At 49.8% G+C, this 144,179-nt stretch overlaps 1 protein-coding gene across 1 annotated transcript; it reads left to right on the forward strand.

The window, feature by feature from the left end:
• Positions 1 to 5,143: 5,143 nt before the first annotated feature.
• Positions 5,144 to 104,738, forward strand: LOC147096964 (SWI/SNF complex subunit SMARCC2-like; the record flags this gene model as incomplete). Its single annotated transcript, XM_085972520.1, has 15 exons — positions 5,144 to 5,331; positions 22,261 to 22,332; positions 25,484 to 25,597; positions 32,997 to 33,150; positions 33,437 to 33,553; positions 36,892 to 36,954; positions 48,491 to 48,749; positions 62,011 to 62,172; positions 67,582 to 67,643; positions 69,029 to 69,155; positions 77,753 to 77,919; positions 87,127 to 87,261; positions 90,414 to 90,750; positions 91,701 to 91,799; positions 103,754 to 104,738. Coding segments are annotated over 15 exons (2,124 nt in total), but the record flags the coding sequence as incomplete, so codon positions are not given.
• Between the last annotated feature and the right edge of the window lie 39,441 nt (positions 104,739 to 144,179).

The raw sequence follows: 144,179 nt of genomic DNA on the forward strand, positions 1-144,179 counted from the left end.
AGGAGCATCGGGGGTGGGGGAGGAGCATCGGGGGTGGGGGAGGAGCATCGGGGCTGGGAGGAGGAGCATCGGGGCTGGGAGAGGAGCATCGGGGGAGGGGGAGGAGCATCGGGGCTGGGAGAGGAGCATCGGGGCTGGGAGAGGAGCATCGGGGGAGGGGGAGGAGCATCGGGGGTGGGGGAGGAGCATCGGGGGAGGGAGAGGATCATCGGGAGAGGGGAGGAGCATCGGGGCTGGGAGAGGAGCATCGGGGGTGGGGGAGGAGCATCGGGGGAGGGGGGAGGAGCATCGGGGCTGGGAGAGGAGCATCGGGGGAGGGGGAGTCGCATCGGGGCTGGGAGAGGAGCATCGGGGGAGGGGGGAGGAGCATCGGGGCTGGGAGAGGAGCATCGGGGGAGGGGGAGTCGCATCGGGGCTGGGAGAGGAGCATCGGGGGAGGGGGAGGTGCATCGGGGGAGGGAGAGAGCATCGGGGCTGGGGGAGGAGCATCGGGCTGGGAGAGGAGCATCGGGGCTGGGGAGGAGCATCGGGGGTGGGAGAGGAGCATCGGGGGAGGGGGAGGAGCATCGGGGGTGGGGGAGTAGCATCGGGGGAGGGGGAGGAGCATCGGGGGTGGGGGAGGAGCATCGAGGCTGGGAGAGGGAGCATCGGGGCTGGGGGAGGAGCATCGGGGCTGGGGGAGGAGCGTCGGGGCTGGGGGAGGAGCGTCGGGGTGGGGGAGGAGCGTCGGGGGTGGGGGAGGAGCGTCGGGGGTGGGAGAGGAGCGTCGGGGCTGGGAGAGGAGCATCGGGGCTGGGAGAGGAGCATCGGGGGAGGGGGGAGGGAGCATCGGGGGTGGGGGAGGAGCATCGGGAGAGGGGGAGGAGCATCGGGGCTGGGAGAGGAGCATCGGGGGTGGGGGAGGAGCATCGGGGGAGGGGGAGGAGCATCGGGGCTGGGAGAGGAGCATCGGGGAGGGGGAGTCGCATCGGGGCTGGGAGAGGAGCATCGGGGGAGGGGGAGGAGCATCGGGGGTGGGGGAGGAGCATCGGGGGAGGGAGAGGAGCATCGGGCTGGGGGAGGAGCATCGGGGCTGGGAGAGGAGCATCGGGGCTGGGGGAGGAGCATCGGGGGAGGGGGAGGAGCATCGGGGGTGGGGGAGTAGCATCGGGGGAGGGGGAGGAGCATCGGGGGTGGGGGAGGAGCATCGAGGCTGGGAGAGGAGCATCGGGGCTGGGGGAGGAGCGTCGGGGCTGGGGGAGGAGCGTCGGGGCTGGGGGAGGAGCGTCGGGGGTGGGGGAGGAGCGTCGGGGGTGGGGGAGGAGCGTCGGGGGTGGGGGAGGAGCGTCGGGGTGGGAGAGGAGCGTCGGGGGTGGGGGAGGAGCATCGGGGGTGGGGGAGGAGCATCGGGGGTGGGGGAGGAGCATCGGGGGAGGGGGAGGAGCATCGGGGGTGGGGGAGGAGCATCGGGGGTGGGGGAGGAGCATCGGGGCTGGGAGAGGTGCATCGGGGCTGGGGGAGGAGCATCGGGGCTGGGGGAGGAGCATCGGCGCTGGGAGAGGAGCATCGGGGCTGGGAGAGGAGCATGGGGGGTGGCGGAGGAGCATCGGGGCTGGGGGAGGAGCATCGGGGGAGGGAGAGGAGCATCGGGGGTGGGGGAGGAGCATCGGGGCTGGGGAGGAGCATCGGGGGAGGGGGAGGAGCATCGGGGGAGGGGGAGGAGCATCGGGGCTGGGGGAGGAGCATCGGGGCTGGGGGAGGAGCATCGGGGGTGGGGGAGGAGCATCGGGGGTGGGGGAGGAGCATCGGGGGAGGGAGTGGAGCATCGGGGGTGGAGAGGAGCATCGGGGCTTGGAGTGGAGCATCGGGGGCTTGGGGGAGGAGCATCGGGGCTGGGGGAGGAGCATCGGGGCTGGGGGAGGAGCATCGGGGCAGGGGGAGGAGCATCGGGGCTGGGGGAGGAGCATCGGGGGAGGGAGAGGAGCATCGGGCTGGGGGAGGAGCATCGGGGGAGGGAGAGGAGCATCGGGGTGGGGGAGGAGCATCGGGGTGGGAGAGGAGCATCGGGGGAGGGGGAGGAGCATCGGGTGGAGGAGGAGCATCAGGGGTGGGGGAGGAGCATCGGGGGTGGGGGAGGAGCATCGGGGGTGGGGGAGGAGCATCGGGGCTGGGAGAGGAGCATCGGGGCTGGGGAGGAGCGTCGGGGCTGGGGAGGAGCGTCGGGGCTTGGAGAGGAGCGTCGGGGCTGGGGAGGAGCGTCGGGGGTGGGGGAGGAGCGTCGGGGGTGGGAGAGGAGCGTCGGGGGAGGGAGAGGAGCGTCGGGGGTGGGAGAGGAGCGTCGGGGGTGGGGGAGGAGCATCGGGGGTGGGGGAGGAGCATCGGGGGTGGGGGAGGAGCATCGGGGCTGGGGGAGGAGCATCGGGGGTGGGGGAGTAGCATCGGGGGAGGGGGAGTAGCATCGGGGGAGGGGAGGAGCATCGGGGAGGGGAGGAGCATCGGGGCTGGGGGAGGAGCATCGGGGGTGGGGAGGAGCATCGGGGGTGGGAGAGGAGCATCGGGGGAGGGAGAGGAGCATCGGGGCTGGGGGAGGAGCATCGGGGGTGGGGGAGGAGCATCGGGGCTGGGGGAGGAGCATCGGGGCTGGGAGAGGAGCATCGGGGGTGGGGGAGGAGCATCGGGGGAGGGGGAGGAGCATCGGGGGAGTGGGAGGAGCATCGGGGGAGGGGGAGGAGCATCGGGGGTGGGTGGAGGAGCATCGGGGCTGGGGGAGGAGCATCGGGGCTTGGAGAGGAGCATCGGGGGTGGGAGAGGAGCATCGGGGCTTGGAGAGGAGCATCGGGGCTGGGGGAGGAGCATCGGGGGTGGGGGAGGAGCATCGGGGGTGGGAGAGGAGCATCGGGGGTGGGGGAGGAGCATCGGGGGTGGGGGAGGAGCATCGGGGGAGGGGGAGGAGCATCGGGGGTGGGGGAGGAGCATCGGGGGAGGGAGAGGAGCATCGGGGGTGGGGGAGGAGCATCGGGGTGGGGGAGGGGCATCGGGGGAGGGAGAGGGGCATCGGGGGTGGGAGAGGAGCATCGGGGGTGGGAGAGGAGCATCGGGGGTGGGGGAGGAGCATCGGGGGTGGGGGAGGAGCATCGGGGGTGGGGGAGGAGCATCGGGGGAGGGAGAGGGGCATCGGGGGTGGGAGAGGAGCATCGGGGGTGGGAGAGGAGCATCGGGGGTGGGGGAGGAGCATCGGGGGTGGGGGAGGAGCATCGGGGGTGGGGGAGGAGCATCGGGGGTGGGGGAGGAGCATCGGGGGTGGGAGAGGAGCATCGGGGCTTGGGGGGGAGCATCGGGGGAGGGGGAGGAGCATCGGGGGTGGGGGAGGAGCATCGGGGGAGGGGGAGGAGCATCGGGGGTGGGAGAGGAGCATCGGGGGAGGGGGAGGAGCATCGGGGCTGGGAGAGGAGCATCGGGGCTGGGGGAGGAGCATCGGGGGTGGGGGCGGAGCATCGGGGGAGGGAGAGGAGCATCGGGGCTGGGGGAGGAGCATCGGGGGTGGGGGAGGAGCATCGGGGGTGAGGGAGGAGCATCGGGGGAGGGGGAGGAGCATCGGGGGTGGGGGAGGAGCATCGGGGGAGGGGGAGGAGCATCGGGGGTGGGGGAGGAGCATCGGGGGAGGGAGAGGAGCATCGGGGGTGGGGGAGGAGCATCGGGGTGGGGGAGGGGCATCGGGGGAGGGAGAGGGGCATCGGGGGTGGGAGAGGAGCATCGGGGGTGGGAGAGGAGCATCGGGGGTGGGGGAGGAGCATCGGGGGTGGGGGAGGAGCATCGGGGGTGGGGGAGGAGCATCGGGGGAGGGAGAGGGGCATCGGGGGTGGGAGAGGAGCATCGGGGGTGGGAGAGGAGCATCGGGGGTGGGGGAGGAGCATCGGGGGTGGGGGAGGAGCATCGGGGGTGGGAGAGGAGCATCGGGGCTTGGGGGGGAGCATCGGGGGAGGGGGAGGAGCATCGGGGGTGGGGGAGGAGCATCGGGGGAGGGGGAGGAGCATCGGGGGTGGGAGAGGAGCATCGGGGGAGGGGGAGGAGCATCGGGGCTGGGAGAGGAGCATCGGGGCTGGGGGAGGAGCATCGGGGGTGGGGGCGGAGCATCGGGGGAGGGAGAGGAGCATCGGGGCTGGGGGAGGAGCATCGGGGGTGGGGGAGGAGCATCGGGGGTGAGGGAGGAGCATCGGGGGAGGGGGAGGAGCATCGGGGGTGGGGGAGGAGCATCGGGGGTGGGGGAGGAGCATCGGGGGTGGGGGAGGAGCATCGGGGCTGGGGGAGGAGCATCGGGGGAGGGGGCGGAGCATCGGGGCTTGCGGGGGGCGCATCGGGGCTGGGGGAGGAGCATCGGCGGTGGGAGAGGAGCATCGGGGGTGGGAGAGGAGCATCGGGGCTTGGGGGGGAGCGGGGAGAATCCGGGAGGCCTTATGCGGGATTCGGATGCCTTGTTGGGGGGGTCTCCGATCACGGTGGGGTTGGTGAGGCAGGGACGCTGGATCCAACAGTCCTCGCCTTACTTCCCCAAGGCCTGAGAAACCCGACCAGCCAGAGTTAAATTTGGATTGGTGGTTAAACCTGAGGCACGTCAGCCTCATTATAATATTTAACAGGACTAGACAGACTAGATGCAGGAAGGATGTTCCCGATGGCTGGGGAGTCCAGAACCAGGGGTCACTGTCTGAGGATAAGGGGTAAGCCATTTAGGACAGAGATGAGGAGGAATTTCTTCACCCAGAGAGTGGTGAACCTGTGGAATTCTCTGCCACACAAGGCAGTGGAGGCCAATTCATATTCAAAAAGGAGTTGGATATATTTCTTTAGGATAAAGGGATCAAGGGATATGGGGAGAAAGCAGGGACAGGGCACTGAATTTGGATGATCAGCCATGATCTCATTGAATGGCGGAGCAGGCTCAAGGGGCCGAATGGCCTACTCCTGCTCCTATCTTCTATGTTTCTATGTTTAAATGGTGACTCGCCTCCTGGGAGTGAATTGGCTGCTCCCCCATACTGGCTCCGTTAAAACCGGAAGGAGGCTGTTTGGGGTCGGGATTTCGTTTTTTTAACACTTTAACCTCCCACCCGACCCCAACTCACCCGTTTTTTGAGGTTAAAATTCCCCCCCCTTGTTACAGTAACAGAGACAAGACCTTTCCACACCGCAGTTGAAGCTGAATTGTGTTTTCCTGCTCCAGGATGAGGAAGACACTTCTGCTGGAAACAAAGGGGAACAGACGAAGAATCCTGACTTACATGAGGACAATGTGACTGAACAGACTCACCACATCATCATACCCAGCTATGCGGCATGGTTCGACTACAACAGGTATCCCTGTGGCAATTAGTGCTTTTATTAGCGATGCCATGGCTGGTATACATTTTACTGGTGAATAATGATCAGTTATAATGTGAATTGAAATGTTCTATGTCGGATATTCATTTTCATCTCACACAAGGTGCCACTGAAAGGAGTTTGCAGGTTCCCAGGGTGATACTGGGTTTCATTTGGGCTGCAGGGTAATAGAGAGATTCTTTTTCCATTGAATTTTATTTTCGTACATTTCTTTGATCTGATGGGCCAAATGGCGGCCTCCTCTGCTGTACAGGGAAATGTGAGGAAAGTAGACAGCGCCAGTAAAAAAGGCCAAATAGCCTCTCCCCTATACAGGTTGAGCGTCCAAAATCCGGAGTTCCGGACTCCGGGACGATTGGTGGCAGGGTCGTCCGGAATCCGTAAAATGTTCCGGAATCTGGACACCCTGAGGGAGGCTTACCAAAAACCGGAAATATCGCAACCTGGGCCCAGGCATTTCCGGACTTGGAACGTGTTTCTGATGTCCGAAGTCCGGAAATATCGCAACCTGGGCTCGGGCGTTTCCGGACTTCGGACATCAGAAACACGTTCCGCAGTCCAGAAAACCGGCTCGGCCTTGGTCCCAAGGTTGCCGGATTCGGGGCGCTCAACCTGTATAGTAATTTCTGTAATCATAGAGTATCACTGAACATACATGTGTTGTACGACAATATGCATTCCAAAGAAAATAATATCCCTACCTGCCATATCCAGGAGTCCAGGTACTCTACCATCTGCATCCAAGAAGGATCAAAGGGTTCATTTTAACGTAACCCGCTCGGTAGGAAACTGACGGGATCAGATCGGCTGCCCATTTTAGCCCCGCCTGATTTTATACTTTTGAAGTTAAAAGGGGCGGCCGATCTGATGCTGTCAGTTTCCCGCCGGGCGGGTTAGGTTAAAATTACCCCCCAAGTCTTCCTATAATGCCACGTTTCTCTCACCCTATACTCAACCTGAACAGCAGGAAAGTGGGCGCGGGGAGGGTTGGGTGGGATGAGTTACACTACTTATCCTCGGGAATCTCCCCTCTCAGCTGCTCAGCCTCAATCAAGTGTTTCCAACTTGTCTCAGATTTCACTTCAACTTTGAATATAATCTGTTCAGATCTAGAACATATGACATTACATAAGAACATAAGATATAAGAGCAGGAGTCGGCCACACGACCCCTCGAGCCTGCTCCACCATTCAATAAGAATCATGGCTGATCATCGACCTCAACTCCACTTTCCCGCCCGCTCTCCATATCCCTTGATTCCTCTAGAGTCCAAAAATCTCTCGATCTCAGCCTTGAATATACTCAAAGACTCAGCATCCACAGCCCTCTGGGGCAGAGAATTCCAAAGATTCACAACCCTCTGAGTGAAGAAATTCCTCCTCATCTCAGTCTTAAATGGCCGACCCCTTATCCTGAGACTATGCCCCCTGGTTCTAGACACTCCAGCCAGGGGAAACATCCTCCCTGCATCTACCCTGTCAATCCCCCTCCGCATCTACCCTGTCAATCCCCCTCCGCATCTACCCTGTCAATCCCCCTCCGCATCTACCCTGTCAATCCCCCTCCGCATCTACCCTGTCAATCCCCCTCCACATCTACCCTGTCAATGCCCCTCCGCATCTACCCTGTCAATCCCCCTCCGCATCTACCCTGTCAATGCCCCTCCGCATCTACCCTGTCAATCCCCCTCCGCATCTACCCTGTCAATCCCCCTCCGCATCTACCCTGTCAATCCCCCTCCGCATCTACCCTGTCAATGCCCCTCCGCATCTACCCTGTCAATCCCCCTCCGCATCTACCCTGTCAATCCCCCTCCGCATCTACCCTGTCAATCCCCCTCCGCATCTACCCTGTCAATCCCCCTCCGCATCTACCCTGTCAATCCCCCTCCGCATCTACCCTGTCAATCCCCCTCCGCATCTACCCTGTCAGTCCCCCTCCGCATCTGCCCTGTCAGTCCCCCTCCGCATCTGCCCTGTCAGTCCCCCTCCGCATCTGCCCTGTCAGTCCCCCTCCGCATCTGCCCTGTCAGTCCCCCTCCGCATCTGCCCTGTCAGTCCCCCTCCGCATCTGCCCTGTCAGTCCCCCTCCGCATCTGCCCTGTCAGTCCCCCTCCGCATCTGCCCTGTCAGTCCCCCTCCGCATCTGCCGTCAGTCCCCCTCCGCATCTGCCCTGTCAGTCCCCCTCCGCATCTGCCCTGTCAGTCCCCCTCCGCAACTACCCTGTCAGTCCCCCTCCGCATCTACCCTGTCAATCCCCCTCCGCATCTGCCCCGTCAGTCCCCCTCCGCATCTACCCCGTCAGTCCCCCTCCGCATCTACCCCGTCAATGCCCCTCCGCATCTACCCCGTCAATGCCCCTCAGAATCTACCCCGTCAATCCCCCTCCGCATCTACCCCGTCAATCCCCCTTCGCATCTGCCCCGTCAATCCCCCTCCGCATCTGCCCCGTCAATCCCCCTCCGCATCTGCCCCGTCAGTCCCCCTCGGCATCTGCCCCGTCAGTCCCCCTCGGCATCTACCCCGTCAGTCCCCCTCCGCATCTACCCCGTCAATGCCCCTCAGAATCTACCCCGTCAGTCCCCCTCCGCATCTACCCCGTCAATCCCCCTCGGCATCTACCCCGTCAATCCCCCTCCGCATCTACCCCGTCAATCCCCCTCGGCATCTACCCCGTCAATCCCCCTCGGCATCTACCCCGTCAGTCCCCCTCCGCATCTACCCCGTCAGTCCCCCTCCGCATCTACCCCGTCAATCCCCCTCGGCATCTGCCCCGTCAATCCCCCTCCGCATCTGCCCCGTCAATCCCCCTCCGCATCTGCCCCGTCAATCCCCCTCCGCATCTGCCCCGTCAATCCCCCTCCGCATCTGCCCCGTCAATGCCCCTCCGCATCTGCCCCGTCAATCCCCCTCCGCATCTACCCCGTCAATCCCCCTCAGCATCTACCCTGTCAATCCCCTTCAGAATCTTGTATGTTTCAATGAGATCACCTCTCATTCTTCTAAACTCCAGAGAGTATAGGCCCATTCTACACAATCTCTCCTCATAGGACAGCCCTCTCATCCCAGGAATCAATCTCGTGAACCTTCGTTGCACCGCCTCCAAGGCAAGTATATCCTTCCTTAGATAAGGAGACCAGAACTGTGCACAGTACTCCAGGTGTGGTCTCACCAAGGCCCTGTACAATTGTAGCAAGACTTCCTCACTCTTATACTCCAACCCCCTTGCAATAAAGGCCAACAGGCCATTTGCCTTCCTTATTGCTTGCTGTACCCGCATGCTAGCTTTCTGTGTATCTTGCACGGGAACACCCAAATCTCTCTGAGCACCAACATTTGAAAGTTTCTCACTATTTAAAAAATATTCTGTTTTTCTATTCTTCCTACCAAAGTGAATAACCTCACATTTCCCTACATTATACTCCATCTGCCACCTTACTGCCCACTCACTCAGTCTATCTATATCCCTTTGCAGACTCTGTGTGTTCTCCTCACAGCTTACTGTCCCACCTAGCTTTATATCATCAGCAAACATGGATACATTACACTCGGTCCCTTCATCTAGGTCATTAATATAGATTGTAAATAGCTGAGGCCCCAACACTGATCCTTGCGGCACCCCACTAGTTACAGCCTGCCAACCTGAAAAAGATCCGTTTATCCCTACTCTCTGTTTTCCGTCTGTTAACCAATCCTCTATCCATGCTACTATATTACCCCCAACCCCATGAGCCCTAATCTTCTGTAATAACCTTTTATGTGGCACCTTAGCGAATGCCTTTTGGAAATCCAAATATACTACATCCACTGGTTCCCCTTATCTACCCTGCTAGTTACATCCTCAAAAAACTCTAATAAATTTGTCAAACACGATTTCCCTTTCATAAAACCATGTTGACTCTGCCTAATCATGTTATGATTTTCTAAGTGCCCTGTTACCACTTCCTTAACAATGGATTCCAGCATTTTCCCGACGACTGATGTCAGGCTAACTGGCCTGTAGTTCCCTGTTTTTTCTCTCCCTCCTTTCTTGAATAGCGGTGTTACATTTGCGACCTTCCAATCCGCTGGGACCGTTCTAGAATCTAGGGAATTTTGGAAGATCAAAACCAATGCATCCACTATCTCTTCAGCCACCTCTTTTAGAACCCTAGGATGTAGGCCGTCAGGTCCAGGGGATTTGTCGGCTTTTAGTCCCATTAGTTTCTCTAGTACTTTTTCTCTACTTATATTAATTACATTCAGTTCCTCACCCTCATTAGACCCTTGGTTCCCCACCATTTTTGGTATGCTTTTTGTGTCTTCTACTGTGAAGACAGATACAAAATATTTGTTTAACGTTTCTGCCATTTCCTTATTCCCCATAATAATTTCTCCTGTCTCAGCCTCTAAGGGACCAATATTGGTGGCAAAAACAGGAAGGCAGATTATTATCTGATTGGCAATAGATTGGGAGAAGGGGAAGTGCAACGAGACCTGGGTGTCCTTGTGCACCAGTCGCTGAAGGTAAGCATGCAGGCGGTTAAGAAGGCAAATGGCATGTTGGCCTTCGTAGCGAGAGGGTTTGAGTACAGGAACAAGGATGCCTTGCTGCAGTTGTACAGGGCCTTGGTGAGACCACATCTTGAGTATTGTGTGCAGTTTTGGTCGCCTTATCTGAGGAAAGATGTTCTTGCCATGGAAGGAGTTCAGCGAAGATTCACCAGGCTGATACCTGGGATGGCAGGAATGACGTATGAAGAGAGATTGGGTCGATTGGGCTTGTACTTGCTGGAGTTTAGAAGAATGAGAGGGGATCTCATTGAAACTTATAAAATTCCGACAGGACTGGACAGACTAGATGCAGGAAGGATGTTCCCGATGGTCGGGGAGTCCAGAACCAGGGGTCACAGTCTAAGGATAAGGGGTAGGCCATTTAGGACAGAAATGAGGAGGAATTTCTTCACCCAGAGAGTGGTGAACCTGTGGAATTCTCTACCACAGAAGGCAGTAGAGGCTAATACATTAAATATATTCAAGAAGGAGTTGGATATATTTCTTAAGGCTAAAGGGATCAAGGGGTATGGGGAGAAAGCAGGGACCGGGTACTAAATTTGGATGATCAGCCATGATCACATTGAATGGCGGAGCAGGCTCGAGGGGCCGAATGGTCTACTCCTGCTCCTATCTTCTATGTTTCAATGTTTACTTTGCTACTCTTTTCCTTTTTACATACTTGTAGAAACTCTTCTAGTTTTCTCTCATTCTATTTTTTCCCTTTTTATCAATTTTTTGGTCAACCTTTGCTGGTTTCTGAAACTCTCCCAATCCTCAGGCTTACTATTATTCTTTGCAACATTATAAGCTTCTTCTTTCAATCTAATGCTATCATTAACTTCTTTACTTAGCCACAGTTGGATCACTTTTCCCGTGGAGTTTTTGTTTCTCAATGGAATGTATTTTTGTTGAGAATTATGAAATATTTCTTTAAATGCTAGCCACTGCTTATCTACTGTCATAACTTTTAATCTATTTTTCCAATCTATCTTAGCCAACTCGCCCCTCATCATACCTATGTAATTGGCTTTATTTACGTTTAAGACTCTAGTTTTGGACTTAAGCAAGTCACTCTCAAAATTAATGTGAAATTCTATCATATTATGATCACTCTGCCCCAGAGAATCCTTCACTATGAGATTTCTAATTAACCCTGTCTCATTACACAATACAAGATCTATAATAGCCTGTTCCCTGGTTGGTTCCATGACATATTGTTCTAGAAAACTGTCCCGAATGCATTCCATGAACTCGTCCTCCAGACTACTTTTGCCAATTTGATTTGTCCAGTCTATATGAAGATTAAAGTCCTCCAAGATTATTGCATTGCCTTTGTTGCAAGCTCCTACTATTTCTTGATTAATATTCTGTCCAACGGTATAGCTACTGTTAGGGGGCCTATATACTACTCCTACCAGTGTTTTCTGCCCCTTGTTACTCCTTATCTCCACCCATACTGATTCTACTTCCTGATCTTCCGAGCCGAGATCCTTTCTCGCTATTGTCCTTATGTCATCCTTTATTATCAGGGCTACTCCCCCTCCTATTCCATTCTGCCTGTCTTTTTGAAACGTCAAGTACCCTGGGACATTTAGTTCCCAACCTTGGCCACCTTGCAACCATGGGCTCGATTTTGCCAGGCCCGAGGAGGTGGGATTGGAGGCGTGCGAGTTGTAAAAATCGCAAAAAATGGCGGGCGGCTCCGATCCCGCCCTCATCCCGCCTCCGAGCAATTTTCCCACATTCATCGTTTCAGACCCCGTTTCCATCCCACCTCCAAGAGGCGGGATAGGCCCTTAAGGCCTTAACTACCAGTTAATTGCCCCATCATCCCATTTTGAGAGGCCTTTCTGAATTTAAGACATTTCCCCCGTGCTGCACGTCTCCTCTGGAACACGCCAGTTAATCCTGGCGGCCTCACAAGTGGATGGTTTACTAACAGCTCCAGCTCCACCATTGAAAAGGAGTTTTCACCGATGATCATTTGCAGGTGGCAGAACTTTGTTGTCTCGGGTCTGGGGGAACTTTTAGCAGGCCTACTCATTGTTGTGGAAGTTTGGAGCCTGACACCCATCTCCAGTGTGACCTCCTGGGAAACACTTCTCCCCACATTGACTGAGCGCTTCCTCAACTGAGATATATACCAGAAGCATGGGAACCATTTATTTCCTTTCCTCCTGGACATCAGATTCAGAAGAAGACCAGCCACGGCAGCAGCAGAACCCTGAACATCAGCAGCACCAACTGCAGGAGCAACAGCAGGAGCTCCAAGCTGCTGCTCACCCACCTGAAGCTGCACAGGCCAGAAGGCGCCAGCGCATGGAAGCACGTCGGTGTAGGAGATACCCCCCAAACAGGGTCTACAGACAGAGGATGAGCTACCTCAACATGAGTGAGCAGCAGTGCCAAAGGAGGCTCAGACTTTCGCGAGAGGTAGTGGGTGACATCTGCGCAATGCTGCAGCAAGACCTGGAGCCCAGAGGATCTGGTGGACACCCCTTACCAGTGGCCATCAAAGTTACCACCGCACTCAACTTTTTTGCTTCAGGCTCATTCCAGGGATCAGCAGCAGACATCAGCGGCGTCTCCCAGGCGGCCGCACACACTTGCATCACGCAGGTAACCAATGCCCTCTTTGCCATCGCACACAATTACATCAATTTCTCCAAGGATGAAGCAAGTGTAACCACGCGTGCGGTTGGATTAGCTAATCTGGCAGGCTTTCCAAGGGTGCAGGGCGTCGTAGACTGCACACATGTGGCCCTTAAGGCACCCCATCACAATCCAGGTATTTTTGTCAACTGCAAGGGCTTTCACTCCCTCAACGTACAGCTGGTGTGTTTCCACAATAAGGAAATTTTGCATGTTTGCGCCAAGTACCCTGGCAGTTGCCATGACTCCTTCATCCTGCGCCAGTCTAGTGTGCCTCCGCTCTTCAGTCCGCCAGACCAACTTTTTGGATGGCTACTTGAGGGGCTATCCCCTGAAAGCGTGGCTAATGACGACGCTGAGGAGCGCTACAACTCCAGCCACATTTCCACCAGATCCATAATCGAGCAAACCATCGGCTTGCTGAAGATGCGCTTCAGATGCCTTGATAGATCAGGTGGAGCCCTGCAGTACTCAGCAGCCAGGGTCTCAAGAATCGTCGTGGTCTGCTGTGCACTTCACAACATGGCACAGCATCGTGGCTTGCAGCTGTCTGAGGTACAAGTGGCTGATCGCATGTCCTCCTCAGATGAGGAGGACACCGACAACGAACAGCTTGCGGAGGCACATCAACCAGCGGCACCAGCACGCGAGCACTTTGCTGCCCGGGATGCAAGGGACGCACTCATTTTGGCCAGATTTGCTTAGCCTACACAATCAAACACTTTTGCCTCGCACCTTCTTACCAGACCATCGACAATGGACAAGAACCTGCGGATTCCTATCACTCTGACCTCCATACTGACAATTCCAAGTCGCCCTAAGCCCTCAATGTGGAAGTCCCATTTGCGAAATGACACAGGCCACAACTTCAACAGTTTACCATCAAATTTGTTTATCATCACAATTCACTTTTCAAAAATAAACACAATGGAACACCTAAGTGACTACCCTTGTGACTACTTGTGCTTTATCTTCCTCTTGTGCGTGCTCCTACGTGGTGATTCCCCTGTGGCTTCAGCAGATGTGGAGGCCCCTTGCTCGCATTCTTGCTGCTCCTGTCTCGACACCTTTGGCGGGCGTCCTCTGGGGTTGCGAGCCTGTGAGGGCTCGGCAACAGTCTGCTGCTCCTGCGGCTGTGCAGGGGCCGAGACGACCATCTCAGTTGGGTGAGGACTCTGGTGGGGCTCTGACCGAGGGCTTTGCAGTGGCATGGTCGTGTGAGCGCTTGGAGAGGAGCCCCCACTTCCTTGTTCTCTGCCACCAACATCCCTCTCATGGATAGCAAGTGGCTTGACAGCACCTTGCTGCACTTCAGGGGGGCCATGAGGACCCGTTTCTGCACTAGAAGTCCTACTCCAGAGGACTTCCATGAAGGTCTGGTTTCTATGCTCAATAGCTGATCATCGCTCCTCGAGAGATGTCGGTCTATTCTGAACAATGACCATGTTTTCAATACCCTGGCAACTAAGCTCCTCCATGGCCGTAGCCATCCTCTCCTCTACGGTAGCCAACCTTACCACGGAGGTAGCCATCCTTTCCACGGAGGTTGCCATCCTTTCCGTGGTGATGCGTTCATGCGCCAATGCCTCCACAAAGGCTCTGCTCATGTTCGCGATGGACTCCTCCATTCGCTCCACACTCGCAGCGACCCTGGAGACAAAACCTGCCAGAGACTCCTGCACCTGTTCCTGGAGTTCCAGCACTGCTCTCCTTCTGGATGGACCTGGAGGCACAGGGTCGACATGCAGCTGAGCCGAGCTGGGAGAGTCCTGCGCCCTCCGACGAGGACTCTCCACTGCTGTCCCTGTCTCCACCATCTGCTGATGCTCACTTGTGAGCTGTGATACACCAGGTGACCACACTATCTCGCGAAGGTCCCACCGAGGTGTGAGTGTCTGTGCTGGTGCTGGGTGCACTGAATTCTGCTGACGCTGCGCCCTCAGGTTGCAGCTTCCTCTGAGGAGTCTTGAGGCTCAGGCTGTTCCTCCTGGACAGTGGGGACGGGGGCTCTCGATGGTCCTGTGGGGGAGTAAAGGAAAGAGATAGAGATGTGAGATAAAGGTTGCATGCACATTGAATTGTGCAGATGATCATAAGTCAATCTGTTAGAGCATCAGAATCATTATCAGTCACTCATGCAATGTCAATGAGAGAGATGCAAAACTATTCTGTCACCAGCTTGCTGTGATGCGCCCATCTGTCCGTCCCTCACTTGCGCATCGTCCTCCACTCCCACGATCTCCAGGGCCGCCTCCTCTGCATTGGTGCGCTGGGCTATTGAGGGTGGCCCTCCTCCTGTCCTCGCCCTTTCCCTCTTATTGTGAGCTCTCTTTTCCTGCAATGAGGGAGACAAGTGAAGTTTGAGTGAGAATGAAGGAGTGAGTGTCGAGAATCCATAGCATAGATGCTTGGAAGGAGACAAAGATGGAGTGAGGTGCCAAGACCAAGGGCCCTCCCTGTGTGTTGTAAGTTGTTGGCATTGCATCACAGTGATAGGGAGTGTGAGGGCTGCACAGTGGAATAGTTCAGTGAATGTGAACATAGAGAGAGAGGGTAAGGGTGCAGGGATGTAAGGGTGAAGTGGGATGTGGAGGAAGAGGTTGGCAAAGCAGAGTGCTGGTGATGAGAGGCAATGGGGATCAGATTGAGGGTGGTGGGAATGTAATACTCACTTTTCCTGTGTGGAGAAGGTCATGAAACCTCTTCCTGCACTGCAGCCAGGTTCTGCTGCACATAGAAATAGCATTTGCAGCCACACAGCTTTAGTCTGTTGTGGAGGCTTTTTCCTGCCTGAGGAAGGAAAGAGCACCTCCTTTGTTAAGTCTGTGTGTTATATTGCGAATTACTACACAGACCACAAGAGTAAACTTTAACAGGACTTTACTGGTTGAAGGTCAGGGCGGATCTGCCCAATAAATCCTTACACAGCACTTATATACCGGTGTGGTCACCACCGGTATTACAGTATACAGTAGCCAAGATAAAGTAGTGCAACCCTTAAAATAGTTCTCTTAAAGGTGGAACGTTACATACACTACAATCCTCCCTTTTTAGGTTAACAGTATATATTCCCATTAAACATAACATCATAACATATATACACAACTTCATGGAAACAGTTCACAGATTCAGTCTCTCTGGAGGCTTCCTGACTCGGTCCGGATAACGCCTCGGTGGTGTAGTAGTTTTCGCTGGTGTAGTAGGTTCTTCTGGCAAGGTCGATTCTGCTTGCAGGCCAGTGTCAGGTTCATCTGATACCAGTATTACCGGATCGGAGGTAGATGTCATGGGTATCTCTGCTTCAACATTAGGCGTATAGAGTTGTGGAGTAGATTGGCCCTTTTCGGATGACTCTATGATCTGGTCAACATGGCGCCTTATTATGCTTTCCCCAATGTCCACGGTATACATCAGCGGTCCTAGCCGTTTGCAAATAGTTCCAGGCTGCCATTTCTCTGTATGGTAGTCCCGGGCCAAAACTCGTTGACCTATCTGGAAGGTTCTAGTTGGCTTTTCATTCATGCCTTGAAATTGCCGGTTCTCTACGTCCCTTCTGATGTTTGGCTTGATCAAATCCAGCCGGCATCTTAGTCTTCTATTGAAAAACATCATGGCGGGAGTTTGGTTTGTGACCGCATGTGTTGCATTCCTGTACGCCAACAAGAAGTTATCTACCTTATGTTGTAGATTTAGGTCTTCATTACCCATGGCCTTTATGGCCTTCTTGAAGGTCTGGACAAACCTTTCAGCTAATCCATTGGTGGCGGGATGGTATGGGGCGGACGTGTAGTGCTTAACCCCATTGCTCTTTAAGAACTTCTTGAATTCTTCGGACACAAATTGCGGTCCATTATCAGAACAGATCTGTTCCGGCAGCCCATTCCTGGCAAATATGGTCCTTAATACTGTGATGGTTTTTTCCGTGGTGGTGGAGGACATCTTTATTACCTCCGGCCACTTGGAGTGTGCATCCACCGCGATTAAAAACATTGAGTCCATAAATGGACCAGCAAAGTCGATATGTACCCTTTGCCATGGAGATGAGGGCCACTCCCATGGATGCAGAGGAGCTTGTGGTGGGGCGTTTTGGACCTTCTGGCATCCTAGACAGCTCTTGGTCATTTCTTCGATGTCTCCATCGATACCTGGCCACCACACAAACGCTCTGGCTAGGTTCTTCATTTTCACTCCACCCAGATGCCCCTCGTGAAGCTCCTTTAGCACTTTATGCTGGAGTTTGGGTGGAATCACCACTCTGGATCCACACATCAACGTTCCTCGGCACACTGACAGCTGTTCTCTTCTTTGCGAAAATGCTGGCAACATTGGTTCGCCATGTGCTGGCCATCCCTTCACCGTTAAATCGTAGACTCGTGAGAGAGTCGGGTCATTTCTTGTTTCCTTTTCTATCGTAGAATTGGTTACTGGTAGACATTCCACTATGGTTGAGTGGAACATCTCCACTGGGTCCACTGTAGGCGCCTCTTCTACCGTTGGCAACGGTAGGCGCGATAACCCGTCAACATTCCCATGCTGTTTGGACCCTTTGTATTCGATGTCATATTGGTGTGCCCCTAGGAAAATGGACCACCTCTGTAGCCTTTGCGCTGTCATCGTGGAAACGGCCTTGTTAGGGTTGAATATGGATACCAACGGCTGGTGGTCTGTCAGCAGTGTAAACTTCTTGCCCTGCAGGTAATGGTTGAATTTCTTTACTCCCCACACAAGGCTGAGAGCCTCCCTATCTATCTGAGCATAGTTGCGCTCAGCGGAGGTCAATGATCTGGATGCGAATGCGACTGGCCTTTCCGAGCCATTTGGCAACTTGTGTGAGAGTACTGCTCCAATACCATAAGGGGAAGCATCACAAGTGAGCCAACACTTCCTCAGAGGTGATCAATGCCTTGCTTTTGCGAAAGGCCTTCTTACAGTCCTCGCTCCACTTCCATGGTACTTCTTTCCGCAACAGAGCATTCAGCGGGTGCAGCACCGTGGATAGATTTGGCAGAAACTTATGGTAATAGTTAATCAACCCCAGAAACGACCTCAACTGGGATACATTTTCCGGAGCGGGAGCCTTCACAACAGCTTCGATCTTGTCAGGTGACTTGTGCAGCCCCCTCTTGGTCAGTGACGTGACCACAGTACGAGATCCGTTTCTGGAAGAACTCACATTTCTGGCGATTAACTCGAAGGCCATATTCCTTCAACCTGGTGAGCACCAGTTTCAAATTTGCGAGGTGTTCCTCCTCGTCCTCTCCTGTAATCAGGATATCGTCCAAGTAACACTGAGTGCTTGGAATTCCCTGTAAGACCTGCTCCATGGCCCTCTGCCAAATTGCTGGAGCCGAAGCCACTCCAAAAACCAGTCTATTATATCGATACAAGCCTCTGTGCGTGTTGATTGTGAGATACTGGCGCGACTCTTCCTCAACTTCCATCTGTAAGTACGCTTTCGCCAGGTCTATCTTGGTGAAGTGTTTCCCACCAGCCAATGAAGCAAAGATATCCTCAATCCGCGGAAGCGGATATTGTACCGTGTGAAGCACCGGATTAACTGTGATCTTGAAGTCTCCGCAGATGCGGACCTTTCCCGGTTCCCCTGGCTTGTTACTCGATGAATGCTTCATGACGGGAACAATGGGCGTGGCCCACTCACTCCAGTCCACCTTAGACAGTACCCCTGAACGTTCAAGCTCTTCCAGTTCAGCCTCCACAGCAGGTCGTATCGCATAAGGTACCGATCTGGCTTTGAAAAATTTTGGGGTTGCATGTTCTGCAATCTTGATTTTCGCCTTAATTCCTCTCAGTATTCCCAGTCCCTGTTGGAATACCTCTTCAGCCTCATCCAATATTCTGGACAATCGTTCAGGTTTGACATCTTTCTTTCCGGAATCTACCGTTATCGTGTTTAGGGAGTGCCAGTCCATATTTATTTTCCTGATCCACTCCCGTCCCAGAAGTGGTGGACCTCCCTCGGGTAGTACATATATGTCCATTCCTTGGTGTTCTTTGCCCTTGTGTAACACCTTGACTTTTATCTTTCCGATGGGGTATACTTTTTGCCCCGTGTATGTCTGCAATACTATCTTCGTATCCCGTAGGGGAATATGTTTGAATAACTTTTTGTAATCTTGCTTATTCATGACCGTCAACGCCGATCCGGTGTCCAATTCCATCTTCACTTGGACTTTTGCAATCTGCAGTGTGACCCAGATAGTTTGTCGGTCAGTTTCCTTACTCACATTGTGAATTCTCAGACTACCCAGTTTCTTGCTGTTGGAGTCTGACTCCGAATTCTGTTCATCTGAACTCTTCACAGTCACCTTATGTACCTTTCTGTACTTCTTCTGCGGTGACTTATTGTTGCTGGTCTTCTTTCCTGACCGGCATACTTTAGCTATGTGACCAAGCTTGCCACATTTTCTACATTCCTGGTTTTTAAACCAGCATTGGTTCTGATGGTGTTTTGTCTTCCCACAACGATAACATTTCGTTGTACCCGAAGCCATTTGATCTACGCTGAGTACCGCTGCCTTCAGCTGCATTTCCGCAGTGCCTCTCGCTGCGGCTTCGTGCGATGCTGCAATAGTGACAGCCTTATCAAGTGTAAGATCATTCTCTTCGAGCAGTCGCTTTTGTGTTCCTTCCTTCGACATCCCACACACGAACTTGTCTCTCAGTGCCTCTGTCAGATTTTCCCCAAACTGACAGTATTTTGCTAGCCTACGCAGTTCAACCAAGTACTCCGCGTTGCTTTCCTCTTTCAGTTGCGTTCTCACATAAAATTTAAATCGCTCCGCCAACATCAGCGGTGTGGGGTTCAAATGATCCTTCAGGACAGCAACAATATTAGCGAAAGTCTGATCCGCCGGTTTAGCTGGTGATAGAAGATGCTTCAATAGCCCGTATGTCTTCGCACCCATTGAGTTTAGTAAGGTTATTGCTTTATCATCATTTGATATGTTATTTGACTTACAATATATCTCTGCGTTCTACATACGTGGCCCAATCTTCCACCTCGGAATCGAAATCGTTGATGTTACCACGCTCAGGCATCTTCGCAATCTTTTTGAGAGACAACAACGAAATTTTTCTTTAACTTTTTTTTTTCAAAAAAAAAATATGGCGGTTTCCCGCGCTTGCCTTCTTCCCCACCTCCGAAAATGGCGGTTTCCCGCGCTCACACGGTCTCCCTCGCTCGCTCGGTCTCGTTCTCCCTCGCTCGCTCGGTCTATCTCTCCCGCTCGCTCGGGCTCTGGCTCTCCCGCTGGCTGTGACGGCGATTGCCGTATTGCTGCGTTCACCCTCCCCAGCGGTTTTCAATCGCGCCTCCCAGCCCCTCTTGCAGTCCGGTCCTTTCCCCCCCGGCTGCGGCTGAGTTCTCCGCGGTTTTCTTTTATTTGTTTTATTTTCCCCCGCGCAAGCGGTTCTTGGTCGCTGCGCCTCGCGGCCTCGGTAGCTGCCCGGCCTTGTTTACCGGTCGCGGTTGAGCTTGCTCTCGACGCCGTTGCGTCTCCCAGCCCGCTTGCAGCCCGGTCTCTCTCACCGGCTGCGTTTGCCTGCACCGCGGCTTCCGTGCCTTACGCTGCCCCAGTCTCAGCGCCTCTGGCCCCGACTTCTGTCCGGCTCTTTTTCCCCCGGCCGTGGTCGAGTTCTCCGCCCTTATCCTCCGTTTTTTTTTTCTCCCCTACTCACAGTCAACGTGGCCGACTTGCTTTTCGTCGCTGATCGGCTCACCCACCACAGTGATATAAGGGACGATCACTGCCTGTTGCTGATGGAAGGCTTCGTGTCAGAATTCTTCCTTCTTCCTTGCTCTGCAGACTCGAGTCTTCTCTCAGCAGAATGACGAGGGCGGATTCCTCTTCTCGACGCCCGTTAACTGCCTTGGATGTATCTCTGCCGCAGGGTAAGATCGAACTCGTCGCCACTGTTAAGTCTGTGGCCTAGAAATTGAGTTTTGGCGCTGCCAGGGCTTTAGCGCCGGAAGTTAGTGCCGGAGCTAAGTCGCGCTGGTCGGGCCCAAAATTCACTGGTTCTGCGCCCAAACGGCTGCCGGCGCTGCTGAAAGCTGTTAGCGCCTGAAAACTGGCGCTATGCGCTGAATTTCGGCGCTATTCCGGCGCTGCGGCGCCCGCTGCGGTGCGGCAGGTTCGGGAAGCGCAGGCCTCCTCCTTCCCTTAAGGAGGAGCTGCCTGCACCCGGCCGCGGCCCGCGATAATCTTATTAAAAATGAGCCCGGCACCTCGGACAAGTGCCGGGCTTGCTTCTGTTCCGGGGGTGGGGGGGGGAAGTCCGGGGAGGGAGCTGCGGCAAGGCGGGCGGCGGGAAAGCGGCCGGCCGCCGCGGGGCCTTTAATGCGCCGGCGCAAACTTGTGCAAGGCACCTCTGCCAGAACGTTGCTTGCGGCTGCCACGGGCGAGGCGGCCGCAAGTCAATTTCGGCGCTGGGGCCCGTCACCACGGCAACCGGGACGCTGCGCACACCGATGACGTCATCGGTGCCGGCGCAGCGCTACCGGTCTACCGCGGCGGAAGGGCCCCAGGCAATTTAGGCGCCGGCGCCAATTGCAGCGCTAGGCCCTCTAGCGCCGCAAAATCGGCGCTAAGGGCACTGAATTTCTAGGCCTGTGTGTTATATTGAGAATTACTACACAGACCACAAGAGTAAATTTAACAGGACTTTACTGGTTGAAGGTCAGGGCGGAACTGCCCAATAAATCCTTACACAGCACTTATATACCGGTGTGGTCACCACCGGTATTACAGTATACAGTAGCCAAGATAAAGTAGTGCAACCCTTAAAATAGTTCTCTTAAAGGTGGAACGTTACATACACTACATCCTTGTTTGCTCTTGCTCCCTCTACCAGAGCTTGGAGGGAGGCCTCATCAAATCTAGGTGCACACTTTGGTCTAGAGCTGGACATACTTGCAGAAGGAATCACTCAGAACAATGGTCACAAAGTTTAAAGGCTGAAAAGAAGCAAGGCTGCTTGCAGTCCTTAAATCCAGCAGCATTGATGATGTCATCGGAGGCGACTTTCTGTATGAAAAGGCTCATTGGGCCAGGGGTTCCCACACGCTGGAAATCAAGTGCCCAATTAGGGGAAAATCACACTTTTGTCCCACTTCACATCGGAGTCGGGATCCTGACACGACGACCACCTGACACGCCCCCAGCCCGCCCCCAATGACAAAATCCAGCCCCATGTCTCTGTAATGGCTATTAGATCAAACCCATTTATTTCTATTTGTGCCACTAGTTCATCTATCTTGTTCTGAATGCTTCGTGCATTCAGGTAAAGAACCTTTAATTTAAAGTAATTTTTTTGCTATTATTCTCTGCTTTGACCTTATTCTCTGCTGCACTGCTACCATTAAACTCTGTCCCTCCCTGTCACACTCTGCTGATTTTTACCCAAATCGCTGCACTGCTCTATGGCCTTAACCTTCGTCTTTAGATTTCTAAATTTCCCCTCGCCTGATGCCAGCCCTTTTTTTAGTTTAAAGCCCTAGTTATTCGATTCGCCAGGATGCTGAGCACAGTATTAACACTTATCTACCTGGAAACAGGAAAAGGACTCCAAGGTCCCTGTCATGGAGCCTAACTTGAGACCAGATTACCATAGGGCTTCCTTTTGGGAGACCCAACTATTTAGAGTGGTAGTCAGCAGTTCCAATAAGATCTGAATTCTTCTTCTTCTCAACAGTGTCCATGCCATTGAGCGACGAGCTCTCCCAGAATTCTTCAATGGAAAAAACAAATCCAAAACCCCGGAGATGTGAGTATTTATTTACTGATAAATCATTATTTTATGTAAAGAATAGTAAATGACTGAGATTGGTTCCCAGGCCCGCAGCACATTTGAGTATGTGTAATGGCACTTGAAAGGGACCAACAATTTGATAGTTCTTGACCATCCCCACGTGTTTTTCATAAGTACAGGGGGTGCTATGATTGACAAGGAGCCAGGATATTTGGGTATCAAGTCCTCATGGACAGAGGTCCAAAGTGCATCACTGTTTCTTTCACGAGCACTGTGACTGTGGCTGTTGAGACCTAGGCTCCAATTTACACAAGTCTGTCACTTCTGAATTGAACAGGTATGGGGATTTTCTTCAAAGGACTTTCATGACTGGCTTCACACTCCTCAGTTGTGGCCAATGGTTCATTCCCACGCAGATCACTGGTCATTCATAAAAAGTGCCCTGCAGCCGAGGCATTTGAGGGGAGGCGTGGGAACGATTGCTCTCTCTAAAGTTACACCACATCCACTGAACACACCTGGCTCCTTCAAAAGACTCCTGAAGGGCAAGATGGCAGCAATGAACTACCAGCCAATGTGGGTTTCAAAGTGCTGTTTGCTGGGCTATCTCGGGATCCAACACAAGAAGGTGGCCCAGCTACAAGCACTTTGGATCCCACACTAGTCACATAAATCAGGTACGGTAGTGTAGTGGTTATTGTATTTAGCCATGGCAGGTTTTGAAATTGAAGTCAATAAATCTGGTCATTTGTGGGCTGGAGCCATAAGAATGTCCATGAAAACTACCAGGTTGGCATAAAACCCCAACTGGTTCATTAATGTCCTACACGGAAGAGAGCCTACCACCCTACCCATTCTGGCCAACGGGTGACTCCAGGCCCACACTGCAGTTGACTCTTAATGCCCTCTGAAGTAGTCTAGCAAGCCACTCAGTTGTAAAATAATCACTACCACCACAAGGATTACAGCAGTTCAAGGAGAAGGCCCACTGTCACAGTCTTAGGGTAACTAGAGATGGGCAATAAATGCGGCCTTGCCAGTGACACCCACATCCCGAAAACACATTTTTAAACTCCAATGAGTAGCAGGCTGCCACCTTGCTTATTCCTCCCACTGAGGTAGCACTTAGAAGGAACCCCTGATTAGGTAGTAGAAGAATGGGGGGAAGCACCAGGGAGAGAAACAGTAATAGCACATACATAGAACAACAGTGAGAAAATAAAATAGTTACAAATTTGGGTCTGCCATCGAGACTTTCTCGGGTTCAGTGGAGTCAGTCACTCCCGTAAGTAGGTCCCATGCTCCTTACGTGCCAAAGTTGACTCGCACTGCCTAATATCTAACTATACAATAGCACAACCTAGCGGAGTAACAGTAGTATCCCATTGTGATCTTAACCTGTTTTTCGTGCATATGCCTCTTTGACCTATTCAAAGGTGGACTGAGAAAGCACTTAGTAAGACGAGACCAGATATGAATCATTAAGCTGCTTTATTTCACAGTAAGTGAACATACAGAGCAAGAGTTATCGTCAGACTCACTTAATTCAATCAGTACAACGTGTCTTTGTGTAATAATACAAAATCGTAAACATGCTATACTTCCACACAACAGTGAGTTGTCCTACTTGACTTAAACAAAACAACTCCTAACAACCTTCCTGTATTCTCCTGAGCCTGGCCAAAGCTTGCCCTCACAGCTTCCTGTTTAAAGCTTTTGCAGCCTTTACTGGGCCTGACTGCCTGTGTCTCTGTTACTAGCTTTTCCATCCCTATGTTCACAATCCAAGGGGAGGGCCATTGCCAGACACCCTTTACTGAGTGTCTAGGACTAGGAACCTTCTAACACAATGGGTGTGAGGTGTTTACTGATTGCCAAGACAGGCTAACAAATTGCTCATTGTTTACAATCTTTGCGGTTTGGGAAATTTGTCAATTTCAGTGTCCAGTCTATTAGCATATTAACCACCTTTCATCTTGGTGCTTTTTTTGAACTTGTGTGAATACACTTTGCTTTAAACGCAAGCCTTAAGCGTAACTCTTTTTTCCCAAATTCTGTCTCTGGAAAAATGGTCAAAAAATCCCAAAACTTGCCAGACACCGTTAAGAAAACTCCTCCAAATCAGCAAATCTCAGCAGTGCTCATTTAATGTGGGCACGTATCTCGAAAGAAGTGACCAGATGAAAGTGACATCGGGGTGGGACCAATTTGTATGGGACTGACTGAAAATAGAACCTCTACCGAGGCTCTCCTGCACATTTTTGGAGGCCTCCAAAAATTTGAAAACCAGAGTAAGAAATATAGTAGAGGGACTCACTTTACTTGAATTAGATTCTGAATTTGTAAATAAGTAAGAAAGAAACTTAAATTTCTATGGCGCCTTTCACGTTCCAAGGATGTCTCCAAGTGCTTTACAGCCAATGAATTACCTTTTGAAGTGCAGTCACTGTTGTAATGTAGGAAACGCAGCAGCCAAATGGCACAAAGCAAGCTCCCACAAACAGCAATTAGATAAATGACCAATTAGATAAATGCTTTTGGTGGTTGACAGAGGATATTGGTCCGGTAGCCTGCTCTTCGAATCGTGTAATGGGATCTTTTGCGTCCACTTGGGCTGGCAGACAGGCCTTGGTTTAACGTCTCATTCAAAAGACGGTACCTCTAGCAATGCGGTACTGCACTGAACCATCAGATTATGCGCTCTGAACCCACCACTGTCTGACTCCGAGGCGAGAGTGCTACCACTGAGCCATGGCTGACAAGCAGGCATATTCCTTTACCTGGGCTAACTAGTAGCAAATTAAGCTCCAGATGGACAAATGCATATTGTAAGTAAAAATAGGAGGAACATGTACCCCATGAGTGGGATAGAACTGGCCAAGGAGAAAGTTGAAAAAGATCCAAGGGGGTTAGTTGACTCGCTGCTCACCACATCCTAACAGTGTGAGAGGGAAATACACAAAGTGACAAGGATACTGGATTACATAACTAAATCAGTTAACTTCAATCTGCTGAGGAGCTCTCCAGTGCCCCAGTCAGGCTGAACATACAGTATTGGGAACAGGTCTGGTCAATCCAGGCCCTAGAAGTCTTGTGAAGTCTCTTAACAGTGACATTTTGGCAAAATTGATACTTCAACTATCTTTTTAATCCTATTCTTCCCCAGTTACCTTGCCTATCGTAATTTCATGATTGACACGTACCGTCTGAATCCACAGGAGTACCTCACATCAACAGCATGCCGCCGGAATCTGGCAGGGGATGTCTGTGCAATAATGAGGTATGTAATAGAGAAGAATTGTTAACATCCACTTAAAAAAGCTTCATAACCCCTTAATTTAATTTTTCTGAAAATCGCTATTAAGAACTTAACTAAGACATCTCTAAAACATGTTATGGTGTTGCCAACATTGTAAAGTACAGAGAAGGTTACAGAGGTCAGTGGCATTAAACCTTTTTGAAAGCCAGGTACATGGTGACAGCTAGGGCTCTAGGCATGCAACCACTGGGAGCTAATCTTGCTCCCATCTCCCACCACTGACCCCTTGGACTCTGCCAGCAGATCAGCAATCACAGCCCCTCTCCACAATTCCCTCCAGAGTATCCATTCACTTGTGAGCAAGGCATTTGCTATCCATGACCTTATTGTAGATGATTACACTAACATTGCATTGCATTGCCTGGACAGAAACTTGGTTCATGGGTGGTGACACCGTGCCTTTTAACTGAAGCCTGTCTGCCTGGCTATACTTTCAAACCGCTGTGGTGGTGGTGTGAACCTTATCACCAAATCTCACTGTGGTTGCTTCCCCTACTCCTGTGGTACTTTCTCTTCCTTTGAGAACCTTGATCCACCCCTCACGCCTCTCTTTTAAAATCCTCATTCTCTACTGTGCCCCTCAAGTCCCACTCCAAGTTTCTCTGCGAGATATCCTCCCTCTTTTCCTGCTTCGGTGATTTCAATCTCCAATTCAACACCATTTGCCCTCTCTTCCCTGAGTTCCCCCCCCCCCCCCGCCCCAAGTCACTAACAATTTCACTCTCTAGCTACCACTGTCTAGCCTTTGGCCCTCCGTTCACTACAATACTTCTGCAGCTATTGATCTTCTCAAGCATTGCCTAATCTCTGCCTTTGATGCCCTTGTCCCAATGAAACCCTTACTCTCATTCCTCCTGGTATGGCCTCTACCTTCACTCCCTTAAGTCCAAGGGTCACAGTTTTTGTGTCAACTTTTCCCATTATAAATTCCCATTATTATGGGTTTTGCCTACATATGTTCATCATTATGATTAAGCAATTTGGCCACTGAGTTCCCACAAATCGTTCAACACGGCTTCTGAAGTTTTGCATCCAATATTTTTGCTCCTCAGTAAGCTGACATTTCTAATGTGCAAAATAAGTGTTTAATCAAAATTTTAAAAATTGAAGAATTACATATCTCATGATGAGGATTAAATTAATCCGTTGAATTGTCTTTTTAATGCCTTTGTTAAAGTGTTCACTTGAAGGCCTCGGCCTCTCCTGGGGTCCTGGGCTTGGACTTTATATTTTTGCCTAGACCTCTGACTCTGTGAGCTAAATTTGCAAAATGCAGTCTAAGCATGTGCCACGTACCTATTTTCCCAGGATGCATCGGTACTAATTAGTCAGCTGTATTGATGAATTATTTTTCTTGAGCTTCTAGAAGTTTGTGCTCAGCTTTTCAAAAAATGTTGAAAAACAAGACATTTCAAAAAGTAACATTTATATTTAGTTTTTTTTAATTAGCAGAGAGGGTATCTCTCTTGTCTGTCCTCTTCTGCATTCTGTCTCTATCTGTATCGTTCTCTCCTCTTCTGCTTTTCTCGCCTTTAACTCTTTTGTTTTCCCCTCTGTCCTCTTCTGCTTCTTGCTCTACCTTTGACATTTCTTCAGTGCAGGGAAAATATGGCCTTAGTGTCTCCTTTGCCATTCACTACTTCATGACTCATCCTCTCGCTCCATCACATCCCTTATCCCTTTACTTCCCCACAACCCAGCACCCTTTCTTCCACCCACTCACTCCCATCAGTACCTCTATCTCTTCCCCAATGAGCTACCCTCTCAATCCCTATATCCTCCGCTCACCCTTTCGCTGTTATCACTCGCCTTACTTTTAGCCCTCCATCCACTTCACTCCCACTTCTACTCACTCCTTCGAACGGTGAGAGGTCAGAGGGCTCCTCACCTTCAAGCTATTTCACTCCTCCCTTTCCACCTCTTACTTTCCCTCCCTAGCTGTTTTCCTCAGAGACTTTGTTTGCTTTCAAAATACAACTTTTAAGAAATCAAATTAGAATGAGAAAAGACACTATGGCCTAGAAATTCAGTATAGCCACGTTTGGGGCGCTACAGCCAGGCGTTCGCTAAATTTTGCACCCAGCGCAACTTAGCGCCACCTTCGCCGATATTCAGTTGCATCGCCCCAAGAGGTTGCTGCTGCGCTAAAGCAGGCGATGCACGACTATCATTAGGCGCTAAGCCGGCGATCCGGGGCGCTAACACCGAGGGCGGGCGCAGCGCAGGTGCGGCGAGTTTCTGAATGAAGGCAGACACGCTGGCGCCGGTCAGCTCTTAAAGGGGGAGGGTCGACTTGTTTGGCTGCCATGCCCTGCACACTGCAGCCCTGAAGCAAGGCCTGACCATTGCTGGTTCATCAGTTCTACACCCTGGTCCATGGGGAACATAAGAACATAAGAAATAGGAGCAGGAGTTGGCCAATCGGCCCCTCGAGCCTGCTCCGCCATTCAATAAGATCATGGCTGATCTGATCCTAACCTCAAATCTACTTTCACTCTCCATCCCACCCGAACCCATGTGATCTCCTGGGAGAGGCGAAAAACCAGATAAAAAACCCAATGGCCAATTTGGGAGAAAAAATCTGGGAAATTCCTCTCCGACCCATCTAGGCGATCGAAACTCGTCCAGGAGATCACTCTGTCCCTGTATTTCCTGCAGTACTTGCCTTCTGTAAGAGGTGATCTCCACCCCAGCCAGGAACAGGCCCAATTTACTCTTGAAGGACTCCTAGCTGGCAGCCTGTTCCCGAGGTCTCCACTAATCCCTGTGAATAGAACCATCTCCTGAAATCTAACACAGAATTAGAACACAAGAAGTAGGAGCAGGACCAGGCTACATGGCCCCTGGGCCCGCTCCGCCACCCACAGGGCCATGACCGATCCGAACCTAGCCTCCTGTCCGATTTCCTACCCGCTCCCCGTAACCCCTAATTCCCCTTACTTCTAGGAAACTGTCTATTTCTGTTTTAAATTTATTTAATGATGTAGCTTCCATAGCTCTCTGGGGCAGCAAATTCCACAGACCTACCACCCTCTGAGTGAAGAAGTTTCTCCTCATCTCAGTTTTGAAAGAGCAGCCCCTTATTCTAAGATTATGCCCCCTAGTTCTAGTTTCACCCATCATTGGAAACATCCTCACCGCATTCACCCGATCAAGCCCCTTCACAATCTTATATGTTTCAATAAGATCGCCTCTCATTCTTCTGAACTCCAATGAGTAGAGTCACAATCTACTCAACCTCTCCTCATATATCAACCCCCTCATCCCCGGGATTAACCGAGTGAACCTTCTTTGTACTGCCTCGAGAGCAAGTATGTCCTTTCTTAAGTATGGACACCAAAACTGTATGCAGTATTCCAGGTGTGGCCTCACCAATACCTTGTACAACTGCAGCAATACCTCCCTGTTTTTATATTCCATCCCCCTAGCAATAAAAGCCAACATTCCATTGGCCTTCTTGATCACCTGCTGCACCTGCATACTAACTTTTTGTGTTTCGTGCACCAGGACCCCCAGGTCCCTTTGTACTGCAGTACTTTCCAGTTTCTTGCCATTAAGATAATAACTTGCTCTATGATTTTTCCTGCCAAAGTGCATAACCTCACACTTGCCAGTATTATATTCCATCTGCCAAATCTCTGCCCACTTACTTAGCCTGTCTATGTCCCTTTGCAGGTTTTTTATGTCCTCCTCACTCACTACTTTCCCTCCCATCTTTGTATCATCTGCAAACTTTGATGTGTTACACTCGGTCCCTTCCTCCAAATCGTTAATATAGATTGTAAAGAGTTGGGGTCCCAGCACTGACCCCTGCGGAACACCACTAGTTACTGATTGCCAGTCTGAGAATGAACCATTTATCCCAACTCTCTGCTTTCTATTGGATAGCCAATCCTCCACCCATGCCAGAATATTACCCCCAATCCCGTGATTTTTTATCTTGAGCAATAATCTTTTATGTGGCACCTTGTCAAATGCCTTTTGGAAGTCTAAATACATTATGTCCACTGGTTCCCCTTTATCCACCCTGTATGTTACGTCCTCAAAGAACTCAAGCAAATTTGTCAAACATGACTTCCCCTTCATAAAACCATGCTGACTTTGTCCTATTAAATTATGTTTATCCAAATGTCCCGTTACTGTCTCCCTAATAATGGACTCTAAAATTTTACCAACCACAGATGTTAGGCTAACTGGTCTATAGTTTCCAGCCTTCTGTCTACTACCCTTTTTAAATAAGGGTGTTACATTAGCAGTTTTCCAATCTGCCGGGACCTTTGCTAAGTCCAGGGAGTTTTGGAAAATTATTACCAATGCATCCACAATCCCTACCGCCACTTCCCTCAAGACCCTAGGATGTAAGCCATCAGGTCCAGGAGATTTATCCGCCTTAAGTCCCATTATTTTACCGAGTACCACTTCCTTAGTGATTTTAATCGTATTTAGCTCCTCACCTCCTAGAGCCCCCTGTTTGTCCAGTGTTGGGATATTCTTAGTGTCCTCTACTGTAAAGACTGATACAAAATATTCATTCAGTGTTTTTGCCATCTCCATGTTTCCCACCATTAATTTCCCGGTCTCATCCTCTAAGGGACCAACATTTACTTCAGCCACCCTTTTTCTTTTTATATAACTATAGAAACTCTTGCTATCTGTTTTTATATTTTTTGCTAATTTACTTTCATAATCTATCTTCCCTTTCTTAATCAATCTTTTAGTTATTTTTTGCTGTCTTTTAAAGACTTCCCAATCTTCTATCCTCCCACTAGATTTGGCTACCTTATATGCCCTTGTTTTTAGTCGGATACTATCCTTTATTACTTTACTCAGCCACGGATGGCTGTCTTTTCTTTTACACCCTTTTTTCCTGAGTGGAATATATATTTTTTGAAAGTTGTAAAATAACTCCTTGAATGTACACCACTGATCATGTACCGTCTTACCCTTTAATCTATTTTCCCAGTCCACTCTAATCAATTCCGCTCTCATACCTTCATAGTCTCCTTTATTCAAGCTTAGCACGCTTGTTTGAGATCCAACCTTCTCACCCTCTAATTGAATATGGAATTCAACCATGTTATGGTCACTCATTCCAAGGGGATCCTTTACTAGGACATTTTTAATGAATCCTGTCTCATTACACAGGACCAGATCTAAGGTTGCTTGCCCCCTGGTCGGTTCAGTTACATACTGCTCAAGAAACCCATCCCTAATACACTCAATGAACTCTTCTTCAAGGCTGCCCTGCCCAATTTGATTTGTCCAGTTAATATGAAAGTTAAAATCCCCCATAATTATAGCTGTTCCCTTATTACAAGCCCCAACTATTTCCTGATTAATACTCCGTCCAACAGAGTTGCAACTGTTCCAACAGAATTGCAACTGTTAGGAGGCTTATAGACTACGCCCACCAGTGTTTTTTTTCCCCTTATTATTCCTTATCTCCACCCAAAATGTTTCATTATCCTGATCCTTTGACCCAATATCATTTCTCTGTATTGCAGTGATTCCTTCCTTTATTAACATAGCCACCCCACCTCCCCTTCCTTCCTGCCTGTCCTTCCTGATTGTTAAATACCCTCGTATGTTTAATTCCCAGTCATGGTCACCCTGCAGCCATGTTTCTGTAATGGCCACAAGATCATACCTATATGTAGTTATTTCTGCCATCAACTCGTCCATTTTGTTACGAATGCTACGTGCATTCAGATGAAGAACTTTCGAATATGTTTCGTGACTTAGTTCCTGCTTTTTTCCCTTTTACTACTTTACCTTTTACTCCATACATTCTGTCTCTTCCTGACACTCTCTGGTTTTTAATTCCCCCACTGCTACCTAGGTCTATGACCGCTATTCTTCCAAATCCCATTGCACGCTCTTGCTGCTTGTCCAGGGTCATGGGGAAGGAGATGTACTGACGTCTCCTTCTGAAAAGGGCATTGGTCACCTGGCGGATGCAGCAATGTACCGTGAACTGGGTGATGTTGGCAATGTCCCCAGTAGCGGATTGGAAAGAGCCTGTGGCAAAGAAGTTGAGAGCCACCGTCACCTTCACTGCCACCGACAGAGACGTCCTGCTCCTCAGCTGTGGCTGCAGATCTCAGCGAAGCAGGTGGCAGATCTCAGTGACCACCTCCCTTCTGAATCGCAGCCTCCGAACACACTGCTCCTCAGACATGTTCAGATATGAGAACTGCTGGCGGTATACCCTGGGTGGGTAAGGCCTCCTGTGCCGACACCTGTTGGCCCTTCTCCGTCTGGCCATGACTGGCACTCTCTCACGGCGTCTCTGAGCCTTTTGAACGCAATGTAGTAAGCCAACGTCTCCACCCATTGCAGCCCCCATTAAATGTATCGAATCAATGCTATGGCACTGAAAGTTAAATCCAAGTGCAAAGCTCTGGCCTGAAGCCACAAGTACCTGTGCGAGTGTTCAGCCAAACCAGAAAGCTCTCTACCTTTGTCTCTCTCCAAATATTTGTCTCTCACAAAGGAGTAGTGGAGCAAAATGGCTGCCATTTATACTGCAGGAGGAGTCCCCTTTAATTAGCGCGCCCCGCAGCGACTGGGAACTGTTCCCCTCTACCAGTCGCGGGGGGCGCCAGGCGCACAATAGGCCGGCGCCACTGAATTTCCGGTTCGGGGCGCACAAAGGGCGTTGCACCATGAAATGACGTCAGGATCTGCGCGCGCAGCTGAGCGCACGCTACGGTTTTGCGCCGCCGCTAAATCTTAACTGAATTTTGCGAGAGGCGCAGATCGCGCCGCGCCCGGGCGCTAGCCGCTTAGTGCCCCACTTCTCCTCCTCCTAAGGCGCTAGCGGCTGGCGCAAACAACTGAATTTCTCGGCCTATCTGTTTTGCTCTGTGTTTGTGTCTCTCTCTGTTTCATAACTGTTAGCAATTTGAATCTCTCTCAGCTGTAAGCAATTAGTTTTTCAAACTGTCAGCAAAACACAGGTGAGATAATCAGTTGGCTTCAAAATGAAACTAATGTTTTTTTTAAATTGAACTATCATTACCATGAAGAAAGACTCTCACTCCCTCTCGGTTTAATGCACGTTCTGAAATTCATACAACGCAACACGAGCAAACAACTGGTGTCAGTTTTTATTATTTTCATACACGTGTGCTGTTTTATTTCAAAAGTATAAACTTTGCCTCAATAAAGCTTTTGAACTTTGTTCTCATTTTCAAAATTGTTTTAAGTAAAACCACTGCTAGAAACCAGCGACAAATACTTGATCTGTACAGCTGACTGGTATAGATGCATCCTGGGAAGTAGGATACACTGCACAGAGGCGCACACTAAATCAATGTTCAGCTCCTGTTTTATTGTGATACTTCTTCGTTGTTCGCAGGGTGCATGCTTTTCTCGAGCAATGGGGACTTATTAATTACCAGGTGGATGCAGAGAGTCGACCGACACCCATGGGTCCTCCCCCAACATCACATTTCCATGTGCTGGCAGATACACCTTCTGGCTTGGTGCCCCTTCAGCCCAAAGCTCCACAGGTCTGTTTTACAAGCTACTCTATAAGCAGCAAAGTCTCTATGGCATATCAACTGACAGATGAATTCTCTGGCTAGTACAAGATCTGTTAATATTATGTTAATGATGCAGAAAGAGCCAGATTATAATTTGAAACTAAAGCTGCATTTTGCACCCCGTGGTGGGTGCTTTCTGAATGAGATTGGCAACAGGTCAAAGTGCAGTTATGGTACAGACAAACTTTTTAAAAGAAAAAATAGGGAAATGAAGCTTGTTGGAATCTGCACTAATGTATTAAACTTTTGACAGACATCTGCATCCCAGCAAATGCTCAACTTCCCCGATAAGAACAAAGAGAAGGCAGCAGACATGCAGAACTTCGGACTGCGTACAGATATGTACGCCAAGAAAAATGTTCCTTCTAAGGTAAGACAGTGTTTCAGGCCTGACCCAAGGCTCAGATTGATGGCTTAAAACCAGCTGTGACTTGATATGCAGGAGGGGAGGAAAGATTTCCAGGTTAAGTGGATCTATACCTATTAATAGTGAGGTCACATTTCCAAAACAGGCATTTTTTTCTTTCAAATGTGTTGAATTGATAGTTCAGTTGGATCTCAGTTGATGGAAGCACCTTTTAGATGGGGTCGTAAAGATTGCTTTCTGTGCTGTTGTAAAAAATGGACATTTTGTCTGTAGCCTGTATGGGTTTATTTCAGTGCTCTCTTCCAGGGCACGATTCATGGAATCATTCAAGTTACTCCTCAGACGGAAGCCATTCGGCCCATCGTGCCTATGCCTTTTGGAAGAAGAGCAGAGGGTTTTCCCAGGTCGTACCCAACGTTTTTCTCTCAACCAACACCGCCAGAACAGTGGCAACTCTGTTGGACGGAGTATCAATCAGGAAATAGTTGAGGCTTGTAATAAGGGAACATCTATAATTATGGGGGATTTTAACTATCATATTAATTGGACAAATCAAATTGGGCAGGGCTGCCTTGAGGATGAGTTCATTGAGTGTATTAGGGATGGGTTTCTTGAGCAGTATGTAACTGAACCGACCAGGGGGCAAGCAACCTTAGATCTGGTCCTGTGTAACGAGACAGGATTAATTAAAAATGTCCTAGTAAAGGATCCCCTTGGAATGAGTGACCATAACATGGTTGAATTCCATATTCAATTAGAGGGTGAGAAGGTTGGATCTCAAACAAGCGTGCTAAGCTTGAATAAAGGAGACTATGAAGGTATGAGAGCGGAATTGAGTAGAGTGGATTGGGAAAATAGATTAAAGGGTAAGACGATACATGATCAGTGGTGTACATTTAAGGAGTTATTTTACAACTTCCAAAAAATATATATTCCACTGAGAAGAAAAGGGTGTAAAAGAAAAGACAGCTATCCGTGGCTAAGTAAAGAAATTAAGGATAGTATTCGACTAAAAACAAGGGCATATAAGGTAGCCAAATCTAGTGGGAGGATAGAGGATTGGGAACACTTTAAAAGACAGCAAAAAATAACAAAAAGATTGATTAAGAAAGGGAAGATAGATTATGAAAGTAAATTAGCAAAAAATATAAAAACAGATAGTAAGAGTTTTTATAGTTATATAAAAAGAAAAAGGGTGGCTAAAGTAAATGTTGGTCCCTTAGAGGATGAGACCGGGAAATTAATGGTGGGAAATATGGAGATGGCAAAAACACTGAATGAATATTTAATATCAGTCTTTACAGTAGAAGACACTAAGAATATGCCAACACTGGACAAACAGGGGGCTAAACACGATCAAAATCACTAAGGAAGTGGTACTCGGTAAAATAATGGGACTCAAGGCGGATAAATCACCTGGACCTGATGGCTTACATCCTAGGGTCTTGAGGGAAGTGGCGGTAGGGATTGTGGATGCATTGGTAATAATTTTCCAAAACTCCCTGGACTCGGCAAAGGTCCCGGCAGACTGGAAAACTGCTAATGTAACACCCTTATTTAAAAAGGGCAGTAGACAGAAGGCTGGAAACTATAGACCGGTTAGCCTAACATCTGTGGTAGGTAAAATTTTGGAGTCCATTATTAAGGAGACAGTAACAGGACATTTGGATAATCATAATTTAATAGGACAAAGTCAGCATGGTTTTATGAAGGGGAAGTCATGTTTGACAAATTTGCTGGAGTTCTTTGAGGAAGTAACATATAGGGTGGATAAAGGGGAACCAGTGGACGTAGTGTATTTAGACTTCCAAAAGGCATTTGACAAGGTGCCACACAAAAGATTATTGCTTAAGATAAAAAATCATGGGATTGGGGGTAATATTCTGGCATGGATAGAGGATTGGTTATCTAACAGAAGGCAGAGAGTTGGGATAAATGGTTCATTCTCAGACTGGCAATCAGTAACTAGTGGGGTTCCGCAGCGGTCAGTGCTGGGTCCCCAACTCTTTACAATCTATATTAACGATTTGGAGGAGGGGACTGAGTGTAACATATCAAAGTTTGCAGATGATACTAAGATGGGAGGGAAAGTAGTGAGTGAGGAGGACATAAAAAACCTGCAAGGGGACATAGACAGGCTAAGTAAGTGGGCAGAGATTTGGCAGATGGAATACAATACTGGAAAGTGTGAGGTTATGCACTTTGGCAGGAAAAATCGTAGAGCAAGTTATTATCTTAATGGCAAGAAACTGGAAAGTACTGAAGCACAAAGGGATCTGGGGGTCCTGGCGCACGAAACTCAAAAGGTTAGTATGCAGGTGCAGCAAGTGATTAAGAAGGCCAATGGAATGTTGGCTTTCATTGCTAGGGGGATAGAATATAAAAATAGGGAGGTATTGCTTCAGTTGTACAAGGTATTGGTGAGACCGCACCTGGAATACTGCGTACAGTTTTGGTGTCCATATTTAAGAAAGGACATACTTGCTCTCGAGTCAGTACAAAGAAGGTTCACTCGGTTAATCCCGGGGATGAGGGGATGGACATATGAGGAGAGGTTGAGTAGATTGTGACTCTACTCATTGGAGTTCAGAAGAATGAGAGGCGATCTTATTGAAACATATAAGATTGTGAAGGGGTTGGATCGGGTGGATGCGGGGAAGATGTTCCCGATGATGGGTGAAACTAGAATTAGGGGGCATAGTCTTAGAATAAGGTGCTGCTCTTTCAAAACTGAGATGAGGAGGAACTACTTCACTCAGGGTGGTAGGTCCATGGAATATGCTGCCCCAAAAAGCTGTAGAAGCTACATCATTACATAAATTTAAAACAGAAATAGACAGTTTCCTAGAAGTAAAGGGAATTAAGGGTTACGGGGAGCGGGCAGGAATTTGAACATGAGTCTAGGTTCGGATCGGTCATGGCCCTGTGGGTAGCGGAACGGGCCCAGGGGCCGTGTAGCCTGATCCTGCTCCTATTTCGTGTGTCTAATTCTGTTAGATTCAGGAGATGGTTCTGTGATAGTGGATTGGCGGTTAGGATCAGATCAGCCATGATCTTATTGAATGGCGGAGCAGGCTCGAGGGGCCGATTGGCCTACTCCTGCTCCTATTTCTTATGTTCTTAAAAACAGACCACCTAGTCTGTACTGTTTGTGGGATCTTGCTGTGTACAAAATGGCTGCTACATTTGCCTTCATAACAGCAGTTACTGTACTTCAAAGTAACTCATCATTGTGAATCGCTTTGGGGTGTTTTGGTGTGACAAGATGCTGTATAAATTGAAATGTCATCATTTCCACCAGGAAGGCATCGCTTTGATTTCACTTCTACTTTCTTCTCCAGAGTAAAGCAGCCGCTAGTGCTACACGAGAGTGGACAGAGCAGGAGACACTTTTACTGCTCGAGGTAAGAACATGAGATTCTAATTCAGGGCAGACCATTCAAGCTAACCTAAAAACCAGCAAAAGCTGACACAGCCTGCAAAACACTGGTGCCTGAAGAATGGCATTCTCTGCCCCCTTATTCATGGTCACATCGTTTGACCACCCCCACAGTTAATGGTGACACTGTCCCTCCCACTCTTGCTTGGCTAATATGTAGGAATTGCTAGACTACCATCTAGTTCGCCTTCTACCATCCCGGTAGTCATATGACACAACGATTATGGAGTTGTTGACTAATCAGCAATCAATCTCTATCAATGAGTCTACAACAGGCCCAGACACCAGGTGAGGAAAATCCCCAGTGCTGGAGAGCTTTGGTAACCACAAGTCCAAAATCACCTGTTATTCCTGAGCATGTTACACTCACCACACATCGTGTCTCAAATTACTCATATACTGTATGTCAAATTATGGGATGCTGGGATGGTAATGCTGGCACTCTCCTCCCTACTCCACCCCAAATCATCATTCCCATGCTGGAGTGACTCACCCTTCAGTTTTGCTCCTGTCCCTGTGGAAGTGCCTGGTTTCCACTCAACTCACTTTGGACACCTGTACACAAGTAATACACGGTCAACTCATTTGCATTGTTTTCTGGTGCTCTGAGCCAGGAATGCCAGAGCCACACTGTCTGGTCCCGGGACTGCCCATTGTGTGCTGAGCACTTGCCTTGCATGGATGGCAGGCATCAAGCATGTGCCCTTTTTTTTTCTGCATTGATAATATGGGGACTGGCCGGTTGTCCTCATGAGATTTGCCCGACTGTATTGGAATTGTATATTCCCACTATATCCAACCACTGGATGGTACTGTAGAACCATCAAGAAACAAAATAATCTTAATAACTAAAGAATGAAAAGGTATTGGACAGAGCAGGACTTAACACTTGCAGTACTTGGACAGGGGGTGGGTTTAGTGTTACAGCATTTATTTGTGTTCAATAACCTATAGATGATCCCAGGATTGCAAAAAAACCTTTGACCACTCATTTTTCCCAATTTATCCAAAGGAATACTTTTTGTATTTGAGTGTTGTTTAATGTGTAATTATGGGAGGGGCAGGAGACGGGTAACATAATTGTCATAAGATTTACATATCAATTTGTATTAATATAGTGGGATTGGTTCAGATTTTCAGAATTCCAATAATGAACTGAGAGTCTCAAAGTGGAGAATTTTACTTTGTTAATGATTATTCCTAACTCTCTCTGATAGGTTTTAATTGAATGAGTATTATTATATGAGCGAGTGACCGCTCAGGGAGAGTAGAGCAGCCTTGATCGTATTCGCCAAGTGTTTTCATTTAGATGACACGGATTCTTTTTTGCAATGTTGAATTCGTCTGTCAGTTGTCCTTTAGGTAGTTGAAGGCATCAAAGGGCCACTTTTATGAGGCCGTACCAGCAGCATGGATCAGGAAATTAGGAACATTGCTGCTGACCCCACCATTACTATGTTCCTAACTATTATGCTACTCTGAACTTGGTTAATTAGAGCTAATTCTGCCTGATCAGATGCAGGCACACACTATCTCCGCGCCAAGCTCACTTCCTTACCTTTTCTAAGCAAAAACTCAGTCAGCCCCTTGGTCAGTCGGCTTCTCGCAGCTCTGACATGAAAGTCACACATCGTTCCCCCCAAGGTCATGCCACACATGCCTTCGACTGAAGTTGAACTATCTTTCTGCTCCCTCCCAGCACTTTTTACTTTTCACCGGCCGATCCAGCAACAAACACTGTCCACACTAAGCAGGTTAAAAAGGTCAATATATTAGTTCATGCTGTTTACCTAAAAAAAAAAAAAAATGATGTAAGCCTTATGGCCATGCTTTCCCTGGTGAGGTGATGAGGTGTGCTTGTTCTGCTCTGTAACCTAAGGCTATGTCTAAGTGCTCTCTAACTGTGATGGCAGGTTACTGTTGGGTGTAGGGGTGGTGGTGGCCTTGACCCTCTGATTGCAGGGTCATGAGATTGTGCACTGATAGCTGGAGCCAGGCTGACAACAAAGTGACTTCCAGGTCCTGACCGCTCTGTTAAGTCTGTGTGTTATATTGAGAATTACTACACAGACCACAAGAGTAAAATTTAACAGGTCTTTACTAGTCGAAGGTCAGGGCGGAACTGCCCAATAAATCATTACACAGCACTTATATACTGGTGTGGTCACCACCGGTATTACAGTATACAGCAGCCAAGATAAAGTAGTGCAACCCTTAAAATAGTTCTCTTAAAGGTGGAACGGTTACATACACTACAATCCTTCCTTTTTAGCTGAACAGTATATATTCCTCATTAAACATAACATCATAACATATACACAACTTCATGTAAACACAGTTCACAGATTCAGTCTCTCTGGAGGCTTCCTGACTCGGTCCGGATAACGCCTCGGTGGTGTAGTAGTTTTCGGTAGTGTAGTAGGTTCTTTTGGCAAGGTCGATTCGGCTTGAATGCCAGTGTCGGGTTCATCTGATTCCAGTATTACCGGATCGGAGGTAGATACTATGGGTATCTCTGCTTCATCATTAGGCGTATAGAGTTGTGGAGTAGGTTGGCCCTTTTCGGATGACTCTATGATCTGGTCAACATGGCGCCTTATTATGCTTTCACCAATGTCCACGGTATACATCAGCGGTCCTAGTCGTGTGCAAATAGTTCCAGGCTGCCATTTCTCGGTACGGTAGTCCCGGGCCAAAACTTGTTGACCTATCTGGAAGGTTCTAGTTGGCCTTTCATTCATGCCTTGAAATTGCCGGTTCTCTACGTCCCTCCTGATGTTTGGCTTGATCAAATCCAGCCGGCATCTTAGTCTTCTATTGAAAAACATCATGGCGGGAGTTTGGTTTGTGACCGCATGTGTTGCATTCCTGTACGCCAACAAGAAGTTATCTACCTTATGTTGTAGATTTATGTCTTCATTACCCATGGCCTTTATGGCCTTCTTGAAGGTCTGGACAAACCTTTCAGCTAATCCATTGGTGGCGGGATGGTATGGGGCGGACGTGTAGTGTTTAACCACATTGTTTTTTAAGAACTTCCTGAATTCTTCGGACACAAATTGCGGTCCATTATCAGAACAGATCTGTTCCGGCAGCCCATTCCTGGCAAATATGGTCCTTAATACTGTGATGGTTTTTTCCATGGTGGTGGAGGACATCTTTATTACCTCCGGCCACTTGGAGTGTGCATCCACCGCGATTAAGAACATTGAGTCCATAAATGGACCAGCAAAGTCGATATGTACCCTTTGCCATGGAGATGAGGGCCACTCCCATGGATGTAGAGGGGCTTGTGGTGGGGCGTTTTGGACCTTCTGGCATCCTAGACAGCTCTTGGTCATTTCTTCGATGTCTCCATCGATACCTGGCCACCACACAAACGCTCTGGCTAGGTTCTTCATTTTCACTCCACCCAGATGCCCCTCGTGAAGCTCCTTTAGCACTTTATGCTGAAGTTTGGGTGGAATCACCACTCTGGATCCACACATCAAGGTTCCTCGGCACACTGACAGCTGTTCTCTTCTTTGCGAGAATGCTGGCAACAGTGGCTCGCCATGTGCTGGCCATCCCTTCACCGTTAAATCGTAGACTCGTGAGAGAGTCGGGTCATTTCTCGTTTCCTTTTCAATGGTAGAATTTGTTACTGGTAGACATTCCACTATGGTTGAGTGGAACATCTCCACTGGGTCCACTGTAGGCGCCTCTTCTACCGTTGGCAACGGTAGGCGCGATAAACCGTCAGCATTCCCATGCTGTTTTGATCCTTTGTATTCTATGTCATATTGGTGTGCCCCTAGGAAAAGGGACCACCTCTGTAGCCTTTGCGCTGTCATAATGGAAACGCCCTTTTTAGGGTTGAATATGGATACCAACGGCTGGTGGTCTGTCAGCAGTGTAAACTTCTTGCCCTGCAGGTAATGATTGAACTTCTTTACTCCCCACACAAGGCTGAGAGCCTCCCTATCTATCTGAGCATAGTTGCGCTCAGCGGAGGTCAATGATCTGGATGCAAATGCGACTGGCCTTTCCGAGCCATTTGGCAACTTGTGTGAGAGTACTGCTCCAATACCATAAGGGGAAGCATCACAAGCTAGGCGAATAGGTAGCGTTGGGTTGAAGTGAGCCAACACTTCCTCTGAGGTGATCAATGCCTTGCTTTTGCGAAAGGCCTTCTTACAGTCCTCGCTCCACTTCCATGGTACTTCTTTCTGCAACAGAGCATTCAGCGGGTGCAGCACCGTGGATAGATTTGGCAGAAACTTATGGTAATAGTTAATCAACCCTAGGAACGACCTCAACTGGGATACATTTTCCGGAGCGGGAGCCTTCACAACAGCTTCGATCTTGTCGGGTGAATTGTGCAGCCCCTCCTGGTCAATGACATGACCACAGTACGAGATCCGTTTCTGAAAGAACTCACATTTCTGGCGATTAACTCGAAGGCCATATTCCTTCAACCTGGTGAGCACCAGTTTCAAATTTGCGAGGTGTTCCTCATCGTCCTCTCCTGTAATCAGGATATCGTCCAAGTAACATTGAGTGCTTGGAATTCCCTGTAATACCTGCTCCATGGCCCTCTGCCAAATTGCAGGAGCCGAAGCCACTCCAAAAACCAGTCTATTATATCGATACAAGCCTCTGTGCGTGTTGATTGTGAGATACTGGCGCGACTCTTCCTCAACTTCCATCTGTAAGTACGCTTGCGCCAGGTCTATCTTGGTGAAGTGTTTCCCGCCAGACAATGAAGCAAAGATATCCTCAATCCGCGGAAGCGGATATTGCACCGTGTGAAGCACCGGATTAACTGTGATCTTGAAGTCTCCACAGATGCGGACCTTCCCCGGTTCCCCTGGCTTGTTACTCGATGAACGCTTCATGATGGGAACAATGGGCGTGGCCCACTCACTCCAGTCCACCTTAGACAGTACTCCTGAACGTTCAAGCCCTTCCAGTTCAGCTTCCACAGCAGGTCGTATCGCATAAGGTACCGGTCTGGCTTTGAAAAATTTTGGGTTTGCATGTTCTGCAATCTTGATTTTTGCCTTAATTCCTCTCAGTGTTCCCAGTCCCTGTTGGAACACCTCTTTAGCCTCATCCAATATTCTGGACAATCATTCAGGTTTGACATCTTTCTTTCCGGAATCTACCGTTAGGGAGTGCCAGTCCATATTTATTTTCCTGATCCACTCCCGTCCCAGAAGTGGTGGACCTCCCTCAGGTAGTACATATATGTCCATTCCTTGGTGTTCTTTGCCCTTGTGTATCACCTTGACTTTTATCTTTCCGATGGGGTATACTTTTTGCCCCGTGTATGTCTGCAATACTATCTCCGTATCCCGTAGGGGAATATGTGTGAATAACCTTTTGTAATCTTGCTTATTCATGACCGTCAACGCCGATCCGGTGTCCAATTCCATCTTCACAGGGACTCCTGCTATCTGCAGTGTGACCCAGATAGTTTGTCGGTCAGCTTCCTTACTCACATTGTGAATTCTCAGACTACCCAGTTCCTTGCTGTTGGAGTCTGAATCCGAATTCTGTTCATCCGAACTCTTCTCAGCCACCTTATGTACCTTCTTGCACTTTTCCTGCGGTGACTTTTTGTTGCTGGTCTTCTTTCCTGACCGGCATACTTTGGCTATGTTACCAAGCTTGCCACATTTTCTACATTCCTGGTTTTTAAACCAGCATTGGTTCTGATCGTGTTTTGTCTTCCCACAACGATAACATTTCGTTGTACCCAAAGGCATTTGATCTACGCCGAGTACCGCTGCCTTCAGCTGCATTTCCGCAGTGCCTCTCGCTGCGGCTTCGTGCGATGCTGCAATAGAGACAGCCTTATCAAGTGTAAGATCATTCTCTTCAAGCAGCCGCTTTTGTGTTCCTTCTTTCGACAATCCGCACATGAATTTGTCTCTCAGTGCCTCTGTCAGACTTTCCCCAAACTGACAGTATTTCGCTAGCTTACGCAGTTCAATTAAGTACTCCGCGTTGCTTTCCTCTTTCAGTTGCGTTCTCGCATAAAATTTAAATAGTTCCGCTAACATCAGCGGTGTGGGGTTCAAATGATCCTTCAGGACAGCAACAATATTAGCGATAGTCTGATCTGCCGGTTTAGCTGGTGATAGAAGATGCTTCAATAGCCCGTATGTCTTTGCACCCATTGAGTTTAGTAAGGTTAGTGCTTTATCTTCATTTGATATTTTATTTGACTTACAATATATCTCTATGCGTTCTACATACGTGGCCCAATCTTCAACATCGGGATCGAAATCGTTGATGTTACCACGCTTAGGCATCCTCGCAATCTTCTTGACAAACAAAAAGAAATTTTTCTTTAACTTTTTTTTTCAAAATGGCGGTTTCCCGCGCTTGTCTTCTTCCCCGCCCACGAAAATGGCGGCTTCCCGCGTTTGCCTTTCTCCCCCGCTGGCTGTAATGGCGATTGCCGTATTGCTGCGTTCGCCCTCCCCAGCGGTTCTCGAATTGTGCCTCCCAGCCCCTCTTGCAGTCCGGTCCTTTCCCCCCGGCTGCGGCTGAGTTCTCCGCGGTTTTTTTTTTAATTTTCTCCCGCGCCTTTCGCTGTCCCGGTCGCTGCGCCTCGCGGCCTCGGTAGCTGCCCGGCCTTTTTCACCGGTCGCGGTCGAGCTTGCTCTCGACGCTGTTGCGCCTCCCAGCCCGCTTGCAGCCCGGTCTCTCACACCGGCTGCGTTTGCACTCACCGCGGCTTCCGTGCCTTACGCTGCCCCAGTCTCAGCGCCTCTGGCCCCGACTTCTGTCCGGCTCTTTTCCCCGGCCGTGGTCGAGTTCTCCGCCCTTATATCCTCCGATCTTCCCTCCCCTATTTCACAGCCAACGTGGCCGACTTGCTGCTCGTCGCTGATCGGCTTACCCACCACCGTGATAGAAGGGATGATCACTGCCTGTTGCTGATGGAAGGCTTCGTGTCAGAATTCTTCCTTTGCTCTGCAGACCCGAGTCTTCTCTCAGCAGAATGATGAGGGCGGATGCCTCCTCTCGACGCCCGTTAAACTGCCTTGGATGTATCTCTGCCGCAGGGTAAGATCGTACTCGTCGCCACTGTTAAGTCTGTGTGTTATATTGAGAATTACTACACAGACCACAAGAGTAAACTTTAACAGGTCTTTACTAGTCGAAGGTCAGGGCGGAACTGCCCAATAAATCATTACACAGCACTTATATACTGGTGTGGTCACCACCGGTATTACAGTATACAGCAGCCAAGATAAAGTAGTGCAACCCTTAAAATAGTTGTCTTAAAGGTGGAACGGTTACATACACTACACGCTCTCTCCATATCCTCCCACTATGGGGCTATGGGCCCCGACAACATCCCGGCTATCGTGCTGAAGACTTGTACTCCAGAACTAGCCGCGCCTCTAGCCAAGCTGTTCCAGTACAGCTACAACACTGGCATTTATCCGACAATGTGGAAAACTGCCAGGTGTTGTGTCCCGTCCACAAAAAGCAGGACAAATCCAATCCGGCCAATTACCGCCCCATCAGTCTACTCTCAATCATCAGCAAAGTGATGGAAGGTATCATCGACAGTGCTATCAAGTGGCACTTACTCACCAATAACCTGCTCACTGATGCTCAGTTTGGGTTTCGCTAGGACCACTCGGCTCCTGACCTCATTACAGCCTTGGTCCAAACATGGACAAAGGAGCTGAATTCCAGAGGTGAGGTGAGAGTGACTGCCCTTGACATCAAGGCAGCATTTGACCGAGTGTGGCATCAAGGAGCCCTAGTGAAACTGAAGTCAATGGGAATCGGGGGGGGAAATACTCCACTGGCTGGAGTCATACCTAGCACAAAGGAAGATGGTTGTGGTGATTGAAGGTCAATCATCACAGCCCCAGGGCATTGCTGCAGGAGTTCCTCAGGGCAGTGTCCTAGGCCCAACCATCTTCAGCTGCTACATCAATGACTTTCCCTCCATCATAAGGTCAGAAGTGGGGATGTTCGCTGATGACTGCACAGTGTTCAGCGCCATTCACAACTCCTCAGATAGAAGCAGTCCATACCGTATGCAACAAGACCTGGACGACGTTCAGGCTTGGGCTGATAAGTGGCAGGTAACATTCGCGCCACAGAAGTGCCAGGCAATGATTATCTCCAACAAGCGAGAGTTTAAACACCACCCCTTGACATTCAATGGCATTACCATCACCGAATCCCCCACCAGCAACATCCTGGGGGTCACCATTGACCAGTAACTTAACTGGATCAGCCACATAAATACTGTGGCAACAAGAGCAGATCAGAGGCTAGGTATTCTGCGGCGTGTGTCTCGCCTCCTGACTCCCCAAAGCCTTTCTACCATCTACAAGGCACAAGTAAGGAGTGTGATGGAATACTCTCCACTTGCCTGGATGAGTGCAGCTCCAACAACACTCAAGAAGCTCGACACCATCCAGGACGAAGTAGTCTGCTTGATTGGCACCCCCTCTACTGTAGGGGGTTTCTCTTGCTCTTTCTGGTCTCCTGCCAGGCTTCGTGCAATAATTGCCCTTGAGTGGTTCGACCCACTCCCCCCCTACGGTTCTAGACCTTGGACTTAGGTGCAGAGAACAGTAGTGCAGAGAAAGAACTCAATAGACCAGGTTGAATAGCACGAAATGGATGCTTTTATTTTTAAACAGTTTGAAGCATTACAAAACACATGTCAAAGGCACAGATTAAAGTTACTACAATCATGCACAAATTTATGAACTTGACTCTATGGAAATGGGGAACACACGGCACATCGAAAAAGGGGAAACACATTACGATTTCCCTTGACTCCCTCCCCTATACCTAAACTAAGTTTCGACCTGGGGAACTTGGGATCATGCTCACCACTCTCGAAATCGCGAGAAAGGGGGTTCGCAGCCTTTTTGGCACCGCTTTCCGTCGTCACGTGGATTTGGAAACTTCTGGCGCAGTCGATATTCTCTCCTCCCTCGAGGCGGTGGGGTAGACCCAGCCTCGATGAGCGCTCGTTAAGGTTGAGATCCACCAAGTCAATTTGGGTTCATGGAGCAGACCCAGATGCAGGCTATGCACTTGGGAGAATCTTGTGGCATCGATCGCCGGTTCTCCAGAGGGTTTCTTCTCCGTCGGCCTGGGTCGTCGATGATCTCCCGACCCCAGTACCCGGGCCACCCTCATCGTCTTCTCGTCGTGGCCGAGCCTTGTTTGGCTGAACACCGACCACGTTGTCCTTTTACCGAAACCGTCCGTCTTTAAAAAAAAAAACGAAAACGTTTTCATCGATCTGCCGAAGTGGAAGAGGCGCCGATCCGGGCACCGTCCGCCCTTCGTTCGTTCCTCGTAGAAGAAAGTTCTTGAAGAAATGGAAGCCTGAAGTCGCCCAACAAGAAGCCGTGGCAGCGAAGAAGAAGTTGTTCAAGTAACCCGGAGTCCGAAGTTTTTTTAGATGGACTTTCAATCCATAGTTATACTCTTTTGGGACAGTCTTATCTCCCGCCAAATCATAGTCCTGTCTTTGTATTAATTTTGGCGGGCAGAAATCTCTGCAGGGGCGCTTTGTCTTGTAACGGAGCCGGTGATAACTTAAACTGGCCTTCCTGGCCGATAATGTCTTTCAATGTCTTTTGCATTGTCACCGTGGCTCGGTTCGCATATTGATCGGTCCGGACATTTTCCTTGATGGCTGCTAAACGGTTTTTCCTTTGTACGATAAATGGGTATAAGTGTTTTTACATTGTCCGCCCATATCTTGATGGGCCCCATCCTGTACTTATAATCCATTGAATATGTATGCTGTTGCTCTGAGTTTCGGTTCCCAGAGACTGGCTTTCGTGGGCTCACTGTCTTCAATCCACAAGCCTGTCTGGCTTGCAGTAACAGAAATAAAATGGTTCATAAACTGATCACGGGGCCTGGCGGCCATTTTGTATGCCCTTTTATCAAAGGTTTTTCTGTGCAAGCTTACTTTGGTCAATAAACAGTCTTATTTTATCCAGTTTTCTTGCGTGATTTTTGCTGAAAATTGCGAATCTTACACTACCACCTTAAACATCCACTCCCTCCACCACCGGTGTACTGTGGCTGCAGTGTGTACCATCTACAAGATGCACTGCAGCAACTCGCCAAGGCTTCTTCGGCAGCACCTCCCAAACCCGCGACCTCTTCCACCTAGAAGGACAAGGGCAGCAGGCGCATGGGAACACCACCACCTCCAAGTTCCCCTCCAAGTCACACACCATCTTGACTTCGAAGTATATCACCAATCCTTCATCATCGCTGGGTCAAAATCCTGGAACTCCCTCCCTAACAGCACTGTGGGAGTACCTTCACCACACGGACTGCAGCGGTTCAAGAAGGCAGCTAACCACCACCTTCTCAAGGGCAATTAGGGATGGACAATAAATGCTGGCCTTGCCAGCGACGCCCACATCCCATTAAAAAAAACGAATAAAAAAAAACTCCAGCCAGGCTCTCAAAGGATTTATATAATTACAGACAGGGTGAGAGGATGCTGCCTCACCAGTCCCTTCTCCAGTCCTGTTCCCAATGGGTACAGCAGCTGGATGACCATTGATCTGCTCAGTAGAGTGTCTCTGGTGTAGGTTAAGCTTGCTGTCCCTGCTGTTTCCAACTGATCCCCAATCAGTGGTCTCGAGATCTCAATAACAGTAGTCACGGTGATTGAGAGAAAGCTGGTCTGCCCTTGCTTCCTTTGTGCATTGGGATTCGCCTGCAGACGGTAGTAAAGATGTCACTCCCTTCCTGATACTGTGTATATCTGAAAATCACTCATGCAGCACTACAGTGATGTCGAAAGTATACTGTGGCACATTCTCCACCAACTACTCATGGCAGACTCAAAGGATATGGAAAGCGTGTGCTTCTGCATTCGCATCCATCTAAAGGCTATACTGTCCAGTCGGCAGATATATGTCATGGCACATCCTCCGACTCTGATCTTTCCTCCTCCTCTCCTGTCACCTCTATTTGTGAATCACTGATGCAGCTTCCTCAGACTTGCTACCTTCATTCTCCTGGATCTGTGCTGGTGTTAGGGGCTGGTGGCGTGCTGGACACAGCCTTCTAGGATCAGGGCCATGGTTTGGTCTGACTGGAACACAAACCCCCCGAAGGAGGGAATCTCACATAGCTTGGTTTTGACTCTCCTCTGCACTCTCTAAACATTCAAATTTCTATCTGTTGGCGCCAAGCTCCCAAATTTGTGTTTCCAGGCATGTGTTGAACTGTCTACTGACAGGACAATTTGGGTTCCATTCAGACGGATCCAAGCAATGTAAACATGGTTATATCTGGCTGGAACCTGAACTGTAGCATCCAGTCCCAGACAGGTAGCTGCAATGTAAATGGACTTTGTGATGTAATCCAGCATTTATCCATCTATATGGACGAGATGTCTGAGATATGAAAGGATAGTGTTCTAATACATTGGCCTTTGGAGCACCCTGCTGGGGACTGATTCATTTCTGCTTCCTTTTTTTCCACAGGCACTGGAGATGTACAAGGATGATTGGAATAAAGTCTCAGAACATGTAGGCAGTCGCACACAGGATGAATGTATCTTGCATTTCTTACGTTTACCGATAGAAGATCCATACCTTGAAGATTCAGAAGCCTCACTGGGCCCGTTGGCTTATCAGCCAATTCCATTCAGCCAGTCTGGTAACCCTGTCATGAGCACTGTGGCATTCCTGGCATCGGTTGTTGACCCACGTGTGGCATCAGCAGCTGCAAAATCTGCATTAGGTAAGATGATTTAAACTCCAATTTTAAGTTTGTATTATAATATGGCCATACTGATCATAATATACACAGGAGAGTTGTATGCATTATAAATAGTGCTGTACTGATCAGAATCTATACAGGAGAGTTATATGTATTATAAATTGAGATGATTGGCCTCCAACAACCACAAACATCTTCCTTTGTGCTAGGTATTACTCCAGCCAGTGGAGGGTTTTCTCCCTAATTCCCATGATGGGAATCGGGGGAAATCTCTCCACTGGCTGAAGTCATACCTAGCACAAAGGAAGATGTTTGTGGTTGTTGGAGGCCAATCACCTCAGCCCCAGGACATCGCTGCAGGAGTTCCTCAGGGCAGTGTCCTATGCCCAACCATCTTCAGCTACTTCATCAATGACTTTCCCTCGTCATAAGGTCAGAAGTGGAGATGTTTGCTGATGATTGCACAGTGTTCAGTTCCATTCGCAATTCCTCAGATAATGAAGCAGTCCGTGCCCACATGCAGCAAGACGTGGACAACATCCAACCTTGGGCTGATAAGTAACATTCACACCACAGAAGTGCCAGGCAATGACCATCTCCAACAAGAGAGTCTAACTACCTCCCCTTGACATCAGTGGTATTACTGTCGCCGAATCACCCACCATCAACATCCTGGGGTCACCATTGACCAGAAACTTAACTGGACCAGCCACATAAATACTGTGGCAACAAGAGCAGATCAGAGGCTGGGTATTCTGCAGCGAGTGTCTCACCTCCTGACTCCCAAAAGTCTTTCCACCACCTACACGCCACAAGTAAGGAGTGTGATGGAATACTCTCCACTTGCCTGGATGAGTGCAGCTCCAACAACACTCAAGAAGCTCAACACCATCCAGGACAAAGTAGCCCACTTCATTGGCACCCCATCCACCACCTTAAACATCCACTCCCTCCACCACCGGCGTACCGTGGCTGCAGTGTGTACCATCTACAAGATGCACTGCAGCAACTCGCCAAGGCTTCTTCGACTGCACCTCCCAAACCTGCGACCTCTACCCCCAAGACGGTCAAGGGCCGCAGGCGCATGGGAACACCACCACCTCCAAGTTCCCCAAAGTCACACACCACCCTGACTTGGAAATATATCGCCGACCCTTCATCATTGCTGGGTCAAAATCCTGGAACTCCCTACCTAACAGCACTGTGGGAGTACGTTCTCCACACGGACTGCAGTGGTTCAAAAAGGAGACTCACCACCACCTTCTCAAGGGCAACTAGGGATGGGCAATAAATGCTGGCCTGGCCGGTGAGACCCACACCCCATGAATGAATAAATTTAAAAAAATAATGGTAGCCCTCATTTGCTTTACCTGACTTGATGTTACCTGTAAGAAGTCACACAACACCAGGTTCTAGTCCAACAGCTTTTTCATACAGACCCCAGCATCTGCAATATTTGACCCCTTGTGACCCCACCTCATTGTTCTTTGATGTAATGTTTCCCTGACTGACCTGTTTGGACACCATTCACACCTTTGACTGCTGTGATTATCTCTCTGCCGAGGTGTGATAAATTGCAGTTGGAAAGGGTACCTGTAAACATCTGACATGATTCTCTGACTATATAAGCTGTGTCTTTATGCATTTCTCCACTTCACCTGAAGAAGGAGCAGCGCTCCGAAAGCTTGTGATTTCAAATAAAGCTGTTGGACTATAACCTGGTGTTGTGTGACTTCTTACATTTGTCCACCCCAGTCCAACTCCGGCATCTCCACACCATTGATGTTACCTGACTTGATGTTACCTGCAAGGCTGGGTCTGTAAAGGGAGCAGGCTCTCGTCGCCTCCTCCTTGCGCCCTTTCGGCTTCCTCCCCAATCTTTAATGCACCGGCCAAAAACAATTTTAGAAGACGACACTTTCAAAACAAAAAAGTGAATGCGTGCCCTTTAAAGAGATGCAGCCGCCCAATCCTGGTGCTACATTGGATAGCCCAGTGCCAGTGACTCCTTGCTCCAAGCAAACAGATCAATCCATGCAGGGGGAGCTGCATATAATTATTAAAATGGGATGGGGATCATCGGAAATACCTTCCCCCCCCCCCCCCCCCCCCCACAACCTTCAAGCTTCATGACATGCCCATGATGCAGAATTAGACATCGAGAAGATGTTTCCAGTTGTGGGCGAGAACAGAACTGGGTGCCATAAATATAAGATAGTCACTCATAAATCCAGTGGGGAATTCAGGAGAAACTTCTTTACTCAGAGTGGTGAGAATGTGAAACTCTCTACCAGGAGTGATTGAAGCAATTAGCATAGATGCATTTAAGGGGAAGCTGGATAAGCACATGAGGGAGAAAGGAATACAAGGATATTCTGATCGGGTGAGATAAGGAAGGGTGGGAGGAGGCTCGTGTGAAGCATCAACACCGGCATAGATCAGTTGTGCCAAATGGCCTGTTTCTGTGCTGTAAGTTATATGTAATTCACTGGCCATAATAATAATAATATATACAGGGGAGTTATATGTATTATAATAAAGAGTGCTGTACTGATCAGAATCGATACAGGAGCGTTATATGTATTGTATATGTCAGTCGATCTCCCATGGTGTTGCTTACGATGAGTAAGAGAATTCTCTGTTTTATAACAATCGGAGTGTTTATGCCATTGTAGGAGATAACCTCAGGTCATTGATTCACAGTGGCTGAATAGGTCAAACTTTGTTTTTATTAAATGGTAAAATGCATTTTTTTCCTGCTACTTCGGTGATTGAATTTTATAACTCTGTCCATTATTCTGTGACAACCATAAATGAGTGGCGGTTATTGACCAATATCCACTGACTCCCACAGCTACCTGGACTACACTTCCTCCCACCCTGCCTCCTGTAAGGACTCTATTCCATTCTCCCAGTTTCTCCGTCTCCGCCGTATCTGCTCCGACGATGCCACCTTCCACACCAGTGCTTCCGACATGTCTTCCCTTTTCCTCAACCGAGGATTCCCCTCTACAGTGTTTGACACGGCCCTCGACCGTGTCCGTTCTATCTCCCGCACTTCTGCCCTCACCCCTGCCCCTCCCTCCCGGAACCACGATAGGGTTCCCCTTGTCCTCACCTTTCACCCCACCAGCCTCCACATTCAACGGATCATCCTCCGCCATTTCCGCTACCTCCAAAGTGATCCCACCACCAAACACATCTTCCCCTCACCTCCCCTTTCAGCATTCCGTAGGGACCGCTCCCTCCGAGACACCCTTGTCCACTCCTCTATCACCCCCAACAGCCCTTCGCCTGGCACCTTCCCGTGCAAGCGCAGGAGATGTAACACCTGCCCCTATACCTCCCCAATTCCCACTGTCCAGGGCCCCAAACACCCCTTCCAGGTGAAACAGCGATTTACTTGTACTTCTTGCAATCTAGTATACTGTATTCACTGCTCATGATGCGGTCTCCTCTACATTGGGGAGACCAAACGCAGATTGGGTGACCGCTTTGCGGAACACCTCCGTTCAGTCCGTAAGGGTGACCCCGAGCTTCCGGTCGCCTGTCATTTTAATTCACCGCTCCATTCCCACTCGGACCTCACCGTCCTTGGCCTCTTGCATTGTTCCACGGAAGCTCAACGTAAACTCGAGGAACAGCGCCTCATCTTCCGATTAGGCACTTTGCAGCCTTCCGGACTCAATATCGAGTTCAACAATTTCAGATCATAACCTCGGCCCCTATTACATTTTTACTTATATTATTTTTCCACCCCTTTGTTTTGGGTTTTCCCTTCCCCCCTCTTTCCTTTTTTTTCTCTCTCCCACATGGCAGCTGTCTCTCTTTCTGCCAGTACACTTCACACCTAATCTGAGCCGTCTTTTGTCTCCACTGTCTATTACCATCTCGTCTGGTTTTGAATACCTCTTAATGTCTCTTTTACTTCTTTTGTTCTATCGCAGCCCTGCCTTCGATCTATTTCATTTCCTTTCCAGTTTTGAAAAAGGGTTTCGACCCGAAACGTCGATTCTAATTTCTCTCCACGGATGTTGCCTGGCCTGCTGAGTTTTTCCAGCATTTTCTGTTGTTATTTCGGATTTCCAGCATCTGCAGTATTTTGCTATCATAAATGAGTGGCCTTTAGATTCCTTTACTTTTTATTCCTGAACTCTGTTAAAGCTGAGACCACACTAATGGACCTGGAGCTAGATGTCTACTATTTAGCAACTCTGAGGAGGGGGAATGGGGTTTAGCTGCACTTGGGGGCTATTCATGGTATTGGTAGCACTGGGGCAGGGTCGTGGGATTTGGTATCACTGGGGCAGAGTCCCTGGGTTTGGTATCACTGGGGCAGGGTCCCTGGGTTTGGTATCACTGGGGCAGGGTCCCTGGGTTTGGTATCACTGGGGCAGGGTCCCTGGGTTTGGTATCACTGGGGCAGGGTCCCTGGGTTTGGTATCACTGGGGCAGGGTCCCTGGGTTTGGTATTACTGGGGCAGGGTCCCTGGGTTTGGTATTACTGGGGCAGAGTCCCTGGGTTTGGTATCACTGGGGCAGGGTCCCTGGGTTTGGTATCACTGGGGCAGGGTCCCTGGGTTTGTTATCACTGGGGCAGGGTCCCTGGGTTTGTTATCACTGGGGCAGAGTCCCTGGGTTTGGTATCACTGGGCAGGGTCCCTGGCTTTGGTATCACTGGGGCAGGGTCCCTGGGTTTGGTATTACTGGGGCAGAGTCCCTGGGTTTGGTATCACTGGGGCAGGGTCCCTGGGTTTGGTATCACTGGGGCAGGGTCCCTGGGTTTGTTATCACTGGGGCAGGGTCCCTGGGTTTGTTATCACTGGGGCAGAGTCCCTGGGTTTGGTATCACTGGGCAGGGTCCCTGGGTTTGGTATCACTGGGGCAGGGTCCCTGGGTTTGGTATCACTGGGGCAGGGTCCCTGGGTTTGGTATCACTGGGGCAGGGTCCCTGGGTTTGTTATCACTGGGGCAGGGTCCCTGGGTTTGGTATCACTGGGGCAGGGTCCCTGGGTTTGGTATCACTGGGGCAGGGTCGTGGGATTTGGTATCACTGGGGCAGAGTCCCTGGGTTTGGTATCACTGGGGCAGGGTCCCTGGCTTTGGTATCACTGGGGCAGGGTCCCTGGGTTTGTTATCACTGGGGCAGGGTCCCTGGGTTTGTTATCACTGGGGCAGAGTCCCTGGGTTTGGTATCACTGGGCAGGGTCCCTGGGTTTGGTATCACTGGGGCAGGGTCCCTGGGTTTGGTATCACTGGGGCAGGGTCCCTGGGTTTGGTATCACTGGGGCAGGGTCCCTGGGTTTGTTATCACTGGGGCAGGGTCCCTGGGTTTGGTATCACTGGGGCAGGGTCCCTGGGTTTGGTATCACTGGGGCAGGGTCCCTGGGTTTGTTATCACTGGGGCAGGGTCCCTGGGTTTGGTATCACTGGGGCAGAGTCCCTGGGTTTGGTATCACTGGGGCAGGGTCCCTGGGTTTGGTATCACTGGGGCAGAGTCCCTGGGTTTGTTATCACTGGGGCAGAGTCCCTGGGTTTGGTATCACTGGGGCAGGGTCCCTGGGTTTGGTATCACTGGGGCAGGGTCCCTGGGTTTGGTATCACTGGGGCAGGGTCCCTGGGTTTGGTATCACTGGGGCAGGGTCCCTGGGTTTGTTATCACTGGGGCAGAGTCCCTGGGTTTGGTATCACTGGGGCAGAGTCCCTGGGTTTGTTATCACTGGGGCAGGGTCCCTGGGTTTGGTATCACTGGGGCAGGGTCCCTGGGTTTGGTATCACTGGGGCAGGGTCCCTGGGTTTGGTATCACTGGGGCAGAGTCCCTGGGTTTGGTATCACTGGGGCAGGGTCCCTGGGTTTGGTATCACTGGGGCAGGGTCCCTGGGTTTGTTATCACTGGGGCAGAGTCCCTGGGTTTGGTATCACTGGGGCAGGGTCCCTGGGTTTGGTATCACTGGGGCAGGGTCCCTGGGTTTGGTATCACTGGGGCAGGGTCCCTGGGTTTGGTATCACTGGGGCAGGGTCCCTGGGTTTGGTATCACTGGGGCAGAGTCCCTGGGTTTGGTATTACTGGGGCAGTGTCCCTGGGTTTGTTATCACTGGGGCAGGGTCCCTGGGTTTGGTATCACTGGGGCAGAGTCCCTGGGTTTGGTATTACTGGGGCAGGGTCCCTGGGTTTGTTATCACTGGGGCAGGGTCCCTGGGTTTGTTATCACTGGGGCAGGGTCCCTGGGTTTGTTATCACTGGGGCAGAGTCCCTGGGTTTGTTATCACTGGGGCAGAGTCCCTGGGTTTGGTATCACTGGGGCAGAGTCCCTGGGTTTGGTATCACTGGGGCAGAGTCCCTGGGTTTGGTATCACTGGGGCAGAGTCCCTGGGTTTGGTATCACTGGGGCAGGGTCCCTGGGTTTGTTATCACTGGGGCAGGGTCCCTGGGTTTGGTATCACTGGGGCAGAGTCCCTGGGTTTGGTATCACTGGGGCAGGGTCCCTGGGTTTGTTATCACTGGGGCAGAGTCTCTGGCCTAGAAATTCAGTGGGCTGTGCCACCAGTTAGCGCCCAAAGAATGCACTTAGTGGGTTTAGCGCCACTGGCCACGCCTCCCGCGAAATTTAGCAGGGCGCTTATGGCAGCATTAGCCTGTAGCGCTGCGCCGCCACCGATAACGTCATCGTTGTGCGCAGCACCCCGCTACCGCCCCGATCACGATATTTGGTCGCGCCCCCCGCTGTAACGCCGGTTGCAATTTGTGACCGGGTCAGGGGGGCCTACCTGCGGCGGTAGTGGCGCTAATTAAAGGGGAGGTGCGGGGCGGCCATTTTTTTTGCTGGCCACCTGCCAGCACCTCCTCACGCCGCCGTCCCTGGCCTCCTGAGCACCCCCCCCCCCCCCCCCCCCCCCGGGCAGTGCCGGCTGTGTCCCAAGCGCCCGGCACTTCTCCTCGGTGCCAGGCTCTTTTGCCGGCACTTGCGATCTCCGATCGTGCTGGTGCAGGCCCCTCCCCTTTAAGAAGGGCCTGTGGGGTTTGGTAGCACTGGGTTAATCCTGGGATCTGGTACCACTGGGAGATGATACTCGGGTTTAGTAACACTGGGGGAGGTGATCCAGGGTTTGTGTGAATAGGGAGGTAATCCTGGGATTTGATAGCACTGGAGGATGGTCCTGGGGTTTGGTAGCCCCACTTTTGAATTTATGATGGAAGGAAGGTCATTGATGAAGCAGCTGATAGCTGGGCCGAGGACTCTGCCCTGAGGATCTCATGCTGCAATATCCTGGGGCTGAGATGATTGGCCTCCAGCAACCACAAACATCCTCCTTTGTTCCACGTATGGCTCCAGCCACTGGAGAGTTTTTCCCTGAACTCCATTTACTTCAATTTTACTGGGGCTCCTTGCTGCCACACTCGGTCAAATGCTGCCTTGATGTCAAGGGCAGTCACTCTCACCTCACCTCTAGAATTTAGCCCTTTTGTTCAAGTTTGGACCAAGGCTGTGATGAGGTCTGGAGCTGAGTGGCCTTGGCGGAACCCAAACTGAACATCAGTGAGCAGGTTATTGGTGAGTAAGTGCTGCTTGATAGCACTGTCGATGAGACCTTCCATGACTTTGCTGATGATTGGGAGTAGGCTGATGGGGCAGTAATTGGCCGGATTGGATTTGTCCTGTTTTTTGTGGACAGGATGTAACCTGTGCAAATTTCCACATTGTCGGGTAGATGCCGGTGTTGTAGCTGTACTGGAACAGCTTGGTTAGAGGCACAGCTAGTTCTAGAACACAGGTTTTCAGCACTACTGCTTGGATGTTGTCAGGATCTGTAGCCTTTGCTATGTCCAATGCACTCAGCTGTTTCTTGACATCACGTGGAGTGAATCGAATTGCCTGGAAACTGGCATCTGTGATGTTGGGGACCTCAGGTGGAGGCCACTCGGCACTTCTGGCTGAAAGTGGATGTGAACACTTTAGCCTTGTCTTTTGCACTCACGTACTGAGCTCCACCATCGTTGAACCTCCTCCTCCCATTAGTTGTTTAATTGTCCACCACCATTCACAACTGGATGTGGCAGGACTGCAGAGCTTTGATATGATCCGTTGGTTGTTGGATCACTTAGCTCTGTCTATAGCAAGCATCCACTGTTTACTGTGCATGTAGTCCTCTGTTGTAGCTTCACCAGGTTGGCACCACATTTTCAGGTACATCTGGTGCTTCTCCCAGCATGCTCGTCAATGCCCCTCATTGAACCAGGGTTGGTCACCTGGCTTGATGGTGATGGAGGAGTGGTAGTGCCACGCAGCATGATGGAGGGTGTCCTCAGTGTGAAGATGAGACTTGGTCTCCACAAGGACTGTGCGGTGGTTACTCTTCCCAAAACTGTCATGGACAGATGCATCTGCGACAGGTAGATTGGTGAGGTCGAGGTTAAGTATGTTATTTCCTCGTGTTGGTTCTCTCACCACCTGCCGCAAGCCCAGTCTAGCAACTATGTCCTTCAGGACTTGGCCAGCTCGGTCAGTGGTGGTCTTACCAAGCCACTTTTGTGTGATGGACATTGAAGTCCTTACCCAGAGTACGTTCTGTGCCCTTGCTACCCTCAGTGCTTCTTCCAAGTGGTGTTCAACATGGTATCCTGAGGTGGATAGCACAATGAAGAGGCCATTTGGTGTGTGCTGTTACTGAAAGTTGGTGTTTCTGTGACTACATAGCAATGGTTTTAGTACTTTGCTTTTTGAGTCAGGACTACTACTTTTATTCAGCGCTACCGAAAGTCCTGCTTTACACTCTGGACATGGATTCCTGAATGGGACTACATTTATTTTGATGTTATGAAGAGGAGGAGGATGAAGACATGGAAGAGGCTAGACTGGAGGCTCTTAGAGTCATGTATCACCGCAGGCATCTCTTCTCTCCACGTAGACATTCATTCACCAGGGTCTACAGACTAAGAAGGTGTTACTTGGGCATCTCCACTGCATGAGGATGGTGTACAAGAAGAGGAAATGAAACAGGAGAACCAGTAGCCAGCTGCCAGAGTGAGGAGGGCACAAGTGATAGCCCAGAACTTTTGATAAACAGGTTGACTCACCAAGTAAAGTCACGCCATACCTGCCTGTTCTTCCCCCTCCCCAACATTCCCTCCCCAACAGACCCTTACCAGGTCCCTCACGTGTCAAGACTCTTGCCAAGGTCCTTCATAAGACAGATATCTACATTTCCCTGCCATCATCCAGTTGAAAGCAAACACAGAAATTAACTCTGTGATCAAACTATCTTCACCTGAAACAGCAACATTCAGCAGGAAGTTCAACATCCGTTCACCCTTTCTACAGCTACTTCCTAACACTGACTACCCTTTGTGCCATCTAACTTCTTACTCTATTTCCTAATCTACTACTCCTATGAAGTTCTCCCTGAGTGAGATGAGGTTGAGCGGTGATGGGTTGGGATGGTTCCACTGGAGCCTCAGAGGCCTGAGGTGACTCTTGTCTCAAGGTAGCTGCTGTCCCAGCGGGAGCTGTTTCTGGCAGCCTGGCACTTGCAGTGGCAAGGGGGGCTGGGATCATGTGCAAAGGCGTTGGAGAGTGTCTTAACAAATCCGGCTCAATGCCATTCTATCGAGAGACAGTGACATCTGCACCCAGTCTTTGCAGCCCACTGGTGCTGGGCACAGGCTCCAAGGAGCTACTGGTCAGTGTCAGTACAGATGTAATAATCCCAACCAGGCCTTGTAAACTCTGTGCAAGTGTGGTGTTCAGGCTGATCCTCAAGACAACTATTGAAGCATTGGTAGCTGTCACTCCTGGCATTCTGCAGCTTGAGAAACTTCCCACAGTGTGTTGGAGACACATGTAACCAACTCCTTCCACCTGTCCATCATCTCAACCGCACGCATGGAACCAACTCCTTCCACCTGTCCATCATCTCAACCGCACGCATGAAAACTGTTGCACTGCCATGAGATCGATGCTCCTGAATCATTGTTCTTTTGAAGACTGGGTTCCTGAGATCTGGGCCCTGAGACTCCTCAGCCGAGGGCGATTGTTTCTTCCCCTCCGTGGAGAAACGGCATGCTCCTTCTCTTCCACTCCCAGGTCCTCAATCTCATTCATGCTCAGTGACCTACCCATTGACAGCCCTTCTGACTGCCTAACTAATTCCTCCCGAGTGGGTGTCTCTGTGCTAGTGATGGTAAGATGCCAGGATGGAGTTGATGAGAACATAGCAGCTGTGGATCTGAAAGTCCGGGCGCAGTCATGGACTAGCGGACCTCATCTTACAAAGTAACCCCCTATGATGCAAACAGTGACATTTTCCCTTGAAAATGTAGACGGTGAGTGTAAGGGCATTGCAATACTTTGAGAAGGCACGTGAAATTGAAAGTATTTCTGACTGGCCTTTACCAACCTTCTCTTGTCAGCTGGTCTCCGACCTTGCCCTCTCCTACAGGCTCTCCTGCCCATCTACTGAGTGAAACATCTGGGGGCCCTTCCAGCTGCTCACACCTCCGAGGCTGCTGCAGCTGCGGCTCCTCCTGCCAGCTTGTTGAGAAGTGACACCCACTGATGTAAAACCACCGCTAACCCGCTAGAATTTCCTCCTAGAATACTCATTAGCAGTGCAGGGTGGTTTGGAGGCCAGAACACTGCACTTTGGGTTTATTGCCACCGGGAGGGAGGGAAATACAATTCTGGTGAAGCCTTTAAAAAGCTGCAGCCAGTCACTTCTTAGGGACCAAAAAAGAAATCATCTTGTGGAGGCAGAGGGCAGGACTGAGGTATTGAATGAGTACTTTGCATCTATTTTCACAGAAGAAGAGGATGCCAATGTCCCAGTAAAGGAGGAGGTTGCAGAGAAATTGGATAGGATAAAAATAGATAAAGAGATGGTACTTAAAAGGTTGGCAATGCTCAAAGTAGAAAAGTCACCCAGTCTGGATGGGATGCATTCTAGTTGCTGAGGGAAGTAAAGGTGCAAATAGCAGAGGCTCTGACCAGTCTTTCAATCCTTGGATATGGGGGTGGTGCCAAAGGACTGGAGGATTGCAAATGTTACACCCCTGTTCAAAAATGGGGCGAGGGATAAACCCGGCAACTACAGGCCAGTCAGCCTAACATCAGTGGTGGGGAAACTTTTAGAGACCATAATCCGGGAGAAAATTAATTATCACTTGGAGAAACATTGATTAATTAATGACAGCCAACAGGGATTTGTTAAAGGTAACTTGTGTCTAACAAACTTGATTGAGTTCTTCAATGACGTAACGGAGAGGGTTGATGAGGGTAATGCGGTTGTTGATGTGTATATGGACTTTCAAAAGACATTTGATAAAGTACCACATAATAAACTGGTTAGCAAAATTGAAGCCCATGGGATGAAAGGGACAGTGGCAGCGTGGATACAAAATTGGCTAAGGGCCAAAAAGCAGAGAGTAGTGGTGAATAGTTGTTTGTCGTACTGGAGGGAAGTATACAGTGCTGTCCCCCAGGGGTCGGTTTTCAGACCACTGCTCTTTTTGATATATATTTTCCAGGTAGGAGTGTTTATATGGAGGGAGAGATTAAGAGAGGAGAGTGAAATCAAAGGAGCGAGGGCAAAGGGAGTTGAGATGCTGATTGAAGGGATCAGGAATCGCTCAGTGCAAAGTCTGAAAAGAAAAAGGAGGGAGGATATCTTGGTGAGAAACTCTGGGTGGGACTTGAGTGGGGCAGTTGAGAACAAGAATTTTAATGGAGAGGTGAGAGGGGTGGAACAAGGTGCTCAAAGGAGGAGAAGGTGCAGAAGGTGTAGGGGGACAGACCAAGCTGTGATCTGGTGATGCAAGCCACATCACCACTGCATGGTTTGGGTGAGGCAGGTGGTGGAAGTTATAGCCAGGAATACAGTCTCTGTAGAAAAAGGTGGCGACATTGGAGGTCACTATAAGGTCCAGAAGCAGCAGAAAAATGGACTTTGGCCCAGGAGAAGTGGATTTCTGTCCAGGACCCACACAGCAGCAAAATAAAGCTGAGAAACCAGCAAGACAGTCAAAAGCTCAGCAGGTAACAGCAACGGAAAGGAGGATGGGCTGTAGGCTAGAAAAAGCGACATTAGAACTGAGCAGCAGAGTCATAGCAGCCGAGTCTTACAGTGGAGTCTAGTAGAACAGTATAGTCCTGGTGGTAGAGGAATCCTGGAGCCTGGGAAGCCAAATTTGAGCAAAGTTCCAGCAGTTGAAACCAGCTCAGTGTAAACAAACAGGGTCAGGCTCTGCACAGGCAGCTTTAAACTTGTAGATTGGGCTAAAATGCACCCAGTATTAGGACCAGGGGGTCTTCAGCAGTGGAAAAGAGGAGATTGGGGGAGAAAGGACAAAGGATGGCAATGGCTGACCAAGAATAGGGTTGCAAAGGAAAGAAGCTCAATTAAGTAGCTGCCAGCCCATGAGCCATCATGAATTTTGAGTTTAGTGAAATCATGAACTGGCATCAACAGGCCATCCGCAGAAAGCTGGGCTCCTTAAAAATGGTGTAGTGGGCACAAACACATTCTAGCATGTCAAACCTGACTCCATTATTTAGGGATTTAAAAACCACTGGATGAGAGTGAGGATTGTGCACCCGATGATGATAATGATGATTTTGGCTGCTCCGTATCAAATTCTGATGATGAAGACCACCAGAACTGTACTGCTTTTCCTTTCTAATAAGAAGATATCCCAGTCTCAGAAAATCAGGGATGTGCAGTAGGATTTACCCCCCACCCCCAAAACACCAGAGAGTAAATTGTCCAGAGGTACCAGTACTGAATTCTGTTTTTTTTTGTTGAAGGTGCCCAGTATATTAATGCAGTTAAAAGTTTTTTTTGATATGTTGTTCTGTTCTGCAGGGATTTTTTATTTTTCCCCTGAGGGGACACCTTGAGCTAGGGATGCAGTCTTGTATACAGAGGATGTGTATATGTGAAGAATTGTAAGATCAGGACGAAGGTAGAGACAGGAACAACACTAGGCCGGCTGGGATTCTTTCGCCTGGAAGTTGAAAGCAAATCCTTAACATAGGAATAAATTAGCTTTTTTGATCTAAATAGAAGTATTTAAGTTCTCTTGAATCTTATGCAAATAAAAGATGATTGTTTATAGGATGCCTTTTATTTTACAGAACCATTCAATATGCAGTTTCATGATCCTGTTTCACAAGACTCTTCACCCTGCTCATATACCCCAAATAGAGAACAGGAAATGCATGTCTGTAAGTATACAGGGGACTGTACATTACACCTCTCCCATTTTAATTATTGGGGTTTGCTTTGCAGAGGAGTTCTCTAAGATGAAGGAGGAGGTCCCCTCGGCTCTGGTAGAAGCACATGTCAAGAAAGTAGAAGATGCTGCTAAAGTCACTGGGAAGGCAGATCCAACGTATGGTCTGGAGAGCAGTGGAATTGCAGGAACTACCTCAGATGAGCCAGAGAAGTTGGGTGAGTACACGTGATGAGTTGTGCCAGGGGAGCTGAAGGCAATGGACCATTCACAGTGAACCTGTTGTCTTTGCCAAGTAGCTGTACCCAAGTAGACTAGGCATATCTTTCAGCCCTTTACTTGTCACTGGAATTTGTCCAGTTGTCTTAATAGTAAATCCCACCGGGGTTGTTTTACAGGTTCCAGACCAAATGTTCTTGTGTGCCAAGCTCATAACTGGTTCTTTGAAAATTTGAATGTTAAGAGTTAGAGAAAGAAAGAAAGAATGATTGGTTCACTTCTATTTTAGAAATTTTGGTCATTTATATAGATAGAAACTAAATGTAGCGAAGAAACATTCCTAATTTTGTTCATCGGGTTCATCTTCAAACTCCTGTTGTAACATCACTTAATCCACAACAGAGTCTACTTCACTAAAGCAGATTTTAGTGCTATGTGTGCTGCCAATAGTTTTCTGTTTTTATTGAGAGAGCCCAGTGAAGGTCAAAGAACCACAGTGCAAGTCACTCCCCAGGATCTGAAAGAGTAAGAGCGAAGTTGAGGTAAATCAGCAAGTAGCTTAGATTTTAAAATCCTATCCATTGTAGCAGGAAGGGAAGACTGAGGGAGGTCAAGAGTTCCAGAGTTCAGAGGTCCTGGGAAAGAATGAGTAGAGGAAGCGGTGAGTCCCGATATTAACAGCAACAACTTGTATTTATACAGCGCCTTTAACATAGTACAGGAAACTCTCGTTTAAACGGCACCTAAATATCCGGAATTCTCTATTAACCAGCAAAATTCTCACTCCGAAAACAACAGCTCAATAACCGGAAATGTTGCCGAGTCCGAGTCTCCCGCGGTGGCCGAGTTAGTCAGTGGGGGTAGTTCTCTAACCTGCCACTACTCAGCTTCTTGGCGCTGTCGGAAGTCCGAACACCTCAATAACAGGAGTCTGACTCTCTCGCGCTGTATACAGTCGTTTACTGTATAAGTTTTGTTTTACTGTTAAGTAATTAAAGAGTTATGGATTACCCTCAACTGGCAGTACTGTACTTAATCAAGCATCTTCCACCATCCATTTAACACAACATTCTGTAGGTGAGTACCCAATTACTGTATACTGCACATTTCTTTATTTTTTTATTTTTGTTTGTTAAAAATAGCCTCGGTAGATAACCCTCTCCTTCATCCGGAATTTTTAATCAACCGGCACAATCCCGGTCCTGTCGGTGCCAGATACCAGAGAATTTCCTGTAAAACCTCCCAAGACGCTTCACAGGAACGTAATCAAACAAAATTTGACACCGAGCCACATAGAGATATTAGGACAGATGACCAAAAGCTTGGTCAAAGAGGTAGGTTTTAAGCAGCGTCTTAAAGGAGGAAAGGGAGGTAGAGAGGCGGAGAGGTTTGGGGAGGGAATTCCAGATCTTAAGGCCCAGGCAGCTGACGGCACAGCCGCCAATGGTGGGGCGAGGTTACAGAGATGGGGAGGAGCAAAGCCATGGAGGGATTTGAACACAAGGATGAGAATTTTAAAATCGAGGCATTGCCGGACTGGGAGCACAGGGGTGATGGGCGAACAGGACTTTGTGCGAGTTAGTATACGGGCAGCAGAGTTTTGGATTAGCTCAAGTTTATGGCGGGTGCAAGGTGGGAGGGAGGCCAGGAGAGGGTTGGAATAGTCAAGTCTAGTGGTAACAAAGGCATGGATGAGGGTTTCAGCAGCAACTGAGCTGAGGCAAGGGCGGAGACGGGCGATGTTACCGAGGTGGAAGTAGGTGGTTTTATTGATGCTGAGGATATGCGGTCGGAAGCTCAGCTCAGGGTCAAATAGGACGCCAAGATGGCAAACGGTGTGGTTCAGCCTCAGACAGTGGCCAGGGAGAGGGATGGAGTCGGTGGCTAGGGAATGGAGTTTGTGGCGGGGACCGAAGACAATGGCTTCGGTCTTTACAATGTTTAATTGGAGGAAATTTCTGCTCATCCAGTACTGGATGTCGGACAAGCAACGTGACCAATCACAGTCAGGATACAGGAGAAGAGAGGGCGTGCAGGATGGGGCATTTGGAGCTTAATGCCAGTTTGCAGATCCAAAGTAAGGAATGTTTATGGGACTTGTGGATGATGCGACTCCTGCAGCTAGTCCAGGCAGTTGATTACTGCATTTTGCTGAAATTGATTTTAAATTTTTTTTTTAATATTTGCATGGAGAAAAATAAAAATAAAATTGTGGCTCTCTCTGTTATTGATTGCATGCCTCTCTGTCTTTCTGTTTGCCATCCCCTGGGAGGCAACTGATGGAGGGGACTTGGCCTCGGAGAGAGCTTGCGGCCCAAAAAGTACTCACGGATTGGGGTCAGGGAGGCATAGAGCTTGGAATCATGCGAAGGAGATCTGGGCCCGGGGACTACTGCAGATGTTTAGCATTAGGGTTTAGCTTGTGGGAACACTCGAGGTGGGAGGGACCTGGAGTTTCATAACATTTGGGGAGGAATAGGATCTGGTGCTGGGGCCATTCCGAGGGTTTGACAGAGGAGAGTAGCCATTAGGAATGGAGAGTGTGACCGCAAGGAGCAGAAATGCAAAGTGCCACCAAGGGAGTGCATGCTGGGAGGCCTGAACAGTCATGCATGCATGGAGAAGAGCAAAACACTGCCCAGACACTGAGAGTGTGAATATACATATATGCTTATGGAGAGAGTCATTGGAGAGCCTGGGTGCAGACGTGCACCTTTGTGCAGTGATTGTCAGTGTTTGCTGCATCTCAGTGCTGCAGAACACTGACAGCACAACTGTCAAAATCAATGTGGCCGTGGTCCCTTTAAAGAAACCGGCTGATGACGCGTCATCAAATGACGCCATCAGACCCGCTTCCTGTTAATTGGTCAGGAACCCCGCAGGGCGGGCTTAACAAGGCCAATCTACGGAAAATCAAATTCAGAGAGCGGCTGTAGACGGGAGTGGCACCAGAATCGCCAACGAGCTTTCCCACTGCCATCCACCTCTGCAGGGAAAATTCAGCCCCGAGTGTGTGAATAGACAACGGTCTGACACACACCGAGTGTGAAAGTGTCCAGATATTTTCAGAGCAACAGTTCACTGAAAATAAAAGAAATCCTGTAGCCTTTTACTTTTATCCCTTTTCTCTCAAAACAATTTTAATTTCTGATGTTTGCTGTGGTCTTTTGAATTCTTTCTTTGCTTCCTAATTCTTTTGTTACCCTTGATGTGACTGTACATTAGATTTTTACATAACTCCTTTGCAGCCTCTGTCTGCTGTGAAAGGGCTGATATTAACTCATCATCCCCCTGCACAATTTCTTTCCTGTTTTTCTGTTGGTGTATGGGAGGGGTATGATGACATAGAGTACAGGGGGAAGCAGTCGAGAGTCCCAATCCCTTTCTTGGTTTACGACTGCCTCTCACACTGCTGGTCTCAAATCGACAACTGCCATTCCGCATTCCCTTAGATGATGCCTACCCTCCTCGCATATCTTCTCTTGCAGCTCACTGAATTTATTACACCATGTTGAGCATTGTTCTAACTGCTTGATCAATGCTTAACAGGTCATCAGGCCCTTTTTGGTTTTGGACTCCTCATCAAAGAGGGTTCCAACCCATTTAAATGCGTTTTCGTGTCAAACGCAAATTCTGATCCTTGATGTTCAAGGATAAATTTCTCTCAACTCTCATCCAGTTTAGATTTAGATTCTACCATGGCTTCATAATAATTTACTGCTGACTGGCATCACAAGACTGGTACAGATGAAGAAGGCCATGCAGCCCATCTGATCTATCCTCGTCCTACTACATCTTTCCATTACAGCATCCCATGTTTCAGGCCTCACGCACCCTTCCCGGTAAGCCTGTTCCAGCTGTTTATCACCCTCTGTGTAAAGAAATACTCCTGGGTCTGTCCTATCCCTGCCCTTCACACCCTGACCTTGTGCTCTGAAAACATTGTTCCCAGTTTACTTTTTCTGTCCCATGAAGTATCTTATACACCTCAATAAGGTCCCTTCTGAAACATCTCTTTTTTTTGAGATTGAAGAGCACATGATGATCAGCCTTGTTGCTCTCTGAACTGCTTCTAGGGTCTGGATGGTGTCTCCTTCGATGCATTGACCAGACCTGTTCCCAGTACTGTATGTTCATCCTGACTGTACGGACCCTCAGCATGGCCTCTGCAGATTGAATTCAATTGATTTAGTTATGTAACCCAGTATCCTTGTCACTTTGTGTATTTCCCTCTCGCACTGGACGTGGTGAGCAGTGAGTCAACTAATCCCCTTGGATCTTTCTCAACTCCCTCCTTGGCCAGTTCTATCCCACTCATGCGGTACATGTTCCTCCGATTTTTACTTGCAATATGCATTTGTCCATCTGGAGCTTCACTTGTCACTAGTTATCCCAGGTAAAGGAATATGCCTGCTTGTCAGCCATGGCTCAGTGGTAGCACTCTTGCCTTTCAGTCAGACAGTGGTGGGTTCAAGTCCCACTCCAGTACTTGAGCGCATAATCTATGCTGACACTCCTGTGCAGTACTGAAAGGGTGCTGCATTCTAACTTAGAAGATGCAGTACCTTGTACTTCTTCTCTTCTTAGGCAGTCCCTCGGAACCGAGGATGACTTACTTCCACATTAAAAATGAGTTCTCAGGTGACTGATGAGTCCAATGCGAGACCTACAGTCTCTGTCACAAGTGGGGCAGACGGTGGTTGAAGGGGCGGGTGGGTGGGGTGCTTGGGTTGACTTGCGCTTGGCTTCCGCTTGCTCCCGGCGAAGAGACTCGAGGTGTTTGGCGCCTCCCCGGATGCTTCTCCTCCACTTTGTGCAGTCTTGGGCCACCAGGATAGGCGCACCAACGTCGGTGTTCTCGCTCAGGCCAGCATCGAAGTTTTGACCACGCTCGATTAGCTCCGATGGATGGGTCCGCATGCCCGATATGAGACTCCCAAAACAAGCGCTCTACTCGGAGCTCCAACACGGCAAGAGAGCCCCAGCTGGACAGAGGAAATGCTTCAAGGACACCCTCAAAGCCTTCTTGAAAAAGTGCAACGTCCCCACCGAATAACAGTTGCCTGTATAGAAGTAAAGTCTGCAGTTCCCACGCAGTATGCATTGTGATTTTATCGACTCTAGTTCGTCCTCATTTTCCACATTATATTGAGAGAAGTAGGTGGTATGTATGAAACATTTATCTTCACTTGTATAAAATATTTCAATAAACTAAGAATTGTATCTCTGTCCACTGAAAGAAATATTGCAGGTAGCTTTGTACAGTTCATAGCAACATTAAAGGTGAATGCTACATGCAACTGAGTTTTGCGCTAAGTTTAAGAGATTTCTAGCAACCTTAAGCAGCTAATATTGCGATTTAGACTGAGGATATGTAAAATGATATTATTTTACTTTCTCTTTCTCAGAGGAGGGCGGTGATGAAATTAAGTCAGATGCCCAACCAGTAGAAGATAAAAAAGAAACAAAGGTAACGCTGCTCTTTGCGCTGATTTCTCTCCTGCTGCTGTGCTTCCTCCTCCGACCCGCTCCCTCCTCCGGCCCGCTCCCTCCTCCGGCCCGCTCCCTCCTCCGACCTGCTCCCTCCTCTTCCTCATGGCACTGATGGAGTCATTTGCATTTTCTTGGCTCTCAAAGCACTGATTTCACCATCTCTCTGTGCTTACCAGGTTAGGAGATGAGCTGCTGGGAATTAGATATATTACACATATTGCTCCAGGTGTCACCATCAAATCCCACATAGCACAGATATAATATCAGTTACTTGCATCATAAAGTTCTCACTGCTTCGGCCATAAATGTTGTTTGATCCCCAACCTGAAAAGAGCAGACCTTAATGCAGCTCATTCCCCACAGCAGCCAGCCATCGGATAAGAGTGCAGATTAGTAATGAACGCTTACGTAGTTTGGTGCTGCGAACTCTTACCTATTAGGACCCCGACTCAGGCTCATTTCAGACTGACTTCAAATCAGCCGACAAGCATTTTAAAGAGGGAACTTTCATCCTTTTTCGTCTACGCTGGAATAGTTGTCATCCTTCCTAGTGCTGGAGAGGGCCAAGATAGCAAACTCCTTCACTGAAGCAGTGGAAAAGGATTTGTACTTCCTAAAAATTCTGCATAACAACTCTTCCTGATGCTTCAGTGGGGAAATGCATTGCCTGGTGTGGTACTAAGCCATACAGTTCAGAAGTACTTGAATTAAGCATTGTTCAGTGTTGAGTTGGTGATCTAGACTGGGGCTGTAGTTGATGCACTGCAATTGGCCTTACTGTTCCTGGTTTGGTGAGTGGGAAATCAGCCAGAGTTCTCACTCTAAATCTCTCTCCATACCTGGAAAGTGCAAGTGTGCGTAGACATCAGGTGGGGACAGGATCAGGCTTGGCTGTGATGCCCCCATGTTCAAATATTCTGTCCCATGGAATCTGCAAGACCAAGAGCATTCCGAAGAAGAGGGGAGAAAATGGGGAGCAACAACAACTGTGATCCAAAGATAGAAATACTACATTCATTCCCCTCCCTTCGCCCGCCCCCCCCCCCCCCACCCCAAGAAAAACAAGTGCTTTTACTGTTTCTGTAATGAAAATGTTAGTCGTCGTCTTCTTTCGTATGGTAGTAGCAAAGAAAATCCGATGTCAATATCTAAGTTGGATATCCAGGCCAAAGTAGAATTGTGTTTCATGGTTAGTAATCCGCCCTGAATTCGCATTTTAAGAACTTGCAACTTCCAAGTTGTTTATACAGGCATACATCACGTCATTGTCCCTGGACCCACAAACATCAACAGAGGAATCGATTATATTTTTCCCCATTTTGCCTGTTACTTGTTCCAGTGTCTGTTTTTTATGTTGCCTAGGAGAATAAAGAAGTAGCAGTGGAAGACGAAAATAAGGAAAAACAGCCCGACTCTTCCAAAAAGGATGAAGACAAAGGAAAAGAATGTGTACCAGAGAAAGAAAATGAAAAGGCTGAGGTAGAAGTGGGTAGGTTCAGCAGGCCGTTGAGTTTGTACTGGTCCATAGGGAGAGCAGCACTTGAACACATGCAACCTTTGTGTTCTGGGTTCTGTTGTTTTATTCACAGCCACCTATTGCCAGGTGGGCTTAAAACCTGTTCCTTAGTCTCTCCCTATGAAGTATACAAGAACAGTGTGAGTTGGCACCTCTCATTCACCTGGTGCCTGCCTTGGCTCAGTGGTAGCAATCTTGCCTCCGAGTTAGAAGGTTGTGGGTTGAAGCCCCAGTCCAGGACTTGAGCACATCATCTTCAGTGCTGTACCGTGGTCTTTCAGATGAGACGTTCAACCGAGGCCGTCTCCCCATTCGGGTGGATGCAAAAGACCCCATGACACTATTCTCAAAGAAGAGCAGGGGAGTTCTCCTGATGCCCTTGCCAATGTTTATCCTTCAACCAACATTTTAAAAAATTTGGTAATTTATTTCATTGCTGTTTGTGGGATCTTGCTTTGCACACATTGGCTGCCATCTTTTCCTACGTTACAACAGTGACTGCACTTCAAAAGTACTTCATTGGCTGTGAAGCACTTTGGGATGTCCTGAGGTTGTGAAACCAGCTATATAAATGCAAGTTCTTTCTTTCTTAGGTGTCTCCCATCACAGCCCAACCACTGTAAGGCAAATCGTAAACTAGTGACTCACAACTCCAATGCAACAAAGTGAAAACTACTGCTGCTCCCAAGTACTGCTGTGCTCTTCTTGAATCTCCAAGGAATTAGTCATTGTAAATGTTTCAAAGACAAAAGTTGTATAGGGTCTTGTGAAAAATGAACCTGAACAGTAGGCATCTGCTTCGGAGACTGGTGTTAAAGTGGATTGTTGAGGGAATATTCAAGAAGATTTACTTTGTATCTAATCCATGCTGTACCTGCCCTGGGAGTGTTTGATGGGACAGTGTAGAGGGAGCTTTACTCTGTATCTAACCTGTGCTGTACCTGCCCTGGGAGTGTTTGATGGGACAGTGTAGAGGGAGCTTTACTCTGTATCTAACCCGTGCTGTACCTGCCCTGGGAGTGTTTGATGGGACACTGTAGAGGGAGCTTTACTCTGTATCTAACCCGTGCTGTACCTGCCCTGGGAGTGTTTGATGGGACAGTGTAGAGGGAGCTTTACTCTGTATCTAACCCGTGCTGTACCTGCCCTGGGAGTGTTTGATGGGACAGTGTAGAGGGAGCTTTACTCTGTATCTAACCCGTGCTGTACCTGCCCTGGGAGTGTTTGATGGGGACAGTGTAGAGGGAGCTTTACTCTGTATCTAACCCGTGCTGTACCTGCCCTGGGAGTGTTTGATGGGACAGTGTAGAGGGAGCTTTACTCTGTATCTAACCCCGTGCTGTACTTGTCCTGGGAGTGTTTGATGGGACAGTGTAGAGGGAGCTTTACTCTGTATCTAACCCGTGCTGTACCTGCCCTGGGAGTGTTTGATGGGACAGTGTAGAGGGAGCTTTACTCTGTATCTAACCCGTGCTGTACCTGCCCTGGGAGTGTTTGATGGGACAGTGTAGAGGGAGCTTTACTCTGTATCTAACCCGTGCTGTACCTGACCTGGGAGTGTTTGATGGGACAGTGTAGAGGGAGCTTTACTCTGAATCTAACCCGTGCTGTACCTGCCCTGGGAGTGTTTGATGGGGCAGTGTAGAGGGAGCTTTACTCTGTATCTAACCCGTGCTGTACCTGCCCTGGGAGTGTTTGATGGGACAGTGTAGAGGGAGCTTTACTCTGTATCTAACCCGTGCTGTACCTGCCCTGGGAGTGTTTGATGGGACAGTGTAGGGGGAGCTTTACTCTGTATCTAACCCGTGCTGTACCTGCCCTGGGAGTGTTTGATGGGACAGTGTAGAGGGAGCTTTACTCTGTATCTAACCCGTGCTGTACCTGCCCTGGGAGTGTTTGATGGGACAGTGTAGAGGGAGATTTACTCTATATCTAACCCATGCTGTACCGACCCTGGGAGTGTTTGATGGGACAGTGTAGAGGGAGCTTTACTCTGTATCTAACCCGTGCTGTACCTGCCCTGGGAGTGTTTGATGGGACAGTGTAGAGGGAGCTTTACTCTGTATCTAACCCGTGCTGTACCTGCCCTGGGAGTGTTTGATGGGACAGTGTAGAGGGAGCTTTACTCTGTATCTAACACGTGCTGTACCTGACCTGGGAGTGTTTGATGGGACAGTGTAGAGGGAGCTTTACTCTGTATCTAACCCGTGCTGTACCTGCCCTGGGAGTGTTTGATGGGACAGTGTAGAGGGAGCTTTACTCTGTATCTAACCCCGTACTGGACCTGCCCTGGGAGTGTTTGATGGGACAGTGTAGAGGGAGCTTTACTCTGTATCTAACCCGTGCTGTACCTGACCTGGGAGTGTTTGATGGGACAGTGTAGAGGGAGCTTTACTCTGTATCTAACCCGTGCTGTACCTGCCCTGGGAGTGTTTGATGGGACAGTGTAGAGGGAGCTTTACTCTGTATCTAACCCGTGCTGTACCTGCCCTGGGAGTGTTTGATGGGACAGTGTAGGGGGAGCTTTACTCTGTATCTAACCCGTGCTGTACCTGCCCTGGGAGTGTTTGATGGGACAGTGTAGAGGGAGCTTTACTCTGTATCTAACCCGTGCTGTACCTGCCCTGGGAGTGTTTGATGGGACAGTGTAGAGGGAGCTTTACTCTGTATCTAACCCCTGCTGTACCTGCCCTGGGAGTGTTTGATGGGACAGTGTAGAGGGAGCTTTACTCTGTATCTAACCCGTGCTGTACCTGCCCTGGGAGTGTTTGATGGGACAGTGCAGAGGGAGCTGTATTGTGTATCTAACCCATGCTGTACCTGCCCTGGGAGTGTTTGATGGGAGAGTGTAGAGGGAGCTTTACTCTGTATCTAACCCATGCTGTACCTGCCCTGGGAGTGTTTGATGGGACAGTGTAGAGGGTGCTTTACTCTGTATCTAACCCGTGCTGTACCTGCCCTGGGAGTGTTTGATGGGACAGTGTAGAGGGAGCTTTACTCTGTATCTAACCCGTGCTGTACCTGCCCTGGGAGTGTTTGATGGGACAGTGTAGAGGGTGCTTTACTCTGTATCTAACCTGTGCTGTACCTGCCCTGGGAGTGTTTGATGGGACAGTGTAGAGGGAGCTTTACTCTGTATCTAACCCCGTGCTGTACCTGCCCTGGGAGTGTTTGATGGGACAGTGTAGAGGGAGCTTTACTCTGTATCTAACCCGTGCTGTACCTGCCCTGGGAGTGTTTGATGGGACAGTGTAGGGGGAGCTTTACTCTGTATCTAACCCGTGCTGTACCTGCCCTGGGAGTGTTTGATGGGACAGTGTAGAGGGAGCTTTACTCTGTATCTAACCCGTGCTGTACCTGCCCTGGGAGTGTTTGATGGGACAGTGTAGAGGGAGATTTACTCTATATCTAACCCATGCTGTACCGACCCTGGGAGTGTTTGATGGGACAGTGTAGAGGGAGCTTTACTCTGTATCTAACCCGTGCTGTACCTGCCCTGGGAGTGTTTGATGGGACAGTGTAGAGGGAGCTTTACTCTGTATCTAACCCGTGCTGTACCTGCCCTGGGAGTGTTTGATGGGACAGTGTAGAGGGAGCTTTACTCTGTATCTAACCTGTGCTGTACCTGCCCTGGGAGTGTTTGATGGGACAGTGTAGGGGGAGCTTTACTCTGTATCTAACCCGTGCTGTACCTGCCCTGGGAGTGTTTGATGGGACAGTGTAGAGGGAGCTTTACTCTGTATCTAACCCGTGCTGTACCTGCCCTGGGAGTGTTTGATGGGACAGTGTAGAGGGAGCTTTACTCTGTATCTAACCCGTGCTGTACCTGCCCTGGGAGTGTTTGATGGGACAGTGCAGAGGGAGCTTTACTCTGTATCTAACCCGTGCTGTACCTGCCCTGGGAGTGTTTGATGGGACAGTGTAGAGGGAGCTTTACTCTGTATCTAACCCGTGCTGTACCTGCCCTGGGAGTGTTTGATGGGACAGTGTAGAGGGAGCTTTACTCTATATCTAACCCGTGCTGTACCTGCCCTGGGAGTGTTTGATGGGACAGTGTAGAGGGAGCTTTACTCTGTATCTAACCCCGTGCTGTACCTGCCCTGAGAGTGTTTGATGGGACAGTGTAGAGGGAGCTTTACTCTGTATCTAACCCATGCTGTACCTGCCCTGGGAGTGTTGATGGGACAGTGTAGAGGGAGCTTTACTCTGTATCTAACCCGTGCTGTACCTGCCCTGGGAGTGTTTGATGGGACAGTGCAGAGGGAGCTTTACTCTGTATCTAACCCGTGCTGTACCTGCCCTGGGAGTGTTTGTTGGCACAGTGTAGAGGGAGCTTTACTCTGTATCTAACCCGTGCTGTACCTGCCCTGGGAGTGTTTGATGGGACAGTGTAGAGGGAGCTGCACTCTGTATCTAACCCGTGCTGTACCTGCCCTGGGAGTGTTTGATGGGACAGTGCAGAGGGAGCTTTACTCTGTATCTAACCCGTGCTGCACCTGCCCTGGGAGTGTTTGATGGGACAGTGTAGAGGGAGCTTTACTCTGTATCTAACCCGTGCTGTACCTGCCCTGGGAGTGTTTGATGGGACAGTGTAGAGGGAGCTTTACTCTGTATCTAACCCGTGCTGTACCTGCCCTGGGAGTGTTTGATGGGACAGTGCAGAGGGAGCTTTACTCTGTATCTAACCCGTGCTGTACCTGCCCTGGGAGTGTTTGATGGGACAGTGCAGAGGGAGCTTTACTCTGTATCTAACCCGTGCTGTACCTGCCCTGGGAGTGTTTGATGGGACAGTGTAGAGGGTGCTTTACTCTGTATCTAACCCGTGCTGCACCTGCCCTGGGAGTGTTTGATGGGACAGTGTAGAGGGAGCTTTACTCTGTATCTAACCCGTGCTGTACCTGCCCTGGGAGTGTTTGATGGGACAGTGTAGAGGGAGCTTTACTCTGTATCTAACCCCGTGCTGTACCTGCCCTGGGAGTGTTTGATGGGACAGTGTAGAGGGAGCTTTACCCTGTATCTAACCCGTGCTGTACCTGCCCTGGGAGTGTTTGATGGGGCAGTGTAGAGGGTGCTTTACTCTGTATCTAACCCGTGCTGTACCTGCCCTGGGAGTGTTTGATGGGACAGTGTAGAGGGAGCTTTAATTCATATCTAACCCGTGCTGTACCTGCCCTGGGAGTGTTTGATGGGACAGTGTAGAGGGAGCTTTACTCTGTATCTAACCCGTGCTGGACCTGCCCTGGGTGTGTTTGATGGGACAGTGTAGAGGGAGCTTTACTCTGTATCTAACCCGTGCTGTACCTGTCCTGGGAGTGTTTGATGGGACAGTGTAGAGGGAGCTTTACTCTGTATCTAACCCGTGCTGTACCTGCCCTGGGAGTGTTTGATGTGACAGTGTAGAGGGAGCTTCACTCTGTATCTAACCCGTGCTGTACCTGCCCTGGGAGTGTTTGATGGGACAGTGTAGAGGGAGCTTTACTCTGTATCTAACCCGTGCTGTACCTGCCCTGGGAGTGTTTGATGGGACAGTGTAGAGGGTGCTTTACTCTCTATCTAACCCGTGCTGTCCCTGCCCTGGGAGTGTTTGATGGGACAGTGTAGAGGGTGCTTTACTCTATATCTAACCCGTGCTGCACCTGCCCTGGGAGTGTTTGATGGGACAGTGTAGAGGGAGCTTTACTCTGTATCTAACCCGTGCTGTACCTGCCCTGGGAGTGTTTGATGGGACAGTGTAGAGGGAGCTTTACTCTGTATCTAACCCCGTGCTGTACCTGCCCTGGGAGTGTTTGATGGGACAGTGTAGAGGGAGCTTTACCCTGTATCTAACCCGTGCTGTACCTGCCCTGGGAGTGTTTGATGGGGCAGTGTAGAGGGTGCTTTACTCTGTATCTAACCCGTGCTGTACCTGCCCTGGGAGTGTTTGATGGGACAGTGTAGAGGGAGCTGTATTGTGTATCTAACCCGTGCTGTACCTGCCCTGGGAGTGTTTGATGGGACAGTGTAGAGGGAGCTTTACTCTGTATCTAACCCGTGCTGGACCTGCCCTGGGTGTGTTTGATGGGACAGTGTAGAGGGAGCTTTACTCTGTATCTAACCCGTGCTGTACCTGTCCTGGGAGTGTTTGATGGGATAGTGTAGAGGGAGCTTTACTCTGTATCTAACCCGTGCTGTACCTGCCCTGGGAGTGTTTGATGTGACAGTGTAGAGGGAGCTTCACTCTGTATCTAACCCGTGCTGTACCTGCCCTGGGAGTGTTTGATGGGACAGTGTAGAGGGAGCTTTACTCTGTATCTAACCCGTGCTGTACCTGCCCTGGGAGTGTTTGATGGGACAGTGTAGAGGGAGCATTACTCTGTATCTAACCCCGTGCTGTACCTGCCCTGGGAGTGTTTGATGGGACAGTGTAGAGGGAGCTTTACTCTGTATCTAACCCGTGCTGTACCTGTCCTGGGAGTGTTTGATGAGACAGTGTAGAGGGAGCTTTACTCTGTATCTAAGCCGTGCTGTACCTGCCCTGGGAGTGTTTGATGAGACAGTGTAGAGGGAGCTTTACTCTGTATTTAACCTGTGCTGTATCAGCCCTGACAATACTGTTGTTGGGTACCTCACAATAATTAAGTCAGTAATGAGATTGGGTTTCTGAGGGTAATTAAGACAATAATTAGATTGGATATCCCACTGTAATTAAGGTAGTGATGAATTTGGGTATCAGGGTAATTAAGACAGTAATGAGATTGGTTTGTGAGGGTAACTAAGAGAGTACAACAAAAACTTTCATTTATTAAGCATTTTTAATGCAGAAAAACTTCGCAAGGTGGCCACTGAAATCTCTGTGTTCTTAAGATTAATGTAGTTCACAATGAAAAGGTAGGAGCTCCAAACCCACATCGAGATCATCAGATAAAAATGGCGGCGAGACAAATTAGGAGAGCTGACCAAAACCTTGGTCAAAGAGATGGGATTTAGGGATGGCCTTAAAGGAGGAGAGGGAATTAGAGAGGCGGAGGGCTTTTGGGAGGGAATTCCAGGGTGTAGGGCCTAGACAGCTGGAGGCATGGCAATTAATAGTGGGGCAAAGGGAGTGGGGGAGGACAGTCAGATGAACAGAGCGTGGGTGGGGGGGAGGAGTTGTCGGGCTAAGAGAGGGTTTCAGAGATGGAAAGAGACAAGGCCATGAAGGGATTTACACACTAGGATGAAAATTTAAAATTTGATGCGTTGGGGGACCAGGAGCCAATGTAGGTCAGCGAGCACAATGGGTGAACGGTGAATGCAAGTTAGGATTCAGGCAGCCGAGTTTTGGAGGAGCACAAGTTTATGTAGGGTGGAAGATGGGAGGCCGGCCAGGAGAGCGTTGGAATAGTCAAGTCTAGAGGTAACAAAGGCATGGGTGATGGTTTCAGCAACAGATGAGCTGAGGCAGGGATTGAGGTGGGCGATGTTACAGAGGTGGAAGTAGGCGGTCTTTGTGATGGAGAGAGGATATGGGGTTGGAAACTCAGTGACGGGTCAAATAGGAGGCCAAGATTATGAACAGTCTGGTTGAGCCTGAGCCAGTGGCCAGAGAGGGGGATGGAATCAGTGGCGAGGATACAAAGTTTGTGACGAGGGCAGAAGACAATGGCGTTATACCACTTGGGTCTTTGCACTGTTTAACTGGACGAAATTGCGGTTCATTGAAGACTGGATGTCGGAAAAGCAGTCTATCAACACAGAAGCAGGGGAGAGTTCAAGATAGATAAAAAGAAAGATTTGCATTTATATAGCGACTTTCATGACCACCGGACGTCCCAAAACGCTTTACAGCCAATGAAGTACTTGTTGAAGTGCAGACACTGTTGTAATGTAGGAAACGCAGCAGCCAATTTACGCACAGCAGCACTCACATATGGTGGTGAGATAGAGTTGGGTATCGTCAGCGTACATGTGGAAGCTTACCTTGTGTCTACGGATGATATTGCCAAGTAGCAGCACGTAGCTGAGAAATAGGAGGGGGCCAAGGATAGATTCTTGGACTCAGAGGTAACGATGCGGGAGTGGGAAGAAAAATCATTGCTGGAGATACTCTGGCTACAACTATATAGATAAGAATGGAACCATGTGAGGGCAGTCCCACCCAGCTGGACAATGGAGGAGAAGCATTGGTAGAGGACACTTTGGTCAACCGTGTCAAAGGCTGCAGAGAGGTTGAGAAGGACAGGAAGGGATAGTTTACCACAATTACAGTAACATGGGATGTCATTTGTGACTTTGGTTAGGGCTGTTTTAGATGGCAAAGATTCAAACATGGGTGGTTTTGAAAGTGTGTTGGCCAATACCTGAGGAAAGGGGACCATTTACAATGTCAGCTAGCATAGGGGCCAGGAAGGGAAGTTGGGTGCTCAGCACTTTTGTGGGAATGGGGTCAAGGGAGCAAGAGATGGGTCTCATGGACAAGATGAGCTCAGAGGGGGCATGGCGGGGGAGAAAGGAAGTCAACTGAAAACAGAAAAATTGCAACAAGAATACAGGGATACATCAGAAGAATTCCCAATGTTTAGTAATCCTCTTCCTTTCCTGGTTAATTCCAGCAGACACAGAGAGGGAGAAAGAAAATAAAGAATTCCAGGAAGATGGCTCAAAGAAGGATGGAGAGTCAGAAACGGATAAGAAAACTAAACTGGAGAGAGATATTGGTGAAGGGAACTTGTCAACAGCAGCAGCAGCTGCACTAGCTGCAGCTGCAGTCAAAGCAAAGGTAAGCATCAGATGGGAAAACAGATTAATCGGCACCGCGAGGTTCCAATACAAATTAAGCTCTAGTAATATCGTTAGTCTTTGAGTCCACAATCAATTTATAGTGTGGTTGCTGAATGACACGCAGACTGTTCAGAATATAATGGACCTGTGAGTCCATGATCAGTTTATACTGTAGTTACACTGAGTCCATGATCAGTTTATACTGTAGTTACACTGAGTCCATGATCAGTTTATACTGTAGTTACACTGAGTCCATGATCAGTTTATACTGTAGTTACACTGAGTCCCTGATCAGTTTATACTGTAGTTACACTGAGTCCATGATCAGTTTATACTGTAGTTACACTGAGTCCATGATCAGTTTATACTGTAGTTACACTGAGTCCATGATCAGTTTATACTGTAGTTACACTGAGTCCATGATCAGTTTATACTGTAGTTACACTGAGTCCATGATCAGTTTATACTGTAGTTACACTGAGTCCATGATCAGTTTATACTGTAGTTACACTGAGTCCATGATCAGTTTATACTGTAGTTACACTGAGTCCACGATCAGTTTATACTGTAGTTACACTGAGTCCATGATCAGTTTATACTGTAGTTACACTGAGTCCATGATCAGTTTATACTGTAGTTACACTGAGTCCATGATCAGTTTATACTGTAGTTACACTGAGTCCACAATCAGTTTATACTGTAGTTACACTGAGTCCCTGATCAGTTTATACTGTAGTTACACTGAGTCCACAATCAGTTTATACTGTAGTTACACTGAGTCCATGATCAGTTTATACTGTAGTTACACTGAGTCCATGATCAGTTTATACTGTAGTTACACTGAGTCCACAATCAGTTTATACTGTAGTTACACTGAGTCCATGATCAGTTTATACTGTAGTTACACTGAGTCCATGATCAGTTTATACTGTAGTTACACTGAGTCCACAATCAGTTTATACTGTAGTTACACTGAGTCCATGATCAGTTTATACTGTAGTTACACTGAGTCCATGATCAGTTTATACTGTAGTTACACTGAGTCCATGATCAGTTTATACTGTAGTTACACTGAGTCCATGATCAGTTTATACTGTAGTTACACTGAGTCCATGATCAGTTTATACTGTAGTTACACTGAGTCCATGATCAGTTTATACTGTAGTTACACTGAGTCCATGATCAGTTTATACTGTAGTTACACTGAGTCCATGATCAGTTTATACTGTAGTTACACTGAGTCCATGATCAGTTTATACTGTAGTTACACTGAGTCCATGATCAGTTTATACTGTAGTTACACTGAGTCCATGATCAGTTTATACTGTAGTTACACTGAGTCCATGATCAGTTTATACTGTAGTTACACTGAGTCCATGATCAGTTTATACTGTAGTTACACTGAGTCCATCTAATCCCTTCATGATTTTAAACACCTCTATCAATTCTCCTCTTAACCTTCTCTATTCTAAGGAGAACAACCCCAGCTTCTCCAGTCTATCCACGTAAATATAATCCCTGGAACCATTCTAGTAAATCTCTTCTGTATCATAGAAGTTTACAGCACAGAACATAAGAAACAAGAACATAAGAAATAATAGCAGGAGTAGGCCATACGGCCCCTCGAGCCTGCTCCACCATTCAATAAGATCATGGCTGATCATCGACCTCAACTCCACTTTCCCGCCCGATCTCCATATCCCTCGATTCCCCTAGAGTCCAAAAATCTCTCGATCTCAGCCTTGAATATCCTCAAAGACTCAGCATCCACAGCCCTCTGGGGCAGAGAATTCCAAAGATTCACAACCGTCTCGAGTGAAGAAATTCCTCTTCATCTCAGTCTTAAACGGCCGACCCCTTATCCTGAGACTGTGCCCCCTAGTTCTAGACACTCCAGCCCAGGGGGAAACAACCTCTCAGCATCTACCCTGTCAATCCCCTTCAGAATCTTGTCTGTTTCAATGAGATCACCTCTCATTCTTCTAAACTCCAGAGAGTATCGGCCCATTCTACACAATCTCTCATCATAGGACAGCCCTCTCACCCCAGGAATCAATCTAGTGAACCTTCGTTGCACCGCCTCCAAGGCAAGTATATCCTTCCTCAGATAAGGAGACCAAAACTGTGCACAGTACTCCAGGTGTGGTCTCACCAAGACCCTGTACAATTGTAGCAAGACTTCCTTACTCTTATACTCCAACCCCCTTGCTATAAAGACCAACAGGCCATTTGCCTTCCTTATTGCTTGCTGTACCTGCATGCTAGCTTTCTGTGTTTCCTGTACGAGGACACCCAAATCTCTCTGAACACCAACATTTGAAAGTTTCTCACCATTTAAAAAATATTCTGTTTTTCTATTCTTCCTACCAAAGTGAATAACCTCACATTTCCCTACATTATACTCCATCTGCCACCTTACTGCCCACTCACTCAGTCTATCTATATCCCTTTGCAGACTCTTTGGGCCAGATTTTCAGTGTGCCATGAGGCGGGCTTTCAGGCGTGCTCGGGCAAAAATCCCGAATTTGGGGGTCCCGACACCATCCCGCCCAAAACCCGCCTCCACGTAAGTTTCAAGGGAGGCGGGTACCCGCCCCGCACTGGGACTCGCCGACCCGAGGCGGGAAGGGATTAGTGCCAATTAACTGCCTGTTAACAGGCAGTTTTTAGCCTAATCCCTATTTTGAGGGGTGTCGTGTGGGATTCCCGACGGCTCCAAACCACGCCAGGTTAGAGCAGGCGGGCCGTCGGGTTGAGGGACTTGGAGGGGTCGCGATGTCGGTGTTCAGGTGAGTGATGGGTGCATGAGTGCAAAGGTAAGTGTGTTTGGTGTGTCTAAAGTGTGTAAAGAAGTTTTACTTACCTTAACAGCCTTTCTTCCTCTAGGCGTCGGGAGTCCATCACTCAGCCGGAACTGAAAGCTGAACGGCTGCGATCTGTCAAAAGTGACAGCCTTCAGCTTTCAGTGCCGGTGACAGTTCTAACCGAGTCTGCGTAGAAGGACTCAGGTTAGAAGTCAGACTGTCAGTGTTTGACAGCTTCAAACAGCTGTGAAACACTGATATTTCATCTGTCAAAAACTCTTGACAGATGAAATTTCAGTCTGTGACGTCACCTGTTGCTGGGTGGCCCTTAATTGGCCTGCTGAGCCCGCTGGGCGGGCTCAACAAGGTCAATCAAGGGAAAATCGCGTCGATTGGCCAGACGTCGATGGAGGCGGGACTAAAACCCGAAAGTTGTAGTCCCGCCTCCTTCCCGACAGCTTAATGAAAATCCAGCCCCTTGTGTTCTCCTCACAGCTTACTGACCCACCTAGTTTTGTATCATCAGCAAACTTGGATACATTACACTCGGTCCCTTCATCTAGGTCATTAATATAGATTGTAAATAGCTGAGGCCCCAACACTGATCCTTGCGGCACCCCACTAATTACAGCCTGCCAACCTGAAAAAGATCCGTTTATCCCTACTCTCTGTTTTCTGTCCGTTAACCAATCCTCTATCCATGCTACTATATTACCCCCAACCCCATGAGCCCTAATCTTGTGTAATAACCTTTTATGTGGCACCTTATCGAATGTCTTTTGGAAATCCAAATATACTACATCCACTGGTTCCCCTTTATCTACCCTGTTAGTTACATCCTCAAAAAAAATCTAATAAATTTGTCAAACATGATTTCCCTTTCATAAAACCATGTTGACTCTGCCTAATCATGTTATGATTTTCTAAGTGCCCTGATACCACTTCCTTAACAATGGATTCCAGCATTTTCCCGACGACTGATGTCAGGCTAAGTGGCCTGTTGTTCCCTGTTTTTTCTCTCCCTCCTTTCTTGAATAGTGGAGTTACATTTGCGACCTTCCAATCCACTGGGACCATTCCAGAATCTAGGGAATTTTGGAAGATCACAACCAATGCATCCACTATCTCTTCAGCCACCTCTTTTAGAACCCTAGGATGTAGGCCGTCAGGTCCAGGGGATTTGTCGGCTTTTAGTCCCATTAGTTTCTCTAGTACTTTTTCTCTACTTATATTAATTACGTTAAGTTCCTCACCCTCATTAGACCCTTGGTTCCCCACCATTTTTGGTATGCTTTTTGTGTCTTCTACTGTGAAGACAGATACAAAATATTTGTTTAACATTTCTGCCATTTCCTTATTCCCCATAATTTTTCCTGTCTCAGCCTCTGAGGGACCAACGTTTACTTTTGCTACTCTTTTCCTTTTTATATACTTGTAGAAACTCTTACAATCTGCTTTTATATTTCTTGCTAGTTTTCTCTCATATTCTATTTTTTCCCTTTTGATCAATTTTTTGGTCAACCTTTGCTGGTTTCTGAAACTCTCCCAATCCTCAGGCTTACTATTATTCTTTGCAACATTATAAGCTTCTTCTTTCAATCTAATGCTATCCTTAACTTCCTTAGTTAGCCACGGTTGGATCATTTTTCCCGTGGAGTTTTTATTTCTCAATGGAATGTATTTTTGTTGAGAATTATGAAATATTTCTTTAAATGCTAGCCACTGCTTATCTAACGCCATACCTTTTAATCTATTTTTCCAATCTACCTTAGCCAACTCGCCCCTCATACCTATGTACTGTAATTGGCTTTATTTAAGTTTAAGACTCTAGTTTCGGACTTGGGCAAGTCACTCTCAAAATTAATGTGAAATTCTATCATATTATGATCACTCTGCCCCAGAGGATCCTTTACTATGAGATTGCTAATTAACCCTGTCTCATTACACAATACAAGATCTAAAATAGCCTGTTCCCTGGTTGGTTCCACGACATATTGTTCTAGGAAACTGTCCCGAATGCATTCCATGAACTCGTCCTCCAGACTACCTTTGCCAATTTGATTTGTCCAGTGTATATGAAGATTAAAGTCCTCCAAGATTATTGCATTGCCTTTGTTGCAAGCTCCTACTATTTCTTGATTAATATTCTGTCCAACGGTATAGCTACTGTTAGGGGGCCTATATACTACTCCCACCAGTGTTTTCTGCCCCTTGTTATTCCTTATCTCCACCCATACTGATTCTACTTCCTGATCTTCCGAGCCGAGATCCTTTCTCGCTACAGTCCTTATTTCATCCTTTATTATCAGGACTACTCCCCCTCCTTTTCCATTCTGCCTGTCTTTTCAAAACGTTAAGTACCCTGGAACATTTAGTTCCCAACCTTGGCCACCTTGCAACCATGTCTTTGTAATGGCTATTAGATCAAACCCATTTATCTCAATTTGTGCCACTAGTTCATCTATCTTGTTATGAATGCTTCGTGCATTCAGAGAAAGAGCCTTTAATTTAAATTTTTTTACCATTATTCCCTGCTTTGACCTTATTCTCTGCTGCACTGCTACCATTAAACTTTCTGTCCCTTCCTGTCACACTCTGCTTATTTTTACCCAAATCGCTACACTGCTCTATTGCCTTGACCTTTCTCTTTAGATTTCTAAATTTCCCCTCACCTGACACCACCCCCCCCACACACTTTTTTTAAATTTAAGCCCTATCTACAGCCCTAGTTATTCGATTTGCCAGGACGCTGGTCCCAGCCCGGTTTAAGTGGAGCCCGTCTCGACGGAACAGCTCCCTCTTTCCCCAGTACTGGTGCCAGTGCCCCATAAATTGAAACCCCTTTTTCCCACACCACTCTTTGAGCCATGCATTTAACTGTCTCATCTGCTTGACCCTATGCCAATTTGCACGTGGCTCAGGTAATAACCCAGAGATTATTACCCTTGTGGTTCTGCTTATTAATTTACACCCTATCTCCTCAAACTCCCTCAGCAGAACCTCATTCTTAGTTCTACCTATGTCGTTGGTTCCTACATGTACCTCGACAACTGGATCCTCCCCCTCCCTCTCCAAGTTCTTCTCCAGCCGCGAGGAGTTATATTTAACCCTGGCACCGGGCAGGCAAATCATCCTTCGGTACCTCTTTCGCGGCTGCAGAGATCAGTATCTATCCCCCTGACTATACTGTCCCCTACTACTATCGCATTCCTTCCTTCTCCCCGACTTGGATGGTCCCTGTACCACGGTGCCGTGGTCAGTTTGCCCATCCTCCCTGCAGTCCTTTTCCTCATCCATACAGGTAGAAAGTACCTCGTACCTGTTGGACAAGGTCCAGGGCTGAGGCTCCTCCATTGCTACATCCTGGGTTCTCCATACCTTCCTGATTCGCAGTCACACCCTCCTGTCCCTGGCCACTGACGAACTCTAAAGCACTACTTAACCTAAAGGGTGTGACTGCCTCCTGGAACAAAGTGTCCAGGTAACTCCCCCTCCCTGATCCATCGCAATGTCTCAGCTCCTACTCCAGCTCAACAATTCTGAGTCGAAGTTCCTCGAGTTGCAGACACTTACTGCAGATGTGGTTGCTCGGGATCGCGATGCTCTCCACGGACTCCCACATGTTGCAGTTACGACACACCACCTGCCCTTCAGCCCATTTGATCTCATCCTTCCAAAATAACAACCCTGCATGTTCCCCTCACAGCAAGCAGCTAGCCATTTCTTAAATGAGTCCAATGTACTTGACCTCCACCAAGCTAGGTAAAATTATCTCTGGTAGTTTATCTAACACCGTCTATGCAAGTGCAAAGTCATGTGTGACTGCTGAATTTCAATGCCCATGATCTTGTTGGTCACCCTGTTAGCATGATTTGATACTCTGAGATGGTGAGCAACACATATCCTGTTTACAGTAGAAAATGAGATTTGAATCAGTTGAAAATTCTCCTCCCTGTTGCTGCTGTAAATGAGGTACATTTATCCATTTCCAAATTGCCTCTTGAAGTAAAGAAGCTAACTAAAGACCTGGCCTCAGGCTTGGGACAATTCAGGAGTCACGTATAGAAACATAGAAAAATGGGAGCAGGAGTCGGCCCTTCGAGCCTGCTCCGCCATTCAATGAGATCATGGCTGATCCTCTATCTCAGTACCATATTCCCGCTCTCTCCCCCATACCCCTTGATGCCTTTTGTGTCTAGAAATCTATCTATCTCCTTCTTAAATATATTCAGTGACTTGGCCTCCACAGCCTTCTGTGGTAGAGAATTCCACAGGTTCACCACCCTCCGAGTGAAGAAATTTCTCCTCATCTCAGTCCTAAATGTCCTACCCTGTATCCTGAGACTGTGACCCCTCGTTCTAGAACCCCCCCCAGCCAGGGGAAACATCCTCCCTGCATCCAGTCTATCTAGCCCAGTTAGAATTTTATATGTTTCAATGAGATCCCCTCTCATTCTTCTAAACTCTAGTGAATACAGGCCTAGTCGACCCAATCTCTCCTCATACGACAGTCCTGCCATCCCAGGAATCAGTCTGGTGAACCTTCGCTGCACTCCCTCTATGGCAAGTATATCCTTTCTTAGGTAAGGAGAGCAAAACTGCACGCAGTACTCCAGGTGTGGTCTCACCAAGGCCCTGTATAACTGTAGCAAGACATCCTTGCTCCTGTACTCAAATCCTCTTGCAATGAAAGCCAACATACCATTGCTTGCTGCACCTGCATGTTTGCTTTTAGTGACTGGTGTACAAGGACACCCAGGTCCCTTTGTACATCAGCATTTCCCAATCTATCACCATTTAAATAATACTCTGCCTTTCTGTTTTTCCTACCAAAGTGGATAACTTCACATTTATCCACGTTATACTGCATCTGCCATGTATTTGCCCACTCACTCAACTTGTCTAAATCGCCTTGAAGCCTCTCTGCATCCTCCTCACAACTCACAATCCCACCTAGTTTCATGTCATCAGCAAACTTGGAAATATTACATTTGGTTCCCTCATCCAAATCATTGATATATATTGTGAATAGCTGGGGCCCAAGCACTGATCCCTGCGGTACCCCACTAGTCACCGCCTGCCACCCTGAAAAAGACCCATTTATTCCTACTCTCTGTTTCCTGTCTGTTAACCAAGTTTCAATCCATGCCAGTATATTACCCCCAATCCCATGTGCTTTAATTTTTCACACTAACCTCTTATGTGGGACTTTATCAAAGGCCTTCTGAAAATCCAAATACACCACATCCACTGGTTCTCCCTTATCTATTCTACCAGTTACATCCTCAAAAAACTCCAGTAGGTTTGTCAAACACGATTTCCCTTTCATAAATCCATGTTGACTTTGTCTAATTCCATTGATATTTTCTAAGTATCCTGTTATCACATCCTTTATAATAGACTCTAGCATTTTCCCTACTACTGATGTTAGGCTAACCGGCCTGTAGTCCCGGTTTTCTCTCTCCCTCTTTTAAATAGTGGGGTTACATTTGCCACCCTCCAATCTGCAGGAACTGTTCCATAATCTATAGAATTTTGGAAGATGACAACCAATGCATCCACGATTTCCATGGCATATGAGATATGCAAACATAGACACCACTGTTGAATTGTTCCTGCCTTTTCTTTCACCACTAGAAATTTAAAACTGAACTAGCAAAATAGTACATATTTCTACAACCACACCTATGTCTCGCATCGACCAACAGAAGAAGCAAACTGACCGCCCTGTTTTGGCTCTATTCAAATCAAGAGCACAGTTTGAAATGGTGTCCTCTAATCAATCATGTGCTCCATAATAACAACAACAACTTGCATTTATATAGCACCTTTAACATAGTAAAACGTCCCACGGCACTTCACAGGAAGATTATCCAATAAACTTTGACACTGAGCCACTTAAGGAGATATTAGGACAGCTTGGTCAAAGAAGTAGATTTTAAGGGGCATCTTAAAGGAGGAAAGAGAGGCGGAGAGGTTTCGAGAGGGAATTCCACGCTTACGGTCGAGACAGCTGAAGGCACATCCGCCAGTAGTGGGGCGATGGAAAACAGGGATGCATCAGAGGCCAGAATTGGAGGAATGCAAAGATTGCGGAGGGTTGTAGCGCTGGAGGAGGTTACAGAGATGAGGAGGGACAAGGCCATGGAGGGATTTGAAAACAAGGATGAGAATTTTAAAATAGAGGTGTTGCCAAACCGGGAGCCAGTGTAGGTCAACGAGCACGGGGTGATGGGTTTTTTATTTGTTCTCCAGGATGTGGGCGTCGCTGGCCAGATCACATTTATTGCCCATCCCAAGTTGCCCTGAGAAGGTGGGTAGGCCTTCTTGAACCGCTGCAGTTCTGATGGTGATGGTGCTCTTACTGTGGTGTTAGGCACTGAATTCTGGTTCTTTTACAGCATCTTGCTGCAGTGGAGGAGCGGAAAATCAAATCACTGGTGGCACTGCTTGTCGAAACGCAGATGAAGAAACTTGAAATCAAGCTCCGACATTTTGAAGAACTTGAGACCATTATGGACAGAGAAAGAGAGGCAGTAAGTAGTTGTGCTGTGCGGTTCTAGCTATCAGAGCAGTAATTAAGAGAGGTTCTTTACCACCTTTTTTCATCTGGTAGTAGTGAAGCAAATCAAATGTCAATATCTAAGTCAAATATCCAGGCCAAACCTTCCGGTGTAACCGTGGATATCTTGAAGGCTGCCTGCGAATTTCCTCTGAGGGCAGTGCTCAGTGATGTGCTCCAGGGTCTGATTAGGAGCTCCACAGTCACATGATGGGGATGCTTTAATCTTCCATCTATGCAGAAGGTGGCAGCGTCTACCATGACCGGTTCTGAGGTGGTTGATGGTTGTCCACTGTTTGCGAGGTAAGTTTGCTCCTTCAGGTTGGACTGTGGGGTTCTCTATAAGGAATCCATTCCGTATGTCATAGTTCTTCCAAGCATTTCGCCATCAAGGCTGAGGGGAGATCGCTGAAGGGCATCGGCAGCGGTCCAAAATGGCCTTCTAGATTTGAGATGGGTTGGTGGTAGGTCCTGAGGATTGGGAGCAGTTTAGGATTCAACAAAGGAGGACAAAGGGATTAATTAAGAAGGGGAAAATAGAATATGAGAGTAAGCTTTCAGGGAACATAAAAACTGACTGTAAAAGCTTTTATAGATATGTGAAGAGAAAAAGATTGGTGAAGTCAAGCGTAGGTCCCTTGCAGTCAGAATCAGGGGAATTTATAATGGGGAACAAAGAAATGGCAGACCAACTAAATACATATTTTGGTTCTGTCTTCACAAAGGAGGATACAAATAGCCTCCCAGAGATGTCGGGGAACATAGGGTCTGATGAAAGGGTGGAACTGAAAGAAATCAGTATTTGTAGGGAAATGGTGTTAGGTAAATTGATGGGACTGAAGGCCGATAAATCCCCAGGGCCTGATAATCTACATCCTAGGGTACTTAAGGAAGTGGCCCTAGAAATAGTAGATGCATTGCTGGTCATCTTCCAGAACTCGATAGACTCTGGAACAGTACCCATGGATCGGAGGGTAGCTAATGTTACCCCACTATTCAAAAAAGGTGGTAGAGAAAAAGCGGGGAATTATAGACCGGTAAGCCCGACGTCGGTAGTGGGGAAAATGCTAGAGTCCATTATAAAAGATGTAATAGCAGAGCACTAGGAAAGCAGTGACAGGATCGGACAAAGTCAACATGGATTTACAAAAGGTAAATCGTGCTTGACTAATCTACTGGAATCTTTTGAGGATGTAACTGGTAAAATAGATAAGGGAGAACCAGTGGATGTGGTGTATTTGGACTTTCAGAAGGCTTTCGATAAGGTCCCGCATAAGAGATTAGCGTGCAAAATTAAGGCACATGGGATTGGGGGCAAGGTATTGACTTGGATAGAGAACTGGTTGGCGGATAGAAAGCAAAGAGTTGGAATAAACGGGTCGTTTTCCGAGTGGCAGGCAGTGACTAGTGGGGTACCGCAAGGATCGGTCCTAGGACCCCAGCTGTTCACAATATATATTAATGATCTGGACGAGGGAATTGGATATAATATCTCCAAATTTGCAGACGACACAAAGCTGGGTGGGAGGGTATGCTGTGAGGAGGATGTCGTGAAACTCCAGTACGATTTGGACAGGTTGGGTGATTGGGCAGAAACATGGCAAATGCACTATAATGTGGATAAATGTGAGGTTATCCACTTTGGTGGCAAAAACAGGAAGGCAGATTATTATTTGAATGGCAATAGATTGGGAGAAGGGGAAGTGCAAAGAGACCTGGGTGTTCTTGTGCACCAGTCGCTGAAGGTAAGCATGCAGGTGCAGCAGGCGGTTAAGAAGGCAAATGGTATGTTGGCCTTCGTAGCAAGAGGGTTCGAGTACAGGAACAAGGATGTCTTGCTGCAATTGTACAGGGCCTTGGTGAGACCGCACCTTGAGTATTGTGTGCAGTTTTTGTCGCCTTACCTGAGGAAGGACGTTCTTGCCATGGAAGGAGTGCAGCGAAGATTCACAAGGCTGATCCCTGGGATGGCAGGAATGACGTATGAGGAGAGATTGTGTCGATTGGGCTTATACTCACTGGAGTTTAGAAGATTGAGAGGGGATCTCATCGAAACCTATAAAATTCTGTCAGGCCTGGACAGACTAGATGCAGGAAGGATGTTTCCGATGGCCGGGGAGTCCAGAACCAGGGGTCATAGTCTCAGGATAAGGGGTAAGCCATTTAGGACTGAGATGAGGAGGAATTTCTTCACCCAGAGAGTGGTGAACCTGTGGAATTCTCTGCCACAGACGGCGGTGGAGGCCAGTTCATTAAATATATTCAAGAAGGAGTTGGATATATTTCTTAAGGCTAAAGGGATCAAGGGATATGGGGAGAAGGCAGGGACAGGGTACTGAATTTGGATGATCAGCCATGGTCTGATTGAATGGCGGAGCAGGCTCGAGGGGCCGAATGGCCTACTCCTGCTCCTATCTTCTATGTTTCTATGTTTAAGTCGGCCTGAATCGGCGTGTCTTTGCTGGTGTAGTGGTTGTATTCTCCGGAGACTGCATATTCGCGGTATAGGTGTGGTGGTGCGATGTTTACAAGCACGGGCAGCCAAGGTGTTGGTGTCGATAAAAGCGTACCGGTGATAATTCTCATAGTAGAATTCAGCTGGACATCAACGGATTTGACACGCGGACTTGATAGTCATGCCGGAGAGCAGTACTCCGCTGTAGAGTACACCAGGGCGAGTGCTGAAGTACGGAGGGTTTGAACGTTTGCTCCCCATGTGGATCCGGCTAGTCTCTGGATCAAGTTGACCCTACGCTTTTGTTTCTTCCCAAGGTTCTGGACATATTGTCTATATGGCAGGGTGCGATCAAGTGTGACTCCTAAATAGGAGGGTTTTTTGGCATGGTTTACCTCCGCACCGCAAAAGGAGACTTTCAAAGCTTGGTTTGCTTGATGGGTGTGGAGGTGGAATGTCGAGGTGACGGTCTTTTGCGGGTTTTGGCCAAAGTCACCGTAGGTGGAAGTAGGCCTCCATCCTCTGTAAATCACTAGTCAGGGTCTCCTCGGTGATGGACAGATTCATGTTTTGCGTGGCCAAGGCAATGTCATCAGCGTATACGAACTTAGTTGGATGTGTGTCCAGAATTTACTCTGATGATTTCTTCCATTGTGTTTTAAACATAACAGTTGGAGTACCAGAGACAACAGCTTCTCTCAGACAGACAGGCCTTCCACATGGAGCAGCTGAAGTATGCTGAAATGAGAGCACGGCAACAGCACTTTCAACAAATGCACCAACAGCAGCAACAGCAGCATCAGCTCCCGTCCGGCCCCCAGGCCAGCCAGCAGCCAGCCATCATTCCTGCATCTGTGCAGCCAGTGCCACCTGCTGCAGTTCAGCAGGGGACTGTGAACCAGGGTTCAGGGGATTCCATAGCACAATCCATTCCACAGCAACAGCAGACACCACCAACGCAACAGCCACAGCAGCAGCAACAGGCTCAACCTCCAGTTCTTCCTCATGGTAAGTGTCAGAGCTGTAAGGAATATGCCAGTCGCCTCAAAGATATTCTTTCCCTGGGGCGGAGCTGAGGTCCAAGGATTCGGGGAGGGATTCTACATCCCAATTTGGCTGACTTTAGTGCTCAAGTCTCTGGAGTGGGACTTGAACCCACAACCTTCTGACTCCGAGGCAAGAGTGCTACCCACTGAGCCCCAGCTGACGAAAATGTTGCGGGGTGGGGGGAACTGGGGAATGTGGGCTCGGGAGAGAGTGAGCCTGGGGAATGTGGGCCTTAGAGAGAGGGAGACTGGAAAATGGGGACTCGGGTAGGTGGGGGAGAGATGGGGGGGGAAGGGGAAGAGAGGGCGACTGGGGAATGAGAGCTCGGGAGAGATGGAGCCTGGTGAATGGGGACTCGGCGGGTGGGGGCGGGAAGAGATGGTAACTGGGAAATGGGGGCTTGGAGGAGAGAGGGAGACTGGGGAACCCCTCCACGGTTCCCCCCCCCCCCCCCAACCCATGGTTTCCCCGCCCACGGTTCTCTCCTTCCCTCCCCACCCCCGGTCATGTGATCCAATGTCACGTGATCAGGCGTCTGATGACGTGATAAGAACATCACATGATCAAATCTCCAGGAATGGCTGCAACCAGAGTTTGCAATCCTAGCCTCAGCGGCTGCTGTCTCTGACTGGGCTTGTTCACAATTTGCGATCTGGCTTTACCAGAGGCCCCAGGCCTTGAATCTCATTAATTGCAGTTAGAGCTTGGTTTTATTTTAAATTTTACCATAAATTCAGCTTCAATAAACTTTTAGTTATAACTTTCAAATATTTTTGGTATACTGGAGGAGGAGCAGTGGCTGCCTTCTGTGTTTGAATTTTGTTTAATAAGTACTGAAAATGAGACGCCTTGAAAATAATGTGCACTGATTTGCCACAAACATAACTTAAAAGTTGCTTTTTCTCTTGCAGGTCAGCCACCATTTCCAAGTCAACAAACTCCAAATCAACTGATGCCCAGTAACATGCCAGTTGGCATGCCTGCGAACATGTCTGGTAATATGGCTGCTGGTATGCCTTGTGCTGTGCCAGCCAGTATTGCATGTAGCATGGGTAGTGCCATCACAGAAAACGTTCCAGTTAACCTCCCTGCTAGCATGCCCAACCCAGTGCATGGTAATATACCCAGTAGCATGTCTGGGGATGTAACTGGCAACCTGTGTACGGGGTTGCCAGGAAGTTTGCCTGTAGATCTGCCTAGTTCTATACATCCTAACATACCAGGAAACATCATCCCACCCTCCATGTCTCTAACTTCCACCTCAGGGTCGGCAGCTGCCCAAAGCCCTGCTATTGTAGCTGCCATGCAGGGAACCGCAAGTCCATTGCCAGGTGAGAAGTGGTGCTTGGCATTTTATTGTTGTGGCTGTATTAGATTGTAAATATACTTGCCCATTTCAAAGTAGAGGCTGCATTAAACATAAAGCAAGAGATCTATAGGAGCTCATTCCTCTTAACTGCACAAAGTATAATTTTTATTTAAGTCTTAAGCTAGGCCTAAAATAAAACCCCAGACTCAAAGGACATCACCATTGGGCTTCCTCCGAACACAAATCTGCTCGTTTCTGCGATGTTTGAGTAAGAGCGAGGAAAATGATCTGGAAAGGATACCTTCCCATACTGCTCTAGGCTACCATTCCGGAACATCAGGAAGGAACAGAAACTATGCTGTTTCTGGTGGGGCAACTTTAGTAAGGGAATCACAAAATCTAAAATTAAATAAAGGCAGCTGGGATAGGAGACAGCAGGTTAAATTCTGCCCTTTCACACTCTGGGACTGGGTACATTGGGTTATCACACTGTCCTTTCACACTCTGCGACTGGGTACAGTGGGTCATCACACTGTCCTTTCACACCCTGGGACTGGGTACAGTGGGTTATCACACTGTCCTTTCACACTCTGGGACTGGGTGGTACAGTGGGTTATCACACTGTCCTTTCACACTCTGGGACTGGGTGGTACAGTGGGTTATCACACTGTCCTTTCACACTCTGGGACTGGGTGGTACAGTGGGTTATCACACTGTCCTTTCACCCTCTGGGACTGGGTACAGTGGGTTATCACACTGTCCTTTCACACTCTGGGACTGGGTACAGTGGGTTATCACACTGTCCTTTCACACCCTGGGACTGGGTACAGTGGGTTATCACACTGCCCTTTCACACTCTGGGACTGGGTACAGTGGGTTATCACACTGTCCTTTCACACTCTGGGACTGGGTACAGTGGGTTATCACACTGTCCTTTCACACTCTGGGACTGGGTACAGTGGGTTATCACACTGTCCTTTCACACTCTGGGACTGGTTACAGTGGGTTATCACACTGTCCTTTCACACTCTGCGACTGGGTGGTACAGTGGGTTATCATACTGTCCTTTCACAATCTGGGACTGGCTACAGTGGGTTATCACACTGTCCTTTCACACTCTGGGACTGGGTACAGTGGGTTATCACACTGTCCTTTCACCCTCTGGGACTGGGTACAGTGGGTTATCACACTGTCCTTTCACACTCTGGGACTGGGTACAGTGGGTTATCACACTGTCCTTTCACACCCTGGGACTGGGTACAGTGGGTTATCACACTGCCCTTTCACACTCTGGGACTGGGTACAGTGGGTTATCACACTGTCCTTTCACACTCTGGGACTGGGTACAGTGGGTTATCACACTGTCCTTTCACACTCTGGGACTGGGTACAGTGGGTTATCACACTGTCCTTTCACACTCTGGGACTGGTTACAGTGGGTTATCACACTGTCCTTTCACACTCTGCGACTGGGTGGTACAGTGGGTTATCATACTGTCCTTTCACAATCTGGGACTGGCTACAGTGGGTTATCACACTGTCCTTTCACCCTCTGGGACTGGGTACAGTGGGTTATCACACTGTCCTTTCACACTCTGGGACTGGGTACAGTGGGTTATCACACTGTCCTTTCACACCCTGGGACTGGGTACAGTGGGTTATCACACTGCCCTTTCACACTCTGGGACTGGGTACAGTGGGTTATCACACTGTCCTTTCACACTCTGGGACTGGGTACAGTGGGTTATCACACTGTCCTTTCACACTCTGGGACTGGGTACAGTGGGTTATCACACTGTCCTTTCACACTCTGGGACTGGTTACAGTGGGTTATCACACTGTCCTTTCACACTCTGCGACTGGGTGGTACAGTGGGTTATCATACTGTCCTTTCACAATCTGGGACTGGCTACAGTGGGTTATCACACTGTCCTTTCACACTCTGGGACTGGGTACAGTGGGTTATCACACTGTCCTTTCACACTCTGGGACTGGGTACAGTGGGTTATCACACTGTCCTTTCACACTCTGGGACTGGGTATAGTGGGTTATCACACTGTCCTTTCATACTCTGGGACTGGGTACAGTGGGTTATCACACTGTCCTTTCACACTCTGGGACTGGGTACAGTGTGTTATCACACTGTCCTTTCACACTCTGGGACAGGATATAGTGGGTTATCACACTGTCCTTTCACACTCTGGGACTGGGTACAGTGGGTTATCACACTGTCCTTTCACACTCTGGGACTCGTTGATACAGTGTGTTATCACACTGTCCTTTCACACTCTGGGACTGGGTACAGTGGGTTATCACACTGTCCTTTCACACTCTGGGACTGGGTGGTACAGTGGGTTATCACACTGTCCTTTCACACCCTGGGACTGGGTACAGTGGGTTATCACACTGTCCTTTCACACTCTGGGACTGGGTACAGTGGGTTATCACACTGTCCTTTCACACTCTGGGACTGGTTACAGTGGGTTATCACACTGTCCTTTCACACTCTGGGACTGGGTACAGTGGGTTATCACACTGTCCTTTCACACTCTGGGACCGGGTACAGTGGGTTATCACACTGTCCTTTCACACTCTGGGACTGGGTACAGTGGGTTATCACACTGTCCTTTCACACTCTGGGACTGGGTACAGTGGGTTATCACAGTTCTTTCACTCTCTGGGACTGGGTGGTACAGTGGGTTATCACACTGTCCTTTCACACCCTGGGACTGGGTACAGTGGGTTATCAGACTGTCCTTTCACACTCTGGGACTGGGTACAGTGGGTTATCACACTGTCCTTTCACACTCTGGGACTGGTTACAGTGGGTTATCACACTGTCCTTTCACACTCTGGGATTGGGTACAGTGGGTTATCACACTGTCCTTTCACACTCTGGGACCGGGTACAGTGGGTTATCACACTGTCCTTTCACACTCTGGGACTGGGTACAGTGGGTTATCACACTGTCCTTTCACACTCTGGGACTGGGTACAGTGGGTTATCACACTGTCCTTTCACACTCTGGGACTGGGTGGTACAGTGGGTCATCACACTGTCCTTTCACACTCTGGGACTGTGTACAGTGGGTTATCACACTGTCCTTTCACACTCTGGGACTGTGTACAGTGGGTTATCACACTGTCATTTCACACTCTGGGACGAGTTATCACACTGTCCTTTCACACTCTGGGACTGTGTACAGTGGGTTATCACACTGTCCTTTCACACTCTGGGACTGTGTACAGTGGGTTATCACACTGTCCTTTCACACTCTGGGACTGGGTACAGTGTGTTATCACACTGTCCTTTCACACTCTGGGACTGGGTCCAGTGGGTTATCACACTGTCCTTTCACACCCTGGGACTGGTTGATACAGTGGGTTATCACACTGTCCTTTTACACTCTGGGACTCGGTACAGTGGGTTATCACACTGTCCTTCCACACTCTGGGACTGGGTACAGTGGGTTATCACACTGTCCTTTCACACTCTGCGACTGGGTGGTACAGTGGGTTATCACACTGTCCTTTCACACTCTGGGACTGGGTACAGTGGGTTATCACACTGTCCTTTCACACTCTGGGACTGGATACAGTGGGATATCACACTGTCCTTTCACACTCTGGGACTGGGTACAGTGGGTTATCACTCTGTCCTTTCACACTCTGGGACTGGATACAGTGGGTTATCACACTGTCCTTTCACACTCTGGGACTGGATACAGTGGGTTATCACACTGTCCTTTCACACTCTGGGACTGGGTACAGTGGGTTATCACACTGTCCTTTCACACTCTGGGACTGGGTGGTACAGTGGGTTATCACACTGTCCTTTCACACTCTGGGACTGGGCACAGTGGGTTATCACACTGTCCTTTCACACTCTGGGACTGGGTACAGTGGGTTATCACGCTGTCCTTTCACACTCTGGGACTGGATACAGTGGGTTATCACACTGTCCTTTCACACTCTGGGACTGGATACAGTGGGTTATCACGCTGTCCTTTCACACTCTGGGACTGGGTGGTACAGTGGGTTATCACACTGTCCTTTCACACTCTGGGACTGGGTACAGTGGCTTATCACACTGTCCTTTCACACTCTGGGACTGGGTGGTACAGTGGGTCATCACACTGTCCTTTCACACTCTGGGACTGTGTACAGTGGGTTATCACACTGTCCTTTCACACTCTGGGACTGTGTACAGTGGGTTATCACACTGTCCTTTCACACTCTGGGACTGGGTACAGTGTGTTATCACACTGTCCTTTCACACTCTGGGACTGGGTCCAGTGGGTTATCACACTGTCCTTTCACACTCTGGGACTGGGTACAGTGTGTTATCACACTGTCCTTTCACACTCTGGGACTGGTTGATACAGTGGGTTATCACACTGTCCTTCCACACTCTGGGACTGGGTACAGTGGGTTATCACACTGTCCTTTCACACTCTGGGACTGGGTACAGTGGGTTATCACACTGTCCTTTCACACTCTGGGACTGGGTACAGGGGGTTATCACACTGTCCTTTCACACTCTGGGACTGGGTGGTACAGTGGGTTATCACACTGTCCTTTCACACTCTGGGACTGGGTGGTACAGTGGGTTATCACACTGTCCTTTCACACTCTGGGACTGGGTACAGTGGGTTATCACACTGTCCTTTCACACTCTGGGACTGGATACAGTGGGATATCACACTGTCCTTTCACACTCTGGGACTGGGTACAGTGGGTTATCACTGTCCTTTCACACTCTGGGACTGGATACAGTGGGTTATCACACTGTCCTTTCACACTCTGGGACTGGATACAGTGGGTTATCACGCTGTCCTTTCACACTCTGGGACTGGGTACAGTGGCTTATCACACTGTCCTTTCACACTCTAGGACTGGGTACAGTGGGCCATCACACTGTCCTTTCACGCTCTGGGACTGGGTACAGTGGGTTATCGCACCGTGCGATGGATCATTGAAATTCATTCGATCAGCTTATAAATACTGTGGACCATGCATTACATCCAAACCCACAGCACAGGCAATCTGACCTTTCAACGACAGGCAGCACCGTCCTACTTTTGCCACTATTTCCTATTCACTGGTTTGTGGTGGATTATGGTTCACTAGATAAATCCTAAAATCTGAACTCTAAGATCTGTTAGTATGTGCTACTCATAATATATTGTACTTAGTGGAGGTATGGATTTAAATTGTTTATGCAAAGGCGTAGAAGGAGTTATCCTCAAAGTAGCTCGTGCTACAATGACCTAGGAGTATTTGATGGGACTGTGTAGAGGGAGCTTTACTCTGTATCTGAACCGTGCTGTACCTGCCCTGGGAGTGTTTGATGGGACAGTGTAGAGGTAGCTTTACTCTGTATCTAACCCGTGCTGTACCTGCCCTGGGAGTGTTTGATGGGACAGTGTAGAGGTAGCTTTACTCTGCATCTAACCCGTGCTGTACCTGCCCTGGGAGTGTTTGATGGGACAGTGTAGAGGGAGCTTTACTCTGTGTGGTAAACCACTGTTTGTATTCCACTGTGCACATGCCTGGACATGCCTCGGCTGACTCCTCCCACAAGTCCTAGTATAAAGGTGACTGCTCCCCAGCCCTTTGTATTTCTGGACCGGTCGACCACTCGAGGCAGACCTTCATTCTTTGTTAATAAAAGCCTTTAGTTACTCTCTTAACTCTCAGTCTTTTATGAGTAATTGATAGCGCATCAATTTTATTAACAAAATTTTTATAATGGAGAAGATCCTCACACCAGCATGCCTGGACTTAGATCATCGGGAGGCGGACTCATCCACCAAGTTTACTCACTGGCTTAAGTGTTTCGAAAAATTCCTGACCGCCTCCGCAGCAATCAAATCGGACGAGGACAAACTGGATGTCCTGACCTCCAAAGTGAACCACCGAGTGTACTCGGTCATCCAAGACGCGACCTCGTACGCGAACGCTATCAAGCTCCTCAAGGACCAGTACACGCGCCCAGTGAACGAAGTGTACGCCAGGCACCTTCTGGGGAGTCGTAAACAACAACCTGGGGAATCGACCGTGGAATACCTTCAGGCACTGTCTGTGCTTGGCCGGGCCTGTGGTTGTAAGGATGTAAAGGCCACCGTGTACACAGAGGAACTTATCCGGGACGCTTTTGTAGCGGGCCACAGATCCAATTACACCCGACAGCGACTGTTGGAGCAGAGTGACCTCGACCTCAACAAGGCCTCTGAACTCGCACTATCATTGGATGCAGCCTACCGGGGCATGGATGCCTACTCCTCTGCACCGTGGACGCCGCGGGGAATGACAGCCTGGGACACGGTAGGACCGCCTCATAGCGCCGTGCCACCCCAGCCACACCCCAGCAACGGCCCAACTACCGCAGCAGTGTCCCAAGGCCAGACAGCAGTGCCCCAAGGCCAGAAATGCTACTTCTGTGGCCAGGCAAAACACCCCAGAGCGCGCTGCCCGGCGAAAAACGCGATCTGCTCAGGCTGCGGGAAGAAGGGACACTACGCTAACGTCTGCAGGGCCAAAGCCACCCCGAACCCCAGCAGCGCCGCGTGTGGGCCATGCGGGCCGCCATCTTGGGCCTCCCCGGCCATGTGCGAACCACCGGTACAGCAGCCATTTTGGACGCCTCCAGCCACATGGGGATCATGGACGCCGCCATCTTGGACGACAGCCGGAACGCAGCAGGCCCCCAACACCGCCTCATCTGATACCCGCAGCGACACACCGACCCCTACGCTGGCATCCGTTACACTGGACCAAGCGAGACCGCACCAGCTGGCCAGTTCCACAATGGACATTAAGGTAAATGGCCACGATACAATCTGCCTTTTTGACTCTGGGAGCACGGAGAGCTTCATCCACCCCGACACGGTGCGGCGTTGCTCTCTCCCAGTCTTGCCTGCGCACCAGCGGATTTCTATGGCCTCCGAGTCCCAGTCGGCGGACATCGGCGGCTACTGCGTAGTGACACTCGTAGTAGACGGGACCGTGTACGATCATTTTAAACTTCTGGTCCTGCCCGACCTCTGCGCTGCCGTCCTGCTGGGGTTAGATTTTCAGTGCCACCTTAAAAGTGTTACGATGGCGTACGGTGGACCCCTACCCCCACTCACAGTCCGCAGCCAGCAGCTCCCAAATTGCCCGCCGCGCACCAGGTGCAACCTCTCCACACTCAGAGTCACCCCCCCCCCCACTGTTTGCTAACCTCATCCCCGACTGTAAGCCCATTGCCACAAAGAGCAGGCGATACAGTGCCGGGGACAGGGTTTTCATTAAAACCGAAGTGGAGCGGCTCCTGAAGGAAGGGATTATTGAGGGCAGCACCAGCCCCTGGCGAGCCCAGGTTGTGGTCGTTAAGACCGGCGAGAAGCAGCGCCTGGTCATCGACTACAGCCAGACAATAAATCGCTACACCCTGCTGGACGCCTACCCACTCCCCCGCATAGCTGATATGGTCAACCAGATCGCGCAGTACCGCGTCTTCTCGACCATTGACCTGAAATCAGCGTACCACCAGCTCCCTATCCGCCCTGAGGACCACCAGTATACTGCCTTTGAGGCAAACGGCCGCCTCTACCACTTCCTTAGGGTTCCCTTTGGCGTCACCAACGGGGTCTCCGTCTTCCAAAGGGAGATGGACCGGATGGTAGATCAAAATGCGTTGCAGGCCACTTTCCCATATCTGGACAATGTGACCATCTGCGGCCGTGACTTGCAGGACCATGACGCAAACCTCGAAAAATTCCTCCGCACCGCCCAACTCCTGAACCTGACATATAACAAGGAGAAGTGCATATTCCGCACAAACTGCCTCGCCATCCTTGGCTGTGTTGTGGAACACGGAGTCATCGGCCCCGACCCCGACCGGATGCGTCCCCTTATGGAACTCCCACTGCCCCACTGCCTCAAGGCCCTGAAGAGGTGCCTAGGGTTTTTCTCCTATTATGCCCAGTGGGTCCCCTACTATGCGGACAAGGCCCATCCGCTGATCAAGTCCACCTCTTTTCCCTTGACGGCAGAGGCCCGCTTAGCCTTCCACCGTATCAAGGAAGACATTGCCAAAGCCACCATGCACGCAGTGGACGAATCCATCCCCTTCCAGGTGGAAAGCGACGCGTCCGACTTTGCCCTGGCCGCTACCCTCAATCAGGCGGGGAGACCCGTGGCCTTCTTTTCACGAACCCTCCAAGGCCCGGAGACCAGACACTCCGCTGTTGAGAAGGAGGCCCAGGCGATTGTGGAGGCTGTGCGTCATTGGAGGCACTACCTGGCCGGAAAACGATTTACCCTGCTCACTGACCAACGTTCAGTTGCTTTCATGTTTAACAACAAGCAGAGGGGCAAAATCAAAAATGACAAGATCTTGAGGTGGAGAATCGAACTTTCCACCTACAATTACGAGATCTTGTACCGGCCCGGGAAGCTCAATGAACCCCCGGATGCGCTATCGCGTGGCACCTGCGCCAGCGCGCAGATCGATAGACTGCGGGCCCTCCACAATGACCTCTGCCACCCGGGGGTCACCAGGTTCTTCCACTTCATCAAGGCCCGCAACCTGCCTTACTCCATTGAGGAGGTCAGGACCATGACCAGGAACTGCCAAGTCTGCGCTGAGTGCAAACCGCACTTTTATAGACCAGACAGGGCCCACCTGATAAAAGCCACTCGCCCCTTCGAGCGCCTGAGCGTTGATTTTAAAGGGCCTCTCCCCTCCTCCGACCGCAATGTGTACTTCCTCAATATTATTGATGAGTACTCCCGTTTCCCGTTCGCCATCCCCTGCCCGGACATGACCAGTGCCACGGTCATTAAATGTCTGAACGACCTCTTCACCCTGTTCGGTTTCCCCAGCTATATCCATAGCGACCGGGGCTCATCGTTTATGAGCGACGAACTCCGTCAGTACCTGCTAACTAGGGGTATTGCCACAAGCAGGACCACCAGTTACAACCCCCGGGGGAACGGACAGGTGTAAAGAGAAAATGCGACAGTTTGGAAGGCCGCCCTGCTAGCCTTATAGTCTAGGGGCCTTCCAACCTCCCGCTGGCAGGATGTGCTCCCCGATGCGCTCCACTCTATTCGGTCACTGCTCTGCACTGCCACTAACGCCACCCCTCATGAGAAAATGTTTGTCTTCCCAAGGAAGTCCACATCGGGGACATCGCTACCGCCATGGCTGACGTCCCCAGGGCCGGTCCTACTGAGAAGGCACGTGAGGACCCATAAAACGGACCCCCTGGTCGAGAGGGTCGACCTCCTCCACGCCAACCCCCAGTATGCTTACATTGCATACCCGGACGGGCGGGAGGACACAGTCTCCATAAGAGACCTTGTACCCTCGGGGGCCGCAGTAACTCACTACCACCCCCCCCCCCACGATCCAATATCCAGCCCCAGCAGACGGCAGGCCTGGGCCCCGCGACCCGCTCGACATCTACGAGGACGACACGCCTGTGCCACAGCCCACACAGGACTCGACGCCGGAAGCTCCACTACCCCTGCCGTCGCCACGCCGATCACAGCGGCAGACAAGACCTCCGGAGAGACTCCAATACACTAACTTTTAATACACTTCACCCCGCCGGACTCAATTTTAAACAAGGGGTGAATGTGGTAAACCACTGTTTGTATTCCACTGTGTACATGCCTGGACATGCCTCGGCTGACTCCTCCCACAAGTCCGAGTATAAAGGTGACTGCTCCCCAGCCCTTTGTATTTCTGGACCGGTCGACCACTCGAGGCAGACCTTCATTCTTTTGTTAATAAAAGCCTTTAGTTACTCTCTTAACTCTCAGTCTTTTATGAGTAATTGATAGCGCATCACTCTGTATCTAACCGGTGCTGTACCTGCCCTGGGAGTGTTTGACGGGACAGTGTAGAGGGAGCTTTACTCTGTATCTAACCCGTGCTGTACCTGCGCTGGGAGTGTTTGATGGGACAGTGTAGAGGGAGCTTTACTCTGTATCCAACCTGTGCTGTACCTGCCCTGGGAGTGTTTGATGGGACAGTGTAGAGGGAGCTTTACTCTGTATCTAACCCGTGCTGTACCTGCCCTGGGAGTGTTTGATGGGACAGTGTAGAGGGAGCTTTACTCTGTATCCAACCCGTGCTGTACCTGCCCTGGGAGTGTTTGATGGGACAGTGTAGAGGGAGCTTTACTCTGTATCTAACCTGTGCTGTACCTGCCCTGGGAGTGTTTGATGGGACAGTGTAGAGGGAGCTTTACTCTGTATCTAACCTGTGCTGTACCTGCCCTGGGCGTGTTTGATGGGACAGTGTAGAGGGAGCTTTACTCTGTATCTAACCTGTGCTGTACCTGCCCTGGGAGTGTTTGATGGGACAGTGTAGAGGGAGCTTTACTCTGTATCTAACCCGTGTTGTACCTGCCCTGGGAGTGTTTGATGGGACAGTGTAGAGGGAGCTTTACTCTGTATCTAACTCATGCTGTACCTGCCCTGGGAGTGTTTGATGGGACAGTGTAGAGGGAGCTTTACTCTGTATCTAACCCGTGCTGTACCTGCCCTGGGAGTGTTTGATGGGACAGTGTAGAGGGAGCTTTACTCTGTATCTAACCCGTGCTGTACCTGTCCTGGGAGTGTTTGATGGGACAGTGTAGAGGGAGCTTTACTCTGTATCTAACCCGTGCTGTACCTGCCCTGGGAGTGTTTGATGGGACAGTGTAGAGGGAGCTTTACTCTGTATCTAACCCGTGCTGTACCTGCCCTGGGAGTGTTTGATGGGTCAGTGTAGAGGAACTTCCCAGAGGCCAGGCACAATCCCACAGAGAACATCAGTGAATTTGTCAACCCCTGGTCTGCTCACAAAGCAGCAACTTGCATTAATTTATCGCTTTAAAAGCTCTGACTGTGCTTTGGAGCAGAAGTGAAAAGTCGATAAAAGCAGTTAAGGAACCCGATTGCAAGCCCCAGGGGAGAGATTGGGAAGGGTGATTGAAAGCTTTGCTGACAAAATGTTGTGATTGGTTGAGAAGGTTTTTGAAGGGGAGGCGATGGTGCAGTTTGAGAATCGGGCTGAAGGGTAATTTAGCAACAAAAAAAGGGTTAAGGACTTTTCTAATGTGAACTGGGCAGGGGTGTCGTTACTTATTTACAAAGGTAATTATTAACCTGTTGTGGATTCTAATTGTTGTACTGCTTTTCATTTCCAAACACCCATTCATGTGTTTGTCTTAACATGAATAGCCTGCAATAGGCAGCTGATGTATCAATGTGAAGTGCAACCCAGACAGTCTAAGCTACGTTGAACCCATGTGAAGCCTTTGGATTGCTGGAGGTGTCCAGGACTCATTAACACCAGGCAGTGTGTTTCTAGATCACGGGCCATGGTCACCCCAGCTTTAGAGCAGCAGCAGGACTTGCTGTTGCTGAATGTGAGCAATGATTTTCTGCTGTGGATTTCACATCCCCTGGGAAATGGGATGTTTTGTAACACACTCATTTTATTTACAACACAACAGTCAGAGAAGAAGACCTTCAACTCTTTCATCTGAAGTGTTGCTGTGACACCCATTCCTTGCATCCTCCATTTGGTTCTAACTATCCACTTGAGGAACTATAACTGGCCTTGAATGCTCTGTCCGTGTTCCTCTTTAAAAAGATGTTGATTTATTTTCTAGAGCAAGGAGCTGCAATGCAGACAGAGGTGATGGCAACCCCGGCAGCAGCTGTCCCCCCATCACAGTGAGGTGAAAGATCTGGAGCAAGACACAGCATTCTATCTGGAATAAATACGATGTTCCCAAGTTGTACCAGTGTGAAGAGCAGTTTGGGTGGATATGCTGAGATGTTCTCTTTCGCAAGTTTAATGTGGTTAAAAGAAACAGCAAATCTGATCATTAATGGAGGTGATGTCAGTATTGTAAGAGGTGATGTGTACACTGGAAAGTGACAATGCTACACAGACCAATGTAAAACTCATTGTATAATATTCTGCTATATTGCTAATGCATACACACCATCCACACTCTTAGTTTGAATAGCATCTGACATCTTTTGAAACTAAGTTCTATTACAAATATACCAAACTGTCATCATTAATTTAGGTGCGCATCCCCCTATTCTTTGTTCAATGCATTGTTGACTGTTGCTATTTTCCATATTGTGTCGATTGTGAAATATCTTAATGTGCCAATTTGGGGGGAATTTGATGTTGAGAAGACAATATCTGGCTGTGGAACTTTTTATTTTGTTCTTGCTTTACAATCAGCAGTTTACATACTAAGTATTTCTGCCTTTGGTCCTGGTCCATTTTAGAAGCATGGTAATATTGTCAGGGTGGCCTATGGCTAAGTCACTAGTTCGAAATACCAAGTTATGTCCATGTGGGGCACCATATTTCAATACTTTGTCTTCCATTTTGATTCAAAATGGCAGTCAGCAAGTTCCAAAGTCATTGTGGTGGAATGTGAGATTAGGGCTGGGGCAAAGCGGAAGGAAGACTGGCCAGTGAGAAGTGGCTCAGGACAGAAAGATGTGCAAGTAGGGACAGGACAGGAACTTTAAATCTGAAGTTTCAGTGTCCGACCCCTGTAAGAAGAGAGTTTTCAGGCTTAAGCATCTCATTCCAGTCCTGCTTCCAAGCCTTTTATGACTTGGGGGGGGGGGGGGGGGGGTGGGTGGGGGGTGGGGGGGAAGAGCTTAGCTTCCTTTGATATTGATTGGCTGAACATATCAGTGTTTCATTTTAGATAAAATCATTTCAGTAGCAAAGAGTTCTAGACTGTTATCCGTGCCAGTGCGATCCTCTGGCAGACGGCAGGATTGTTTCTCAGTGGTGTCTGGTCATTTGTTTTTTAGTTTTTGTTCCTCATGAGGGTGAAGAGACCCCAATGTTGGCTGTTTGTATTGTTGGGACTTCACCCAAACCCAGAATTGCAACAAACGCAGACTGTGGGGGAGATCTTCCTGGGTCTTCACCTGGACAGTCCATCACCTGAGCGCACCGAGCACTGAACAGTCAGGTGGGTCAGAGCACAGAACCAGGGAAATCTCCCCTCCTATTTCAGGTTATGAAACATTTTTCTATCCGAGCAGCTTTCATAGCCGATCTTCCTGAAAGCAGTGTGATTTCAAACAGGGGAGGATGCACCAAACCTCCTTATGTCGCAGTGGTTATTTGTGTCCTGAGTATTGTGTAGGTTAATAAAGGTTGGTTGTTCTGTGGCTGGTTGAATTTGTGTTAGTAACTGTGGAGGGACTTGCTATTTCCAAAGGAAGAACGAGGCCAACTCTGCTGATATTGGTTGATGGGCCCTGTATGGTTTTCTGTTCCAGACACCATTTCATCGATTGCTATGTGTAGAGGGGGTCTCGGGGCATCTTAGACTACACAGTGTTCTGTCAAGAAAGTACAGTCACCAATGAATTTGTTCAGAAGAGAGCCGTGAATAAAAGATCATACACGATTCTAATCCAGCTTTTGTATTGCAAGTAAAATTTAACGATTTAAGCAAAAGTTTGGGGTTTTGCACTCCCCTTTAAAGAGTGGCATAAAGCACTACCCGTTTAAGTATTTGGGTCCTTTTTTGTAGTAATATTTTCTCAAAATGCCGATAGTTTTGGCCTCGAGAAGCAGTTGGTCACATCGTTCCCCCCCCTATCCCCATAATAGCAAAATCTTTGCTCGATCCAAATGCCCGATTGCTCCACTCCATGATAGTGGGCAGATTGCCCGATTTGTCATTTTATGGGACTTTTTCATCCAGAAAAGAAGGAAGTTTAAAGATTTTTTTTTTTATTGTGGTTTTGTTTGTGAAACAAAAATTGAGAGTTTGACCTTGTTATGGGATTGTTTTGTACACCCCACTGAGGATTATTGGCACAGCATGACACGATTGTTACTGGTTTTAACTCGTACAAATGCATCCAGTCTCTTCTCTTTTCCCCCCCCCCACATACATGCACACAGACGCACACGCAGGGACAGACACATGCACGCAGACATGCATGCGTGCGCAAAAACAGTTTAGGAATACATATCTGTATAGGTTAGAACATTGTTTGCGGTTGTGTAGCCGCAGCTTTCTGTTTGCATTCTCTGGAATGGGCCGTTACTTGTGCTTGAAAATGATTGAATTCCCAATATTTTACCATTGAACTGCTACAGTTACTGTATCATATCAATCCTGCCCAGTCTTTCCTAATGTTGATGCCATTGTTAGAACAGTTAGCATAGTGGAGAACGGCTGTTCATGTACTGTAAGCTGGAATTAGAAGCACCTGACCTACAGTGCCCAATAATCGCTCTGGTGCTGGATGGGATATTGAACTAAGTTCTTCCAGTACTCGTGAAGAACCTTACCTGAGAAATAAGCTCCTCACTACACTGTCAAAATCAGTAAATGTGTCTGATCTTTCTGTTTTTGACAGATTTCAGCCCCCTCCCCCTCCCTGTAGCATTTTATTGGGGAAGTTTTAGCTGTTCTGTTGGATAGTCACGGTAATACTAATGCAGTCATTTCCAAAGTGGTGCCAATAGTTTGTTCAGTGAAATCCCTCAGCTCTCCTGTGCTTCCAGTCTGTTCTTAATCCTAAACCTAAATTTGAAAAAAAAGAGGGAAGTGTTTGGATGATACCACAATGTTTGTTACCCATTTAAGTATGGCCAAGGAATGCTGGGAATATGAGCAGGTTTACAGAGAGGAGGATGCCTATTTTAGGAGTCGACTAGAACCATCTTCGGTGACTTCACTTCTCGCAGAATGAAGAAGTAAAGAATTGTCTTTGTTTCAAGCTGTGTGCAATGTCACTGTGTTCTCCCAGCCCACTGAAATCCAGGTTGTCTTATTCTTCTCTCTGAATAGTTCCTGCAAACATTGAAAAATACTTTCCAAAAAAAAATCCAGGAATTTCAAAATTGAAGAAAGTTAGACCTCCCCCAGACTGTGCCAATGGTGAGCTCTTTTTTCTGTAGCTGAAGGGGGTAGAAATCTGTTAGATTCAGCATCCGGACTGAGATTAACTTAACAGGTAATGAAGCACATTTCAGACAGTCTCGTCTCTATCCCGTCAGGGTAGTCTTATTCTTTTGTTTACACTTTATTTTTCAGTTCTAGAAGCTTGTAATGTTAAACAAGCTTAGTTACACTTAACATGACTAGTGCTATTCACATGAAGTGAGGTCCTCTTCTCCCAAGCATGGAGCCGTTTCCCCAGTAACATCTCCTGGTGGTAATCTGTCCTTCAATGACAAATTTAAGAAATAATCCAGTGTGTTTCTTATTAACCTGTTCCTCCCACCATTTTAATAAGCAGGGTTCTAGTTGACTGAATCATGTGGGTAGCTCTCCAAGCATCATAGATGCCAGTGTGCCAGCCGTGTATGGTGGGATTGCCCATCCTCATTCAGAAGGTAGGTGTTGTGCCACCACTCTGCAGTCCATGGGATGGCAGTGGTAATTGTGGGCATGTGTGGTTCAGTCCTGTCCTGTCCTGTCCTGTCCGTCCAGCCCTGTAAAAGAGCAGAGCAGTTGGAGCATTTAATATACTTCCTTCAGCTGGGGGTCATTTTAGTTTTTTTCACCAGGTGAAAAATGGTTGATTGTGAATTGACGAGCCTAGTTTTTTTTCCATCAATGGAAATGGGACGAGTATAAAACAGGCTTCTGAGTTGCTATCATTCGATGATAAAATTACACCTCTTTGGTTGGAGAGTGAAATCCTGTAGTGCCTAAACTGAATGGCTTCATTGTTTACTAAATGAGTGTATAAATGGTGTTCTATAAGGACAAGTGACCCCATAAGGCCAATTTTAACTGCCGGTGGAGAACCCATTCTTGCTGGCGGGAAGATGGGGCCTTGTTTCCATCCCACCAGCGAACTGCGGGCGTCAAACAGGAGAACCCCTGGCCCCACAGAAACTCTGCCAAAAAAGAATTCTGGGCCATATCTTGAGCACAAATGGGCAGAGGGTGGGCAGAGCTGCCCATTTGTACCTGGAAATTGCAATCGGTGTTTACAGCTGGTGTAGGACCTGATCTGCACCATTGAATGAGGCTTCCTACTGATTCAGCCAAGCACCTGGGCCATCCTCATAAAGGCCCCGGGCAAAATGACGACGGGCAGGATTGGAGCAAGAACGGCACGGTAAGTGCCCGGCCTCCCAATCTCGCTGGGTGAACTGAGTTAAAATTGGCCCTGATATCTCCAAATACCACAGGTGTTACTAGCAGCGATGTTAGGTGGGAATCGCATGACTGGGGGTCTGACCTATGTACACTTTTTGTTTAAAACATAGCATTTTTTTATTGTATATTTGCTCATTTCTATATTAATATTTTACTATTTTTATGTTGGAATTGCCCATGTGTGTTCTATGCTGGCTGCATATTATCTGTGCTGTACATTCCCTGTTCTCAGCACACTAAAAATTAGAAATATTTTTTTAATAGGGTTTGAAGCTGATTTTTGAAACAAACCAGTGTTTTGTGATTGATCAGACGGACTGTAACTGCCGCTGGAGTCACCCAGACTGACTCCCATTTGTTGATCACCTTATTGGAAGCTTCCGTCTCCATTCAAATCATTCATTATACATTCTGAAAATTGCAGTATTATCTGAACATTTTCAAAACCTTTCCTGGAATTCATTTCAATGGGGCGTGAAGGAATCCATTTTGGGTTTTATTCAAGCTATTAAAGTATATGAACTGAAGACTGTATCATATGTTGGCAGGTGTGTATCTGTTACAATAATTTGAAGTCTTCCTTTCACTGATGTAATGGGTAGTGAGGTGTCACCTTTCAAACTTACCTTCTGTCTCATATTGCCCAAGAAAGTTGAATCATTTTAATGTGTTATGACAGTCAGATGTTAACACAGAGTATCTAAGTGTAAAACATATTCTCGTCAAGCCCTTAAAAATGGACTGTTCTTTTTACAAATTGACAAATTTCAATTGTAGTGTTTTGTCAAAATGTATTTAGTCTGTAACTCTGTAGTCTGTATAGCTTTCACTATCATGGAAAACTGCTAAGGAATAAACTGTACTTATTAAATATCAGAGCAGTACTGTATTTATTTTATGCTCCATCTCCAGGTTCCAAGGAATGTTAAATTTAACCTTTTATTAAGGAAGTGTTATCTAGTCACTTAGAAAATCATAACATGATTAGGCAGAGTCAATATGGTTTTACGAAGGGACCGAGTGTAATGTATCCAAGTTTGCTGACGATACAAAGCTAGGTGGGGATGTGAGGAGAACACAAAGCATCTGAAAAGGGATATAGATAGACTAAGTGAGTGGGCAGTAAGGTGGCAGATGGAGTATAATGTAGGGAAATGTGAGGTTATTCACTTTGGTAGGAAGAATAGAAAAACAGAATCTTTTTTAAATGGTGAGAAACTTTCCAATGTTGGTGTTGAGAGAGATTTGGGAGTCCTCGTGCAAGAAACACAGAAAGCTAGCATGCAGGTACAGCAAGCAATAAGGAAGGCAAATGGCCTGTTGGCCTTTATTGCAAGGGGGTTGGAGTATAAGAGTAAGGAAGACTTGCTACAATTGTACAGACCTTGGTGAGATCACACCTGGAGTACTGTGCACAGTTTTGGTCTCCTTATCTAAGGAAGGATATACTTGCCTTGGAGGCGGTGCAACGAAGGTTCACGAGATTGATTCCTGGGATGAGAGGGCTGTCCTATGAGGAGAGATTGTGCAGAATGGGCCGATACTCTCTGGAGTTTAGAAGAATGAGAGGTGATCTCATTGAAACATACAAGATTCTGAGGGGGATTGACAGGGTAGATGCTGAGAGGTTGTTTCCCCCTGGCTGGAGTGTCTAGAACCAGGGGTCATAGTCTCAGGATAAGGGGTCGGCCATTTAAGACTGAGATGAGGAGGAATTTCTTCACTGAGAGGGTTGTGAATCTTTGGAATTCTCTGCCCCAGAGGGCTGTGAATGCTGAGTCTTTGAGTAGATTCAAGGCTGAGATCGATAGATTTTTGGACTCATGGGAAATCGAGGGATATGGAGATCGGGCGGGAAAGTGGAGTTGAGGTCGATGATCAGCCATGATCTTATTGAATGGCGGAGCAGGCTCGAGGGGCCGTATGGCCGACTCCTGCTCTTATTTCTTATGTTCTTCAAATGTTGGTGTTCAGAGAGATTTGGGTGTCCTCGTGCAAGAAACACAGAAAGCTAGCATGCAGGTACAGCAAGCAATAAGGAAGGCAAATGGCATGTTGGTCTTTACTGTAGCTTCCATCCAGACCTTCCTGCAGCTCGGAAGGTTTGCTGAGCTTGGGGTAAAGGTGGATTCACTTGTGGATTATGATTTGAAGGATTTTAGTTCCAACTTCTCACTCTGGTCTAGCAATGGTTCCCATAAGTGGACTGTTGCCTTCTACAGTTCAGAAGCTCTACCTTTTCTACATTCTGACCTGTTGCAGAAATCTGCTTCCTGGATTAAAAGTAAACTTGTTCACTACCAAATTCTCTTCAAAATGGTGGCTATTAGCACGCAGTTACACACAAGAGTGACCAATATCTTTATAAACAAACAATAAGAGGAAGCATAATAATCAAAGGGCAATATACCGAAGTTCCTATGTCATGAGAGGCAGTGGAGAAGTTGATTATATCAACAAATTCAGGAGAAAGTTGGCAAAAAGTTTAATAGAAGGTATGCAATCTTTATCCTCAACAATCACCACTTCTGATTTAGTTAATAGGTGTCTGTTTAATTGACGAAAGTTGCTGTCTTCACTTCAGCGCAAACTTTTTGTAGAAAGTATTTCACGATCTGTCCGGACCACTAGCTTATGGAAAATCGCTTCACTGGGTCAAAATCTTTGGCATTTAAATCCGTAAGTGTCAAAACTGAAACTGCTTGAAACCTTCAAATCAATATCATCACGTGATATTCTAATTAGCAGATTTCTACAAAACTACAAGCATAGTCAGAATTCATAAAATCTTGATTTACTGGAGATCAATGGTGACATGAGAAAAATTAGGTCTTATTTCGTTAGAACAACACAATGACAGAAGTGTTTAAAATTATGAAGGAATGGAATAGGGTAGATAGAAGCAGATTCTGTCCACCAGTTGAGGGGTCTAAAAGAAAAGACTTGCATTTATACAGTGCAATTCTTGACCTCAGGACGTCCTAAAGCACTTTACAGCCAAGGAAGTACTTTTTGAAGTGTAGTCACTGTTGTAATGTAGGAAAGGCAGCAGGCTGCCACAAACAGCAATGTGATAATGACCAGATAATAGCCTAGAAATTCGGTGGGCTGCGCCACCAGTTAGCGCCTAAAGAGGGCACTCAGTGGCTTTAACGCCACTGGCCGCGCCTCCCGCGATATTTAGCGGGGCGCTAATGGCGGCTTTAGCCTGTAGCACTGCGCCGCCACCGATGACGTCATCGGTGTGCGCAGCGCCCCGATCGCGATATTTGGTCGCGCCCGCCTCTGTAACGCCGATCGCAAATCGCGCCCGGTTCACGGGGCCTACCTGTGGCGGTAGTGGTGCAAAGTAAGGTGGAGGTGCGGGGCAGCCATTTTTTCAGTGGCCGCCTGCCAGCACCTCCGTCCCCGGCCTCCTGATCCCCCGCCCTGGGTAGTGCCGGCTGTGTCCCGAGAGCCCGGCACTTCTCCTCGGTGCCGGGCTCTTTTGCCGGCACTCGCGATCGGTCATCGCGCTGGTGCAGGCCCCTCCCCCTTAAGAAGGGGAGGAAGGCCTGCAGTACCGCAGCGCACCGCACATTGCGCTGCAATATTCAGTTTCAGCGCCCCAAGAGGGACGCGGGGCGCCCCGCGTCCCTCTTGGGGCGCTCAAACTGAATTTCCGGCAGGCGCAACTGCTCCGTTCGCAGCGGTAATTCCGGCGCCCAGACGAGCTTGGCGCCCCGTTTGGGGCTCCACCAAATTTCTAGGCCAATCTGTTTTAGTTCTCTTGGTTGAGGGATAAATATTGGCCAGTACACCAGGGAGAAATTCCTTGCTCTTCTTTGAATAGTGCCTGAGGGGGCAGACAGGGCCATAGTTTAACGTCTCATCCAAAAGACGGCACCTCCGACAGTGTAGTACTCCCTCAGTATTACACTGGAGTGTCAGCCTAGATTTTGTGCTCAAGTCTCTGCAGTGGGTCTTGAACCCACAACCTTCTGAATCAGAAGCAAGAGCACGACCCAAATCAAATCAACTTTTATTGTCATTGTTAGTGCACAAGTGCAGTACATCGAAATGTAGGCTTGCGGCTCCCGAGAGTGTACATTTAGATTAAGACATTTAAACATTCAACATTCATTTGGCTTGTAATATATTAACATAAACATAACCATAATAAAGTGCATTGGCAGATGTGCAGGCTTTAGAGCTTATTTGTGGAGTTCAGTAGGATGACAGCCCTGGGAAAGAAGCTGTTCCTAAATCTGGTCGTACGGGTGCGAATGCATCTGTAGCGTCTCCCAGATGGCAGGAGGGCAAACAGACTGTGGCTGGGGTGGGTAGGGTCTTTGATGATGGACCGTGACCTCCGTAAACAGCGTTTCTGGTATATGTGCTCTGTGGTCGGTAGCCGGGTGCCGGTAATGCATTGGGCAGTTTTGACTACCCGCTGCAGGGCTTTCCGGTCATAGTAGCTACAGCTGCCATACCATACTGTGATACAGTTCGTCAGGAGGCTCTCTAATGTGCAGCGGTAAAAGTTAGAGAGGATCAGGGGTGACAGGTTACATCCCTTCAGCCTCCTTAGGAAATATAGGCGCTGCTGGGCCTTCTTCACCAGAGAGGAGGTGTTGAGGGACCAGGAGGTCTTCCGTGATGTGGACTCCGAGGAACTTCAAGCTGTCCACCCTTTCCACCACAGCTCCATGGATGTGGATGGGGGTGTGACTTCCGCCTTTAGACTTCCTGAAGTCCACAATGATTTCTTTGGTTTTCTTGATGTTAAGGGCCAGGTTGTTATCGGCGCACCACTTCACGAGATGCTGGACCTCCTCCCTGTAGGCTGACTCATCGTTGTTGGTGATCTGGCCTACTACCGTGGTATCATCCGCAAACTTGATGGTGTTGGAACCATGAACAGCCACACAGTCGTGGGTGAAGAGGGAGTAGAGGAGGGGGCTCAGCACACAACCTTGTGGGGCCCCCGTGTTCAGGGTCGGGGGGGGGGAGGTGTGGTTACCTAATTTGACAGACTGGGGTCTGTTTGTTAGGAAGTCCAGGGTCCAGTTGCAGAGGGAAGTGTTCAGGCCAAGAGTTTGGAGGCCATCTTGTTGGGGACGACAGTGTTGAATGCTGAGCTGCAGTCTATGAACAGCATTCTGATGTAGGTCTCTTTACCATCTAATTGGTTCAGGGCCGAGTGTAGAGCAGTTGTGATTGCATCCTCCGTTGATCTGTTTGCACGATAGGCAGACTGGTGTTGGTCAAGAGAGGCGGGAACACTGGCTTTGATGTGAGCCAGGACCAGTCTCTCGAAACACTTCATTATGATGGGTGAGAGTGCGACAGGTCGATAGTCATTTGTTTTGGCACAGGAATAATGGTAGCGGTCTTGAAGCATGTAGGGACGACTGCCTGGGCCAATGACAGATTGAAGATGGCGGTGAAGAAATCAGCCAGCTGATCAGCACATTCCTTGAGTACCCGTCCAGGGATGCTATCCGGTCCAGCAGCCTTTCGTGTGTTCACTCCGCGTAGAACACCCCTTACGTCGGAGGTCGACAGAGTGAGCACCTGGTCTTCCGGGGCTGGCAAGGCTTTGGTAGCCAGCTCCCTGTTGTCCCTGTCGAAGCGAGCGTAGAAGTTGTTAAGCTCCTCCGGAAGGGAGGCATCGCTAACCGGGGGGCTGGTGTTTTTGCTCTTGTAGTCAGTGATGGACTGGATGCCTTGCCACATGCGCCGGGGGTCCGAGTTGTTGTGGAAATGATCCTCTATCCGCAGTGTCTGTTTCCTTTTGGCAGTCCTGATACCCTTTTTTAGTTTGGTCCTAGCTGCACTGCAAGCCACCGCGTTGCCAGCTTTCAACAGCGAGCGGACGCACTGTGCCAAAGCAGAGTCCAGAACAAGGGGCCATAGACGCAAGAGTAAATGTAAGAGATTTAGAACAAGAGGACAGAAGTTTCTTTACACAGAGTTGTGAGGCTGTGGCATTCACTTCGCTGCTACTAAATCAGCGGGATTAGTTTGGGTTTGATACAGGGCTATGCGGAGAGAGCGGGGCAGTGGGATGAGTTTGGATTTGATACAGGACTATGGGGAGAGAGCGGGGCTGTGGGATTAGTTTGGGATTAATACAGGGCTATGGGGAGAGAGCGGGGCAGAGGGATTAGTTTGGGATTGATACAGGGCTATGGGGAGAGAGCGGGGCTGTGGGATTAGTTTGGGATTGATACAGGGCAATGGGAAGAGAGCGGGGCAGTGGGATTAGTTTGGGATTGATACAGGGCTATGCGGAGAGAGCGGGGCAGTGGGATTAGTTTGGGTTTGATACGGCTATGGGGAGAGAGCGGGGCAGTGGGATTAGTTTGGGTTTGATACGGCTATGGGGAGAGAGCGGGGCAGTGGGATTAGTTTGGGTTTGATACGGCTATGGGGAGAGAGCGGGGCAGTGGGATTAGTTTGGGTTTGATACGGCTATGGGGAGAGAGCGGGGCAGTGGGATTAGTTTGGGATTGATACAGGGCTATGGGGAGAGGGCGGGGCAGTGGGATTAGTTTGGGATTGATACAGGGCTATGGGGAGAGAGAGCGGGGCAGTGGGATTAGTTTTGGATTGATACAGGGCTATGGGGAGAGTGTGGGGCTGTGGGATTAGTTTGGGAATAATACAGGGCTATGGGGAGAGAGCGGGGCAGAGGGATTAGTTTGGGATTGATACAGGGCTATGGGGAGAGAGCGGGGCTGTGGGATTAGTTTGGGATTGAGACAGGGCTATGGGAAGAGAGCGGGGCAGTGTGATTAGTTTGAGATTGATACAGGGCTATGGGGAGAGAGCGGGGCAGTGGGATTAGTTTGGGATTGATACAGGGCTATGCGGAGAGAGCGGGGCAGTGGGATTAGTTTCAGATTGATACAGGGCTATGCGGAGAGAGCGGGGCAGTGGGATTAGTTTGGTTTTGATACAGGGCTATGGGGAGAGAGCGGGGCAGTGGGATTATTTTGGGTTTGATAAAGGGCTATGGGGAGAGAGCGGGGCAGTAGGATTAGTTTGGGGATTGATACGGCTATGGGGAGAGAGCGGGGCAGTGGGATTAGTTTGGGTTTGATACAGGGCGATGGTGAGAGAGCGGGGCAGTGGGATTAGTTTAGGTTTGATACGGCTATGGGGAGAGAGCGGGGCAGTGGGATTAGTTTGGGATTGATACAGGGCTATGGGGAGAGAGCGGGGCAGTGGGATTAGTTTAGGTTTGATACGGCTATGGGGAGAGAGCGGGGCACTGGGATTAGTTTGGGATTGATACAGGGCTATGGGGAGAGCGGGGCAGTGAGATTAGTTTGTGGATTAATACAGGCTATGCGGAGAGAGCGGGGCAGTGGGATTAGTTTGAGATTGATGCAGGGCTATGCAGAGAGAGCAGGGCAGTGGGATTAGTTTGGTTTTGATACAGGGCTATGGGGAGAGAGCGGGGCAGTGGGATTAGTTTGGGTTTGATACAGGGCTATGGGGAGAGAGAGGGGCAGTAGGATTAGTTTGGGTTTGATACGGCTTTGGGGAGAGAGCGGGGCAGTGGGATTAGTTGGAGATTGATACAGGGCTATGCGGAGAGAGCGGGGCAGTGGGATTAGTTTGAGATTGATACAGGGCTATGGGCAGAGAGCGGGGCAGTGGGAGTAGTTTGGGATTGATACAGGGCTATGGGGAGAGAGCAGGCCAGTGGGATTTGGGGATTGATACAGGGCTATGGGGAGAGAGCGGGGCAGTGGGATTAGTTTGGGCAGAGAGCGGGGCAGTGGGATTAGTTTGGGGATTGATAAAGGGCAATGGGGAGAGAGCGGGGCAGTGGGATTAGTTTTGGGATTGATACGGGGCTATGGGGAGAGAGCGGGGCAGTGGGATTAGTTTGGGGATTGATATGGGGCTATGGGGAGAGAGCGGGGCAGCGGGATTAGTTTGGGGGTTGATACAGGGCTATGGGGAGAGCGGGGCAGTGGGATTAGTTTCGGGATTGATACAGGGCTATGGGGAGAGAGCGGGGCAGTGGGATTAGTTTGGGGATTGATACGGGGCTATGGGGAGAGAGCGGGCCAGTGGGATTAGTTTGTGGATTGATACGGGGCTATGGGGAGAGAGCGGGGCAGCGGGATTAGTTTGGGGATTGATACAGGGCTATGGGGAGAGAGCGGGGCAGTGGGATTAGTTTGGGGATTGAGACAGGGCTATGGGGAGAGAGCGGGGCAGTGGGATGAGTTTGGGATTGATACGGCTATGGGGAGAGAGCGGGGCAGTGGGATTAGTTTGGGATTGATACAGGGCTATGGGGAGAGAGCGGGGCAGTGGGATTAGTTTGTGGATTGATACAGGCTATGCGGAGAGAGCGGGGCAGTGGGATTAGTTTGAGATTGATACAGGGCTATGCGGAGAGAGTGGGGCAGTGGGATTAGTTTGAGATTGATACAGGGCTATGCGGAGAGAGCGGGGCAGTGGGATTAGTTTAAGATTGATACAGGGATATGCGGAGAGAGCGGGGCAGTGGGATTAGTTTGGGAATGAAACAGGGCTATGGGGAGAGAGCGGGGCAGTGGGATTAGTTTGGGATTGATACAGGGCTATGCGGAGAGAGCGGAGCAGTGGGATTAGTTCGAGATTGATACAGGGCTATGGGCAGAGAGCGGGACAGTGGGATTCGTTTGGGATTGATACAGGGCTATGGGGAGAGAGCAGGCCAGTGGGATTTGGGTATTGATACAGGGCTATGGGGAGAGAGCGGGGCAGTGGGATTAGTTTGGGGAGAGAGCGGGGCAGTGGGATTAGTTTGGGGATTGATACAGGGCTATGGGGAGATAGCGGGGCAGTGGGATTAGTTTGGGGATTGATACGGGGCTTTGGGGAGAGAGCGGGGCAGTGGGATTAGTTTGGGGATTGATACGGGGCTATGGGGAGAGAGCGGGGCAGTGGGATTAGTTTGAGATTGATACAGGGCTATGCGGAGAGAGCGGGGCAGTGGGATTAGTTTGAGATTGATACAGGGCTATGGGGAGAGAGCAGGGCAGTGGGATTAGTTTGTGGATTGATACAGGGCTATGCGGAGAGAGCGGGGCAGTGGGATTAGTTTGGGTTTGATACAGCTATGGGGAGAGAGCGGGGCAGTGGGATTAGTTTGGGTTTGATACGGCGATGGGGAGAGAGCGGGGCAGTGGGATTTGGGATCGATACAGGGCTATGGGGAGAGAGCGAGGCAGTGGGATTAGTTTGGGGATTGATACAGGGCTATGGGGAGAGAGCGGGTCAGTGGGTTTAGTTTCGGATTGATACAGGGCTATGGGGAGAGAGCGGGGCAGTGGGATTAGTTTGGGTTTGATACGGCTATGGGGGAGAGCGAGGCAGTGGGATTAGTTTGCGATTGATACAGGGCTATGGGAAGAGCGGGGCAGTGGGATTAGTTTGGGATTGATACAGGGCTATGCGGAGAGAGCGGGGCAGTGGGATTAGTTTGAGATTGATACAGGGATATGGGGAGAGAGCGGGGCAGTGGGATTAGTTTGTGGATTGATACAGGGCTATGCGGAGAGAGCGGGGCAGTGGGATTAGTTTCAGATTGATACAGGGCTATGCAGAGAGAGCAGGGCAGTGGGATTAGTTTGGTTTTGATACAGGGCTATGGGGAGAGAGCGGGGCAGTGGGATTAGTTTGGGATTGATACAGGACTATGGGGAGAGAGAGGGGCAGTGGGATTAGTTTGGGTTTGATACGGCTATGGGGAGAGAGCGGGGCAGTGGGATTAGTTTGGGATTGATACAGGGCTGTGGGGAGAGCGGGGCAGTGGGATTAGTTTGTGGATTGATACAGGCTATGCGGAGAGAGCGGGGCAGTGGGATTAGTTTGAGATTGATACAAGGCTATGGGGAGAGAGCGGGGCAGTGGGATTAGTTTGAGATTGATACAGGGCTATGCGGAGAGAGCGGGGCAGTGGGATTAGTTTGGGATTGAAACAGGACTATTTGGAGAGAGCGGGGCAGTGGGATAAGTTTGGGATTGATACAGGGCGATGCGGAGAGAGCGGGGCAGTGGGATTAGTTGGAGATTGATACAGGGCTATGGGGAGAGAGAGGGGCAGTGGGATTAGTTGGAGATTGATATAGGGCTATGCGGAGAGAGCGGGGCAGTGGGATTAGTTTGAGATTGATACAGGGCTATGGGCAGAGAGCGGGGCAGTGGGATTAGTTTGGGATTGATACAGGGCTATGGGGAGAGAGCAGGCCAGTGGGATTTGGGGATTGATACAGGGCTATGGGGAGAGAGCGGGGCAGTGGGATTAGTTTGGGGAGAGAGCGGGGCAGTGGGATTAGTTTGGGGATTGATACAGGGCTATGGGGAGAGAGCGGGGCAGTGGGATTAGTTTGGGGATTGATACGGGGCTATGGGGAGAGAGCGGGGCAGTGGGATTAGTTTGGGGATTGATACGGGGCTATGGGGAGAGCGGGGCAGTGGGATTAGTTTGGGATCGATACAGGGCTATGGGGAGAGAGCGGGGCAGTGGGATTAGTTTGTGTTTCATACAGGACTATGGGGAGAGAGCGGGGCAGTTGGACTGGTTTGGGTTTGATACGGCTACGGGGAGAGAGCGGGGCAGTGGGATTAGTTTGGGATTGATACAGGGCTATGGGGAGAGCAGGGCAGTGGGGTTCGTTTGTGGATTGATACAGGCTATGCCGAGAGAGCGGGGCAGTGGGATTAGTTTGAGATTGATAGGGCTATGAGGAGAGAGCGGGGCAGTGTGATTAGTTTGGGATTGATACAGGGCTATGGGGAGAGAGCGGGGCAGTGTGATTAGTTTGGGATTGATACAGGGCTATGGGGAGAGAGGGGGGCACTGGGATTAGTTTGGGATTGATACAGGGCTATGGGGAGAGAGAGTGGGGCAGTGGGATTAGTTTGGGATTGGAACAGGGCGATGGGGAGAGTGTGGGGCTGTGGGATTAGTTTGGGATTGATACAGGGCTATGGGGAGAGAGCGGGGCAGTGGGATTAGTTTGAGATTGATACAGGGCTATGGGGAGAGAGCGGGGCAGTGGGATTCGCTTGTGGATTGATACAGGGCTATGCGGAGAGAGCGGGGCAGTGGGATTAGTTTGGGTTTGATACAGCTATGGGGAGAGAGCGGGGCAGTGGGATTAGTTTCGGTTTGATACGGCTATGGGGAGAGAGAGCGGGGCAGTGGGATTAGTTTGGGTTTGATACGGCTATGGGGAGAGAGCGGGGCAGTGGGATTAGTTTGGGATTGATACAGGGCTATGGGGAGAGCGGGGCAGCGGGATTAGTTTGGGGATTGATACAGGGCTATGGGGAGAGCGGGGCAGTGGGATTAGTTTGGGATCGATACAGGGCTATGGGGAGAGAGCGGGTCAGTGGGATTAGTTTGGTTTTGATACAGGGCTATGGGGAGAGAGCGGGGCAGTGGGATTAGTTTGTGTTTCATGCAGGACTATGGGGAGAGAGCGGGGCAGTAGGACTGGTTTGGGTTTGATACGGCTACGGGGAGAGAGCGGGGCAGTGGGATTAGTTTGGGATTGATACAGGGCTATGGGGAGAGCAGGGCAGCGGGATTAGTTTGTGGATTGATACAGGTCTATGCGGAGAGAGCGGGACAGTGGGATTAGTTTGGGATTGATACAGGGCTATGAGGAGAGAGCGGGGCAGTGTGATTAGTTTGGGATTGATACAGGGCTATGGGGAGAGAGCGGGGTAGTGTGATTAGTTTGGGATTGATACAGGGCTATGGGGAGAGAGGGGGGCACTGGGATTAGTTTGGGATTGATACAGGGCTATGGGGAGAGAGAGCGGGGCAGTGGGATTAGTTTGGGATTGGAACAGGGCTATGGGGAGAGTGTGGGGCTGTGGGATTAGTTTGGGATTGATACAGGGCTATGGTGAGAGAGCGGGGCAGTGGGATTAGTTTGGGATTGATACAGGGCTATGGGGAGAGAGCGGGGCTGTGGGATTAGTTTGGGATTGATACAGGGCTATGGGAAGAGAGCGGGGCAGTGTGATTAGTTTGAGATTGATACAGGGCTATGGGGAGAGAGCGGGGCAGTGGGATTAGTTTGGGGATTAATACGGGGCTATGGGGAGAGAGCGGGGCAGTGGGATTAGTTTGGGGATTGATACGGGGCTATGGGGAGAGAGCGGGGCAGTGGGATTAGTTTGGGGATTGATACGGGGCTATGGGGAGAGAGCGGGGCAGTGGGATTAGTTTGGGGATCGATACAGGGCTATGGGGAGAGAGCGGGGCAGTGGGATTTGGGATCGATACAGGGCTTTGGGGAGAGAGCGAGGCAGTGGGATTAGTTTGTGGATTGATACAGGGCTATGCGGAGAGAGCGGGGCAGTGGGTTTAGTTTGGGATTGATACAGGGCTATGGGGAAAGAGCGGGGCAGTGGGTTTAGTTTGGGATTGATACAGGGCTATGGGGAAAGAGCGGGGCAGTGGGATTAGTTTGGGTTTGATACAGGGCTATGGGGAGAGAGCGGGGCAGTGGGATTAGTTTGTGGATTGATACAGGGCTATGCGGAGAGAGCGGGGCAGTGGGATTAGTTTCAGATTGATACAGGGCTATGCAGAGAGAGCAGGGCAGTGGGATTAGTTTGGTTTTGATACAGGGCTATGGGGAGAGAGCGGGGCAGTGGGATTAGTTTGGGATTGATACAGGACTATGGGGAGAGAGAGGGGCAGTGGGATTAGTTTGGGTTTTGTAGGGGGTTTCTCTTGCTCTTTCTGGTCTCCTGCCAGGCTTCGTGCAATAATTACCCTTGAGTGGTTCGACCCACTCCCCCCTACGGTTCTAGACCTTGGACTTAGGTGCAGAGAACAGTAGTGCAGAGAAAGAACTCAATAGACCAGGTTGAATAGCACGAAATGGATGCTTTTATTTTTAAACAGTTTGAAGCATTACAAAATACATGTCATAGGCACAGATTAAAGTTACTACAATCATGCACAAATTTATGAACTTGACTCTATGGAAATGGGGAACACACGGCACATCGAAAAAGGGGAAACACATTACGATTTCCCTTAACTCCCTCCCCTATACCTAAACTAAGTTTCGACCTGGGGAACTTGGGATCATGCTCACCACTCTCGAAATCGCGAGAAAGGGGGGGTTCGCAGCCTTTTTGGCACCGCTTTCCGTCGTCACGTGGATTTGGAAACTTCTGGCGCAGTCGATATTCTCTCCTCCCTCGAGGCGGTGGGGTAGACCCAGCCTCGATGAGCGCTCGTTAAGGTTGAGATCCACTAAGTCAATTTGGGTTCATGGAGCAGACCCAGATGCAGGCTATGCACTTGGGAGAATCTTGTGGCATCGATCGCCGGTTCTCTAGAGGGTTTCTTCTCCGTCGGCCTGGGTCGTCGATGATCTCCCGACCCCAGTACCCGGGCCACCCTCGTCGTCTTCTCGTCGTGGCCGAGCCTTGTTTGGCTGAACACCGACCACGTTGTCCTTTTACCGAAACCGTCCGTCTTTAAAAAGACGAAAACGTTTTCATCGATCTGCCGAAGTGGAAGAGGCGCCGATCCGGGCACCGTCCGCCCTTCGTTCGTTCCTCGTAGAAGAAAGTTCTTGAAGAAATGGAAGCCTGAAGTCGCCCAGCAAGAAGCCGTGGCAGTGAAGAAGAAGTTGTTCAAGTAACCCGAAGTCCGAAGTAACTTAGATGGACTTTCAATCCATAGTTATACTCTTTTGGGACAGTCTTATCTCCCGCCAAATCATAGTCCTGTCTTTGTATTAATTTTGGCGGGCAGAAATCTCTGCAGGGGCGCTTTGTCTTGTAACGGAGCCGGTGATAACTTAAACTGGCCTTCCTGGCCGATAATGTCTTTCAATGTCTTTTGCATTGTCACCGTGGCTCGGTTCGCATATTGATCGGTCCGGACATTTTCCTTGATGGCTGCTAAACGGTTTTTCCTTTGTACGATAAATGGGTATAAGTGTTTTTACATTGTCCGCCCATATCTTGATGGGCCCCATCCTGTACTTATAATCCATTGAATATGTATGCTGTTGCTCTGAGTTTCGGTTCCCAGAGACTGGCTTTCGTGGGCTCACTGTCTTCAATCCACAAGCCTGTCTGGCTTGCAGTAACAGAAATAAAATGGTTCATAAACTGATCACGGGGCCTGGCGGCCATTTTGTATGCCCTTTTATCAAAGGTTTTTCTGTGCAAGCTTACTTTGGTCAATAAACAGTCTTATTTTATCCAGTTTTCTTGCGTGATTTTTGCTGAAAATTGCGAATCTTACAGGCCCCCCTGTGATACTGATAGCTTGCTTAAAGTATCAATAATCCTTGATGAGCAAATTTTCCCTGATTCCCCACATCCAAACATTCCTGGCACTTAACTATCTATGCCCCTCACGACACATGCAGTTCCCATTTCCGGAGAAAATGAAAATTACCTCATGCACATTTGGAATCATAGACAGCAAATCTTAAACTATAACACCTTCACCTGTCAGATGGGCAGGGGTTGATACCCTTTTGCGCCATCTGCATGCATCTTTTATTAATCCAAAAAAAACTTAAGAACAACTAATAACATGACAATACTTATTTCCTTATAACCCAAAACAATCAAAAAAAAAATTTTAAATGGAGGGATGCTTAATCTTATACTAGCAGCTTAGAGTGGGGTATCTGCTTCCCCCATCCGCACATAGCGTTCTCTCCATTCTCCTGTATTCTCGTGCCTCTGGAGGCGTTTGCCTCTTTTGCAATGCACGAAGAGCAAAAATATCACAATCAAAACCTGACATACTACTAGGATATGGGATGCTATTCTAATCCAGGCGGGGACCTCTATGTTGGTGAACAAGTCCCACCATGGTGGGATGGTTATGTCCAATATGTCTTTTCCTATCTCTAAAGTCTTCTGCTCCAGTGTATAGAAATGTTTCTGCGAAACTATAACGGCTTTTAAAACCTTGGTGAGGTGTTCGGGAAGAGGGGGAGTGACATAACCAAAATGCGCGACAAATCGTTGTAAGTCTGTGAAATTCTCTTTGATAGTGATGTGTACAGTGGAGGGCGCAGGAATGGGAACAATTCGTTGTTGTGCCACTTGAACCTCGGCCCTGGGTTTGAAACAGAAACTGCTATCACCGACCGAACACCACTCGTGTTGTCCATATCGGTACTGAGGCGCTGCAGTGGTGACGCAGTATGTCCCACCCCCGATATATGCTACCTGTGGGGGCACATGGTCCTCTGCCATTGCCTCCATGGTGCAATTCACCGGCTTCGCGCTAGCGGTTCTGAACCCGCACTGTGGTTTCAAAAAGGCATTCAAGTGCTGGGGACACAGGATGATGTGTGCTCCCCGGCTCCGACATCCCGAGAGGTCGGTGCCTGTCATCGTACGCTCCCATCTGATGACGTAAGGCGGGACCACTGCGTAACGAATGTGTGCGCCCCCCTGAATGACTCCAATGTTCTCTACTCTGTATACCGGGGCGGGCTTTGCTGCGGGACCCAACACCGGCATTCTTACTACTATTCCCATAATAGTGTGATTCGAATGTCCGCAGTCCACTGGAACTGGGTATGCTTCTGCGGCTAGTCTGAGCTGGCACGGGCTTAATGCATTCTCAAAAGGGTGGAGCGCTTGCAAGTGCTTGTTGCTGATCCAGGACGGGACCAAACCCTGTTTTAAATCCTCAAGATTACTGCGGCCCTCGCCCAATAACCACGCCCCGTACAGCACACAGGCCTCGTTTTGCGCAGCTTGATCGGACGCATTCCGATCCTCCTTAATGAGTGCATTTACCGTTCTCGCGTGTTTCTCCAGCTCAGCAATTATGTCCTTAAAGTGTAGTGTCATGGCCTGGTCCTCATGCAACTCAGAACCCACGACCTTGTTTTCGTCTGTCAATATGTTCCTTAACTGGGCTTTTAAACCGTTGATCTGTGTCTGCAGTTCCACGTTATCTAGAGCGTTGACAACAGATGTCCCGGTATTAAAAGCAGTGAATATGTCATTTACAGTACCCCTTCTTTGCCTCCCGACTCGATCCAAAACTTCTGGCGGTGTGGTGTATAATTTGTCTCTGTCGATGTCGGCAAAGTCAAATTCGTAAAATTGTCTAAACATACTGGTTAACAGGACCTGGTATAATTGTTCCGTTTCTTTGGGACACCACTCCGGCAATCTTACCTCAGTGAGATTTAAAATCACTGAGGCCACCGCGTAGTGTACCCCTTGGTACAGCACCTGACCGGTGGGTACCAATACTAAACCGTTCCCGGGTCCCTTGGTGGTGGTTGGGCACCCTCCTTTCTGGGCTAGTGCTACCGGAAGCGTGGGCAGGGGCTTGCGTGGGCGGGTGATGAGTTCAGTGGCGTTCACCGGAATAGGGGAGTATGGGGCTCCGCACGCTCGAGTGCTAACATCCCATCTCATCCCCTTCCCTTCATCCTGCCACTGCCTCTGGAAGAAGATGGACACGCCCTTGGGGCAGACGCGTCTCGAACCCCACATACAGACATATATTCCCTCATCCGGTTCCCACCATTTGTCCCAACACACACGTAATTGTCCGTGAGTTCCCGTAATAGTCCGATGGGTATTATTACCCAGTCGCTCCCACTCGACCGTAGAGTTTCTCATGTCCTTTCCCAGCTTTCGTAGCCACCACCATCGCCTTGGTGGTACGTTCCCATTGCACACCAGACAAATCCTCTTTCCCACGGTGACGCTGACTCTGGGCGCTAGGATCCTCACTCGAGGGCACGTTAATGAAGTCTCTTGGTAGGCAAAACCGAAATTGCTGGAATATTCCGTAGAATTCGTTCCCAGCCAACCTGGCCATCTCCCTTGGTGGAAGTAGGTGGCGGTTTCCTCTACCTCTCGCTCCCCCGTCCCATCCGTTGCGATGGGGGCCGTGTCCCCGGAGCACCCGAAAATGATGACGTCCTTGGTGCGGCCTCGGTAGGCCCACCCGCACCCGATCGCCATGAACGCGACGACAATCCTTTCCATCGTATCCCAGGTTTCTGTAACCAACAAAATGATGTAGCCGGGCTCCCGATAGGTGCTGGCCTAAATTAATTGGACGCGCGGGTTCCTGGACCCCGCTCCCTAACAAACACACATACCGGGCAGACTTCAAAATTGCACTCTTAACACCATATACTTTACATTCCTTAAACTATGACCATAATTACCTATCTTAACTTATGTACAGCGCCGCCCTCCGTGGGGCGGCTTTCCGAATCCCTGTGAGGTCTGTCGTGTGCCACACCCTGCGGTGGGGCTGCATTGATCTTTGGCCTTGATCCCCCGCAGCCTGTCGCTGCTGAACGGGGATCATGTCTTCCTGGGGCTGCTTTAAACCGTGGTTGGGGAGGATGGGGAGAATCTGGCCAAAATTTTCTGGGCTGGGGCGCTCGAGCTGACCTACGAGGGGCTGCTTTGGGTTGGGCTCCCGGGGCCGATGGACCTGGGGTCGTGACTGTTACCGTCACAGCCTGTGGTTCCTCCACAGCTGCCGGCTCCAGCTCCCCTTCCTCAGGCTCCGCCCCCCCGGGGTCGGGATCTGTGGCTTCCGACTCCACCTCACCTGTCCCTACAGGTAACGAGTCTCCACCCCCACTCCCTACCTCCCCCAAGCTTGAGTCGAGGGCGGGACTGCCGTCCTCTGACTCTTCCTCCTCCGTGATTGGGTCTAAAGCGAGGTTGAGCTGTTCGGGCTCTCCCCTGCCTAAATCCCATTCAAAAGATGAGACCTCCCACTCCAATGGGATGGCCTCTCCCTTCACGCAGGCTACTGCTCCAGCCTGTGTGGTCTGTGACTCTGTTACAGGCTGAGGATCTTTGTTCTCAGACCTGGTCCCCTTTGGTGGCCCTGGTGTACCCGGTTTAAACAGTTTACACTGGTTGATGTGAAACCATTTGGTACGTCGGGGCGTCTTCACTGCATAAACCATGGGGCTGGCTTTGTCTACAATGCTGTATGGCCCCATGTACAGTGGTTCAAAACTCCCTACCCTGGCGTAGTTTCGGACCATGACCTGGTCCCCGACTACCCACTCTTGTTGTTTCCGAGGTTCCAACAACAGTTTATTTCCCTGGTGCTGTCTTCCCATGTTCCCAGCCGCCTGCCCATAAATCTGTCTCAGGCGCTCCAAGAGGGTTTGGGCGAATTTGTCCCGTTTCACCTCTCGGAGCTGGCCCTCAGTGAGCACCGGGGCTAGCACATGGGTGGGTGTTCGCATGATCCTTCCAGTCATTAACTCGTGCGGGGAATACCCCGTGCTTTTGGACTGGCTGGCTCGGATCCCCATGAGGACTAAAGGCAGGACCTCCGCCCATTTCTGGGGCGAGCCCATTGTCTCTTTCCTCAGCTTTTCCTTGAGGGTCCGATTCATACGCTCAACAATCCCGGATGATTGGGGATTGTATGCTACGTGCCACTTTCCCTCAATGCCCAAGAGCCTGAGGGCGTTCTGCATTACTTGACCGGTGAACTGACTCCCTTGGTCGGACTCTACAAAACGGGGGAGTCCCCACCGTGAGAACACTTCCCGAATCAAGATCTTAGCAGTACCCAGTGCCGTAGCTGTTCTGCACGGGAAGGCTTCTACCCATTTGGTGAACACATCTACCAGGACAAGGCAGTACTTATAGCCTCCCTGGGCGGCGGGCAGGGGCCCTATGTAGTCGACCTGAATCGACTGCCATGGTCCCTCTACCCTCCTGATGTGCCCCATGGGCACCTTCCTTTTGTGGGGGTCTGGGTTGTTAGCAGCACACACAAGACAGCTTGCGCAGAACTCGCGGACATCGTCCCGAAGTCCCGGCCACCATCCCGCCTGTTCCACCCGTTGCCAGGTGACCTCAGGTCCGGGGTGTCCCGCTCCTGGACCCTCGTGGGCCAATTGCAGGAATTCCCTTCGGTGCTGCTGCGGCACAACCCACTGCTCCTTTCGGAACAGCATACCTTCTTTGACTGTGAGGGCTGCCGTACTGTACGGACCTTCTACCTGTTTGCCCTCTGTGATGGCTTTTAGGACTGCTTTTAGGGCGGGATCCAGGGTTTGGACGGTCTTTAGGTCTGGGGGCGGTGTCACCCCTGTGTTCCCGGGAATTCCCTCCCTGCCTTGGATCGCCGCCACGGGTCCGGGTTCGTATGGGTCCCAGAGAATGCCGCTGCGGGCACCCTCCCTGGCTAGCGCATCCGCCTGCTGGTTGCCCTGACTGCGGGGTTCTGTAATGGAGTGAGCCTTCACCTTATGGATGAACACCTCTCCTTTCTCCCCCACAGCTGCTAGGATCTTCTCCAGCAAGGGCTTAACTGTTAAAGGCCGCCCGTCCGCGGAGGTGTACCCGCGTCGGGACCAGATGGCGAGGTACTCCGTACACGAATTGCACGTGAACATGCTGTCTGAGCAAATCGTGTATGGGGTTGGGAAAATCTCGGGGTGGGTAACCACGTACGCCACCGCGGACAGTTCAGCCTGCTGCGCGCTCATAGTGCTGGGGAGCTTAATTGCCAGGGCAATGTTTGCCGCAGGGTCATAAACTCCACACCCTGTGAGTCGCTTGCCGTCAGCTACAGTGCTAGAACCGTCTACGTAGATCTCGCGGCCCGTGGGATGTATCCCGGCCCGTAAACCTATGTTAACTTCCCATACCCCTTCTACGGAACATTGATGGGCTGTCCCGGGATATGCCATATTGGCTGCGAGCCTTGGCGCGCAGAGGCCTTTAACTTTGAGATCCATCTGGGAAAGGAGGAGGGTCCAGCACGCAATCCGAGCGCTGCTTACGGTCCCATCCTTAATCCTCCCGTCCAGAAGCATCTTCGTGGGGGTGTGATGGGTGAGGAGCGTAATGGGAGAGGTCCCTGTGAAGATCACTGATCTGTTCACAGCCCAATGCGTGGCCAGGAGATGCCGTTCGCAATTGGAGAAACTCCTCTCCACATCCGTGAGCACCCTGGAGGAATAAACTACTGGTCTTAGCTTGCCGTGCCGCTCTTGGAGCAGTACTGCGCTCAGGCTGTCCCCACTAGCGGCTACCTCCAGAAAGAACTCCTCTCCCCCATCTATGGCCCCTAGGGCTGGCGCGGTCTGCAGATCTCTTTTCAACTTCTCGAATGCTGCCTGGCACCCCTCGTCCCAAGACCACTCAACTCCCTTGTGTAAGAGTCGAAGTAGCGGGGCCGCTGTGGCAGCATAGTCCTCGATGAAATCTCTGCAGTACCCGGTCAATCCCAAAAAGGACCTTACACCCGTTACTGTGTTGGGAATCGGCAGATCTTGTATAGATTCCCGTCTGGCCTTATCTATGGCTCTTTCCCCAGCGCGGATGGCCAGACCCAGGAATTTAACTTCCTGCTGGCCGATCTGGGCTTTCTTTGGGTTTACTTTGAAACCCTTCCTTTCTAACAGTTCCAACAATTCGGCTAACAGTGGGCCGTGCTGCTCCCTTGTATCTGTGAACAGGAGTAAGTCGTCCACATACTGCACTATCTGGTGGGGCTGGCTGAACTCTTTCAAACTCCCCGCCATACACTGATGGAAAATGCTGGGGCTGTTGTGAAAACCCTGTGGTAAGCAGTTCCAGGTGTACTGTTGCCCTTTGAAAGTAAAGGCAAACTTGTACTGGTCCTCCCGCCGCAGCGGAATGGACCAAAAACCGTTCGAGATGTCCAGCACCGTGAATGTGGTCGCCGATGCTGGAATACTCCCTATTAAGTCTGCAACTGCTGCTACCGTGGGCGCGCAGGCTGGGATATTACTATTGAGGACTCTATAGTCCACCGTGGCTCTCCACGAATTGTCCGGTTTCTTTACCGGCCATAATGGGGAGTTCACGTGGGTGGCTATCGTCCTCAATACGCCCTGCTGTACCAATGAAGATATTGCTGTCTCCATGTCGGGTTCTGCCTCCTTGGGGAAATTATACTGCTTTTGGGGTCGGATCATGGGGTCCCCGTCTACGCTGACTTCGAACCCAGTGACTCTCCCGCAGTCGTGCTTGTGGGTGGCGAACGCGGTCAGATTTTCTGACACACGCGCCTGCAAGTCCGTTGGGACGTTTGTTATCATGAGCTCGAGATCGTAACCTCCTGATGGCTTCATAGTGCACAGGGCCCCCTTTTCTTCCTTCCCCGGGATTACGACTACCTTACCTAAACCGCCCTCGGCTCCCCAGAGACAGTGATTTCTCAGGTCCACGAGGATCCCGTGTTCCACCAAGAAATCAGCCCCGAGGATGCCTTTCCCCCCCCCCTCTTTCCACTTCAATAGGATGCACGTCCATGTGGTGTGAAGCGCTCCCAACTGAATGGAGAGCGGGAGGGAGTGCGCGCCAGCCTGTGCTCTACCTGTGAAACCCGCTACTAAATATGGAGCCTGGGCGGACAGAGGTGAGGCAAAAGGTTTGTCCGTGTGGATCAAGGTACACGAAGCTCCCGTATCCAACAGGTAACTACCCCTTTGTTTCTCCACCTCCATCTCCACCACAGGTCTTCTCCAAGCGTCATAGCGGAGCGGACACAAGTAGATGGGCTGCGCGGGCGTCAGTCATTTAGGTGTTTCGGCTGGGGTCTCGGGGGCGATAGGGCTGTTAGCAACCGCTACCTTCCCCTGCCAGGTCATCAGAGACCGCATAGTCTCCAAGACTGACTCGATCGCAGCGGGGTCCACAACCGCACCACCCCCTTCATTCGGGGCAAAGGCTACGGTTGGGTTCTGGACTGGTGTTGGGGCAGCGGCCTGCACTTGTGGTTGTGCTGGTGTTGGGGAAACTCTCGGGCCGTTGGCGACTCGGGCTTGGGCTCGATCTTGGGCTGCGGCGAACGCTCTCTCCCTCTTATCCTTCCAAGGATTCCTACAGTCCTTGCGCCAATGACCCTCCTTCCCACACCCGTAACAACTGCTATTTGCTTGGGGATGGCGATTTCCCTCCTGATGCCATTCCTTTTTAGCAGAGGCTGCGGGTCTCACCTCATGCACCTTTCCTTTCACAACAGGCGTTTTCTTGCCCTTGTTGTTTCTATAACTGATCGTGAGCTGATCTAGTACTACTTCCTCCGTGGAGCGGGCGTTAGTGGGGTCAAACCATGCTTTGGCCTGTTCCTTCACTACTGGCAGGCAACCTGCTACCAGGCACCGAAGCCAGTGAGCCCTTTGTTCGCCATCCAGCCCGGCCCGGGCCGGCCGGCCCGGGCAGCTGCGCCGATACACTGGCCACAACCTGTCGGCGAAAACCCGTGGGGGTTCTCCCTCTAGCTGCACTGTCTTTTCTAAACGGAGGAACGGAGTTCCGTCCCCCTCTCCCATGATCTCCAGAATCTCATCCCGTAGCAACTCATAGTCCCTGTGCCCTCTCTTGCTCTCGTCAGGGAGACACTGGAGGAGCGAACTGTCCAGGGAGAACAGCAGCATTTTAGACTGTTCAACCCCGTCGCAGTCATTGACTGCTGCGGTCTGCTCCACGTCCCTGAAATGCACGGAGGGATCTCCTGACTCGGAGAGTTTTGGGATGTGACTTATCATCTCTCTTAGCTGTCGTGCGCTATGAGGCATTATGATCTGACTCTCAAGGGGTCCGTCATCGCCATTTTCTTCATTTGGACCGATCCTCCGGTGTCTCGTTGGACACATTGGCGCCGACCCCGACTCTACTGTCTGGGGTTGCTCTACCTCAGGGCTCTCTTCCTCTACCGTCTCCGTCTCCTGTCCCGGAGTCCAAGACTCCTCATAGGCAGGAGGCGCAGAAGGTTCGGGGGTTGGTACCCCAACTGCCTCTTGTGGAATCGGTCTTTTGGATTCCTTGGCTAGCAACAGCTGACTCGCTGGTGGATTTATGAGACACACCAACCCGTTTGCCTTCGCTAGGGCCTTTCTCAGGTCCTCTAGCTCCCGGCGGCAAGTGCTGTGGTCGGTGTTCTCAGATCTATCCTCCATGGCCATTTTATATGCTGCCCTGGCTCCCAGGAGCTTTTCCTCTTGGGCATCTACTTGTTTGGCTAGACGGGAACACCTCTCTCTCATTCTACCTTCACTGGCCTTGGCCTCAACGACCTGACATTTTAAATATTCTACCCGGGTTTCGTGGCAGCGAATTACAGAGCGGCGTTCCTGGTTCAGCGCGTCAAGCGATTCAATCAGTTTTTGACCTCCCGCAACCTTTTCCTCCACGCCTTTAAGCAAGCCGTTGATCTGGACTGTCTGTGCTGCAACTACCTGGTCCAAAAGCTGGACTTGCTTCTTGTAGCACATCAGCCAGACCGCCTTTTCTACAGATTTCTTATGCTCTCTACCCGCTGTCCACTTGATGGCTGCGTCTAGCGGGCGCCTATCCCTTAGTAGATCAGATATCCATTGTTTTGTGAGGTTGACTTTTCCGAAAACATAATCTGCTATTCTTTCATCCATCACATTTCGTTTATTCAGATCTTGATCTAACACACTACTTTCCTGCTGCCAAGGTCCTGCCGCGGTCGCCATTTCTGTAGGGGGTTTCTCTTGCTCTTTCTGGTCTCCTGCCAGGCTTCGTGCAATAATTACCCTTGAGTGGTTTGACCCACTCCCCCCTACGGTTCTAGACCTTGGACTTAGGTGCAGAGAACAGTAGTGCAGAGAAAGAACTCAATAGACCAGGTTGAATAGCACGAAATGGATGCTTTTATTTTTAAACAGTTTGAAGCATTACAAAATACATGTCATAGGCACAGATTAAAGTTACTACAATCATGCACAAATTTATGAACTTGACTCTATGGAAATGGGGAACACACGGCACATCGAAAAAGGGGAAACACATTACGATTTCCCTTAACTCCCTCCCCTATACCTAAACTAAGTTTCGACCTGGGGAACTTGGGATCATGCTCACCACTCTCGAAATCGCGAGAAAGGGGGTTCGCAGCCTTTTTGGCACCGCTTTCCGTCGTCACGTGGATTTGGAAACTTCTGGCGCAGTCGATATTCTCTCCTCCCTCGAGGCGGTGGGGTAGACCCAGCCTCGATGAGTGCTCGTTAAGGTTGAGATCCACTAAGTCAATTTGGGTTCATGGAGCAGACCCAGATGCAGGCTATGCACTTGGGAGAATCTTGTGGCATCGATCGCCGGTTCTCCAGAGGGTTTCTTCTCCGTCGGCCTGGGTCGTCGATGATCTCCCGACCCCAGTACCCGGGCCACCCTCGTCGTCTTCTCGTCGTGGCCGAGCCTTGTTTGGCTGAACACCGACCACGTTGTCCTTTTACCGAAACCGTCCGTCTTTAAAAAAACGAAAACGTTTTCATCGATCTGCCGAAGTGGAAGAGGCGCCGATCCGGGCACCGTCCGCCCTTCGTTCGTTCCTCGTAGAAGAAAGTTCTTGAAGAAATGGAAGCCTGAAGTCGCCCAACAAGAAGCCGTGACAGTGAAGAAGAAGTTGTTCAAGTAACCCGGAGTCCGAAGTCACTTAGATGGACTTTCAATCCATAGTTATACTCTTTTGGGACAGTCTTATCTCCCGCCAAATCATAGTCCTGTCTTTGTATTAATTTTGGCGGGCAGAAATCTCTGCAGGGGCGCTTTGTCTTGTAACGGAGCCGGTGATAACTTGAACTGGCCTTCCTGGCCGATAATGTCTTTCAATGTCTTTTGCATTGTCACCGTGGCTCGGTTCGCATATTGATCGGTCCGGACATTTTCCTTGATGGCTGCTAAACGGTTTTTCCTTTGTACGATAAATGGGTATAAGTGTTTTTACATTGTCCGCCCATATCTTGATGGGCCCCATCCTGTACTTATAATCCATTGAATATGTATGCTGTTGCCCTGAGTTTCGGTTCCCAGAGACTGGCTTTCGTGGGCTCACTGTCTTCAATCCACAAGCCTGTCTGGCTTGCAGTAACAGAAATAAAATGGTTCATAAACTGATCACGGGGCCTGGCGGCCATTTTGTATGCCCTTTTATCAAAGGTTTTTCTGTGCAAGCTTACTTTGGTCAATAAACAGTCTTATTTTATCCAGTTTTCTTGCGTGATTTTTGCTGAAAATTGCGAATCTTACAATACGGCTATGGGGAGAGAGCGGGGCAGTGGGATTAGTTTCAGATTGATACAGGGCTATGCGGAGAGAGCGGGGCAGTGGGATTAGTTTGGGTTTGATACGGCTATGGGGAGAGAGCGGGGCAGTGGGATTAGTTTCAGATTGATACAGGGCTATGCGGAGAGAGCGCGGCAGTGGGATTAGTTTGGGGATTGATACGGGGCTATGGGGAGAGAGCGGGGCAGCGGGATCAGTTTGGGGATTGATACAGGGCTATGGGGAGAGAGCGGGGCAGTGGGATTAGTTTGGGGATTGATACAGGGCTACGGGGAGAGAGCGTGGCAGTGGGTTTAGTTTGAGATTGATACAGGGCTATGGGGAGAGAGCGGGGCAGTGGGTTTAGTTTGAGATTGATACAGCACTATGGGGAGAGAGGGGGCAGTGGGATTATTTTGGGTTTGATAAAGGGCTATGGGGAGAGAGCGGGGCAGTGGGATTAGTTTGGGGATTGATACGGGGCTATGGGGAGAGAGCGGGGCAGCGGGATTAGTTTGGGGATTGATACAGGGCTATGGGGAGAGAGCGGGGCAGTGGGATTAGTCTGGGGATTGATACAGGGCTATGGGGAGAGAGCGGGGCAGTGGGATTAGTTTGGGGATTGATACAGGGCTATGGGGAGAGAGCGGGGCAGTGGGATTAGTTTGGGATTGATACAGGGCTATGGGGAGAGAGCGGGGCAGTGGGATTAGTTTGGGGATTGATACAGGGCTATGGGGAGAGAGCGGGGCAGTGGGATTAGTCTGGGGATTGATACAGGGCTATGGGGAGAGAGCGGGGCAGTGGGATTAGTCTGGGGATTGATACAGGGCTATGGGGAGAGAGCGGGGCAGTGGGATTAGTCTGGGGATTGATACAGGGCTATGGGGAGAGACCGAGGCAGTGGGATTAGTTTGTGGATTGATACAGGGCTATGGGGAGAGAGCGTGGCAGTGGGTTCAGTTTGAGATTGATACAGGGCTATGGGGAGAGAGCGGGGCAGTGGGTTTAGTTTGAGATTGATACAGGGCTATGGGGAGAGAGCGGGGCAGTGGGATTAGTTTGGGTTTGATACGGCTATGGGGAGAGAGCGGGGCAGTGGGATTAGTTTGGGATTGATACAGGGCTATGGGGAGAGCGGTGCAGCGGGATTAGTTTGGGGATTGATACAGGGCTATGGGGAGAGCGGGGCAGTGGGATTAGTTTGGGATCGATACAGGGCTATGGGGAGAGAGCGGGGCAGTGGGATTAGTTTGGTTTTGATACAGGGCTATGGGGAGAGAGCGGGGCAGTGGGATTAGTTTGTGTTTCATACAGGACTATGGGGAGAGAGCGGGGCAGTAGGACTGGTTTGGGTTTGATACGGCTACGGGGAGAGAGCGGGGCAGTGGGATTAGTTTGGGATTGATACAGGGCTATGGGGAGAGCAGGGCAGTGGGATTAGTTTGTGGATTGATACAGGCTATGCCGAGAGAGCGGGGCAGTGGGATTAGTTTGAGATTGATACTGGTCTATGCGGAGAGAGCGGGACAGTGGGATTAGTTTGGGATTGATACAGGGCTATGAGGAGAGAGCGGGGCAGTGTGATTAGTTTGGGATTGATACAGGGCTATGGGGAGAGAGCGGGGCACTGGGATGAGTTTGGGATTAATACAGGGCTGTGGGGAGAGAGAGTGGGGCAGTGGGATTAGTTTGGGATTGGTACAGCGCTATGGGGAGAGTGTGGGGCTGTGGGATTAGTTTGGGATTGATACAGGGCTATGGGGAGAGAGCGGGGCAGTGGGATTAGTTTGGGATTGATACAGGGCTATGGGGAGAGAGCGGGGCTGTGGGATTAGTTTGGGATTGATACAGGGCTATGGGAAGAGAGCGGGGCAGTGTGATTAGTTTGAGATTGATACAGGGCTATGGGGAGAGAGCGGGGCAGTGGGATTAGTTTTGGATTGATACAGGGCTATGGTGAGAGAGCGGGGCAGTGGGATTAGTTTGGGGATCAATACGGGACTATGGGGAGAGAGCAGGGCAGTGGGATTAGTTTGGGGATTGATACGGGGCTATGGGGAGAGAGCGGGGCAGTGGGATTAGTTTGGGGATTGATACGGGGCTATGGGGAGAGCGCGGGGCAGTGGGATTAGTTTGGGGATCGATACAGGGCTATGGGGAGAGAACGGGGCAGTGGGATTTGGGATCGATACAGGGCTATGGGGAGAGAGCGAGGCAGTGGGATTAGTTTGGGGATTGGTACAGAGCTATGGGGAGAGAGTGAGGCAGTGGGATGAGTTTGGGATTGATACAGGGCTATGGGGAGAGAGCGGGGCAGTGGGTTTAGTTTGGGATTGATACAGGGCTATGGGGAGAGAGCGGGGCAGTGGGATTAGTTTGGGTTTGATACGGCTATGGGGAGAGAGCGGGGCAGTGGGATTAGTTTGGGATTGATACAGGGCTATGGGGAGAGCGGGGCAGTGGTATTAGTTTGGGATTGATACAGGGCTATGCGGAGAGAGCGGGGCAGTGGGATTAGATTGAGATTGATACAGGGCTATGCAGAGAGAGCAGGGCAGTGGGATTAGTTTGGTTTTGATACAGGGCTATGGGGAGAGAGCGGGGCAGTGAGATTAGTTTGGGTTTGATACAGGACTATGGGGAGAGAGAGGGGCAGTAGGATTAGTTTGTGTTTGATACGGCTATGGGGAGAGTGCAGGGCAGTGGGATTAGTTTGGGATTGATACAGGGCTATGGGGAGAGCGGGGCAGTGGGATTAGTTTGTGGATTGATACAGGCTATGCGGAGAGAGCGGGGCAGTGGGATTAGTTTGAGATTGATACAGGGCTATGCGGAGAGAGTGGGGCAGTGGGATTAGTTTTAGATTGATACAGGCTATGCGGAGAGAGCGGGGCAGTGGGATTAGTTTGTGGATTGATACAGGGCTATGCGGAGAGAGCGGGGCAGTGGGATTAGTTTAAGATTGATACAGGGCTATGCGGAGAGAGCGGGGCAGTGGGATTAGTTTGGGATTGAAACAGGGCTATGGGGAGAGAGCGGGGCAGTGGGATTAGTTTGGGATTGATACAGGGCTATGCGGAGAGAGCGGAGCAGTGGGATTAGTTGGAGATTGATACAGGGCTATGGGGAGAGAGCGGGGCAGTGGGATTAGTTAGAGATTCATACAGGGCTATGCGGAGAGAGCGGGGCAGTGGGATTAGTTTGAGATTGATGAAGGGCTATGGGCAGAGAGCGGGGCAGTGGGATTAGTTTGGGATTGAGACAGGGCTATGGGGAGAGAGCAGGCCAGTGGGATTTGGGGATTGATACAGGGCTGTGGGGAGAGAGCGGGGCAGTGGGATTAGTTTGGGGAGAGAGCGGGGCAGTGGGATTAGTTTGGGGATTGATACAGGGCTATGGGGAGAGAGCGGGGCAGTGGGATTAGTTTGGGGATTGATACGGGGCTATGGGGAGAGAGCGGGGCAGTGGGATTAGTTTGGGGATTGATACGGGGCTATGGGGAGAGAGCAGGGCAGCGGGATTAGCTTGGGGATTGATACAGGGCTATGGGGAGAGAGCGGGGCAGTGGGATTAGTTTGGGGATTGATACAGGGCTATGGGGAGAGAGCGGGGCAGTGGGATTAGTTTGGGGATTGATACGGGGCTATGGGGAGAGAGCGGGGCAGTGGGATTAGTTTGGGGATTGATACGGGGCTATGGGGAGAGAGCGGGGCAGCGGGATTAGTTTGGGGATTGATACGGGGCTATGGGGAGAGAGCGGGGCAGTGGGATTAGTTTGGGGATTGATACAGGGCTATGCGGAGAGAGCGGAGCAGTGGGATTAGTTTCAGATTGATACAGGGCTATGCGGAGAGAGCGGGGCAGTGGGATTAGTTTGGTTTTGATACAGAGCTATGGGGAGAGAGCGGGGCAGTGGGATTATTTTGGGTTTGATACAGGGCTATGGGGAGAGAGCGGGGCAGTGTGATTAGTTTGGGGATTGATACGGCTATGGGGAGAGAGCGGGGCAGTGGGATTAGTTTGGGTTTGAGTCAGGGCTATGGGGAGAGAGCGGGGCAGTGGGATTAGTTTGGGATTGATACAGAGCTATGGGGAGAGAGCGGGGCAGTGGGATTAGTTTCGGTTTGATACAGGACTATGGGGAGAGAGAGGGGCAGTAGGATTAGTTTGGGTTTGATACAGCTATGGGGAGAGAGCGGGGCAGTGGGATTAGTTTGGGATTGATACAAGGCTATGGGGAGAGCGGGGCAGTGGGATTAGTTTGTGGATTGATACAGGCTATGCGGAGAGAGCGGGGCAGTGGGATTAGTTTGAGATTGATACAGGGCTATGCGGAGAGAGCGGGGCAGTGGGCTTAGTTTGAGATTGATACAGGGCTATGCGGAGAGAGCGGGGCAGTGGGATTAGTTTGGGATTGAAACAGGGCTATGGGGAGAGAGCGGGGCAGTGGGATTAGTTTGGGATTGATACAGGGCTATGCGGAGAGAGCGGGGCAGTGGGATTAGTTTGAGATTGATACAGTCCTATGCGGAGAGAGCGGGGCAGTGGGATTAGTTTGGGATTGATACAGGGCTATGGGGAGAGAGCGGGGCAGTGGGATTAGTTTGGGATTCATACAGGGCTATGGGGAGAGTGCGGGACATTGGGATTAGCTTGGGATTGATACAGGGCTATGAGGAGAGAGCGGGGCAGTGTGATTAGTTTGGGATTGATACAGGGCTATGGGGAGAGAGCGGGGCAGTGGGATTAGTTTGGGATTGATACAGGACTATGGGGAGAGAGCGGGGCTGTGGGATTCGTTTGGGATTGATACAGGGCTATGCGAAGAGAGCGGGGCAGTGTGATTAGTTTGGGATTGATACAGGGCTATGGGGAGAGAGCGGGGCAGTGGGATTAGTTTGGGATTGATACAGGGCTATGGGGAGAGAGCGGGGCTCTGGGATTAGTTTTGGATTGATACAGGGCTATGGGAAGAGAGCGGGGTAGTGGGATTAGTTTGGGGATGGATACAGCGCTATGGTGAAAGAGCGGGGCAGTGGGATTAGTTTGGGGATTGATACGGGGCGATGGGGAGAGAGCGGGGCAGTGGGATTAGTTTGGGGATTGATACGGGGCTATGGGGAGAGAGCGGGGCAGTGGGATTAGTTTGGGGATCGATACAGGGCTATGGGGAGAGAGCGGGGCAGTGGGATTTGGGATTGATACAGGGCTATGGGGAGAGAGCGGGGCAGTGGGATTAGTTTGGGGATCGATACAGGGCTATGGGGAGAGAGCGGGGCAGTGGGATTTGGGATTGATACAGGGCTATGGGGAGTGAGCGGGGCAGTGGGTTTAGTTTGAGATTGATACAGTGCTATGGGGAGAGAGCGGGGCTGTGGGATTAGTTTGGGTTTGATACGGCTATGGGGAGAGAGCGGGGCAGTGGGATTAGTTTGGGTTTGATACGGCTATTGGGAGAGAGCGGGGCAGTGGGATTAATTTGGGTTTGATACGGCTTTGGGGAGAGAGCGGGGCATTGGGATTAGTTTGGGATTGATACAGAGCTAAGGGGAGAGCGGGGCAGTGGGATTAGTTTGGGATTGATACAGGGCTATGGGGAGAGAGCGGGGCAGTGGGATTAGTTTGTGGATTGATACAGGGCTATGGGGAGAGAGCGGGGCAGTGGGATTAGTTTCAAATTGATACAGGGCTATGCGGAGAGAGCGGGGCAGTGGGATTAATTTGGTTTTGATACAGGGCTATGGGGAGAGAGCGGGGCAGTGGGTTTATTTTGGGGATTGATACAGGGCTATGGGGAGAGAGCGGGGCAGTGGCATTCGTTTAGGTTTGATACGGATATGGGGAGAGAGCGGGGCAGTGGGATTAGTTTGGAATTGATACAGGGCTATGGGGAGAGCGGGGCAGTGAGATTAGTTTGTGGATTGACACAGGCTATGCGGAGAGAGCGGGGCAGAGGGATTAGTTTGGGTTTGATACAGCTATGGGGAGAGAGCGCGGCAGTGTGATTAGTTTGGGTTTGATACAGCTATGGGGAGAGAGCGGGGCAGTGGGATTAGTTTGGGATTGATACAGGGCTATGCGGAGAGAGCGGGGCAGTGGGATTAGTTTGAGATTGATACAGGGCTATGCCGAGAGAGCAGGGCAGTGGGATTAGTTTGGTTTTGATACAGTGGTATGGGGAGAGAGCGGGGCAGTGGGATTAGTTTGGGTTTGATACAGGACTATGGGGAGAGAGCGGGGCAGTGGGATTACTTTGGGTTTGATACGGCCATGGGGAGAGAGCGGGGCAGTGGGATTAGTTTGGGATTGATACAGGGCTATGGGGAGGGCGGGGCAGTGGGATTACTTTGTGGATTGATACAGGCTATGCGGAGAGAGCGGGGCAGTGGGATTAGTTTGAGATTGATACAGGGTTGTGGGGAGAGAGCGGGGCAGTGGGATTAGTTTGGGATTGATACAGGCTATGGGGTGAGAGCGAGGCAGTGGGATTAGTTTGGGGATTGATACAGGGCTATGGGGAGAGAGTGGGGCAGTGGGATTAGTTTGGGGATTGATACGGGGCTATGGGGAGAGAGCGGGGCAGCGGGATTAGTTTGGGGATTGATACAGGGCTATGGGGAGAGCGGGGCAGCGGGATTAGTTTGGGGATTGATACGGGGCTATGGGGAGAGAGCGGGGCAGTGGGATTAGTTTGGGATCGATACAGGGCTATGGGTAGAGCGGGGCAGTGGGATTAGTATGGGATCGATACAGGGCTATGGGGAGAGAGCGGGGCAGTGGGATGAGTTTGGGATTGATACAGGGCTATGGGGAGAGAGCGGGGCAGTGGGATTAGTTTGGGATTGATACAGGGCTATGCGGAGAGAGCGGGGCAGTGGGATTAGTTTGAGATTGATACAGGGCTATGCCGAGAGAGCAGGGCAGTGGGATTAGTTTGGCTTTGATACAGTGGTATGGGGAGAGAGCGGGGCAGTGGGATTAGTTTGGGTTTGATACAGGACTATGGGGAGAGAGCGGGGCAGTGGGATTACTTTGGGTTTGATACGGCTATGGGGAGAGAGCGGGGCAGTAGATTTAGTTTGGGTTTGATACGGCTCCGGGGAGAGAGCGGGGCAGTGGGATTAGTTTGGGATTGATACAGGGCTATGGGGAGAGCAGGGCAGTGGGATTTGTTTGAGATTGATACAGGGCTATGCGGAGAGAGCGGGGCAGTGGGATTGGTTTGAGATTGATACAGGTCTATGCGGAGAGAGCGGGGCAGTGGGATTAGTTTGGGATTGATACAGGGCTTTGGGGAGAGAGCGGGGCAGTGGGATTAGTTTGGGATTGATAAAGGGCTATGGGGAGAGAGCTGGACAGTGGGATTAGTTTGGGATTGATACAGGGCTATGAGGAGAGAGCGGGGCAGTGTGATTAGTTTGGGATTGATACAGGGCTATGGGGAGAGAGTGGGGCAGTGGGATTAGTTTGGGATTGATACAGGGCTATGGGGAGAGAGTGGGGCTGTGGGATTAGTTTGGGATTGATACAGGGCTATGGGAAGAGAGCGGGGCAGTGTGATTAGTTTGGGATTGATACAGGGCTATGGGGAGAGAGCGGGGCTCTGGGATTAGTTTTGGATTGATACAGGGCTATGGGAAGAGAGCGGGGTAGTGGGATTAGTTTGGGGATGGATACAGCACTATGGTGAAAGAGCGGGGCAGTGGGATTAGTTTGGGGATTGATACGGGGCGATGGCGAGAGAGCGGGGCAGTGGGATTAGTTTGGGGATTGATACGGGGCTATGGGGAGAGAGCGGGGCAGTGGGATTAGTTTGGGGATCGATACAGGGCTATGGGGAGAGAGCGGGGCAGTGGGATTTGGGATCGATACAGGGCTATGGGGAGAGAGCGAGGCAGTGGGATTAGTTTGGGGATTGATACAGAGCTATGGGGAGAGAGCGGTTCAGTGGGATGAGTTTGGGATTGATACAGGGCTATGGGGAGTGAGCGGGGCAGTGGGTTTAGTTTGAGATTGATACAGTGCTGTGGGGAGAGAGCGGGGCTGTGGGATTAGTTTGGGTTTGATACGGCTATGGGGAGAGAGCGGGGCAGTGGGATTAGTTTGGGTTTGATACGGCTACTGGGAGAGAGCGGGGCAGTGGGATTAATTTGGGTTTGATACGGCTTTTGGGAGACAGCGGGGCAGTGGGATTAGTTTGGGATTGATACAGAGCTAAGGGGAGAGCGGGGCAGTGGGATTAGTTTGGGATTGATACAGGGCTATGGGGAGAGAGCGGGGCAGTGGGATTAGTTTGTGGATTGATACAGGGCTATGGGGAGAGAGCGGGGCAGTGGGATTAGTTTCAAATTGATACAGGGCTATGCGGAGAGAGCGGGGCAGTGGGATTAGTTTGGTTTTGATACAGGGCTATGGGGAGAGAGCGGGGCAGTGGGATTATTTTGGGGATTGATACAGGGCTATGGGGAGAGAGCGGGGCAGTGGCATTCGTTTAGTTTTGATACGGATATGGGGAGAGAGCGGGGCAGTGGGATTAGTTTGGGATTGATACAGGGCTATGGGGAGAGCGGGGCAGTGAGATTAGTTTGTGGATTGACACAGGCTATGCGGAGAGAGCGGGGCAGAGGGATTAGTTTGGGTTTGATACAGCTATGGGGAGAGAGCGCGGCAGTGTGAATTGTTTGGGTTTGATACAGCTATGGGGAGAGAGCGGGGCAGTGGGATTAGTTTGGGTTTGATACGGCTATGGGGAGAGAGCGGGGCAGTGGGATTAGTTTGGGATTGATACAGGGCTATGCGGAGAGAGCGGGGCAGTGGGATTAGTTTGAGATTGATACAGGGCTATGCGGAGAGAGCGGGGCAGTGGGATTAGTTTGGTTTTGATACAGTGGTATGGGGAGAGAGCGGGGCAGTGGGATTAGTTTGGGTTTGATACAGGACTATGGGGAGAGAGCGGGGCAGTGGGATTACTTTGGGTTTGATACGGCTATGGGGAGAGAGCGGGGCAGTGGGATTAGTTTGGGATTGATACAGGGCTGTGGGGAGGGCGGGGCAGTGGGATTACTTTGTGGATTGATACAGGCTATGCGGAGAGAGCGGGGCAGTGGGATTAGTTTGAGATTGATACAGGGTTGTGGGGAGAGAGCGGGGCAGTGGGATTAGTTTGGGATTGATACAGGCTATGGGGTGAGAGCGAGGCAGTGGGATTAGTTTGGGGATTGATACAGGGCTATGGGGGAGAGTGGGGCAGTGGGATTAGTTTGGGGATTGATACGGGGCTATGGGGAGAGAGCGGGGCAGTGGGATTAGTTTGGGGATTGATACAGGGCTATGGGGAGAGCGGGGCAGCGGGATTAGTTTGGGGATTGATACAGGGCTATGGGGAGAGCGGGGCAGTGGGATTAGTTTGGGATCGATACAGGGCTATGGGTAGAGCGGGGCAGTGGGATTAGTATGGGATCGATACAGGGCTATGGGGAGAGAGCGGGGCAGTGGGATGAGTTTGGGATTGATACAGGGCTATGGGGAGAGAGCGGGGCAGTGGGATTAGTTTGGGATTGATACAGGGCTATGCGGAGAGAGCGGGGCAGTGGGATTAGTTTGGTTTTGTTACAGGCCTATGGGGAGAGAGCGGGGCAGTGGGATTAGTTTGTGTTTGTTACAGGACTATGGGGAGAGAGCGGGGCAGTAGATTTAGTTTGGGTTTGATACGGCTACGGGGAGAGAGCGGGGCAGTGGGATTAGTTTGGGATTGATACAGGGCTATGGGGAGAGCAGGGCAGTGGGATTTGTTTGAGATTGATACAGGGCTATGCGGAGAGAGCGGGGCAGTGGGATTGGTTTGAGATTGATACAGGTCTATACGGAGAGAGCGGGGCAGTGGGATTAGTTTGGGATTGATACAGGGCTTTGGGGAGAGAGCGGGGCAGTGGGATTAGTTTGGGATTGATAAAGGGCTATGGGGAGAGAGCTGGACAGTGGGATTAGTTTGGGATTGATACAGGGCTATGAGGAGAGAGCGGGGCAGTGTGATTAGTTTGGGATTGATACAGGGCTATGGGGAGAGAGCGGGGCAGTGGGATTAGTTTGGGATTGATACAGGGCTATGGGGAGAGAGAGTGGGGCAGTGGGATTAGTTTGGGATTGATACAGGGCTATGGGGAGAGAGCGGGGCTGTGGGATTAGTTTGGGATTGATACAGGGCTATGGGAAGAGAGCGGGGCAGTGTGATTAGTTTGAGATTGATACAGGGCTTTGGGGAGACAGCGGGGCAGTGGGATTAGTTTGGGATTGATACAGGGCTATGGGGAGAGAGCGGGGCAGTGGGATTAGTTTGGGATTGATACAGGGCTATGGGGAGAGAGCGGGGCTGTGGGATTCGTTTGGGATTGATACAGGGCTATGTGAAGAGAGCAGGGCAGTGTGATTAGTTTGGGATTGATACAGGGCTATGGGGGGAGAGCGGGGCAGTGGGATTAGTTTGGGATTGATACAGGGCTATGGGGAGAGAGCGGGGCTGTGGGATTACTTTTGGATTGATACAGGGCTATGGGAAGAGAGCGGGGCAGTGGGATTAGTTTGGGGATTGATACAGGGTTATGGTGAGAGAGCGGGGCAGTGGGATTAGTTTGGGGATTAATACGGGGCTATGGGGAGAGAGCGGGGCAGTGGGATTAGTTTGGGGATTGATACGGGGCTATGGGGAGAGTGCGGGACATTGGGATTAGCTTGGGACTGATACAGGGCTATGAGGAGAGAGCGGGGCAGTGTGATTAGTTTGGGATTGATACAGGGCTATGGGGAGAGAGCGGGGCAGTGGGATTAGTTTGGGATTGATACAGGACTATGGGGA

The sequence above is a fragment of the Somniosus microcephalus genome, chromosome 33 (genome assembly GCF_052327205.1).
Source record: "Somniosus microcephalus isolate GS21.2 chromosome 33, FLI_Smic_1.0, whole genome shotgun sequence".
NCBI lineage: Eukaryota > Metazoa > Chordata > Chondrichthyes > Squaliformes > Somniosidae > Somniosus > Somniosus microcephalus.